Source organism: Lygodium microphyllum, chromosome 29, assembly GCF_053477565.2.
Source record: "Lygodium microphyllum isolate KBCC chromosome 29, Lygodium_microphyllum_v1.1.10, whole genome shotgun sequence".
Taxonomy (NCBI): Eukaryota; Viridiplantae; Streptophyta; class Polypodiopsida; order Schizaeales; family Lygodiaceae; genus Lygodium; species Lygodium microphyllum.
The window spans coordinates 116005154-116149332 of record NC_141163.1 but is presented as its reverse complement, the minus strand read 5'-3'; positions in this window follow the sequence as shown (position 1 = coordinate 116149332).

Sequence of the window (144179 nt, the reverse complement as noted above, 5' to 3'; positions counted from 1 at the left end):
CAGTGGTGAGAGCCTTTTTCAACTCCTCATATGCGCGTTGGCATTCCACAATCCACTCGAACACTATCAATAGCTTGTACAATGGTCTAGCAATTAGTGTGTAATTTAGTACAAAGCGTCAATAATATCCAGTGTGTCCTAAGAAGCGCTAAACTCCCTTGTAGTTATCGGGTGGTGGCAAATCCACAATGACTCTGACTTTAGAAAAGTTAGTGGCAATGTCGTTCTTTGACATCACATGCCCTAAGATGCATCCGTGTTTCACCCAGAACTGGCACTTTAAGGGTTTCAAGGAGAGACGATATAAGCGGCACCGTTCAAAGACTACTCGGAGCTTGTTTAAGTGGTCGATCCAAGTAGAATGGATACACAGATCGTCGACAAAGACCTCTAACTCCTTGCGAAGCATGTCTTTAAAGATGGTGCACATGAGGCATTGGAAAGTGGCAGGGGCATTGGTCAACCCGAAGGGCATGACTATGTACGCAAAGACGCCCCACTCAGTGGCAAAGGCGGTCTTGTGCCTGTCTGCAAGATGTACTTGCACATGGTTGTACCCTGAGAAGCCATCCAGGAAACTGTAAGCTTCCTTGCCTTCCACCCTCTCAAGCATGTGCTTTGTATATGGCAAGGGATAGTTGTCTCTCTTTGTAGCAGCGTTCACCTTCTTGTAATTGACACACACTCACATTTTGCCATTCTTTTTCATCATGATGACTATGGGGGACACCCAGTCCGTGTGCTCAATTTCTAGATGAATCCAGCTCTCATCAGCTTGTCGATTTCCTCTTTGCCAGCATGAGCGTGTTTTGGATTCATGGGGCACAGTCGTTGCTTGACCGGCGTTGCATCCGTCGTCATAGGTATGTTGTGAGCCACAACACTTGGATCTACCCCCCGTAGCTCTTCTAAGGACCAAGCAAATATGTCTATGTACTCCCGCAAGAGAGCAACAAGGCTCAACTCTTCTTCACCAGTCAAGTCATCGGCAATGAACAACATTGGTCAGGGTATCTCCCCTTCCAGGGCTAAGTTCACCTCCTTGACCTTGGCTAGTCCTTCAATTGGTTCACTTATCTGCCCTTGACGCTTGGCACCTGGCAACACCACTACTCTATCTCCTTTTTTGAATTTAGTGAAGTGTTTAGGGAGATCATGCGGCTTTCGGTGCTCTTCTGATCATGTATCCTTGGGGTACTTTTCCCTATCCTGCTTTGACCGTCTGCATCTCAGGTGGACGGGTAAGTCCCCCTTGGTGCGTCTGGTCATGGGCGGCCTAGGGATCTCTGGGTCGCTATCCGAAGTAACTTCAGATTCAGAGTCAAACCTTTCATCTTCGCTGGAAGAGGTGGTCTCCCCTGGTGGCCGCAATTCAGATGGCGATTCGGTTCTAAGTATTGATGTCATCCCTGATTGGGCTAGGCCTGCTTGCTCAAGGTCTATGGCCCCCATACATTCCAACCACACACGATCACATTTCATGCGCATGAATCCTTGCTCCAATCTAAGGGTCTGCCTTTTCTGCGGCTTGACGTCTGCTCGTATCTGCTCAATCTCTCATCCTTCAGTGTCGTACTCTACGATATCCACTTCACCCTCACTTCCATCACTGAAGGATTGGCAGTCTTCGTATTCATCGCAGGAATCCTTGTCAATTGACTGCCCATCGTCTCCTAGGGCTTAGTATGCCCCGTGTAGTTGGTCTGGAATCAGGGCCCAATTGTACATGAGGTTTAGCTCGTGCACCCTGGTCCATCACCACTTAGGATCCTCTAAAAGATCCTGGAGCGGTTTGAAGTTGGCAGCCGGGTTGCTCGCTAGCTGGTCCGCTAGGTATTCCATTACCTCTTGGAGTTCCCTTTTGTTGGATGGCACTTGGAAAGTAACAGGCTTAGGTATACCATGGAGGCTTGCTGCCATCATGTAGATGGGTGTAGAGAGCCCTTCTTTGTCTTTCCGATTGTTTTGATGGCCTGCTCATACGCCTCATGGTCTGAGAATGGCAGGTCAATCGTAGCGAGAACGTGCATCCAATCCTGCTCATCCTTTGGGCATGGGATGTACTTAGTCAAGGGCCCATAGGGCTTCCTGACGTGAGTGTTCCCTTTGAGCATGGCAGAGATGGCATCTAGGTCAATTGGTGAGGTCTTCCAAGTGTCCATCTCTATTCTCACGGCATCAGTTCTATTGCCAAGGAAGATCAAGCCGTTGCCCCAATCTTCTATGACTCCAGCATTGTGCATCCAGGGCCGGCCTAATAGGACATCATAGTCCACTCCCTTCATGACTATAAAGTTGACAGAGAACTGGACACCTGCGATCTTCACTGGCCAATTTTTCAAGACCCCGAATGGCTTCACTCTCATACCGTTTGCTAGCGTGACATTAAATCGAGTAGCTTCGACAGGCGGGTTCCCCCAAGTCTGCAGCACTGCGTGGCTGAGCACACTAACCCTGGCTTCTGTGTCTACAATTCCCTTCCTTGTTGTGTCACCCCGGTAGGACCGCGTGCATCTCAGAGCCTTCCCAAAAGGCATTGACGTGCAAGGATTTAGGTGCGGAGTGTAGCGTCAGACTTGGCAATTGCGTTTCTGCATCCTGGTCTTGAGGGTCTGCCACCGTGACCTGCTCTTGTGATCCCTCGACCCACTGTTTAAGGTCCTGCCATAGGGTGGGGTGCTGCCTAAGTAGATCTCCCAGGCTAAGTGTTACAGGGATGGTCACTAGAGTGGTCAAGAGGTGGTTAGACACTCGTCCTTCTTTTAGCCCTAGTTGCCCGGACCAATGGCTGCGGCAGGCAGATCTGCGGCTCTGTTGTGTCTAGACTTGGCCTCGGGGGCACTGCTCGTGGCTTAGTGGCTTCGGCCTGAGGCGATGACCTTGGGGTGCTCATGCTGGAGAGGTCGTCGATCTCATCCTCTATGATGGGTTCAGCGTCTGGGAGATGCTATTGAGCCTCCCTCACCTTTTCTATGGCCTCTAATTGCCGCTTAGGATGAGAGTATTCCCCTATCTTAGCGCTTCCCTTTCTAGCTGCCCTAGGGGCTGAAGTTGCTGCCTCCACGTCTGATACTTTCCTCCCAGTAGGTAAAGACATCGCACTCTTGGTCTTCAATGAGACCTTAGCTTCCGATCTCTTCTTTTTCCACCTGCGGCTTTTCTTTCCTACTGAGGCAGCATCAATATTGCTAGGTCCTGGCAGAGAGATGCCGGCTTGCTTCGTTTGGGCTCAGGTCATAACTCGTAAGGGAATAGGCGTGGCTTCCTTGTCGGGGTTTTCGACACCAAACAGACCCAATGGGACAGATGGTATATTAGCTGAACTAGAGGGCAGCTTCCGCTTCGGGCAGTCTATGAAAAGATGGGTGATTCCACACTCTACACACCTTTGGTGAGCCTTGTCCCTATTTTATTGCTCTCTTTCAGGGCAGCGTGATGAGACGTGACCGGGGTGGCCACAAGTCCAGCAAGTGACCGAATCCTGTGGGGCTGCCCCCCTAGGCCTTTACCCCATCCTCTCTTAACGCCATCATCGGCATGGGTCAATAATCCATGAGGACTGCGTTGCCCTCTTCGTCCTGCGAGATGTAAGGGCATATGTAGGTCTCTTCGTCACTAGGCTCCTCCACATAGTGTACTGGAGCGTCGCTCGGTGGGTGGGTCACATAAGGACCAGGCGGTCTAGGAATGCCAGTAGGATTTATGTCCATTCTCAGGACAGCTAGTTTCATATCGTTAGGCGCTGGTAGAGCCAATGGGGCTCCCCTTTCGAAGAATGGCTACGGCCTGTTAGCTAGATAAGGCTAGTTGTAGGGCTGCGAGTATGGAAGTCTTCGTGGTAGTCTGCAATGTGCGGCATCATGGCCGAACCTACCGCAGTTAACGCAAGGTCTCGACCTAGGGTCTTGACACTCAGCTGAAAAGTGGTTTTCGCCACAGTACACGCACTGGATGTACGGGCGTGTTGGTCATCTCAACATGTCGTGTATCTTGGCTAATTCCATCTTGACCTCAGCCAAGCCTGTCTTGGTCGCCTTCCCCCTATCTTGAGGTGATGGGTTTGACCGCTCACTAGAGGCTAACGTTCGCTCCAAGATTCGCGGGTTAGTCTCCTCTAGAGTTGAGCTCCTAGAGTTTCCTCTCTCAGCTGGTCATCGACTCTGATGGCCTCTTCAAAAACTCTAACCACTACGTCCCGCTGCAAGCTTGAATTGCCTGCCAATGCCTTATACAACTCCTCGTCTCTAATTCCGCTGATGAACACAGTTGAAACTGCTCTGTCAGTCGGTCGCTCACCTAGAGGGATTCTCTTAAAGAGACTCCTCACATGGGTCACGTAGTCGCGAATGTCCTCCTTCTCTTTCTGCTTGACATTCATCAAGCGTACTAGCAGGTTATCGGAGTATCTGGGCTTAGCGAACCTCTTGACGAAGAGATCCTTGAGATTGCCGAAGTTGGCTCGGTCCACGGCATCCAGGCTTGTGTACCACATCCTACCCTTGTCGCCTAAGCAAAGCCCAAATGCTTGCGAATGTTGGGTCTGGTTGTTGAGGCCATTGGCTTTGCAAACCTGCTCAAACTGCTCGACAAAGCTGTATGGGTCATCATGCGGCTGGTACTTGTTGAGTTGCTTGGCCACAATTGGTATTTTGGCCTGGTTCTTTGAGCCCTGGTTTGTCCCTAATCCTGCAAGCAGAGATGTCGCTAGTGCAGTGGCACTCTGCTCTACTGCGGTATTATCGAGTAGCCGTTTCATGAGGAGCTTGCTTAGCGTCAAGTCTCCCTCTAGTGCTCTCTCATGGTCTGTTCGGTTCCGGCCAGCCAAGTTCAGCACTCGTTGCACCTCATGCAGCTCCATGCTTTGCCTTTGGCTCCTAGCCTGTTGATCCGTATTATAATGAGCTATGCCTTGCAATGCCTTGAGGGCTAGCCTTCTCTCCTCCTCTAGGTCGGCAATGATTGCATTTGCTGTCCTGCCCTGATGCTCATACTGGGCGTGCGCATCATAATTTCTCACCATCTGCTGTATAGCATCTAGAAATACACTCAAATTGAGCTCCTCATTAGACCAATGGTCTCAGATTTCTTCCGTCATGGTCGAATTCTTGCGCCCCACTATGATGTCAATTAGGTCGAATAGTCGTGACGGATCCTCGTCGTTGGTGCTCGTTGCTTAGAGTATCCTGCGCTTCGCGTGTTTGTCTACGTCTTGGGTCCTCTCCTATTGGTGGGTTCCTTGAGCGATTTATCTGAGTGAGTTCCTTCGATTATTGAATACAAACCTCAATTTATGGTCACTAGGTGAGAGTGTTGTTCCTCATGCACTTGTGCCCAATCAGGCTTTCAGTTTCCTTAAGTGTACTTCAAGTGCACAAATTCAATGTGAGTGTAGCAAGCAATTCCTCGGCGCCTCACTCACTCCCGCTCGTTTATGGCCTGATAGGCTTGTAGGTCCATTTTTTCGGCCGTCTAGTTAGGGTTTAGGGTTCCTTGTATGTGTCCTTGTTTGCTTCCAATCGATTAGGCCGTTGTGGTTCAGCAGCTCACGTCCTAATCCTTGGGTCCCTCAACTGTCTACTACCCACTGCTAAGTGGCTGTGTACCATAATTTCTCTTATCTTCCTTGCGGCTTCCTTTGTTCCTCTGATCGTGCGTCAATCACAAGAAGGTGAACGCTGCTACAAAGAGAGACAACTACCCCTTGCCGTACACCGAGCACATGCTTGAGAGGGTGGTAGGTAAGGAAGCCTATAGTTTCCTGGATGGCTTCTCGGGGTACAATCAGGTGCAATTGCATCCTGCAGACAGGCACAAGACCACCTTCGTCACTGAGTGGGGCGTCTTTGCGTACGTAGTCATGCCCTTCGGGTTAACCAATGCCCCCGCTACCTTTCAACGCCTCATGTGCACCATATTCAAGGACATGCTTCGCAAGGAGTTAGAGGTCTTTGTCGATGACCTGTGTGTCCATTCGACCTGGATTGAACATCTAGACAAACTCCGTGTGGTCTTTGAACGGTGTCGCTTATACCGTCTCTCCCTAAACCCCTTGAAATGTCAGTTTTGGGTGAAGCACGGATGCATCTTAGGACACGTGGTGTCAAAGAACGACATTGCCACGGACTTCTCAAAGGTCAAAGTTATCGTTGACCTTCCACCCCCAGGTAATTACAGGGGAGTTCAATGCTTCTTAGGTCACACAAGATACTATCGACAGTTTGTACTGAACTACGTGCTGATCGCTAGGCCATTGTACAAGCTGCTAATTGTCTTCGAGTGGACCAAAGCATGCCAACGGGCATACGAAGAATTGAAAAAGGCTCTAACAACGGTACCTATTCTATGAGCCCCAGACTTGACCATTACTTTCCACGTACACGTTGACGCCTCTAAGTTTGCCATGGGGGCAGTGTTGTGCCAACCTCGTGAGCATAACCTAGATTACCCAGTAAGTTTTGCTAGCAGGTAACTCACTGAGACATAGATGAATTATTCAACAATGGAAAGGGAGGGATTAGCCATGGTGTTCGCCGTGAAGATGTTCCGGCATTACCTGCTGGCCACCCCCTTCACCTTCTTTGTAGACCATCAAGCCCTGCTCTATTTAGTGAACAAACCTTGTGCTACAGGACGTATAGCTCAATGGCTTCTCCTGCTCCTAGAGTTCAATTTCTCCGTGGTGGTGCGGAAGGGAAAACAACATTACATGGCTGATCATTTGTCCAGTATACCCACAAGAGAAGCCGCTGGACAAGGCATCATGGACGAGTTACCGGACAGCCACTTATTCCATCTGTCCAGCGAAGGAGACCTATTCAGGGTCGATCTGATGCCATACTGGGAAGACGACATAATCCAAGTGCTTGAGCATGGGCTGCCCGAACAACCAATAGAACGGGCATGGCTTAGGTGCTTGATCCTAAAAATCCAGCCCTACCAGCTAATTGCAGGCCAACTCTATAGGCTGGGCCAAGACGGATTGCTACATAGGTGCGTATGTGAGCATGAGATGCATGATGTGCTCTCAGAGGCGCACAACGGTATTGCAGGAGGACACTTTAGCGGAGACACGACATCACGGAAGGTGTTGCGTCCTAGCTATGGTGGCCCACACTTTTCTGCGATGCTACACAATTCGTCAAGCATTGTGACGAGTGCCAACAGACAAAAGTCCCGATTCGTAAAGATCAGATGGAGTTAGCCCCTGTTATTGCTCACCAACCCTTCAAAAAATGGGGGATTGACTTCATAGGACCCATTAGCCCCGCGGCGCAATACTCACAAGCCAAGTACATCGTGGTGGCCACGGATTACCTCACCAAATGGGTGGAGGCGAGAGCCATGCAGAGAAACGATGCTAGGACAACTGCCAAGTTCTTGTGGGAGCAAGTAATCTCGCGCTTTGGTTGCCCCATCAAACTGGTTAGCGACCAGGGAACGCACTTCATCAACGAAGTGATAGCCCATCTCCTATCCGCCTTTCTCATCATCCATCGCAAATCCTCACCATACTACCCATCTTGGGATGCTTTGCCTCATCCTGCCGCAACCGTCTGCGCCTCAGGTGGACAGGTAAGTCCCCCTTGGTGCGTCTGGTCATGGGTGGCCTAGGGATTTCTGGGTCACTATCCGAAGTAACTTCCGATTCAGAGTTAAACCCCCCATTTTCACTAGAGGAGGTGGTCTCCCCTGGTGGCCGCAGTTCAGATGGCGATTCGGTTCTAAGCAATGCTGCCGTTCCTGGTTGGGCTAGGCCGGCTTGCTCAAGGTCTACTGCTCCTATTCGTTCCAACCAAGCACGATCACATTTCGTACACATAACTCCTTGGTCCACTCTAAGGGCCTGTCTCTTCTGCGGCTTAGCATCTGCCCGAATTTGCTCAATTTCTCGCCCTTCAGTGTCGTATTCTATGGGCCGTGTGCCAGAATCACGTTCTGAATGCCTGAAGGGTTTCAATAAGTTGCACTAATGCATGTTTGCCGGGTCGGGTCAGATTTCTGACAGCTTTGACAAAAAGTTGCATTCGGACCAACTAGTCCGAGTTGCAGGGTCCGAGTGGGTCACTCGGACGGGCCGAATGGCACAGGGTCAAGGGCCGAATCTTCAGATCTGGCTAGGACGATTTTAATTCGAACGGGCGGAATGGCAGTTGGCCGAGGGCCAAATCAAAGGTATGGCCGAATCCGAATTTGGAACTCAGACAGGTCGCTCGGACGGGCCGAATGGCGCAAGGCTGAATCTGCCACGTGGTCAAAAAGTTCTGGCTCGGACGGTCCGATTAGGGTTACTCAGATGGGCTGACTCAGATGGGGTCCGAGTGCCAACTAGGGTTCCGGTCGAGTGGCCGAATGGCAAGGGACTGAGGGCCGATTCTAGGACTCGGCCCAAAGGCAACCGCTCGGAAGAGCCGAACGCGGCGCGACAGAGACAACGCGATGTCGATTTCGATCGATTCTTGGGATTTACACAATCATACCAAACACAACCCTCCAGATCCTATCTAGGGGGATTGAGGGAGGGATTCATATACCTGAATGGGTCAGTGAGTGTATTGGTGATGCGATCGAATCACACGGCCTAGGGCTCTCTAGCTCTCTCTCTCTCTCACTGAAATGGTACAAATGAGCTTTCTTTTGGCCTCTTGGCTCTTATATGCCTTCCCTGCTGTGGCGTTGACGCCCCTGATCACTCTCTTGTTGATCTTAGTCCTCATTAGCGAGCATTTTGCGCATTTTGCGCATTTTGCATGATTTTCTCCCTGTTTTTGCCCTGTTTTGAACCAGTGAACCCTACCCTTTTCCGGTTTGATTTCCTAACTCTAACCTATGCTAAATGCAACAAAAATCGAAGGCAAAAAACTGAAATAGATCCTCCATGCTTTCCAATCATCAAAAAACCAAAATATCCCAAAATACTTACTTGTTCCAAAGATTAAAAGCACCCAACTTCCTACCTATCTCAAGCTCCATTTCGGGGGTGAATACCCTACTTCGATGCTCGATGTGAGGTGCGTAAGTGCTCAAGATTGAATCCGTGGTCCCGACAACGGAATCAAAATGTGGGATCTTTCACTCAACCGCCAAGACCCACGGACCGCTGATTGTTCAAGCATTCCAAGCGAGCTCTAATGGCTATCTCTCACCTAGCCGACGCGCCGTCGATCCTACAAGTGTTGTGAGCTTACCTTGATGCCCGATTGAATACCCTCCTCTCTCTTACACTCCGGTAGCTCCACGATCCTTGATGCTAGCTCAAGCATCCTCAAGCCTCCTCCATCTCCAAGCTCCATCCTCCATAGCCGCACGTGCAAGAGAAGAAGAGAGAAGAGAAGAGAAGAAGAGGAGAGGAGATGGTGAAGAGCTTCACCCTCTTGATCCCTCACTCTCACACACACTCACTCCCTCACACTCTCACACTCCCTCTCTCAAGAGCACACACAAGCAAGGAGGAGAGAAGAAGAGAGGAAAAAGAAGACTCTTTTTGCCACACCAAAAGAATGAGCTTCTCATTCACTTTTCAACTTTATATACAAAACCCTAAATTTCTTTCGGGCGGTCATCCCCTTTTTCCTCTTTTACATGGCCGACCGTAGCTAGGCCCCTTTTCCCATTTCCCACCATTCTAATTTATCCTATTTCCACCAATGCATACACTTTGTACAGGAGCAAGCCTGGCACTCTTTTACACAGACTTGGGGACGGTTCCACATTTTAATGGTGTGCCTTTTCCTTTTTCGTTACCGTGGCCCAACACTGAAGCCTCTTGAGGGTCGTGTCCGAACATTTGAATTTTTTAGGGATTGGTTGCCAGTCAAGGTACCTTTTTCAGCTTTTGTGCCTTTTTCGCTATTTTTCATTCTTCCTAGTTCCCGCTCCTTTGTGCTGCGATAACGCAGTCGGAAACATGGTAACAGATCCCACAATAGAATCTGATATGAAAAGATTCAGAGTACATACCACTCCCAATAAAGAAGGATCCAAATTGTCAATTCTCAGTAATCCAAACACCATCTAATTATCAAGGTAAATCCTTTCAAATTTTAATCAACTGTGGAAGTACTCACTCTTTCGTATCACCAAAATACGTGAAAATGCAGCCTTCCGGCTCTCTTAAACTATCATCTGCCATTCTGAGAATTGTGGAGGTATCTTTCTGGATCGCAAGACCCAACCTTTCCATAAGTTCAGAACTCATAATGTTAACAGATGATCCCGTGTCGACAATGGCATAATCTACTAATATCCCATCGACATAGGCTGCAACCCTTGGACAATGCTTCTCAGCATGCTCGAACCAGTCATCACCAACTTGCACAATACCCAAAGGTTCCACGATATACCCGGTACGCATGATCTTTCTAAATTCCTTGCATACTTCTAGAGAAAGCTTAATAAGCTGTAAAAGGTTCACATCTGGCTTGACTTCGCAAAGAGAACTCGCCAAATCGAATTCATGATAGTTCGATAGAGTTCGCTTTTCACACCAAACCATCTGCTCTTTAGGTCACTGAATCAGCTTTATTGCCTCTTTTTTAACTTTTACCTTCTTCCTCAGTGGTTCCTCATCCTTCTTAACATCGGCTTTACTCTCCACGGGCTTCAGAGGTCCCCCTTCCATGGTAGGATCGAGAACTTGCATTCCTTTATTGTCCTGCTTAGGGTTTCCGTCGACAGGCCTATCCTTGTCGGCCTCTCTACCCTTTTAACCTCTTGTAAGGACAGCTCGCAGATTAGAGGTTTCAGCGTCATTAACACGCACATCCTCAATCAAACTAACCCCACTACCACTAGGCAGCTCCTCCACTGTAGACTTTGGTCGTTGGAGTATTTGTTTAGGTCCGTCTTCTCGCTGAGAATCATTTCCTTGCGCACGATGATTAACAGGCCCTGGTTGCTGACTACCTCGCTGGAGAGAACTGATCTTACTCCAGCAAGTGGCTGCTAAATGGCCGGATTTTCCATAGATGTTGCACTTGACATTTGGGTAATTTCATGGATAATGTTGCCCACCACACCATTTGCTGCTAAACCTCGAAGGTGCACCCTCATCTGGGTATCTACTTCCTATCAAGTTTTGTTGTTTTTTAAGGAAGTTAACATCAACGGCTATTTGTCGATACTGCTCCGTAATCATGTCGGTATAATGCTTCATCATGTCCTTAACCTCGCCAAGAACATTAGAAGTGCTCGACTCGTAGCCTTGATCATTACCCTATCGTTCCATCGGCCTAACAATTCAATTAGGCACTGGTTGTGGAACCACAGGCATGGTATTAGGATTAACTGCCTGGCCTCCACCATTTGGAGCCATTTGATTGCCTATAGGCATCGACATGCTAGGGAGAGCTGGTAATAAAGGCACATTCTACATCATGGTCCCTCTCCCATTAGGATTAGCCATCGCTATCCCTTGGCTACTACTGCCATTGACCGTCGCCATATTATTTCCCAATGCTAGACCCATATTCAAATTGCCTCTAGAGGCATAGGCTTCTTATAGTTGGGATTCCACTTCTTGTGTTCGTGTAATGGAAGTATCTATATCCCCCAAAGGGACACTACTCAACTGCAACTGGATATTAAAGTCCAAACCGTGTAGAAAATATTGCAATTGGGCAGCTGCACGGATAGGAATAGAGGTGTCCAACTTATGGAAAACCTCTTTTAGCTTCTTTGCATAAGCACGAATATCCTCATGTGGTTCTTGGCGGGTCATGTTGAGTACACGCAACCAATATTGCCCACCCCTTTCAGGGGCAAACTCCCTTTGAAAAGCTCCGTAAAATGAATCAATATTCAATATGGTTCCAGCTTCTAAACCATGATACCATATGGCAGCTCTTCCTTTGAGAGTCATGTTGAAGAACATCATTAAATGTCCTTCTTCTTGGATGCGACAGTTAAGCATCAGCTTTTGAAACTCCATGATATGGAGCTCCACATCTTCCTCAACTAGCCCATTAAAAATGGATAGCGGGTAACCTAGAGCCGGCAAATCCGTCGTTCCTGTAGGAATTGCAATAGGCTATGCCATGACGGAAATTGGACTTGCACTAGAAATAGGGGACGGTGAGGTTACACCTCCTGCACTTGATGTACACTACCTTCTGGAAGAAAGGGGAGCACTAGAGCTTCCACCTTCTCCTAACTTACTGCTTGTGGCACCCAAACCACTAGATCCACTCCCTCATAAGGGTTCAACACTGCTACGCTTAGGGGAATATCTCCTAAAAATTTCAGCACGTTGCCTAGCTCTTTCGTCTCTCTCTTGCTTTTGGATTTCGGCTAGACAATGCTTATCGATGAATAATGGGTCAATCTCAGTATCCTTTGGCATAAACTGCTAACCCGTCCCTAGACAACCAGGATTTGAGGACCGCCATTTCTAAATGGCTCCCGACAGATGCACCACTGATGGGACCTAAAACGGGCCGGCACTGGCTCATGCATTAGCCGGCGGACCTCTATCATGCGCTCAACAACCCCATGGTCTCGCGGCCAGGAGCGTGGATAACACATACATCATCTTCCTAAACATTTTGTGTTTGTATCACGTCTCGTAGTCCAACTCTAACCCAATTAACACTCCTCAGAGGGAGTCCCTAGCACATTGCCAAATAGCACGAAGTACAAACATAGGAGGTCCTCCCACGGCTGACTGCCGCTACCTCACTGCGACTTTCCTACACCTTGGGGATTGGCCCCTCGATGCGTCGCTAAACATGTATAACACAATATCGCACATATTTTCACTCAAGGTACCAATTGATCATATCCAGGAATATACCATTTTCCTCACTTTCTTTCCCCTTTAGACCCAACGCCTAGCCTATAGCTTGGACGACCTTACTCACTCAACGTTGATCATGTTCCTCTAGAAAGCAATTGACATGCATCCAGGAGGTATTATCTGACACATTTTATCATTTTATGCTTTATGCAAATTGTGAATGTCCATATACTCAAACAATTAAGAAAATAAGCATTGGTGCACACGTGGAAAACATTTCTTTCAATGATTTTGACTATCGCTCGTATGCGGCGTTGCATGAACCTAGCAACGAGAAACCCTCTGCTACTAGGTTCTTAACTTTTAATTATCGACCAACCTAAATGGTATGCATAAAAACCAGCAAGCTTTTCATCATTTCATTCAACATTTAAACACCTTTTATACACTCTACCCCCTCACCCGTTTAGATTGTGCATGGTGCATAGGTTTAGGGTTCATTTTTCACATTTTTATTGTATAAAAAGCCATAAAAACTCACTAGAACATAAAGATAGGGATGAAATGAGGCTAAACCTCATACTTCAGACCCCCCATACATCCACAAACATGGTTCTTATTTTTCCTTAATTTTCGGCACTCAAAATCCATTTTTCCCCTATTTTTTTCCATTTTTTCTATTTTTCTTGTATTTTTCTGTAATATTAAATGACTAAAAATTAAAAATGAATTGTGGGCTATGGCCCTTAGGTTCATTTGCAGCAAAACCATAAATTTAGTTGGTGTGTCTTACTATATTTTCCATTTATATCTTAAAAACACCAAATTTTCCCATATTTCACGTGTTTTACGGGTTTTATACTATTAAATTTATCCACAACACTTATGATTTTCTGATTTTTTGATTTCAAACAGTTGGAAGACATTGAAAACAACATTATAATGCATAATCATCCCATGGGAACAAATATTCATGAAGCAAATTGCATAAAACATCAATTTCCTTTGTAAAAATGAGATTACCGTTCTTTGCGGGTTGCGGGTTTTTATTTGTCATATCTTGGGACTGATTTCCAGCCACCATTAATGCTCATGACAGTCCACAATTAGCAATCTTCCTTCCTCTTGCACCACGGAGCAATCCGGTCTTCATTGGACAAGCATCCGTCGTCCATTCTTCTTCTTCTTCTTCACCACATGAATCTACCTTTAGGGGAGAGAGAGGGAGGAGAGAGAAATACTGAAATCAGAATTCTTCGTAGGGACCACCATTGGAGGAGCGAAGCATGGCGATAGAGTCAGCATCCAGGGGGGATTGAAGCCCCATGATCAATTGGGGGAGTTGTTTGCAGCAGGCATGATGCATGATCAACAAGAGGGCGCATTTTTCGGCGCCTACAGGCCACGCCCTCTCTCCATGTTTTTCTCTCTTTCATGCATGAAAAATTTCATGCTACATTTAAATATTGGGCTCCCAAGGGTCACTTGCCCATTTTGGCCAAATTTTGTCCACCTCTTCGCATCTTGACCGGTTTCTTGGCCATTTCCCCGTCCAGACTTCGAATTGAGCTTTGAAAAATCTTGGGTGTCTGGCTCGGCATCCTGCATTGGCTGGTAACTCTTGTCAGCCCGCACGACAGTCTGAAAATTTATGAAAAATCAACAAGTGTCGCTCGGGCGCCTTTAAAGCACCTTGATGCTTAAAATCGTCCTAGATCGAGCCGCCGCCTTTGAGATTGAATATTTTTCCCTTGATATTCATAATTTTTAGCTATTTTTAAGCACTTCCTAGCACCAAAATTTCGCTCTCACTCTAAAAGGAAACTTGCAATCTCTTTCGCATTGTCTTGCCTCATCGCCCGCGCTTCTGAACATTTTGTAAAATAATCAGTTGCTACTATAATATACCTCTTGTGAGTAGTAGACGACGGGGTAATAGGACCCACAAAAACAATGCCCCACTTCTCAAATGGAAAAATAGCCATAATAGGAATGAGTGGTCATTTCCTATTCTCTCTACTGTCATGTTTTTGACAGGTATCACATTTCTTAACATACTCAAAGGAATCTTGGAAGATGGACGGCCACCAATACCCAGCTCTTAAAGCTTTCTGCGCCGTCAACCGTCCCGCGAAGTGCCCTCCACATGCAGAGTCATGGCACTCTTCCAAGATGAAAGGAACCTTGTCAGCCATCACACATTGGCGATAGATATCATCAACACCCTGCCGATATAGTGTCCCTACGATCAAGGAAAGCCTGTTGTTTAATTTTCCTCTTTTCAGACTTTGATAAACGAGCTCCCGTCTCTCTTGTTGATAGATAATGCATAATAGCAGCATACCAAGATGGAATGGAAGCTGTATCAATTTTAAACATTTCCTCAATATCACTTCCTTCAGCCAAAATCTCTTTTGGCTCCTCGAAATCCACAAGGCATTCCACAATACCCTACAACCTCGGTGGCTTACTCTTAATCTCATAATCGAACTCCTGCAAAGTGATTAACCACTTTGCCAAACGATCAGGCGGCTGTAGCTTGTTCATAAGCAATCTCAGCCCTTCCGCCTTCATATAAAACACTACCTTTTCATAGAGGATGTAGTGCTTGAATTACTTAGTCCCAAAGACCATCGCAAGACACAACTTCTCCATGTAGGTATAGTTGATCTCTGAAATGCCCAATTTTCGACTAGCAAAAGCTATCGGATGATACCACTTTTCCTCCCAGATTTGGGCTAAACAGCTGATACTATGCATGGTGTGACTGCTGAAAATATATAGAACACCTCACCTCTTTTAGGTGCTTTTAAAATAGGTGCTTTTACTAGCTCCTATTTCACATCCTCGAAAGCTACCTTACAAGGGTCACTCCATTCAAATAGACAGCTAAAGGATAATAAATTCATTAATGGCAACATTCTCTCTGCCAAGGCATTTATAAACCTTCGATAGTACCCTATCGATGACAGAAAGCTATGAACATCTTTTGGAGTGCGTGGTGGACTCATAACAACTATAATCTTGATATTTTCAGGATCAGTTGCTATCCCTACTTAACTGACCACATGGCCCAGCAATAGCCCATAAGGCACTCCAAAGACACACTTCCTTGGATTAAGAGCGATACAAAATTTTATGCAACGCTCAAAGCATTTTCTTAAGATAACCAACATACTGTCCCTTACAGTGGCTGCCCCCAGGTCATCGATAAACACTTTCAACTCATTTGGGGAGATGTCACCAAAGGTCTTGTCTGTTGTTCGTTGCCACGATTCAGGTGCATTGCAAAAACCGAAGGCCATCACATGGTACGCAAAAGTACCAAAGACAATAATAAAAGTTGTCTTCAACTTGTCCTCTTCTGCAATTGCCATCCGATTATATCCTGCAAAGCAATCCATAAACAAATATATTTCCCTATTCGCTAATTGATCCAAAATCTGGTCAATAAATGGCAAACAACGGGTAGTAATCTTTAACCGCCTGCTTATTCAGCTCTCTAAAATCCACACATAATCAGATCTGGTTGTTTTTCTTCTTCCTGATAACAACTCGTGAACACCATTCTGTGTGTTGTACAAGAAAGATTAAACCAGCTTTCCTTAACTTCTGTAACTCCTCAAATAGCCCGTCCCTCAATTCAAAAGGCATATGCCTCACTTTCTGACGCACAGGACGACTACCGTCTTTTATAGGAATAGTATGAATAGGCAAGTTGGGAGGAATGCCTCTCAGCTCATCATAGCTCCAAGCAAAGATGTCGCGGAATTCCTGAATCAAGGACACATAGTCCTCCCTTTCTAAGCATGGAACCTAATTTAAGTGGTTGCAAATCATTCAGCGTGCCAAGGTCTAACTCGACCCCTCTTTAGATTCATCGCTGGATGATGTCTCACTACCAGATGGATCATCTGCCGTCTCTAATTCAGTAGAAGATAAAGGAGCTCTCTCACTTTGAGGAGATTCAGGGTAAGCATCGACTATTACTGGATTAGCACCTCTACCTAGAACCACTTGACTGGCGGGTATATCGACTTGACAGTCTTTTCGTAAGATCCAAGGCCTACCTAGCAAAACTCGATAGCTAGGACGTCCTGCAAATCTGATCACCCTAAAGTCCAAGAAGCATTCTACACTCGCAACTGTAACATGGACCTTAGTAATGCAACCTTCTGGTTATCTTAGACTATCATTAGCAATTCTCAGAAGGGTGGAGCTATCTTTCTGGATGCCTAGACCCAATCTCTCCATCAATTTTTAACTCATGATATTGACGGAGGATCCAGTGTCTACAATGGAATGTTCCACTAATATTCCATCCACATAAGCTAGAACCCTAGGGCAATTCTTTTCAGCATGATCAAACCAATCTTCCCCTACTCGTGCTATGCCCAAAGGTTCTACAATATACCCAATAGGTAGGATCTACTTAAATTCCTTGCGCACTCCTAGAGATAATTTAATCAATTGCAAGAGGTTCACGTTTGGTTTAACTTCGCAAAGAGAAATTGCTAAATCAAAGTCATGATAAGTAGCCAGAGCTCTCTTTTCTCGCCAAACCATCCTCTCTTTTGGTCTTTGGACCAGTTTTGGTGTTTCTTTCTTAGCTCTTGCCTTATTTCTTGGCACTTCCTCATCCTTCTTAGGGTCACCTTTTCTGTCAACCGGCCTTAGCGGTCCCCCTTCTATGCTAGGATTCTGGACCTGCGTCCCCTTATCCCCTTGTTTAGGGTTTGCCTCAACCAGTTTTGTATTATCTTTATCAACCTCTTTAGCCTTTTGGCCTCTTGTCACGGCTCTTAAGTTAGAGGTTTCAGTATCATTGACTCGTACAGCCTCAAAAAGGCTGACTTCTTTGCATTGTGGCAACTCTTCTACAATTGTTTTTCCCCTCTGCAATATTTGTCTTGGTGCATCATTCTGCTGCAAGTTATTTCCTTGCGCTCTATGATTCACTAGGCTCGACTGTTTACTCCCTTGTTGGAGAGAACTAATCTTACTCCAACAAGTAGAAGCTAAATGGCCCGACTTCCCACAAATGTCACATTTCACATTTGGACAGTTTCTGGGAAAGTGTTGTCCACCACACCACTTGCAACTAAATCTAGAGGGTCCACCCTCTTCAGGACGTCGACTCCCTATCAGATTTTGTTGCTTCTTCAAGAAATTAATGTCAAGAGCTATTTGTCGATATTGTTTGGAAATCATATTGGTATAATGCTTCATCATGTCCTTAACGTTGCCAAGGATATTAGATGCACTCGACTCGTAGCGTCGATCGTCGACCCATCGTTCCATTGGCCTAACAATCTAATTTGGCATTGGCTGTTGACCCACAGGAACATTATGAGAATTCGAAACTTGGCCTCCAACATTTGGTGGAGCCAACTGACTTGCCATAGGCATAGTCACACTAGGAGGAGCTGGCAGCAAAGGTACATTCTGAACCATGCTCCCTCTCCCATTAGGGTTAGTCATAGGCATCATTTGACTTCCATTCGTCAATGATATATTGCCTCCAGGTACTAAACCCCCATTAACATTCATTAGAGAGGAGTAGGCTGTTTGTATTCGTGCTTCTACTCCCTCTACCCTCGTAATAGCGGTGTCTATATCTGCTAAGGCCACACTGCTCAATTGTACTTGGATATTAAAATCCAACCCATGCAAAAAGTATTACAATTGGGCAGCCGATGGAATGGGAATGTAAGTTTGTAACTTACGGAATACTTCTTTAAGCTTCTTGGCATAAGCTTTCACATTCTCATGAGGATCTTGGCACGTTACATTCAAGACCCGCAACCAATATTGGCCACCTCTTTCAGGGGCATATTCCGCTCGAAAAGCTGCATAGAATTGATCAATTGTGGTGATGGTCCCAGACTCTATGTCGTGATACCATACCGCAGCCCTTCCTTTTAACGTCATATTGAAGAGCATCATGAGACGTCCCTCATCTTGGATGCGATAATTGAACATCAATCTTGGAAACTCACAAATGTGAAATTCTGCATCCTCTTCTGCTAACCCATTAAAAATGGGCAAGGGAACTCCTAAGGCTGGTAAATCCGGTGTCCCTGTAGGAATTGCAATGGGTTGTGCCACGGTGACAATCGGATTAGCAATAGGAGCTTGAACGGGTGAATTCACCCCCCCACTTGAAGTGGGTAGACTTGGTGGAGGAAAGGAAGAACTTACTCTTCCTCTCGCACCTAACGGAATACGTGGAGCATTTGGGTGACTAAAACCACTGCTTCTTATACGTACTGGGCTACTCCTTTGAGGAGAATAATGGCTTATGATCTCTAACCGCCGTCTAGCCCTCTCAGCATGTTCTGCTTTTTTGATTTCGGCTTGACAGTCCTTGTCAGAGGACATAAACCAACTTCCTTTTAGTCCCTAGAAACCCTAGATCCAAAAACTACCACTTATAAGCGGCTCCCGGTAGACGCACCACTGATGGGACCTGAAATGGGCTGGCACTGGCTATAGCACTAGCCGGACCTCATGCTTATGACACACAAACACCCTCATGGCCTCGCAGACGAGGAGCGTCAATCTAATGCTCAAGGACAACCTGCCCTAGAGCTTACTTCATGCGTTTATAGTTTATAGTCCAACATTTCCCTAAAAATCCTCAAAGGAAGAACCCAAAGTACATAGGCATAACACCCCGTCACACACACATAGGAGGCACTCCACCGACTAAGCCCCACTGCAGCTCTCCTACTTCGCAGGGATTGGCCCTTTGATGCGCTGCTAAATATATAACACATACGAGCACAAAATCCTCTCAATGTACCAATATTTTACGTTCCAGGATGTACCATTCCTCACTACAATTTTTCCCTTAGGACCCAACGACTAACCTACAGCATAGGACATCCTCTCACGCTCATCATTGGGCACAACCTAAGGAAGACAGGTGCCATGCATCTAAGAGGTTCTTCTGATACCTTTTAATTGTTATGCTTAATGCAAATCGTGTATGGCTATGTGCTCAAACAACAGAAAGATTAGCATCGTGCATAGTGCATAAAACATTCTTTCCATGAATTTTACTAGCACGTCCTGCGTTGAAAGGAGGCACCGAGCCATATGCTCATGCTACCATCCTCTTTATTTTAATCGTTTCCTATATGCTAAGTGCAATGCATAAATCAAATATTTTCTTTATCTTTCAGTGTTTTAGTCCCTCTTCATCCAACTCTTAACATTTTATATCATTGATCGGTTAAATAGGGTTTCTATGCATTTTTTCCTTTTAAAAGAACGATAAATACACACAAAACATGAAAATGGGGAAAAACCGAGGACAACCTCATGCTTTGTCATCGTTATACATTGCACGAACATAGATATAAATTTTCCTAATTTTCATCTGCCCATTTTCCATTTTTTTCCTAATTTCAAACCAATTTTTCTCATTTTTTGGATATTTTCCCTATTTTCTTTAATTAATCATGATTGAAAATGAAAATTGATTGTGGGATGTGGCCCTTAGGTTCGTTGACAGCAAAAACTCAGATTTAATTGGTGTGACATATCATATTTCTCATTTATATAGCAAAAACCCCAATTTTATCCTTAAAACGCGTGTTTTTAATGTATTTTAACACTAATTCTAGCCATGTAGCCTTATATTTTCTGGTTTTCAGGTTGCAAACAGTTGAAACTCATGGCAAACATTATCATAATGAATTTTCATCCCATATGAACAAAGTTCCATAAAGCAAATAGCATAAAAAGATCATTTTTCTTCATAAAAATATCATTACCGCTTATTTTCAGATCTCGATTTCTTGGTCTTGATTATGGGACTGATTTCTAGCATGGATTTAATGCTCAATATCTTCAAGAACAGCACTTTTCATGTTTTCATCCATCCGGAAGCAATCCGGTCTCATCCGGACAAGCTTTCCTCCACCATTCTTCATTGTCTTCTTCCACACAAGAACAACCCCTTAAGGGAGAGAGAGGGTGGAGAGAGAAAGACTAAAATCAGAGATCTTCATCCAGGCCATCATTGAACAAGCGAAGGGCAGTGATAGAGTCAGCATACATGAGGGAATCAAGCCCCATGATCACTTGGGGGGGTTGCTCACATGCAGAAGGATACATCAAATGGGCGTATTTTTTGACGCATTCTTGGCATGTTCTTCTCCACTTTTTTTGCCTCTTCTCTCTCCACGATTTGCTCATCTACATTTCATGTGACATTTAACATTTGGGCTCCCAAAGGTCACTTGCCCATTTCGCCAAAAAGAAGTCCACCTCTTCAAATCTTGCCCATTTGTTGGCCATTTCCTTGTCTGGTGTCCTAATCAAGTGTTGTAAATTTCTACGCGTCCGGCTTGACGTCGCGCATTGGTTCATAACTCCTTACAACCCTCACGTGAGTCTGTAAAATTATAAAAAATCAACAAGTCTCGCTCAGGCGCCTTTTAAGCACTTGACGCTTGAAATCATCCTAGCTCGAGCCACCGCCTTCGACGATGAATATTTTTCCCCTTGATATTCGTAATTTTTAGCTATTTTTAAGCACTTCTCGGCATCAAAACTCCGCTCTCACTTCCCTTGAGGGTTGTTTTAGTTAATTAATTACCTACCATGTTATGCTTGACACATAAATGCAGCTTCCTTAATTACCCCGTTAGTCATAGGTTCCTTTATGTAATTTAGGCCATAGACACGAGGACAAGATAAAACAAGATCAAACACTTCCTTAATTATCTTCGGATTAATGTGTGTCTCCTGCCCATGCAGGAGAATTAAGTGCTCCTTTCTACCTCCGCAGAAAAATCCTTCCGTCTTCCGGCAATAAAACCTAAAGGTTTATCCTTCCAAGATTCTGCCTTGGAACTAGTATCAAGACTTGGAGATCCCATCTTGAGTCACGTAGAACACTTGTGTAGGGCCCAGAGGCATTGGGATTTATGGCCAGACCCCCCACTGGCACCCAAGTGTCCTCCTACGCCAAGTGATTTCCACGGAGAGACCTCTTGTGGCGGGTTCAGTCCACATTTCCGACTTGGATTCATAACCCCCTTGGTTAGGGTTTGGCAGCTCGTGGGGGGTAGCTAGCGCCATCCTTCCTTAATTATCACTTTAGGAAATCAACCATAGCTGAAGCAAACAACAAAGTTACAATTGCTAGGGAAAACATCCCTTTCGTTTCCATGGCAATCAATCATCTCAGACCCGTCCATGAAATTATCAAACACTCCCCCCTTGGGTTAACATCCAAAACCACATTAACAAACAGTTGAATGCACAACCTCTTGCTTCAAGGCATTACAATCCCATGATTGCATGCACAATCAAAATTTTAACTAGATGTATCAAAACATTTGCTTAAGGGATTTACAATATTTTCAAACCGCCAAGCATACTTGGGTCAACAATCCATTTAGGATTAGGTCACCAGCTTCAACTAAGCTAGGAGGGTATCCATTTGCAATAGTCCACAGCAAGATCGATAAAATAATTCGTAGGCAATTATACATATTCCTAATGCACCGGATCACATGCGACTTGCGTCTATGAAAGTTTAGGGTTGTCTAATGATGCAAGTGTATCTCATGAACAGAAATTAACATTTCATGTGTTTCTTTTAACCATGATTATGAAACGTGAATTCTAAAGGACTATTCATGCACTGAAATGGTTAAAAAGCTATCATTTTATGTGAACTAAGGCAATAACCTTATCATTTTATGTGCGTAAAAGCTATCATTTCGTGCCTAAAATCTTGTGCGAATTCCAACTCTATCGTTTCGCGTATGCAACTTAGCTCTTAGAGTAAACAAAACCCTATGCACGGCATCAATGCTTTCATCCCTTCCACGAGAAATAGTTTCTAAGTTAATTTTTTTACGCTTAGAACCTAGACTTGATTCGTATGTGCTGCGTTGGTCGTTTTGCTCACCCCTCCAGCATTAACGGTGGCTTGGGCGCCTACGTTTCCCGCGACTTTCTTCTTGGAGGCATTCGCCTTGCGGGGATTGGGCAGTTCGGACCTTGAGAGGTTTCGGGTTGACAGGCTTGAAAGAAAAGACCACTGGATAGGGTCCTTTTCCAAGAGGGTGGTTTAGGCATGGCTCCTTGCAGTTACCGACTCTCACTTCTTTCTTTTTGCCTCTCTCTCTTCTCCTACACTCTCTCTCTCCTTTTCTGAGAGGGTGGTTTGGGCGTGGCTCCTTGCAATTACCGACTCTCACTTCTTTCTTTCTCCCTCTCTCTCTTCTCCTACTCTCTCTCTCTCTCTCTCCCTCTCTTCTTCTCCTGCTACTACCTCTTCTTTTTCTTCTTCTTCCACTACTTCTCTTCTCTCTCCGTCCATCCTTTCTTCTTCCTCTTCTACTTCTCCCTCTCCTTCTCCTCCCCTTACTACCTCTTCTCTTCTCCTTCTTTTCTTCTCCTTCCCTTCTTCTCTCCCTCTTCTCTCTCTTCCCTCTTCTTCCCCTTCTTTTTCTTCTCCTTTTCTCTCCTCTCTCTTCTCTCCCTCTTCTCTCTCTTCCCTATTCTCTCTTCTCTCCCTCTTCTCTCTCTCTTCTCCTTCTTTTCTTCTCCTTTCCTTCTTCTCTCCCTCTTCTCTCTCTTCCCTCTTCTTCTTCTTCTCATTCTCTCTCCTCTCTCCTCTCTCCCTCTTCTCTCTCTTCCCTATTCTCTCTTCTCTCCCTCTTCTCTTCCTCTACTTTTTTTCTCCTTCCCTTCTTCTCTCCGTCTTCTCTCTCTCTTCTCCTTCTTTTCTTCTCCTTCCCTTCTTCTCTCCCTCTTCTCTCTCTTCCCTCCTTTTCCCCTTCTTCTTCTTCTCCTTCTCTCTCCTCTCTCTTCTCTCCCTCTTCTCTCTCTTCCATATTCTCTCTTTTCTCCCTCTTCTCTTCTCCTTCTTCTCTTCTCCTTCCCTTCTTCTCTCCCTCTTCTCTCTCTTTCCTCTTCTTCCCCTTCTTCTTCTTCTCCTTCTCTCTCCTCTCTCTTCTCTCTCTTCTCTCTCTCTTCTCTCTCTTCCTTGTTCTCTCTTCTCTCCCTCTTCTCTTCTTCTTTTCTTCTCCTTCCCTTCTTCTCTTCTCCTTCTCTTCTTCTACTACTTCTCTCCCTTCCCACTTCTTCCCCTTCTTCTCATTCTCTCTCCTCTCTCTTCTCTCCCGCTTCTCTCTCTTCCCTATTCTCTCTTCTCTCCCTCTTCTCTTCTCCTTTTTTCCTCCTTCCCTTCTTCTCTTATCCTTCTTTTCTTCTCCTTCTCTTCTTCTCTCCCGCTTCTCTCTCTTCCCTCTTCCCTCTTCTCTCCCTCTCCTCTTCCTTAGACTCTTCTCCTTCTTCTCCTTTCTCTCCTCTACTTTTCCTAGGCAGCAAGGTGGCATGATCACAGGGTGGAGGGGGAAAAATGATGTCGCAGGCTGGAGGGGGGGTCGCCTGTCTGGCGAGGCTGGAGGGGAGCCGCCTATGGACACTAGAGGCGGGTTGCTGCCCTGTGCAAGGGAGGAGGGGGAGGTTTTACAGGGGGCGCAAGTGTCCGCTGCCAGTTCCGGGCTGCACGTCACCCCAGCTTCCACACATCACCCCCCTCTCTCTCTCTCCCGCCATGCCACGGTAGGGGGAGAGATAAGACACATCACCCCCCTCTCTCTCTCTCCCGCCATGCACGTCACCCCAGCTTCCACACATCACCCCCCTCTCTCTCTCTCCCGCCATGCCACGGTATAAAAAAATTTGGGGGGGGAGGAGAAACTACATCCTCTCCCCCTTAGAGGAATCGAGATGTCCTCATCTCGAGAGAAATTGGGGAAGACAAGTGCAATTGGGGCTTATAGCGTGTGGGTTAGGGCCCATCATGCTTTCACTACACTACTTTGATTACTCAAATTCTTGAAATGACAACCTGTCCACAACTCATAGAATGCAATAGGATTTATTCCAAGTACATGACTTATTGAGAGGATCTTCCTAGGACATCTAGTCATCCTCAAAGGTTACAGCAGGCTCCAAGCATTCATCATCATGTGATTCATAATATGAGCTGAAAGTATAGTTTAGATGGCTTCGTTTGACCACACGTTCCTGATTCGCAGGGTCCAACTCAGGACAATCTGTTTGGATGTGTCCTAGTTCATTACAGTGGAAACATCGGCGGTTAGGGCATCTCTTACGGATGGTTCCTATCTCTCTGCACTTGTGGCACCTCTTGTCTTGATCCGGTGAGTCATCTTCATCATAATTGCTGGATTTAAGTTCTTGGACGATTGGATTTACTTGGAGTAATGCATCTTGCAAGTTCGTTGGGCGCATTGATTCCAATTGAGTGTTTATGGGTGGATTCAACCCAGCACAAAACTTGGACACCTATTGTGTCATATCCATCGGGGGTGCATACTTGGGGAGTGAAACAAACTTTGAATAATATGCTTCAAGGGATAATCCTAGCTGCTTCAAGTCATAAAATTCATTCATCTTTTGTGTGCCGTAGGCAGGTGGCAGATACCTCCCTCGCACAGCTTCCTTAAGCTTATCCCAAGCGACTATCCCCTCTGAGATCACTTGGTCTCTCCACCATTGTTTCCACCAAAGTCTTGCTTCACCTCTAAGCTTAAGTTTGGCGAGCATGGCTTGGTTAGTAGGTGCAGTTCCCGTTACCTCAAAATAGTCCTCCATGGACTCAATCCAGATCTCGGGGTCAGCTTGAATAGTTCGCCCCTTGCCATCAAAGTCGGGTGGCTTATGCTGCTTGAGAAGGAACTTCTTCTCTTGCATGTCAGCATTCGTGGGTGCAGAAGGTGCCTGACAATCAAGCCATACCACTTAGGTTATTTAGGTTATGTCTATGATCTGAACATTAATCAATCATGCATCATTAAGAAGAACCTGGCTCTGACACCAACTATAACATGCCTGCTCCTCAAATCACGGGACACATCTCAACAGTCCATTGAGAGATATATCTAGAAGATGCAACCTGGCACTCCCAAGGAATGACACGGGGTTTGCCAACTAGGGTCTCTCGAGTTTGCCCCGCAATGGAACTTATTCGGCCGTTTCCACTAGCATCGACTTGAAGTTCGGGTTCTTAGTCAACATTGTCTAAGGTCATAGACCAACTCTTTCCTAACATTTCCTGTTAATATCTCCTTTGAGGAAAGATCTCGGCTAACCGAGACCACCCTTCTGTAGGATAGACCCATTGGTCACATCCATCACACTTCCCTCGAGGGTTGTTTTAGTTAACTAATTACCTACCATGTTATGCTTGACACATAAAAGTAGCTTCCTTAATTATCCTGTTAGTCACAGGTTCCTTTATGTAATTTAGGCCACAGACATGAGAACAAGATAAAACAAGATCAAACACTTCCTTAACTTATCTTCGGATTAATGTGTGTCTCCTTCCCATACAAGAGAATTAAGTGCTCCTTTGTGCCTTTGCAGAAAAATCCTTCAGTCTTCCGACAATAAAACCTGAAGGTTTATCCTTCCAAGGTTCTACCTTGTAACCAGTATTAAGACCTGGAGATTCCATCTCGAGTCACGTAGAACACTTGTGTAGGGCCCGGAGTCATTGGGATTTATAGCTAGACCCCCACTGGCACCCAAGCATCCTCCTACGCCAAGTGATTTCCACGGAGAGACCTCTCGCGGCAGGTTCAGTCCACATTTCGGGCTTGGATTCATAGCCCCCTTGGTTAGGGTTTGGCAGCTCATGGGGGGTAGCTAGCACCATCCTTCCTTAATTATCCCTTTAGGAAATCAACCATAGCTGAAGCAAACAACAAAGTAACAATTGCTAGGGAAAACATCCCTTTTATTTCCATGGCAATCAGTCATCTCAGACCCGGCCATGAAATTATCAAACACTCCCCCCTTGGGTTAACATCCAAAACCACATTAACAAACAGTTGAATGCAAAACCTCTTGCTTCAAGGAATCGCAATCCCATGATTGCATGCACAATCAAAATTTTAACTGGATGTATCAAAACACTTGCTTAAGGGATTTACAACCTTTTCAAACCGCCAAGCATACTTGGGTCAACAATCCATTTAGGGTTAGGTCACTAGCTTTAACTAAGCTAGGAGCGTATCCATTTGCGATAGTCCACAACAAGATTGATAAAAAAATTCGTAGGCAATTATACACATTCCTAATGCACCGAATCACATGCGACCCACGTCTATGAAAGTCTAGGGTTGTCTAACGGTGCAAGTGTATCTCATGAACAAAAATTAACATTTCATGTGTTTCTTTTAACCATGATTGTGAAACATGAATTCTAAATGACTATTCATGCACTGAACTGGTTAAAAAGCTATCATTTTATGTGAAGTAAGGCGATAAACTTATCATTTGATGTGTGTAAAAGCTATCATTTCGTGCCTAAAATCTTGTGCGAATTCCAACTCTGCATTTCACGCATGCAACTTAGCTCTTAGAGTAAACAAAACCCTATGCATGACATCAATGCTTTCATCTCTTCCACGAGAAATAGTTTCTAAGTTATTTTTTTAATGCTTAGAACCTGGGCTTGATTCGTGTGTGCTGCGTTGGTCGTTCCGCTCACCCCTCCAGCATTAACGGTGGCTTGGGCACCTACGTTTCCCGCAACTTTCTTCTTGGGAGGCATTCGCCTCGCGGGGATTGGGCAGTCTCCACCTTGACAGGTTTTGGGTTGACAGGCTCAAAAGAAAAGACTCCACCTTGACGGGTTTCGGGTTTCGGGTTGACAGGCTTGAAAGAAAAGACCACTGGACGGGGTCCTTTTCCAAGAGGGTGGTTTGGGCGTGGCTCCTTGCAGTTATCGACTCTCACTTCTTTCTTTCTCCCTCTCTCTCTTCTACTCTCTCTCTCTCTCCTTTTTCGAGAGGGTGGTTCGCGCGTGGCTCCTTGTAGTTACCGACTCTCACTTCTTTCTTTCTCCCTCTCTCTCTTCTCCTACTCTCTCTCTCTCCCTCTCTTCTTCTCCTCCTACTACCTCTTCTTCTTCTTCTTCCACTGCTTCTCTTCTCTCTCCTTCCACCCTTTCTTCTTCCTCTTCTACTTCTCCCTCTCCTTCTCCTCCTCTTACTACCTCTTCTCTTCTCCTTCTTTTCTTCTCCTTCCCTTTTTCTCTTCCTCTTCTCTCTCTTCCCTCTTCTTCCCCTTCTTCTTCTCCTTCTCTCTCCTTCTCTCTCCTCTCTCTTCTCTCCCTCTTCTCTCTCTTCCCTATTCACTCTTCTCTCCCTCTTCCCTTCTTCTCTCCCTCTTCTCTCTCTCTTCTCCTTCTTTTCTTCTCCTTTCCTTCTTCTCTCCCTCTTCTCTCTCTTCCCTCTTCTCCTTCTTCTCCTTCTCTCTCCTCTCTCTTCTCTCCCTCTTCTCTCTCTTCCCTATTCTCTCTTCTCTCCCTCTTTTCTTCTTCTTTTCTTCTCCTTCCCTTCTTCTCTCCCTCTTCTCTCTCTCTTCTCCTTCTTTTCTTCTCCTTCCCTTCTTCTCTCCCTCTTCTCTCTCTTCCCTCTTCTTCCCCTTCTTCTTCTTCTCCTTCTCTATCCTCTCTCTTCTCTCCCTCTTCTCTCTCTTCCCTATACTCTCTTTTCTCCCTCTTCTCTTCTCCTTCTTTTCTTCTCCTTCCCTTCTTCTCTCACTCTTCTCTCACTCCTCTCTCTTCCCTCTTCTTCCCCTTCTTCTTCTCCTTCTCTCTCCTCTCTCTTCTCTCCCTCTTCTCTTCTCCTTATTTTCTTCTCCTTCCCTTCTTCTCATCTCCTTCTCTTCTTCTACTACTTCTCTCTCTTCCCTCTTCTTCTCCTTCTCTCTTCTCTCTCTTCTCTCCCTCTTCTCTCTCTTCCCTATTCTCTCTTCTCTCCCTCTTCTCTTCTCCTTCTTTTCTTCTCCTTTCCTTCTTCTCTTCTCCTTCTTTTCTTCTCCTTCTCTTCTTCTCTCCCTCTTCTCTCTTCTCTCCCTCTCCTCTTCCTTCTTTTCTTCTCCTTTTTCTTCTCCTTTCTCTCCTTCTCTTCTTTTCTTGGGCAGTAAGGGGCGTGATCACAGGGTGGAGGGAAAAAAATGCTGTCGCAGGCTGGAGAGGGGGCCGCCTGTCTTATGAGGCTAGAGGGGAGCTGCCTGTGGACACTGAAGGGGGGCCGCTTCCCTGTGCGAGGGAGAAGGGGGAGGTTTTATAGGGGGCGCAGCTGTCCGCTGCCACTTGCGGGCTCCATGTCCCCCAGCTCCCACACGTCACCCCCCTCTCTCTATCTCTCTCCCGCCATGCCACGGCAGGGGGAAAGATAAGATTTTTTTTAAAAAAAAATTAGGGGGGGGGGAGGAGACATTACATCCTCTCCCCCTTAGAGGAATCGAGATGTCCTCATCTCGAGAGAAACTGGGGAAGACAAGCGCAATTGGGGCTTATAGCCTGTGGGTTAGGGCCCATCACGCTTTCACTACTCTACTTTGATTACTCAAATTCTTGAAATGACAACTTGCCACAACTCATAGAATGCAATAGGATTTATTCCAAGTACATGACTTATTGAGAGGATCTTCCTAGGACATCTAGTCATCCTCAAAGGTTACAGTAGGCTCCAAGCCTTCATCATCATGTGGTTCATAATATAAGGCAAAAGTATAGTTTAGATGGCTTTGTTTGACTACACGTTCCTAATTCTCAGGGTCCAACTCAGGACAATCTGTTTGGATGTGTCCTAGTTCATTACAGTGGAAACATTGGCAGTTGGGGCATCTCTTACGGATGTGTCCTATCTCTCTGCACTTGTGGCACCTCTTGTCTTGATCCGGTGAGTCATCTTCATCATAGTTGCTGGATTCAAGTTCTTGGTTGATTGGATTTACTAGGAGTAATGCATCTTGCAAGTCCGTTGGGCGGATTGATTCCAATTGAGTGTTTATGGGTGGATTTAACCTAGCACAGAACTTGGACACCTCTTGTGTCATATCCATCGGGGGTGCATACTTGGGGAGTGAAACAAACTTTGAATAATATGCTTCAAGGGATAATCCTAGCTGCTTTAAGTCATAAAATTCATTCATATTTTGTGTGCAGTAGGCAGGTGGCAGATACCTCCCTCGCACAGCTTCCTTAAGCTTATCCCAAGTGACTGTCCCCTCTGAGATTGCTTGGTCTCTGCACCACTGTTTCCACCAAAGTCTTGCTTTGCCTGTAAGCTTCAGTTTGGTGAGCATGGCTTGGTTAGTAGGTGCAGCTCCCGCTGCCTCAAAATAGTCCTCCATGGACTCAATCTAGATCTTGGCGTCAGCTTGAACAGTTTGTCACTTGCTATCAAACTAGGGTGGCTTATGCTGCTTGAGAAGGAACTTCTTCTCTTGCATGTCAGCATTCGTGGGTGCAGAAGGTGCCTGACAATTAAGCCATACCACTTAGGTTATTTAGGTTATGTCTATGATCTGAACATTAATCAATCATGCATCATTAAGAAGAACCTAGCTCTGATACCAACTATAACATGCCCGCTCCTCAAATCACGAGACACGTCTTAACAGTCCATCGAGAGATATATCTAGAAGATGCAGCCCGGCACTCCCAAGGAATGACACGGGGTTTACCAATTAGGGTCTCTCGAGTCTGCCCCGCAATGGAACTTATCCAGCCGTTCCCAATAGCATTGACCTGAAGTTTGGGTTCCTAGTCAATATTGTCTAAGGTCATAGACCGACTCTTTCCTAACATTTCCTGTTAACATCTCCTTTGAGGAAAGTTCTCCACTAACCGAGACCACCCTTCCATAGGATAGACCCATTGGTCACATCCACCATGCTTTCCTCGAGGGTTGTTTTAGTTAACTAATTACCTACCACTTTATGCTTGACACATAAAAGTTGCTTCCTTAATTACCCCGTTAGTCACAGGTTCCTTTACATAATTTAGGCCACAGACATGAGGACAAGATCAAACAAGATCAAACACTTCCTTAACTTATCTTCGGATTAATGTGTGTCTCCTGCCCATACAGGAGAATTAAGTGCTCCTTTCTTCCTCCACAGAAAAATCCTTCCGTCTTTCGGCAATAAAACCCGAAGGTCTATGCTTCTAAGATTCTACCTTGTAAGTAGTATCAAGACCTAGAGAGCCCATCTCAAGTCATGTAGAACACTTGTGTAGGGCCCGGAGGCATTGGGATTTACAATCAGAGCCCCCACTAACACCCAAGAGTCCTCCTATGCCAAGTGATTTCCACAGAGAGACCTCTCGCGGCGCGTTCAGTCCACATTCCCGGCCCAGATTCATAACCCCCTTGGTTAGGGTTTGGCAGCTCGCGGGGGGTAGCTAGCGCTATCCTTCCTTAATTATCCCTTTAGGAAATCAACCATAGCTGAAGCAAACAACAAAGTAACAATTACTAGGGAAAACATCGCTTTCGTTTCCATGGCAATCAGTCATCTCAGGCCCTGTCCATGAAATTATCAAACACTCCCCCCTTGGATTAACATCCAAAATCACATTAACAAACAGTTGAATGCACAATCTCTTGCTTCAAGGCATCGCAATCCCATTGCATGCACAATCGGAATTTTAATTGGATGTATCAAAACACTTGCTTAAGGGATTTACAACCTTTTCAAACCGCCAAGCATATTTGGGTCAACAATCCATTTAGGGTTAGGTCACCAGCTTCAACTAAGCTAGGAGCATATCCATTTTGGATAGTCCATAGCAAGATCGATAAAACAATTTGCAGGCAATTATACACATTCCTAATGCACCGGATCACATGCCACCCGCGTCTATGAAAGTCTAAGGTTGTCTAACGATGCAAGTGTATCTCATAAACAGAAATTAACATTTCATGTGTTTCTTTTAACCATGATTGTGAAACATGAATTCTAAATGACTATTCATGCACTGAACTAGTTAAAAAGCTATCATTTTATGTGAAGCAAGGTGATAACCTTATTATTTTATGTGTGTAAAAGCTATCATTTCGTGCCTAAAATCTTGTGCGAATTCCAACTCTACCATTTTACGCATGCAACTTAGCTCTTAGAGTTTAAAAAAACCCTATGCACGACATCAATGCTTTCATCCCTTCCACGAGAAATAGTTTCTAAGTTAATTTTTTAATGCTTAGGACCTGGGTTTGATTCGTGTGTGTTGCGTTGGTCGTTCCGCTCACCCCTCCAGCATTAACGGTGGCTTGGGCACCTACATTTTTGGCGAATTTCTTCTTGGGAGGCATTCGCCTCGTGGGGATTGGGCACTCTCGACCTTGATGGGTTTTGGGTTGACAGGCTCGGAAGAAAAGACCACTAGATGGGGTCCTTTTCCAAGAGGGTGGTTTGGGCATGGCTCCTTGGAGTTACTGACTCTCACTTCTTTCTTTCTCCCTCTCTCTCTTCTCCTACTCTCTCTCTCTCTCCTTTTTCGAGAGGGTGGTTTGGGCGTGGCTCCTTGCAATTACCGATTCTCACTTCTTTCTTTCTCCCTCTCTCTCTTCTCCTACTCTCTCTCTCCCTCCCTCTCTTCTTCTCCTCCTACTATCTCTTCTTCTTCTTCTTCTTCTTCCACTACTTCTCTTCTCTCTCCTTCCACCCTTTCTTCTTCATCTTCTACTTCTCCCTATCCTTCTCCTCCTCTTACTACCTCTTCTCTTCTCCTTCTTTTCTTCTCCTTCCCTTCTTCTCTCTCTTCCCTCTTCTTCCCCTTCTTCTTCTCCTTCTCTCTCCTCTCTCTTCTCTCCCTTCCCTATTCTCTCTTCTCTCCCTCTTCTCTTCTTCTTCTTTTCTTCTCCTTCCCTTCTTCTCTCCTCTTCTCTCTCTCTTCTCCTTCTTTTCTTCTCCTTCCCTTCTTCTCTCCCTCTTCTCTCTCTTCCCTCTTCTTCTTCTTCTTCTTCTCTCTCCTCTCTCTTCTCTCCCTCTTCTCCCTCTTCCCTATTCTCTCTTCTCTCCCTCTTTTCTTCTTCTTCTTTTCTTCTCCTTCCCTTCTTCTCTCCCTCTTCTCTCTCTCTTCTCCTTCTTTTCTTCTCCTTCCCTTCTTCTCTCCCTCTTCTCTCTCTTCCCTCCTCGGGGGAGGGGGGGTCACTCATGAATATATGTATATATAACATGAGTTCAAAATAAGAGGTTTTTAAAACACTAGTTTTATACATTTTTTACATACAAAAGGGTGTCATATAAAGGGGTTACTTACAGATTGAATAGAAAAGGGTTGTGTTTTATTCAAGAAAAATTCACAAATTAGGATATTTATAAGTAGGCCATGAATGCACGTTATATAGAGAGTATATATATAGTGAACCCCCCGAGCTTCCCTCTTCTTCCCCTTCTTCTTCTTCTCCTTCTCTCTCCTCTCTCCTCTCTCTTCTCTCCCTCTTCTCTCTCTTCCCTATTCTCTCTTTTCTCCCTCTTCTCTTCTCCTTCTTTTCTTCTCCTTCCCTTCTTCTCTCCCTCTTCTCTCTCTTCCCTATTCTCTCTTCTCTCCCTCTTCTCTTCTCCTTTTGTTCTTCTACTACTTCTCTCTCTTCCCTCTTCTTCCCCTTCTTCTTCTCCTTCTCTCTCCTCTCTCTTCTCTCCCTCTTCTCTCTCTTCCCTATTCTCTCTTCTCTCCCTCTTCTCTCTCTTCCCTATTCTCTCTTCTCTCCCTCTTCTCTTCTCCTTCTTTTCTTCTCCTTCCCTTCTTCTCTTCTCCTTCTTTTCTTCTCCTTCTCTTCTTCTCTCCCTCTTCTCTCTCTTCCCTCTTATCTCTTCTCTCCCTCTCCTCTTCCTTCTTCTCTTCTACTTCTTCTCCTTTCTCTCCTTCTCTTCTTTTCCTGAGCAGCAAGGCGGCGTGATCACAGGGTGGAGGGGGAAAAATGCTGTCGCAGGCTGGAGGGGGGCCGCCTATCTGGCGAGGCAGCTAGAGGGGGCTCACCTATGGACATTGGAGGGGGACCGCTGCCCGTGCGAGGGAGGAGGGGGAGGTTTTATAGGGGGTGCAACTATCCGCTGCCACACCTACGGGCTGCATGCCCCCCAGCTCCCACACGTCACCCCCCTCTCTCTCTCTCCCCGCCGGCAGGGGGAGAGAGAAGGAAAAAAAATTTAAAAAAATTAGGGGGGGAAGGAGATATTACAACTCAACACTAGGGTAGTACGTTTATTTGAATATGGGCTTGATACTTTGGATCCAATGCAAATATGCTCTATGTAGAGATGTATGCAATTGAGTGTACTGAGCACTAGGGTAGTATGTTTATTCGAATATGTTTGCTACTTGAGAATGATCGATACAGGAAAAGTCCCAACAAAATTAACCTGCAAGTCAACTTGAAAGCTGTTAGCATATTCAGGTTTCAAGGACTGAAGAGCAATATACTTTGTGATTGAAAAGAATCTACGCATATCTCTCAAGATTAAGTGTACCAATCACTGATGTTGGGTTGGGTATGTTTAAAACTTTCCCAAGAGAACTTACCAGAGTTCTAACTTCATCATCCAACCAAGTAGGAAGATTGTGAAAGATGATCCATACTAGACATTCATGCTGAAGTAGAGCATGGGATGTGAAGGTCCCACTCCATGGAAAAGCAAAACTGAATTGCCATTATATCCCATTGCACACTTAAGAACCCAATCCTACTCAGTTGGCTATTGAACTAAGCAATCCCATATGAAAGAATTTTAAATTCCAAGATACAAAGATAATAGCTTGATAGTATTTCTTTCCTATTGTCGTTCCCTCAACCCATCACATCTCATTGAAGGTGTGTTACTCTCGATAGACCAACTTGTCAATCTTTGCCACATTCCTCAAGGGGCCTTTTGCAACTGTAGCCTTATACCAAGAGTATATCATAATCCATTTCCATGGAAAAAACATCCTCCATCATTGCTTATTTCTTTATCTAATGGTCATTAGATTGCACCTTACATTCATCCAAGCTTACATCGTATATGTATGTAGATGGTTTCTTTCTAGCTCGGAGATAGGTTGCTTTCCCTTTCCTTGAGTGTTAGCAAGATTTCATTTGTAGAAAGTTGTGTTTATCTTTATGCTAGGTAAAGCCAAGTGTATTCGGTGTGCTTCGTAATCCATGTCACATCATAGGTTAAAGTTTTAGTGTTTAGGGTCTAAGGCTTTGGATAAAGAGCGAAGTGTTTGTTGGGGGTAAAGATGCCTGTGACTAGTCACTCGCATACCCCAAGAGCTTGAGCTCAACCTAGCATTGCTTCAACTTGTGGAGAATTCCTACACTTCATAGGTTTCATGGCAACCATGGCTTAGCTTGGAGAGGTATGACTTGGTACACTTCTCCTTCCTGCTAATCAATTACTTGTTGAGGCTTGCTTCAAGCCTTCTGTTGGACATATTTAGCATTGATTTGGGGCCCTACTATGGGAAGCAATGGCAACCAACAAGACCAATGAATCAGTGTGATTTACGCCAGTTTATTGGCTTGGATCTCTGCTTAGTCTGATCACTCCTCTTGCTCTTGTATGGTCATTGGCACTTGGACAATCATCTCCTATACTCCCGGCATTAGTCACGTGAGTTTTGGAGCTCCCAACCTCCATTCCTTATTGTCATATACAATAGAGTTGTTATATAGGTTTGAATAGAGTTTCTCAGACATTACAGCTTGTATATGCTTTTTAGGATGCTCATATCCTTATGTATTGATATTGAATACTTGGGAGATGATATGGCATTGATGTGAGATGCTATTGGATTGATTTGAGCACTCATTTGCTCAATTTTACAGAGGTTTTTTAACTACTATAATAAGCAAGGCTAAATACTATTTTATTAGGGATCTTGTATGCCTATTGCCATTGGATGTTTCTTGAGCACTTTGGATGCTACACTAGGATATACCATTGATCTTACATTCTTGATTATGTTCTTTACATGCTCTTGAGCTGAGATTGAATCTTTCACTCTTGACATTGGCTGTCAATCATTGTTATAGATAGTCATTGGATGCTACAGTAAGACTTTGCAAGTTGCTTGGAATGGATGCTCTGAGATATATGCTACTTGGATCTTTGATGTATGGATATCTTTCACATGATGTTTTGAGCCTTATTTACTCATCTGGCATTCAAATTTTATTACAACGGGAGCCACTCAGATTTATTTATTGAGCCCAATTTACACTTGGATGTTACATTGAGTATTTGGTTATGCAGTTGAGCTTGAGGATCCTATAGTGAGACTATGGGACTTGGTGACATGTACATGCTCTCATCATGATTTATGTACACATAAGTCAATGCTTAGTGGGTTGATCTAACATTGCTTTTGGGCCAGCACCTATCCCTGTCATACTGTTGTTAATGATGTATGTATCCTGGTTGACTATGTATTGAGCTTTCGTTACATTGCTTAGTCAATTATGCCTTTGATTGGTCTCTCTAGTTACTCGTGAGGCCTACTCAATACATGATGGTTGTGCCTATTGGATGTTCTCAATCTAACACATTGATTCTTTGATAGTTCTCGATGCTAATCACATATTCACTCATTGCTAGTTATAGCTATTTCTTGGCAGCTGTAGTTTATCTTGTATCAATGATTGCCCCTCTTTGGCATTGATTTCTTACTATTGTACTTAATTTTCAACATGTTGTAATTGTAGTTCACTGCACTACTTATGTAAGCAGTCATCTCCATTTGACATTATTTTGCAGTGAGTTTGTGGACAACTCATTACTTGGTCAATACCCCTTGTTTTTAGCTTGATTTGGTAGTAGTTTTGGGACTGATTTGTAGGTTATTATAGCAACATATTTTTCCCTTTTGTGCATTTTTCTTGGTCTCAATATGGCTGATGGTTCTAACGATAGTGCTATCTTTAATATTGACAAGTTGGATGGCTTCAACTATAACTATTGGAAGGCCTAGATCTAACAAGTTTTATTGCAAAAAATATAGGTTAACCCTTTGAAACATGACCGTATTAAGCTAAAACATATTGATGCAGAGGATTGTGTTGAATTGGATAAGCTATGTAAGTCCACAATCATTTTGTCCTTGTCCAAGCAGGTTTTCTATAATATTGTCTCTGATGGGCGGTCTGCATAGGATTTATGGGATAAGATTCACAATATCTATGAAAAGCAGAGCCCCGCTTCTCAGATGTATTGGTTGAAGCAATAATGGACCTTCACATGAAGGAGGACACTTCCATGTCAGTCCACTTAAATGAGTTTCATTTCATTCTTAGCCATTTGTCCTTGCAAGGGATTGAATTCAAAGGTAAATTTTTGCCTTTGTTCCACTTGGTTATACTATTTGAATCATGGGATACATTCCATATTGCTATATGTACAAACATGACTACTGATGGGTTAAAGCAATTGGATATAGAGGGTTCACTCTTGAATGAAGAGGGTTACAAAAAGAATGTCAATGCTTCCCGCATCTCTTATGCTGCTTTGACATTTAGAGGCAATAATGGTAGGAGTGATAATGACTGTCGTGAGAGATTCTCAACAATCTCCAATCACATGGATAGTTCGTAGTAAGTCTTGTGGCCATAAGGCATCATTAACTTGTCTTCAGTATGGAAAAGAAAGACATATTTTGCCACAATGCGTATAGCATGCATGAGGAAAAGTGCAAGGAGAATGGCAATTTGGTAAAGTATAGGACAAAATGATGATCACAACATTGTCTCTAGCAAGTCTAGTGTTAAGATTGAAGAGATTAATATCGTGCAAATTGATTTTTATGATAATTTCATACTTTCCAGCTTCTTCTCTTAATACTTCACAGTTGAATGTTGACTTTTTAGGATAAACTCAGTTTTCGTTGATAGATTTAGGGGCTTCCTTTCATGTGACCCCTCATAAAGATTAGTTTCACTCCTATCACAATATGAATGAAAATATATGTTTGGATAATGACTTGGCATTAGAGATAGTTGGTATTGGTGATGTTTAGATGCAACTTGGTTCAGGTAGCATGTTCACTCTTCATGATGTACATCATGTATTGGCTTTCACAAAGAGTCTTATCTCTGGTGGCACTTTGGATTATACATGCTATGTTGTCTCTTATGGTGATTCCTCATGGAAGATTACCCGTGGGAACCTTATCATTGCACATGGTGCTAAGTCTAATACTCTCTACCCCTTGCTTTTATCTGGGTCAGTTGATCATGTTTTAGTAGTGAATGCAATTCTACATGTATCTCTTTAACATCGTAGGCTTGGACACATGTCCTTAAAAGAAATGAAAATGCTTATTTGTTTGTAGTAACTTTCATTCTTTGACTATAAGTACTTTGAGTCTTGTGATCATTGTTTATATGGCAGGTAGATATGTAATACACATAAAAATTCTAGTATGATATGCATGGATGAGCCTTTGGCTCTTATTCATTCGGATGTATGTGGTCCCATGTCCTACAAGTCATTAAGTGGTGCAAAGTATTTCATTCTTGCATTGATGACTATACATATAAGATTTGGGTATACCCTATTAAGTAGAAATTAGAAGTCTTGGCTACATTTTAGCATTGTCTTGCTTTGGTTGAGAACCATTCTAGGTATAGAGTGAAATGCCTAAGGTCAAATAATGGGGGTGAGTATGACTCTAAAGACTTTAAGTAGTTTTGTGGCAAGAGTGGTATTAAGCATCAGTTCACTACCCCATACATCCCACCATAGAATGGTATGGTGGCTGAGTGCATGGATAGGACTATTCAAGAGTGAGTCCATCGTATTTTTAGCCAAGTAGGTTCACCAAAACATTTTTGGGCTAAGACAGTTACTATTGCCATACACTTGATTAATCGGTCCCCATGTACTACTCTTGATTATGAGGTGGCAGAGGAGGTATAGTATGAAAAACTTCCATCATATGCTCATTTACATATCTTTGGTTGTGAGGCTTTCTGCCATGTTCTCGAGGACAAATGCAATAAGCTAGATCCTAAGTCTGTGAAATGCATCTTTCTTGGTTATGGAGATATAGGTGAGATGAGCTATCACCTATGGGATCCACAGGTTTGAAAGGTTATTCGCAACTAGGATATTGTTTTTCATGATGATAAAATGCATAAGCAGACTGAGCATATTGAGATATGCAGGATGATAATTAAAGAGGAGTCTCCTTCTACTATACAATCAACTAGACAACCTGTAGCAGTTTCTCATGCTCCATTGGCCCAGGTTCTTGATGTTTCACAGGATATATAGGCCCTCTACATGCGGTCTACTAGAGATAGACGATAACCTAAGTGGTTTGTGCCCTCTATGGATTATGTTATAGTGATACATGGTGATGAGCCTTTTACTTATGGTGAGGCTATGTGTAGAGGTGATAGTTACTCTTGGGAGAGGGCCATGCAGTTAGAGTATGACTCACAAAAAAAGAATCATATGTGGGATTTGGTTCCTTTGCATAGTGGAAAGCGTGCTTTGCCATGCAAGTGGGTGTACAAGTGGAAAAGTACCCTCAGATGCTCGAAGCTAGCATACAAGGCTAGATGGGTTGCTAAGGGTTTCATGTAGGAATTTGATGAATCATTGCTCCTATTGTGAAGATGACTACCCTATGCTTGGTATTAGCTTTGGTTGTTCAACTTGACTTGGATCTTTATCAGATGGATGTTAAGACATATTTTCTTCACAGGGACTTGCATGATGAGATCTACATGGAGTAGCCTAAGGGCTTTGTAGATCCTGGTAGGGAACAAGTAGTTTGTAAATTGAGAAAGAGTCTTTATGGCCTTGGCACTTAGGAAATGGTATCACAATTTTGATGCTGTTATCCATTCACAGGGATGTTCACGTAGTTATATGGATCCATGTTTGTACATAAGAAGGCTCATGATGGCAACCTTATGATTTCGATACTCTATGTGGATGATATGTTGATTGTTGAGAGTACTCATGATGAACTAGATACCTTGAAAGGTTAGCTCAAAAAGAGGTTTGAGATGAAGGATATGGGACATGTCTCACATATTCTTGGGATGTGCATTACGCATGATCGCTCTAAGGGGCTCCTTTACTTGTCATACAAAGGAGTACATCTAGAAGGTCCTTGAGGAGTTTCATTTGTAGGATGTTAAGCCTATTGGTTATTCTTTACCTTATGTGAAGGTTAGTCAAGTCAATTTTCCACAGTCTAATGAGTAGAAGGACGAGATGGCCAAGCTCCCTTATGCATCTGTAGTGGGCATTTCGATGTATGCCATGATAGCCACTCCATCTGAGATAGCATTTACAGTGGGAGGTGTGGCACACTATATGACTACACTTGGTAGACGACATTGGGATGTTGTCAAGGGTATCATGAGATATTTGAAGGGCACATCAGCTATGTGCATCTGTAATGGTGGCCACAATATAGAAGCCGTGGGAGACACTAAATCTAATTATGCAGGACATGTAGAGAGTAGGAAGTCCACATCTGGCTATGTTTTCACCTTTGCTCAAGGTGCTGTTTCTTGGATGTCTAGGGTGCAAAAATGCAAGGCTCTATCTACTACAGAGGCAAAGTATGTTGCAGCCCATTGAGGCTTGCAAGGAGACTCTCTTGTTATGCCGTCTAGTGGTAGGCTATAGCATTATTGATATGGTCCTTACACTGCATTCGGATTCTATGAGTACTATTTAGTTGGCCCAGAATTTGGTCTTCCATGCAAAGATGAAGCACATTGAGGTGTGTTATCACTTTATTAGAGAGCCATTGAGGACAAGTCCATTGAACTTATCAAGATCTCAACTAACCAAAATCTTGCACATCTGCTTAGTAAAAGTCTTTTAGTGAAGTGTTTTGCCTTAGGAAGTTAATGGGTGGTGGATGAGATGATGTCTTTCCTCATCTTGTTGCACTTATATACATTTGTACTTTGTCACTTTTTTCTTATTCTCTCCTCACTAGGGACACATTTGTCTTTAAGTGGAAGGTTGTTGGGGGTAAAGGCACCTGTGCCTAGCCACTCATGTATTAGCTACATTGAGAGTATCTGCACCATGTATTAGTTACTTGTACACTACACGTGTGGCAAGTGCCCATCACTGCCACTTCATTCTTTATTCTTTTAGTGAAATTTGAATAAAGGGAATGCCAGTCACATATTGTGACTATTGGAGTTCCCATATCTTATGTCTCTCTCTGTCTCTCTCTCCTTTTACCATAGCTCTTGCTTTCACTCTATGCTTTCACTTGAGGCTCACTTCCTTTAGTGTTTAGGTTTTTTAGTAAATGTTTTAGGTAGACGGTTTAGGATATAGAGCCATGTTGGATTAGGTTAGCAAGATTTGATTCTAGGCAATTATGATCTTGTGATGGCTAGGTAGATTTAACATCTAAGAAATAAGCCTTTGAGTTTAGTTTGGTGACTAGGTAAACCAGAGCTTGTGGTTTGGATTCTAAGATCTAGTATTAGGGGTTTATTTATTGGGACTAAGTCGCACACTATCTAGTATGGTTTTACCCCTCCACGAAAGAATCAAAATTAAATTACTCTTCCAATGAATGGTACAAATTTTACAAGAATGATCATATGAATTTCCTTTTGCTTGAGATTTGTTATAGAAATTTGCTGAAATGTCTATCTTGAAATTCTAGGGCCTCAATGGGTAATTTTGATTTACCATTCCAAACCCATCATGCAAATGTGCATGATAGGAATGTCTCCTATCTACATGCAGGTAGAATTTATACTTTGACTTGTACTTTGTAATGATATCTAAGATTTGGTAGCTTAGATTTCTTTCATTTTATGTGCAAGCCAACTTTGGCTCCTACCTCTTATGTAAACTCATTTTTAATGTAAAATCATTTTTAGTTATAATACAAAAAATAATTTTATAATAGTATTCTAATTTTAAAGAGTTTTTTCCTTTAATTTTTCATATGACATTAGTTCTATTTGTATAAATAATGCATGATGAGCATCTAATAAAGGGGGAAAATAAACTAGGGAGCTATTTATTACATAACTATATCTCCAAGCATAGTTTTGAAATTTGTAGCTCTCCCTTGTCTCCTTGCTCCCCCTTGCTTCCCTCCCCCCCCTTTGGCACCCCGATAGAGTGCATTTAAATTCACATGTGTGCATGAAAAGTGTAGACGTAGAATGTATATGTACATGTTAAGTAGCGCGAGTGTGTGAAAGTTTACAACGTATGTGGTAAAAGTCATGTTTAAAATCATGATTACATTTTCATTGTATATATGCATGTGACAATGCAGGTCTCTTGACGTGATATTCTTCATGATTGTACAAGCACCCTAAATTTTTTTCTTAGCTTGAGAATTGTATTTGTTTGGTCGTCTACATGCCTAATTCCTTGTAGTGTTTGATGACATAGACTTGAAGGGCCCATATCACTACCTATCTGCCAAAAGTCATCGTGCCCATGATCCATGCATATTATCCCTTGAATCATTTAGGATCCCTTTTATCCATAGCGACTAATTCATGAAGCTAGTGCTTTGCTTACATGTTGATTCAACATTTAGCAATAAAATGCCCTAGGATATATAAAAAACATGCCTCCTTTAGGGATGAGGGAGGAGGCAAATCCAACCCATGGAGGAGTGGCTAGAATGCCAAAGATGACATAGTGTTAGATAGAGGAGGCAACACTAGTGATAGCCAGAGAGTGTAGATATAAGAGAAGGAGAGGAGCAAAGAGGCCTAGAGCCACAAGCAGTCAAGATAGATGAGGGATGGTGGAGAGTGGTCAATGAGGTTAGATTGGAAACTCGTGTGATGCCACCCAAGCCTTCCATAGCCTCTATAGATACTTCTCCCACCATACATGAGCCAAAGATTCCATAGCCCTAGATAGACATAGCTCCTTATTTTGCAGTGTTGTAGTCTATTGTAAGAACTCCATATTCATGAAATTGGGAATCTCTCAATTCCCATGTTTACATTTTTGGAAAGGGGGACATGGGTAATATTTATGTAACTATCTCAAATCCCCATCATGTGATGCATTGTTGGAAAAGTGCTTTGAAAATGGAATGTATTGAGTGATTTAGTGTAAAATTTGGAGCAATAGCATCCAAGTTGTGATAAAAACAAAGTTTTACCCACGAATCCAATTTTTTGGGGAGATTTACATTTATCAATATTGTGTTTAAAGGAAATAACACCAATCTCCTCCTAGGAGGTACTATAGAGTGGAGATGCACCACTATGGTCTGCGTCTCCATAACTCTTTGGTCATTAGGTGAAGATCAGTGAATAATTCCAATGAGACTCATAAAGATACAGAACTTGAAAAGGATTGTTTTCAGACTAATAATGGTAGAGTTTAATTGATAATAATAAGATACCAAAATCATAGAATGAAAGATAGTCTAACCATGTTAATGGAAATGAAAAAATATGATAAAGTAAGGTATATCACGAAATACAAAATTATCAAAGCTTATCCTTGTTGAAAAAAAATATCCATCGATAATATATTCATTAGATACAATACAATGTTGACCGCCATGTTTTATTGAAGAGCATTTCTATTTAGGTCTATTATATACAAAGAAAAATGCTTGAATATCTCAAGGTTGCCATCCAGTGGCACTAGCTGCTTCATTAATTTCATCTAGGTTTATTGAAGGTATTGGTATGGTCGACCTTATATTGATATCCACATGATTTCGCTGAGCATTAATTGATGTCCAATATACTAAAGCTCAATCATACAAAAAGTTCTTGAGTATTGGGAAAGCATATAATCTCAAGAAAATATCTAAGTTTGTACTTAGCTTATTGCACACCTTATTTTAAAAAACCCCATGATGCTAAATATTCTTTCATCCTCCACTAATCCTAAAATCATTATTTAAGCCAAGTGAGCAAGTCAAAATATTCATGCATATGATTTGAAAAACTTAGCTTATGCTCAACTTGTTCCATAATTAGGTGATAGCACTTGATGTTGTAGGCTCTATAAGCTCATTAAACTGCTTGGGGATCACTATGTATCGCATGTGTTCATGATATGTTTTATATGTCCTTACATCTATTTGGTTTTTTTAAAAACCCTTCTATTACATTTTACTATAATTTATAAAACCCTTATTGTAAGTTTACTTTTTTTATAAAAGAGTGTAACAAATCCTTATGTAATAAATACATTTGGACCTTAGCACAGATCTCCTTGCTCTTATCAGTTGCTCCTCTACTACCACAAGCTTTGAAAATACAAGTAAAGGTGACTACATTTGAGAAGGCACTTTCACTCGCATGAGTCCACTACATTTTAGAGCTTCATTATCATGTTTATGCTTAGTGTGTGTAGCAATTACTACATTCCAAGAAGTTGCATTTGTTTCTGAAATCTCATCAAACACATCTTCTGCTTTTGTAAGTACTTGCATTGGCATACATGTGGAGTAGGGTGGTGCTCACATGAATGTACTATTTAAGCAACCTTGTCTTAAGAATATTTGCATGCACCTTACTGCCTTCATATAGTAGTTCTTGGTCTCACAACCATCTATCACTTCCAAGAGTGTACAAGAGAGACTCTGTTGCTTTAAACCATTTGAAAAATGAGACTATTTAATATCTAAACAAGAGCATGGTAAAGATCATATGACATAGAATTTATTACAACAGAATATAGTTGAGCCACTTATGTTTCATATACCAATCTATAAGTAGAATCTTAATAACCTAAACAAATCCATTACTCTAGCGCAAGTATATATTACCATCTTTCTTGCACGCAATGCCTACTAATTCAAAGTTAGCCATCTAGATCATTGGGACATTAATAGCTCTTGCATGAAAACTAGTAGGCTAGGATCCTGCCATCCTAGAAGCAACATGAAAGATCAGTAAAAGGCTAACAATTCATCTTAACTTAAGGTTGCTTATCATCTACAATAGTCAATATCATGACGTTTACTTGGCTAGAGGAAATCCCAACTTTATGCAATGGAGTGACAACCACCAACAGATTACCATTATACATGTTGTGGGATTTCTACCTGTAACTTACCTAGAGGAAGAATCCCCTAGTTTATGTAATGGAGTAATGCAATTTCCAAAAAACCACCATTGTACATGTTGTGGCTATCTATAGAACCACACCCCCCACTCCAAAAAAATTATACATAGCCAAGAATATAGAATTTAGGTGTCTACTATTAAAACTTTGGTCATGAGCATCCTATCAATTTGGTTCCTACATGAATGAATAGCACAAAAAATGGAGCACAAAATGTAAAGAGAAGAAAAAACAAATAAATTATTCATCAAATCGATAGCATACACAATTAATCCCAAAATACGATAAGTTGAAAGATTAGTTTTTAGATTAACAATTAATTACATTTGGGTTAAGAAAGAATTACCATTTGGAGGAAGTGTATGCAAACTAAGGGGACCTCCCCATTGCATGAGTAAGGGCCCCACCATCATGCATCAAAAGCCCAACTCTTCTATTCAACATGGAGTGCTTCCAAACCAAACTTCTAGGCTAGCCAACAACTTGTAATTTTATAAACTTCACATGTTTGACTACATCTGTAAGCTTACTCTTAACAACACCAAAGAACTTAGATGATGTCAATATGAAATTATTTACTTGATAAGCCTTTTTCCTTCCTGGATAGGCAAAGATATCTCATGAATTGAACGTACATCATGATTCAAAAGACACGTCACTATCGAGCAAGAGTTTGAAAATACGCCTATTTTGGACTTATATAAGGACTAAATGAAACCCTTTTTACTATTATATGGTGCATAAATAAAATTTTATTTTATAACCCTTTTTTATATTCAAGCAATTATATAGTTTGACAATATATCATGATGATATAGACACTTATTTATTTAAAACATCTATATTGATGTGCATGCGCTATAATTAGGTTATAATTTTTACTACTAACTTACATATTATGAATACTTGCACTGGATTCTAGTATTTGTTGCTACTAAGTTTATAATAGTTCGAATGTAAAGATATTTCTTAACTATGAGCATCACTTAAAATACACACACCAAGCATTCAAAACCCAACTCTTTAGTACATCCATTTGATGTATGATTAGGGACATACATACTAAGCTCAAAGAAAAGTATTGTTAGGCACTTATAGTGGACTATATAATTATAGAGTTTTATTTCTTAGATGATATATAGTTAGATTACATAATACCTCTTAGTACAAAATCTATAAGACTAGAAACATACACACTTAAGCCCAAAGAGAGTTTCAGTCGTCTCAGAGAGAGTACGTGGAGAATAAAACTCAATTTCATGACTAAGTTAAGATTATATATATATGATTGCACTAAACTTGGTATCCTTTAGTGCCAAATTTATAAGGCTTGGGATATATGGGCTAATCTTAGTGCAATCATTACATACTTATAGTGAATCGTGGTATCCCTTAGTACCAAATATATTAGACTTGGGATATGGATACTAAGCTTACTACATGTAATAATTCCGATTCCTAAAACTGCATTCTTCATATGAACCTCCTATTAGGAGGCCAAAAGGATAATTTTACAATTTTGACAAAAAAATTTAATTATCCCCCTCTTCCCCCAGCCAACTATCGTGTTGGAGGAGAGGGAGGGAAGGCGCTATGATGTAGCTCCTTGCTGGAGCTTGTTGGAGGAGTAAGGCCATGCAGGAGGCCGCGTGGGGGGAGGGAGGATCTCCTCCCCTCATGTGAAATATGTGGGATCTAGAGCATGGCAGATGTGGAAGCTATGGAGGTTGAAAGAGAAAAAAGAAACTCATGAAGACATTGACCCTGACTAGGAAAAATTGTTACACAAGTGAATTAGGTTCCAAGATTGAGACTTGGACTCATAAACACAATCTTGTGTATTGACAGTGACATGACACTTTACTGGAAAGAAAAGAGTACTATCATTGCATTAGAAAAATATTGCAAGTACAATGCTTTATAGGAATTGAGTGGTGGTACTTTCTCCTACTGTGCATATGGGATTCTGGTCCTGAGCCCTCACTTCTTCTCAGAAAGGGACTAAAGTAGGTGTGATTGCAAATATCTCAACACCCCTCCTCAATCACAACCAAAAGTACAAGGTGTGTAGAGGCTTTAGTGAAAGCAACACCTGCAAAGTGTGGGCACACCATAAACATGGCAAAAATACCAGAGGTTGCAGAAAAGCTAAGTGTGGGTACCACAAACATGATGGACATCTAGAGGCTGTAGCAGGGACCTCACAAAGTGTACAGAGGCTGTAGTACAAGGATAACTGAGGAGTTTACAAGTTTATGTTTGAGGCATTAGGGCTAGGAAATACAAAACTAAAAAAGTATATCTGAATAGAAGGACTGATGAGGTTTGTCCTTCTCCTGATGGTCTTCTTCTTCTTCTTCTTCTTCTTCTTTGGCTGCAGCTAGATAGGCCTTTGGGACCTCTTTCTAGCATGGCAGAACTTCTTGGTGTGTCTGGTGCTTTTGCAGAAGTCATAGAAGAGCTGATCCTTCTTGCCTTTGTACCTATTGCCAACATATAATGCATGCTCATCTCTAGAGGTACTTGGTTCTTCCTTAGTTTTTAGCTTCTTTTCCTCCTCTAACAATGATTCTTGGATATCAACAAGTTCAGGATTTGGCATGTTGATTAAAGTTGTTGATACATTATTATATTCAGGAGGCAAACTCTTAAGTAGAACACCGATGCAAACATCTTCTTCCATTTTAATGTTGATTCCTACAAGTTGGGTTAGAAGTCCTTCCATGTAATTTAGATGTGTGGAAAGTGATGTGCTGGACTTCATTTCAAGCATGAAAAACTCAATTAAGAGACCATACTTTGATGATTTAGACTGTGCACCGAACAAGGTGTCAAGTCTCTTCCATGTATCTTTTGAGGTCTCACAGTTATCCACATGGTGGATATAGCTGTCATCTAGCTCCAGTTTGATAATGGCCTGAGCCTTATCATCATTCTTTTGCTAAGTGACAGCAAGATCCGCGTCACGAGGCTTCTTTTCTTTTCCAGTGGTAATGGCCCAGAAGCCCTTCTTCATCAGGATCAATTTGATGCGGGTCTGCCAGGTATGAAACCTGACTCCTTTGAAATGGGCAGTTGGAGAATCTTTGCCCATGTTCAACTTGAGAGACCAGTAGCAAATTAGCTTCAAATTACTGAGAATAACCAGGAATGAGTTGATCTTTGTATGTGTCAAAAGATACAAGCAATGGTAGTGAAGAATCAAAAGATACTAGTTTGAAATTTGATGTTTGTTGCTTGAGTTTGACTTGATGATCTTCAAAAAATCTTCATAGCTTTCCCTCCTTGGTAATTTGATGGTTGAATACTTGCTGAAAACTTCAAATTAGAGTGGCCTTGGCTTGGTTTAAGTGGCAGGAGAGAGAAAATGAAGGAAAAATGAGTTTAAAGGTAAATGGCTATGGCTGTCCTGTCAAAACAGGGACCGAAAACTGGTAAATGAGATCCTACACTCTCCACAGGTTGAATCTCCTCAAACCCTTTGAGATGGAGGACCCTCACTAATGGTCTAATTGCCCCTAAGAGGGTTTGTACACATTATGCTCCAGTTGAGAGATCTAAGCCTTCAAAGTGGTCGCTATCAAAACTATGCCTAGATTTGGGAAAATGCAAATACCGAGTATGATGTGCATCAATCTCCTTGATTTTTGTGCCAAGAAGTTGTGCCTTGACCTGAAGAAAAACTCTTTAGATGAAATCTTGAAGAGATATGGCCTGGTTGATGAGATATGGATGCTCCAACAGAGATAGGTAGGTGCTATCCACAGACACAGTTATGGCAGCAACTCTGAAAAGAGCCAATGCTGAAGCTATAGTTGCCCAATCTCAATGATTGAGGTGCCAAGAAGGAGCTTTGGAAGTATAGAAACACTTATATAGAAGGAAGTTCAAAGAGATTTGGCCTGTGGAGAGAGATATGAAAGCTTCAAACTGAGAGGGTGCTGCTGTCTATGGCTGCCATGGAAGCTTCATTGAAGGTAGGAATGCAAATAAAATTGGAGATAGGGTCCAATACTCAAACTAAGCTGAGAGGAGATGGAAAGGAGCTGAGAGGATTGAAAGGAGAGTTGGGCCATGCTCAAACGAGCTCTAACACCATGTGAAATACGCGGGATCTAGAGCATGGCAGATGCGGAAGCTATGGAGGTTGAAAGAGGAAAAAGAAACTCATGATGACATTGAACCTGACTAGGACAAATTGTTACACAAGTGAATTCGGTTCCAAGATTGAGACTTGGACTCATAAACACAATCTTGCGTATTGACAGTGACATGACACTTTACTGGAAAGAAAAGAGTACTATCATTGCATTAGAAAAAGAGTGCAAGTACAATGCTTTATAGGAATTGAGTGGTGGTACTTTCTCCTACTGTGCATATGGGATTCTGGTCCTAAGCCCTCACTGCTTCTCACAAAGGGACTAAAGTAGGTGTGATTGCAAATATCTCAACACCTCACCTGTAAAAGCCTTGTTGGGGGAAGTGAGGAGGGAGCTGGAAGCCGTCATGCTGTAGTTGAGGAGGGGAGAGGGTCATGAGGATTTGCACTGCCACCGCCATTGAAGGGGAGAAGAGAGCCGTGAGCTACCGCAACAGCACCGCCGCCACAGGGGAACACACCTCACTGTTGAACTGCTGCCTGGGGATTGCCATCTTCCACCTTTTCCTTCCTCCACGTGGGCCTCCATTTACCCAGAAGCTTTAGAAGCTTCTTGGGGAAGCTTCTAAAGTCTCCTTGGAAGCCCCCCTTCTTGTCGGTTTCTATAAGCCCCCTTTTCAAGTGGGTTTAACAAACCCCTCTCCCCCCCCTGGATCTAAAGCCCCCCTTCCCGTGGGGTCCCATCCAAGATTTTAAAATCCCATTAAGCCCTTTGTCTCCCCCCTTGCATTCTTACACAAAGGTTCATTTTAACCTCGGGTACCTTAGAATCCCCTTTCTATTAGCCTTCACAAAACACCCTCTTTCCCCCCTTTTCCATTTCACCCAAGGCCCTTTAAAAGCTCATTTAAACCGGGAGTTAAGGCCTTCTTCACCCCTTTGGGTTCCCCACAAGTTCCCATTAGCCGAGTTTAAGGAGGAAACCTATAAATCCTTCTAAAGCCAACTCCGAAAGATGGTGCAAGCGGTCACAAAGGGAGTTTCGCATTCGAAGAAGATCAGCCAAGATCATAAATCTGCGTCCAAGATGAAAAGACCGAATTCGCGATGGCTCCTAAGAATGCACAAGGCGCAAATGCAGGAGGATCATCTCCTAACATCCATGTGGACATTTCACCGCAAGTCCAGGTTTTTCTTCCTAATTTTGATTTACGTAGTAATAATTCCATTGTGCATGATTCATTTACGAAAATTAGGATGCACTTTTTCAATGAAAATACTTTGGATAAATTAAAAGGAAATAGCTTACGGTCAAGGAATTGGTCATTTGTATTTTTCCAATGGAATGAATGAAAGGACATAAGATGTCTATGCATTCTTAACAATTTCTTATATGCATTACAAGTAACGAATTTAGATCAATCAAAAATCATCTTTTTGAAATTATTATTGTACACTTCGATTAGGCATGGAAAGAATAAATCACATGTCGCATTATTAGGCATCTTTCCTTCGAAAGGATTCATTAAAAGAAGTTGCTAATAATCCATAGGAAATTGCAAGGCAAGGAAATTGTTCTTGAGCTTCTTAAAGTAGATTAAACACTAGTCAATTGGCTTAAATCTCAAAGAACTATGTAAAAAGTTACGAGAGGTTGTGTAATGCTCATTCAGTGTACAAAAATCTCATTTAGAAAAGAAGTTAGAAAAAGCTGCATGGTTCAATCATAAAACCCTAAAGTTTAGTAGCATGAATCTTGTTTGCACATCATAGGAGGATCAATTGGAATTATGTCATAACTTAATATATGCTTTGATTTTCTCCAAAAAAGTAGGGTTTCTAAATCTACTCAAATGTAGGCAATGAATCAATGTGGTTATGAAAATGGTTTCGTAAATATCTTCAAGAATAGAAAAGTAAATTGGTTTAAACCTAAACACCTAAAAACTGCGAGGGACTCGTTTAGAAAGGGTTAATTCAATGCAACATATCCCAAACAGCTAACTAGGATTTAACACATTGAGGACGTGACCTAGTCACTCTTATTCCCAAAGTTGAAACTCCTATACCCTAAAGACTTGCCCACATTCACGGAATGTAGGGACAGTAGGACATACTTGCGAGAAATGATCTAGGGTTTTTACCCTAAGGATCTCTCGCTAAAAAGATGAAACTCGGTTTGAACTTGGAACCCTAGGATCGACAATGTTGGCCTAATGCAATCAGTTACGGATTGTTATATCTAATCATGATTTCATGATTATAAGACTCCATTCGATGGGTAAATAGTCCCATAGTTTGATGTGACACTTGTGCAACAAGTTGCAGAGTCGCATGATCTTGTGATTTGATCACAAGGGAATGGCCAATTCCTTGGAATGAGATTGGTAGATTCTTACGCAAGTTTATCTTGCAAGAGGATGAATAATTGTCCTAATATAGTACCTTTCTTGGGTAAAGTAACCAAGATACGGGGATTAGATATTTGCTTGGAAGCAAAGGACCAATCAATAGTTTGGAGCAACATATTTTTTGTTAACTGAACTTAAGGTATTGGTTAAGTTGGGTTAATAGGGTACGCCCCTAACCCAAGGATATAGGGTTAACAAACAAACCCTTGGGGATCTTTCCAAGTCGCAATTGATCCCGGATCGAGTGCTGGATGCATTCGGAAAGAAGGATTCGGTCCTTAACAGTTGGCCAAAAAAATAACGACCAATGGAAATGATTGTGCTTGTAACAATTTTTAGAGCATTGTTTTGTTTTGTTTGCTCAAAGAATTAAAGGATGAAAAGATATCTAATGCTTCAGGTTGAAGGCATGAAGGGAGAGGCAGCTTGAGTTATCCCCGACTGCTTGCATGACCCTAACCAAGGGGGTTGTTAACTGTGCGAAGAAGGTGGACCAAACCCGCCAGAAGAGGTCTCTCTGTTGAGCGCTACTTGGAGCAGGAGGACACTTGGGTGCTAGAGGGGGCTCTCACCGTAAATCCCTCACCTTCTGCGCGCTGCACAAGAGGCCAATGTGACTCGGGATTGGATCTCGAGGCCCGCATAGTAGTCTACGGGCGCAATCTTGGATTAATAATCCCTATGGATTGCTGGATAGCCTTTGGGAGGATTATGGATAAGTCACAGGCTGGATGTTATAAATGTATTCCAAATATAAATATGATAAGCTGTTAAAAAGGAACTTGTTTGAGATTGCTTTTCTATGTGAAGTGCTATGATTACGTAAAGAAACTAGTGCCTAACGGACTAATTAAGGAAGCTGTATGATGGATGTCCAACTAAACATGGTAGGTAATTAGATAACTAAAACAATATGAGGAAAGTGCGGTGGATGTGGCGATGGGTCCGCCGTCCTATGGAAAGGTGGTCCCGGTTGGCCGGGTACTTTTCTCAATCACGATGGATAGCAGGAAGATCGTTTTCAAAGGACGCGAACAGCAAGGGCACTGACGTGGAGTCTAAGTTATAATAATCTTGATTTACACTATTTTAGGGGAATGGAATGGGACAATGCCTTATGGCAGAGAGGTTGAGCCTTGCATCCCTCTCGTTTCCCATTCTCCTTGAACCAAGTGCACCATGAATTTGCTTTGACTGTGGCATTTTTGCATAAAGTAGTTTGCTTGGGGTTCGACGCTAGTTGCCGTTTAGGAGATGACCATTAGGGAAAACCCTGATTCAGGTCGTTCCTAAGTGGGAATGGCCAGAATACTTTCGCTACATGGCAGACGTAGAAAGTCCTAGATCGCAAACCCTGTGACATTCCATGGGAGTACTGGGCGGAGCTTTCTAGACATCCTTTCCAATGGACTACCAAGACATGTCCTGAAGATTATAGGCGGACATGTTATAGCTAGTATCAGAGCCAACCAATGAAGATTTGTTTTTATGAAATCTTGATAAGATGAAGTAAAGCAAATGTTGCTGTTCCAAACATTTCCTTACTTTCGATGCTGACTTGCAGAATTATGAAGCATGGAATAGGTTCATAGTGTTCTGAGTCATGTTTATGACTGTGATGCATTCCCCCAATTGTCAACAAAGGATTGGGATGATGAACATCCTAAAGCGTATTTATAATCCATCGCCTTTGTACATGGAACGAAGATGGACGGGTGCCTCAGGAATCTACTATATAGCTGCCCACCGGTTTGCATACCTTCAGACCAACCTAAAGAGGATCAAGTGATTGGAAGACCTGAAGATCGTGAAGCTATTCATTTTTGTGGAGGCTCACGTAAACTTAACTTTACATATTCGAGGTCAGAGGGTTGAGCTGAACTCATATGTATATGATGAAGTAACCCGTGTAATCCCCGCTGATAGGATCAAGGTATTGGGGCGCTATGAGAAGAATGGGTTCCAAAGGAAAGGATATCCTGATCTTCCAATGACTTACCGATTCCTGAAGATCCATGACCCGAAACCATACTATTATCCAGTTCTTGTAGATAAATGTAATACAACATTATTCTCCCCAAACTAAATGTAAACACTTGCTCTATCATCTTTGAAAATGTTGTACTCCAAAAGGGCTAGATCCATATAAATGCAATAAGACTTCTTTTTATCAATATCTATTTTGTTCAGGAAAATTGATAAGAAGTTAAGTGGTTAGATTGCTTGGTTGATAGCTAAAATGGAGATGAAATATAAATCATAACGATTAACGAGTAATAACATTAAGAAACCTTTATCCAGGCACAACCCCAGGTACAGATCCCCAGTTCGCCTCCTACTTCAAGTATTGTTGTAATCCATGAGAAGAAGTTTCTTCTCAAGCAGATTAAGCCGCCCGAATTTGACGAGAGAGGCAGGTCCGTCCAAGCAGATGCTGAAATTTGGATTGAGTCCATGGAGGATTACTTTGAAGCAGCCGGTACTGCACCCGCCAATGCTCGCCAAGCTAAAGCTCACCAGCGAAGCCAGGCTTTGGTGGAAGCAATGGTGTAGAGATCAAGGGATTGCGGAAGGATCCGTTACCTAGGAGAAACTGAAGAAAGCCATGCAGGGAAGATACCTACCACTTGCGTATCGCACGTAGAAAATGAATGAGTTCTACGAGCTAAAATAGCTGGGACTCACTCTTAATGCATACCACTCTAAATTTGTCTCACTTCTTAAGTATGCGCCACAGATGGACATGACATAGCAGGTGTCAAAATTTTGTGCTAGTTTAAACCCACCATGAATACCCATCTCGAATCTATGCGCCCATCAGATCTTCAGGACACACTCATTCGAGCTGCCTCTATAATTCAGGAGGTGCAGGCTAGACCGAGAGGTAACAAAACTTGGTCTTATATTGACCCGAATAGAGGAGCATTTAGGCCTCAAATGAAGAGAGCTCAAGGTTAGAATCAGGGACAAAGAAAGAAAGCAAGGAGTAATAATGTCAACAACTTTGTTCCTACTCAAAGCAATGGCCGAAACCTCCGATGTTTCCACTACAACGAGCCCGGTCATTTCAAGAGGCAATGTCCCAAGCTTGGAGGAGAACATTGCCAAGAACCTTTCCAAGGAACTGGTCGTGGTTAGGGAGCCGCTACCCGAGGCAGAGGAATAACTGCTTGTGTTGCCAATAGGAAAATGTGTGAAGAAGAAGAAGATACAACCATGGAAGCAGAGTTTGAAAGGGCGACAATCCATGCCACTCTTCACAAGAAAGGGCCGAATCACTAGTTGTCGGTGATTTAGATACCGTCGGACTATCAAGGTAAAGGTTTCAAGACCTTGATTGATTGTGGCAGTACACATTTCTTTATCTCACTAGCTTGTGCAAAAAGATTAGAAATAGCCACAGTAGAAGCACCTATCTTGCTTATGGAATTGGCAAATGGTCATGAGGTTACTTGTACCAGGCAAACTGCTAAGGTGGAATTCTTTATGGGAGGAAAGACGACTTCGGTCAAATTCAGAGTCATGAGCCTAGGTATCCATGAGTGTCTACTCGGAATGGATTGGCCTAAACCTAATGGCACCCACATTCATTGTGGAAAGGGCCAAATTTCCTTTCGAAACTCTAAAGGGGAATTGGTCACAACTCAAGGTGAGGCTGGGAAGTCAAAAATTCAATTAGCCAAAGCATCTCGAATTATAAAGGGAGTTAAAAAGGGACTACCTGTCTACTTGATTAACTCAATAAGTTAGATCAGAAGTAGGAGTCTAGTGAAGGACCTTCTTGGCTAAAGGAATACATGGACGTATTTCCTGAAGAGTTAACAGAACTCCCGCCTCAAAGAGAAGTGGATCATGAGATCAAGCTAGTACCAAGAGCTGCGCCAATTGCAAAGAGACCTTATAGAATGTCCATCCCGAAAGCAATTGAGCTGAAGGAACAACTCAAGGAACTGCTAGATCAGGGCTACATCCGTCCTAGCAGTTCACCATGGGGAGCTCCAGTACTGTTCCAAAAAAAGAAAGATGGAATGCTTCGACTGTGTATTGATTACAGAGGGTTGAATCAAAAACAAGTATCCTATTCCTAGAATAGATGAGCTTCTTGATCATCTTCAGGGTGCAAAGATCTTCTCTAAGATTGATCTCAGGTCTGGTTACTATCAGATAAGAATCAAGGAAGAGGATATCCCAAAGACGGCCTTCAACACAAGATATGGACACTTTGAGTTTCTGGTTATGTCATTCGATCTTACGAATGCGCCTGCCACCTTCAACAGGTTAATGCAAGATATCTTTAGGCCATATCTTGATGACTTCGTACTCGTCTTCTTTGACGATACTTTAGTCTATTCCAAATAGGAGGAAGATCATGAACCCCAACTTCGGATTGTCCTTGAGACAATGAGGGCACATAAGCTGTATGCTAAGATGAAGAAGTGTGCATTCTTCAAACCTCAGATTGAATACCTGGGATTCGTCGTATCAGCGGAAGGAATCTCAGTGGACCCATCCAAAGTCAGAGATGTGCTAGAATGGCCAATACCAACAACCATCAAAGAAATACACAATTTCTTGGGTTGACAGGATGGTATAGGGTCTTCATAGAAAATTATGCTTTGATTGCAGCACCTCTGACGGATTTACTGAAGAAGCAAACATCCATTGCATGGTCAACTGCCGAACAATCTAGCTTTGATAGATTGAAGAAAAGTGTGGTATCAGCACCTATCCTAAAACTTCCAGACCTTAGTAAGGAGTTTGAGGTAGTAACTGATGCTAGCGCACTTGCCTTAGGATGTGTGCTCATGCAGGAAGGTCATCCTATAGCATATTCTTCAAGGAAACTGAAGAGCCATGAGAAGAATTATGCTACCCATGATCTAGAATTGTTAGTTTTCATCCATGCTCTAAAGCTTTGGAGACACTATCTGTTGGGTAACAAGTTTACACTAGTAACTGATCATAAAAGTCTCAAATGGATCTTTACCCAGAATGAGATCAACATGAGGCAACGTGGGTGGATTGAAGTGCTAGAGGAGTATGACTTTGAAATCAAGTACCGACCAAGAAAGGCGAATGTAGTTGATGATGCACTCAGTCTCGCAAGGCATTCCTTAATTCATTAGTCTTGCAAAATCCATCAACAGCTAGATCTCTAGCCACAAAGGTATCCATGCCAAACAATCCAATACTTGAGCTGGCTAGAGAAGAAGCATGCCATGATCCAGCCTATCAAAATATGCTAAGGTAAATCCCTATCAAGGACTAGGAGCAAAAGCTACAGGCTAAGTATCATGAATTCTCTATCAATAGTGGACTTGTCTACTATAGAATGAGGCTATGCATACTGGCAAGCCAGTCACTTAAGCAGAAGATATATGTTGTTGATCCACTTCTCTCAATCGAACTATTTGCAAGATTTGGGTCTAATATTGCACCATTCTTTTATACTTTTGATAGTGTGACAAATTACCACATCTTTTTCCCTTATGTAGAACTGTATTTTTATTTTCTATAGAGGAAAATCTATATTCATTTGTTTTCACCCTTCTGCTCACCTCTATTTTGAATTTGTAGAGGGCATTGGAGTCTTATCTATATCAACTATGTTACTAGAGAAATTATCTTTATGAACTCTCTCAGCGGTGTTCATGGCCAAGCACGAATGTATGTTGAAAGAAAATTACTTGCTTTGATTATATTTATAAATTATATTTTGAACTAACAAATCTTCCTTTTGTAGTGCTGGTAGACTTGTTCTAGGTTTTTCGATACTACATATGAGGATCTTGCTGATCCTCAAAAGCCTTATTTGTTTCTTCTACAAGAAGTACCATTGCAAAGTGATGTGCATTCTTGTGGATGGAGAGTTATATCAAATATTTTCATAACAGTGGATTCAAAGTTGCTACAAATAGAAGGAGTGAATGTAAGTTATTAATTTCATTTGATTTTTGTGTGACCCTTATCATGATGTCTTTTCACTAACTTACAACATTTATTCTTACAGTGTAGAGACTATCCTGATTTGTATGTTTGGTGGATAAGAGAGAGATGCATTGAGTTGATTTTGGACAAGGCAATCGCACCATATGATCCTGACTCTCCTCTTCCTCCCAAAACTTCAATGGCCAAGGGCACAAGCAAGGGAAAGGGCAAAGGCAATGGTAATGGAAATGGCAAGGGAAAGGGCAAATGCAATGGTAATGGAAATGACAAGGGAAAGGGCAAAGGCAATGGTAACGGCAATGGCAAGGGCAAGGGCAAGGGCAAGGGCAAAGGCAATGGCAATGGCAATGGCAATGGTAATGGCAAGTCAGCCACAAAGACCACTGCTACCGAGTCTAAAAGAAAAGGAATGCCAATGCTTTCTCCTCTGAAATTTGATCCATCCCCTCTTAAGCCCCAAGAAAAGAGAGTACCTGTGAAGGTGAAATTCTTTCAACAAACAAAGAAGAAAGGCCCTGTGAGAAAAAACATCTTTGAGGAAATCGATAAAGAAGCCACAAAGCCAACAAAGAAGAAGGCAGCATATAAAGAAGAATCAAAAGAGCAAACATAAGCATACCCAAGCCTTATTATTTTGGCTTTGTACATTTATATAACATTTTTGTACCTCATGATGTAATGAACTTCTTTTTCACTTATAAATGGAATGTAATGTACATTTATTTTTATACATTCAAAAGGCAACTTGCTTCATGATAGCTTATGAGTTCCCACTAAGAAATATCTTAAGGAAAGTCACTCAATTAAGATAAATTCCTACAAAGTTTTCATTCTCAAGGCTCAAAACTCACAATTGTGGGAGATAAACAACTCGTACAAGAGAAAGAGCGCTCAGCTCTTTTACCAATTGTTACGCCATTCACTTTGAACTTATATCTAGGGGATGTATTGTCTAGCAATTCCAAGGTATCCCTCACACCTTTCAGACTCCAATTGGAAGTAACATTCACCTCCTTTGCTTATTCATGCGGCAAAATGTGCACCGCAAGTTTATACGGTGTACAATCTGTATCGGAATCCAAGGGAACCCGAATACCCAATCTTAGTTTGTATCTCCTGTAATCAAAGCCCAAAGCAAGAGTTTGATGAGTGATACTATAAGCCAAAGCCAAGGATTGAGGGCATGCACTGCACCTCAAGATATCACCCTTATGGTCGCACTCTCTAGATTTCCAAAGCGTCCCTATAGTGTTGTCCAAATCCTCTTCCGAAAAGTTTCTACTTAGCCAGGATACCTTCGTTCTTTGTAAATTTGCTCTTTTGAAGCAAGCCACGAAGATATAGAGGGGTAAAACCATGATAAATGTATTCTTCTTGAGATCATTCCAGCTATCATGGACTTTTGAATATCCTGAGATATTTTGAATTTGAAACTCTGCACCATTGCCTTGTCAAGAATCTCCTAGTTTAGAGATGAAAGACTTGGCAATGGAAAATCTTCGATATGCCCATACCTATCTGCTGTAGAGGGAACCACATACTGTGCATAATATATGAAAACCTTGCATTCACTAAAAAAAGACATAGTTTGATCGGCATAAATAATGTCTGTCAATACCTTATGAATGGCATGGAAAGTCCCACTTAGGCTTTCCACAGGTTGCTATTCAATACTTGTTGACGGAAAGATATCTGCAATGACAAGTTGGTTGTTAGTACTTGCCTAAGTGGAAAAGAATTGCATACGTTATTCAACTAATAACTTACAATGTGTTTGTTGAGGAACACATTCGTTTGGAGGCAAGTGCATATCCTTGGCCATGTAAACATGTTGCACCTTGACAAACCACCCTTTGGGCATAATTTTGAAGGCAATGATATGCCCCTTCCAGTGATGTTTTATATCATCTCGTTTTCTTCTTTTCACCTCATGAGAGCCCTTGCAAGATGGCAGCATGGTAACCCAATTGTTTACACTAAAGGTTTTGGGCTCCCAATTTCCATCTGCTCCCTGGCTATAGACTGTGCAAGAGTGTATTAAACGAGAAGCGCGCCTAGAGAAAGCCATGAAAAGAATGAAAGCGTAGAGAAATAAGCGGGGTGAATGAACTAAAAAGTAGCGTCAACAACACAGATGAATATGTATTGGGCGGCAAAAAGAATATTGAAAGATCTCCCGACTTTCAAAAAACTCATTATTAATTTCATCACATCTCTGTTACGTATTTTGTCAGATTTGTTAGTAAATAAGGTATTTGGGACTCCAAAACATGTTAGACTTCGGAGATTTTGGCTAAAAAAGAAGAAAGAATCACGAAATGGACTCCACTATCTCTAAAGAAGAGGAGACAAGAATACCATATTCTTGCACACGTGACAAACTCTCTTTGACCTGTTTCTTAATCCCGTGATTAACAAAAGTGCATTTTTGGAAGTGTTTTTGGTCCTAATGCAAATCCTACAAGCTTAGGCTCATTGTCCAAGTATCTCATAAGGCTCTTAGAAAAGCTAAATCTGATGCAAGCATAGCTAGAGAGAGCATGATGCAAGGGCTAATAGATATGCGAGAGGAGGTAAGGGAGCAAAGGCTAGCTAGTGGCTTGCCTCTTTGAAAACTATTGGCTGCATACATACATGTAGCATACCATGTTGTGTAGACTACATGGAGGCAAAGTAATATGCTGATGGAATAGCCACACATCATCCTTTAAATTTTGCAATTACTATAATATTAAGATAAAGAATAATCAATTTTACCTAGACACATATTAAGAAGCCTCAAAGGGTTGAAGCTTTGGGTTCCACTAAGAAAATAGAAATGATAGGACTCTCATGGGTGTGCAATAGTCTTTAGTAGGTGCAATAATATATTTTATTTTTGCAAAGATAGAATACTCATATCTAAGTGCACAAGTGATGGCTTGTTCAATTTAAAGGGGCAATAGGGCTCACATTATGTCATCACTAGAATAATATGATGTGTCTCTCTACTCTATTTTCACTTGTATTTTCATATGTAGTCTAGCAAGAGGTTTTATTCAAGTTTTCTCAAAATTCTTGTAAAGTGATTTGTGCCATCTATTCTCTCAAAGATTATAGATGCATCTAAAAACATGATATGTAGAGAACATCTAATAAAAGGATCTCATGAAATGTGAAATATATTCTACAATGACTCCATCTTCAACTACTTAGAGTTCAATTGAGTGCACATCTTTCCTCAAAAGAAGAACCACCAATTTAACGAAAATCGATGCCACTTGAAGCATCCTAAAAATAGATTTAATGTCCTTGGTTTGATTTGCATGTGGATACATAGCATGTGATGATACTAGTAATTTCTATGAGGTATGTGATGGAAGGGTGATAATGTCAACCCCACATTCCCTCACCTTCTGCATCACTTATACTTGGGTGTGACTCTCGTGGCCACCCATCAACAATGAGAAGATGGTGATTGCATAAGAGGGTGGATCTAGCACCACACTTTTGAGAATGAAGTGATCAAGCCATACCTCAAAGAGATGGCATGCCATCCATGCCTTATTTCTGCATGGACGTGATTGCTTCGTTCTCTTACTCAACCAAATAGTCTTGCATTACTATTTTTCCTATGACTATATAGTACATTGGAAGAGAAAAACTAGTAATATTAACATATGCTAATATAGTGAGCTGCTCTTAATTATCAAGAGGGATGTTGTAACCTATTTTTCACCCCTTCTTGGCAAGCAAGGAGAACTAAGCTAGAAAAATTGATTCTAAATGCCTCATGCCGTGGATGCATGCACCACACAATAGGTATCCATATGCTCCATAGCATGGGCAAGCAAGGAGAACTAGGTAGATGTCTTGGTCTTCAAACCGTTCAAAACCCAATTTGTCAATAAAAAGAACCCTTGGCAAAGTTTGCACCTTTGCCTCTCAAGCTAGAAAGTGTGGCATCAAGAGAAATAACATTTGATTGTAACTAGATAGATATCAAGACTAATTTGGAATCCACATACATTTGGCCATTGAATTACAGCATTCTCACATTCAATCATCTAATGCTAACATTAATGTTAAATGCACCATAGATGGTGTGAACAATGGTGTCATCCATGGTGATCCTTTAAATCAATGCAGCTAAGTACCAACCACACCCCTTGAGGAGGGGGTAAAGGAAAAGTTACTTATGTACTCATTGCTTGGGTATACAAGGTGAGGAGCCACCATCAAGCAATGGCCCTTCCATTGAACTGTTAGCCCAAAGCATTATGGATTTGCTTCGCAATCCTAGAGAGCGGGTATGCACACACTAGGTTGTTCAAGAGAGGCACATATTGACTAAAGCTCTCTCATCTTTACATCAAATCAATACATCTAAAGCATGCTAAGTAAAAATGCAACAACGAGTCTAGAGGTGTAGCATTTGCAAGATGAGAAATGCAAAATGAAGGAAGAAAAGAGGCAAGAAGCATTGGCCACTATAGGTGTAGAGAAATAGGCTCATGAGGAAGACAAGATTTCTCATCAAGTAAGAAAAAGATGGGAGGTCCAACAAAAAGAAGTTGAAAGGCACATGAGGTCAATGTTGTGGGAGGGGGTGAAGAACATATGCATGGCCTGCCTTTGCTTCATGTGCTAACATTCCAACAAAAAGTCAATAGAGTAAATTGTCTACATGAAGTATGACATAAGAATACATGCCATGGATGCATGCACCACACAATAGGTGTGTATCTTCCTAAAGGCCTTTGATTAGCCCTTCTCTTCTCCTTGCAACCATTTCTCTCACCTTGGTTATGTATCAATGAGCCCTATCTTCTCTAGTCCTCACCTTTTTGTCAAAGAAAATGTTGCTCTAGCCCCTTGTTAAACAACATGGATAGCACTAATTTATATATCTGTGGAAGCAATCTATCAAAATCACCCCCTTTGCCACCATGACTATTAGCTTTGTAATGTCAATCCCCTTTTATGGCTGTGTGTGTGTGTGTGTGTGTGTGTGTGTGTGCGCGCGTGCGCACGCATGCAATCCATATTTATATTTCTTTGCGGCAATACATTTGTACAACTAGTGTATTCAATTGATTTAATATCAACCTAATTGGGAGTAATTGCAAGCTACATGCAATCCATATTTATATTTCTTTGCGGCAATACATTTGTACAACTAGTGTATTCAATTGATTTAATATCAACATAATTGGGACTAATTGCAAGCTACATATCAAGGTTGTCTTTTAAGTGAGAGATTCTCACCTAAAAATTTGTCTTCAGTTTTCCCTTGGATACTCTACTACTTTTAGCTTATCCACTAGTGGGCATTTCTTATGTATAAAGAAAAATGCCAAAAATATGTTTTTTAAAAATGGGTGGATAAGCACTTAGTAGCCACCACTAATAAATAACAAGTTGAGATTAGGGACATAGCCTATCTAGTTATAGCTCATGATAATGAGTAAGTATGTGTGAGTTCAATCCCAGCCTCCCATAAAGAGACCATTGTCATCTATCATAAGGCAAAAAAAAAGCATTTACTTTATAATTAAGGAAACAACAACTCACTAACTGAGATGTACCTACTCTCTCTCTCTCTCTCTCTCTCTCTCTCTCTCTCTCTCTCTCTCTCTCATAATCTAGTGCCTCCTGAGCATAGTCTAGTGCATGGTATGCACCAACCAAAAAACATGAGGTTGGTAGTTTATGCTTTGTGCTAATATGTGTGAAGTGAAAGTGAGATGCTTGTTGAAACATTACAACATTTGAGCTTGAGTTTGGTGCTTCACAGTCACCTTCACATATAGATCTTAAACATATAACATGCTATTTTTATGTCATCCGGAGTCCTACATTATTTAGATAAGTGACCTCTATAATTTTATATGCTTCTATGGTAGTAGTTAGCATTAATGTTGATTAGCTTTAGAATTTGTTTGGGATAGATATTAGTACTTTTTGGCCATTCATAGAAATTTCCTACAAAATTTTCTATCTTTCCTTTAGGATTGGAAAATTTGAATGTTCTCATTCTTTGGACACTTACAATCTTTTGTTTTCCCTTCATGTAACATGTTTGGGACCCTTGGATAGGTGGATTGCTATCAAATCCTAACCATGCATAAAAGGGGTATTGAAATCCAAGTCTTATGCATGGCATCACCTTATGCATGTTAACACAGTCAAGTTGAATAATGTATGGATGGATAATATTAATCTCAACTCTATAAGTTCACGACTTGGGCAAGTGGATGTAATACTACAATAAAGAATAGGGGTATTGTGTTTACTCATTGAGATTCATCATACTCCTTTTGTCAAATATCCAAGTCAATTTTATGATTTAACAATACCCTTGTGTAAAAAGATTTACAAGTGTAATATAAAAGCCCCTTTTGTAAAAAAAATTATACATTTAAAAATATTTCCTTCCAAGAATGTACATTGTAAGCTTTTTTTTTAAATATTTCATTGTTTGAACTCACGTAATACACATTTTTATACATTGTGACCCTCTACACACATTCCATCTTGTTTTACAATCATATCAAAGATGTGCTCTTTTTTTACTTTCACACAAGGAGGCATCAAAGGCATTGTTCAATTGTATAACAAACATAGATTATTAAGCAAAGAATGGCAAGATGGGAAAAAGTGCATACAAACTTAAAACAACAATTAGCTACATTGAAAAGTGATCTAAACTTGTAGACTTAAGAGAAATGTTTTCTTAACAAAACCAATTTGAGAAAAGGTGCTTCCATAATGGCATCAATAGAGCCACATAGCTTATTCATGGCTCAAACTAAAACTTTTCTACCCAAGATATAATATTTTGCTCAATTAGTTGCAGTCCGAGGTAAGCATCATATTTGCACTTCCATTAATGATTATTAGTTTTCAATGTATTTTTTAATTATGTTTGGCTCTTTGATCAACATCACACGTGTAAATCCCATTTTTGAATAGCATGAGAGCATCACAAGCACTCTTCAAAAATAGGTATACTGCGATTTGAAAAGTCTTGGCAATGTGCAAAAGCTTTCTAGGAGTAGTAACAAGTGCTGATTGTCATTCAATAGAGCACATACCTTTTATTCCTTCCTTTTAAATATTTTGATTTCAAGAAAAATAGAAAGTTTGGACAAATTTGTGATGTTAACTTGAACTAAATTAGTTTTTAACTCAATCAAACTAAGACTAAGTTTCTAATGAAGGCACACCATCACTATACCATTTTAAAAGCATAAATTTTAATAGGAAATTCTAACAAAAAAGAACGTAATTCACAATGCCAATTATGAAAAACGCTTAAAATACCTTTACCAATTGCATCCAACACAAATGAAAGGATTTGTGTAATATGATCAGACATCATGCCCTTGAAGCTCTAAAATGTCATGGAATGCTATCCATGTGTGAGCAAAACCTAGAATCAACCATGTGGCTCAAAGTGAGTTCTACACTGATGAAATAGAATTGTTGTGTGAAAATGGCTTTGTCATACTACCCGCTTGATGGGCCTCGATATCTATATTCGAGTGTATACATGACACATGTTGTTGCAATATGTGGCACGCGCGCGCGCACACACACACACACACACACACACACACACAGAGTGTATGTGTGTTATGGAATGACTTGCAACAAAATATGAACTAAATTGTGGTATAAAGGAACGAAATAGTTAATAAAGTAATGTAGTTTTAAAAAAACATCTCAACATATTTACATGAGCAATAATGACTGATGCATGTATTATAAGTTAAAACCTTAGCTAGACTTTTAGATAGTGTGTAAACTTTATTTGAGGATGCCTTTTATATATGTTCAATAATATCCCCACAAACCCCAATTGTAAAGAGTGGAATTAGGGGCATATAAAATGGAAAAGGATATATGTATAGGATATCAATTTTTACACAATAATACAACTTTGTCATTCTTCTCTCTCTAGCTCTTTCTATCCTTTCATAGCTTATAGCCATCTCTCTTGTTCTCTTCAATCCTCTCCTTAACACCAACCATCTATCTTCTTCTTCTCTTCAGTCCTCTCCTTGACACCAACCATCTATCTTTTCCCCAATTTGGATGCTTACTCTTATGGTGCTCAATATAATAATATTGAGCTATGCCTTACCTTTTTATCAATAAGGCTATCCTTATCTTAACATTTGATGTGGTATTTCTTAAATGGTTAGAATGTTTCTAATATTCTCAAATATCTATATAAACCCTAAGTATAGGACAATGTGGCAAATATTTCTATATATATCCTAAAATTTATAAATGTTGGGGTAAATTTAATCAATTTATTTGAATTTTTCTTTTACATAAAGGCGAAAGAGCCTTCATAACCTCAATATACCTTAGAGATGTGGACAAATAAAAAATCCCAAAGTTAAAACTTAAGCTAATTAACTTTCAAAAAAAGTACAAATATATAAAATTTCAGTCAATTTGTAAATATTAGCCACTAAAGGGAACCTTGCTACCAAGGAGAGCTATGTGAATCTTTGTGAGTAGAGGATGCACTTATTGGTCTAATGGTTGTTTATGCCTCAAATAGCTAGAGATATAAGGGACAATTTTATACTATTCTTAGCTAGTCCTTAATATAGGTTGATCATGAGATACTAGGGTGTGATTTTAACATGGTGGAGGCCTTGGAGGATCGGAGAGCTAGATACACAAGCCATTAGAGCAGAGAGGAGCTCTTATTTTAGATCAAATGATAGGGCCCATGGTTCATAACTAGGTTTGGTAGGTCTATAGGTTCATTTCACTTTCTAAGAGACATAAAGCAATATGAGCTAGGACCTTGATTGATCACTTTTGGGGCCTATGACAACAGTGGTTGAGTAGGCATCGTATGTGACATGGTCATTTTAGATTACTCATCATTGGTTCAACTATTTCCTTTTGAGAGAGTTGGAGGGCCCCATTCTAGTGTCAGGATTCCAAAGCATGTGTTCTATGATGATGATGCACAGATCGGATGCTGTATTCGTACGTAGCAAGTGTCGGAAGGTCCCAAAGAACAAAAGAACTCTATTTTCGCGCAAAAAACAAGAGAGAAGACTTCACGACATGAAGCAAAAGACTAATTGGGTACAATCTCCCCCCATGCCTTGTGTGAGCACTCCACAAATCATGTATTTAATATATTATTCATCTCCAAGCTCAAAAAATAGCCCAATTTTACAATTAGCACGCTTTAGATTTTGTGTTTGCTTTTGTCCAACTAAAGAATAAAGCGGTTGGGCACCCAAAGAGCCGGGCTATGTCCAAATACAATGTCCAATAACAAATATTTAAATCGTGCGCCAATGTGCATATAAAATAATAAATATATGTCAAGCACTTTAATAAACAAGTGTATCAAAATAAATATTAGTGCCACGCCTAAGATGCGCGCCCATCAAAATGATAATTTCTTCTAAATAACTTGGATACATGCTATTGCCTAGTGCTTCCCAATGCCACCATTGCTTGCTCTACACATCAACTGAAGCATTCACAATTGTTAGAAAATAATAAAATTAAACCAACAAAAGTGAATACCTAGCAGTCTTTAGCTACAAAATAAATAAATTGGTTAGAACTCAATCCTAACCTTAACTTATTACAAGTGCGCACTCTAAACTCATAAACGTCCATTAATTTAAATATGTATTTTGCAGAATCACCCACTTGCACATTAAATTAACGAGACGTCCAAAAAGGACAGGCATCCCCATCGACTTTTTGCACAAGGAATCCACCTTGTGTATGAGCCCCGGCAATAAATATAATTTTAGAGAATCCATCGCAGAACCTCACGGAATCCACCGTGGAATATGCCTCTTGGCATCACGCCCCCAGGGTGTGATAGCAATTGTCCTCAATTGCAATTAGCTCAATGTGGAGCCAACGGTGAGGAATAAGCACTTAGGTCACGAGCGTGCATCCATTGGGCCTCTTCAAAAGGATGATTTTTAAACTTAACCAAATATCTAGAATATCTACGGTTAGTTCTAATGGTCATAAAGTCAGTATCTAGAATAGTTTCAGGTTCAAGGATTTCAGTTTCTAACAAAGGAGGGTTTTCATAGACAGGGTATACAGGTAATTGGCCTCTAAAAGGTCGTAATAAACTGATATGAAAAGTGTTGTGGATTTCCAGTGTTGTGGTAATTCTAGTTTAAATGCATTGTCATTGATTTTGTGAATGATCTTGAAAGGTCCATAAAATCTAGGAGCTAACTTTACAACAGGGTGTTTGTCAACACTTTGTAATCTTCTCTTTTCAATGCATAACCAAACATAATCATCAATTTTGAAACTCATAGCTTTTCTTTTCTTGTTAGCTTGTTTTGTATATGATTGTTGGGCTTTTGTAATCATATCTTTAACTTCATCAAAAATAGTAGCATGCATGTTATCAATATCATCAGCAACTTAAACTTTGTTTGACAATGATGTAACTGGTGTAGGCAATCTATATCCATAAATGATTTCAAATGGTTTTGTGTTAGCTATATGTGGTGTATTATTGTATGCAAACTGAAGTAAATGGAAATGTGTATCCCATGTTTGTGGTTTTGAAATTGTGTATGCACGCAAAAGATCTAAAATTGTACTATTAGTAGCTTCTGTTTGCCCATTTTTTTCAAGATGAAATGCAGATGAAAAATCAATCTTTGTTCCTAAATTAGCGAATAAAGGAATCCAAAAATTATTGTAGAATCTAGAATCATGGTAAATAATAATAACTTTTAGCAAACTATGATTAGTGAAAACAATTTTCAAAAACAATTGAGCAGCTTGAGATGCAGTTAACGTTTTCTTGCATGGAATGAAATATGCTTGTTTGCTAAACCTATCAACAATAGTCCAAATCATATCATGATTAGCTTTAGTGTTAGGCAAACCAATGATAAAATCCATTGAAATCTGTTCCCATGGTTGTTCTAGAATTGGTAAAGGCATTAAAATAAACCATATTGTTTACCATGGTGTCGTTTAACCCTTTGGCAAACTAAACATTCAGGTACAAAGTTAGATACATCAGATTCCATCTATGGCCAATAAAAATCTTCAATCAGTGTACGCAAAGTAGAAATAATTCCTCTATGGCCTTGATATGGGGGACAATGAATTTCGTGCAAGACAAATGATCGAAATGGAACAGTTACACATAATCTTTTTTCATAAACCATAAATCCATTAGTGTAACACAATGAATCAATTGGAATCCAATTATTTGCAACTAATTTATTCTAATCAGTTTGAAAACTAGGGTCTTGGTGTGGGAGCTTTCGCTCAACCGCCAAGACCCTCGGACCGCTTATTCTTTCAAGCGTTTCAAGCGAGCTCTAATGGCTATCTCTCACCTAGCCGACGCGCCGTCGATCCTACGAGTGTAGTGAGCTTACCTTGATGCTCGATCGAGTACCCTCCTCCCTCTTGCACTCCGGTTGCTCCACGATCCTAGATGCTAGCTCAAGCATCCTCAAGCCTCCTCCATCTCCAAGCTCCATCCACCATAGCCGCGCACGCAAGAGGAGAGAAGAGAAGAGAAGAGAAGAAGAGGAGAGGAGATGGTGAAGAGCTTCACCCTCTTAATCCCTTACTCTCACACACACTCACTCCCTCACACTCTCACACTCCCTCTCTCAAGAGCACACACAAGCAAGAAAGAGAGAAGAAGAGAGGAAGAAGAAGACTCCTTTTGCCACACACCAAAGAATGAGCTTCTCATTCACTTTTCAACTTTATATACAAAACCCTAAATCCCTTTTGGGCGGTCATCCCCTTTTCCCCTTTTTACATGGCCAGCCATAGCCTAGGCTCTTTTCCCCATTATCCTTCTATCTTCCTAGCTTCCTTTTCACTGCCCATCTACATTTACAAATTGCACGGGTGAGAGCCCGGCGCTCTTTTACAAGATTTCAGGGTGCGCCTTTTTATTTAAAAATGCACCTTCCCCCTTTTGTATTTGCCTTGGACTTTTAAGGTTGCCCTTGCACGCTAACTTTTAAGGTTGCCCTTGCGCTTCTGGCCTTTTCTCCTTTTCTTTCTTCAGTCGGGCTACCTTTTTTCCGCCTTTGCCCTACGTCTTCTCCACTTCCTTTTGCTTTCTTCGTGTTGGGGTTAACATTACCGCCCTCCTAGACGAGTGCCAGTCCCATGGCACTCATTGTCGTAGGTAGTAGGTGGTAGCATGCACTGAAGACGTGGGTGACAAGGACGCCTATGGTTTTCGTGGGATTTGCATTGGTGGCCGGCACACGTGTTGGTTTCTTGGGGATTCTGCACAAGACTATTCTTTCCGGGCTTGTCGGATGGTGAGGGGTAAGCAGTCAGAGTTGGGTGTTGATGAAGAATGAATGACACCTCCGTTGTGGTCTTCAATACCTGCAATTGAAAACCTCTCAGGTGGTCTCTCCCTAAGGGTAGTACTAGTCTTCTCTATTGTGCACAAGTCATATTTGATTAGTTTGGGAGACAGGTCGAACTCTAAGCAAGTTGAGAGTGTTGTCTTGCACTTCAGGACCCAAACTGTGAATATACTTCAGTGCAGGCATTATGTGAGTGCTTGTACATACTTAGATATTACTTAGTTAGAAGACTGTCGGCCTGGTTCCTTGTATAGCAAGGGGTCGGTGAAGCAAGGGGCTAAGTTGATGGAAAAATGTGTCAATGAAGATTGGGAGTACACTTGAAGATTGCTGGAGACGTCATTATGGTCTTTCCATTGTCTTTCAAGCCTTGCTTACCACGGTGGGTTGTAATGGCATTGAGATGAGTGCAAAAGAATATCATGGTCGAGGCGAGCTCCCTAGGTATGTCCTGCCCTTAATGTGCCCTCAATAATTGTGGGGGATGTATGAAAGGGCTAGGGGATTAGGGACGGAGCTAGCCGACCAAGGTCGCTAGACATACCTAATTTGAGGACCCCTAGGTGCGGTGCTGTGATCGTGTGTGCTTTTTCTCTTCTTCTTTTTTTTCCAATATAATAGCATGAGGAGGCATATACATGGAGGCAACCGTACAACGGCATGACAGGAGTTTACTCCTCGTCATCTGAATAGTGGGTAGGGGTTGGTGGAGGGCGGGGGGCCTTGTTAAGGAATTTTCGACTCAACAAGTAGCCTTTGATGTGGAGGCAGGTTTTGAGGGTGGTGGTAGAAAGAAAGGGGTGGTTGCACTGGGTGAATTTGTTGTCGTTCATGTCTTCGAGTAGTGCACCACAGAAAGATGGCAAAAGAGAAGCATGCATCATGAGGCGAGTCATGGTGTTGCTGTCTATGGCATTGGGGTCAAAATAAAGGGGTGGGAGGTGGCATTCTTGGGGTGCGGGCTCTTGGTGGACTAGGATCCTAATTAACCTAAGATAATTACAAGTGGTGATGAATGCGGGGTCGGGGCAAGAGGTGAATTCGCTAAGAAATTTATCTATATAGCTATACAAGTCAGGGAGGGTGAAAAGGAGGGCGTTTTTATGGGAGGTGCTATTGGTATTATAGATGATGGGGAAATCGAACCTGCCGTGGATGGACGGATTGAAGTCCACTCCTACCCTTCGAGGATACGGCATAAAAGTGGGGTCGTTTCTCTCTGAAGGGAGGGTGTTGCAAAATGCCATCCACGCTTTTAGGTTGACGTCAAAAATGTGTCTCCTCCAAATGGGTTGGCAATTATAGCCTTCCATTGATCTAGGCACTTGGAGGACTTTATCTTGCCAAAACTCGCGGTCCTCAGCTCCCCAAGCAGTTGGGTGAGCCTCATGTTCCGCTAACCATTTGGCTTTGAGCCTTGCCCCCATGGCAATGACATCCTCCACCAGTTGAATGGGCAGTACCCTATTCAAGGCAGTGGAAAACTCAAAGCGCAAGTCAAAGGGGTCGCGTTTATACTCCTGCTGTTCCCAGATAATCAATTCGGCACGGAATTTGGCAGGGGAGTCTTGGGTGCGCAATAGGAGAGGGGCAGGCTGTCACGGGACAGGTCTAGCATTCAGCTTTCTTCTTGCCTTCTCCACCATCTCTTTCCTATGGTTGGTTTGGGCCGCTCTTCTCTCGTCGGCAGATGTATCAGGGGGCTGTACTTCGGCTTGTTATGGTTGAGGGGGTGGTGTGACGTATTCCTCCTCCAGAGGTCCCAGATCGAGCTCTGGTTCACCCCCTTCTGCTTGCTTGTCTTCTTTTGTTTTTTCCTCTGTGAAACCGAGGTCATCTATCTCCTGCGCCATCAGGCCTACCTATGCAAGACATCTTCTCTGCTCTTCTCGGCTCTACGGCGGGCCTCCTAGCTACAGCGGCACGTGCAGGCCTACTGTGAGAGCTCTACACGCAATGGTTAGTTTCCTTTGCATCTGATCATTGGCTTCATCTCCTTCTGGTCTAGTGGCGTGGAGCAGCGTATTGAGAAAGGTATGCTGCTGGGCTATCATGGAGAGCTGGGCTGCTTCTGCCTGATTCTCAGCCAGCACCTTGTCTCCTTCGGCCTTGGCTAGCCAGCGTGCTAAGTCCCGTACTCTATGCTCGTTATGATTGGACCATTATTTTTCCCTTCTTTCCATATCTTCCAGGCTCTGCCCCTGATGGAGGGTCATTGCCATGAGTTGTTGCTGCTGGGCTTCGAGCTCACGGTGCAGGCGGGACTGCTCCTGGCGTTCCTCTGCGATTTGCGCATTGAGCTGGTCTAGCTTCACCTGCATCCTTCGCACCTGTTCTGCCCTTAATTGATCCAGCTCTGCAGCCTGCTGTCTGATTTTGTCAAGCTAGCTTTGCACTTCCAGGTTGGCTACAGATAACTGATCATTCTTGCGACGAAGGTGGGCATTCGTTTCCCTCTCCCCGTTGAGACGCTCCATCAAGATTTTCCTTCTTCCCTCCCAGACAGCGTCGCGTTCCTTCAGGGCTCTTAGTTCTTCTGCCTCCTTAGTGCTGGCTTCCTCCCTGAGCACAGCGATTTCCCTTTGATATTCTGTTATCTGCTTCACTCTGTCCAGCTGGAGGGCGGCTTGTGATTCTCGTTCCACTGCTAGCTCCTCCATGGCTATCCTCCTTTCCTGTGTGGCTCTTTGCAACTGTGCGAGCAGCTCCTTCACCTACTAGTCGTATTGGCCTGCTGGAGGTGGGGGGTGGGGCATGGTTGTAGTGGTGGCAACCTCTTCTAATTTTTGTCTTTTCAATTCCGACCTTGGCTCCAGTTCGGCCGTGGCTGCCCTTTTGGCTCTTGAAGCTGGGGTGGCCACGGCCGCTTCCCTTGCCAGCTCCCTTTCCACCAGAAACTGCAGCCAGGTGACCACATTGCTCTCGTCGACTTTTGGGGTGTGCCCCCGGGTGGCGGTGGCAGGGGGTGTCACCATGATAGGGGTGGCTTGCATGGGTGGCATGAGGAGAGGGGAAGCTGGCCTGATTAGGTCCTTTCCTTTTCCTTCTGCAGGGGGCAGGTGCACAATTTCCGATACACCAGTACTGGGACCGGGTGCCTGAGGTTGGTGCGGACCCCCTGCTCCTTCCTCGTCTCTCCTTTGCTATTCCTCAATGGAGCGACGGGTTGCCAGCTCCAAATCTTCCTCTTCCTTCCTTCTCAGCTCCTCCTCGGCCCTCTTTTTTCTTTCCTCCTCATCCCTTACCGACTCCCTTTGGGCCCATTTGAGCTCTTCCTTCTCTTTCTTCTTTCGTCCTCCTCTCTTTTTCCATGTAGGGCCTTAGTTCGTTGTTCCGCCTTCCTTTTTGGTGTAGCCCTGGGTTCTCCCTCCTCGTCGGTGTCCGTTTCCGTTTCGTCAGACTGTTCTTCCGCGTGAGGCTGGGACCGTGACGGTGATTCGCCACTTTTCTCGTCACCTTTTCTGTTTGTCTTCTCCTGCTTGTCCCTGCCCTATCGCTTCTTGAATGATTGCGGTAAGGACACCTCCAAACCCTATGGTGGAGGTCTTGGAGGATGAGGCTTTGCGGGTCGATTGGGGTGAAGGGGATTCTCCTGCCATGGCTCTTCCTCCTGTAACCAGGGCCTTCGAAGCCTCAATTATCTTTCTTACGAACCCATTGAGGTTCACCTTGTCCAGCGATTGCGTCGCGATGCTGTTGAGCAGAGGTACATTCATTCTGGTCATAATGCTGTTGTACCGCTGGCTTGAGAACAGGGCATACATCATCTTTGCCTGTAGCTGAATTTCTTGGTTGGGGATGTCCGCTAGGCTAATTCCGTCGTTGGTGTGAACCTTCACTTTATCCATCCCCAACAAGGCATAGACGTCTCTTTTTGGTTTCCTTTCCACCTTGTTTGGCAGCCCTAGTTCCCTTTCCACCAACTCGGGGGTTAGCTCGATCTGCACCTGTCTGGTAGCTTCCCTGTCTCGCACCGTGACAGTGCCCGTGTTTCTATTGAAGATACGCAAGAACTCAGCACGCACAGGGTGTAGTTTATCCTTTGGCCCACTGCGTCCAGGTACCTCTGTAGGTGGCATTGCTCTATAATTTGACGTTCCGCCGGTTCTTCGATTACTACGTCTTCCAGGTTGAATATGTGGTGGAACTTTAGCTGGTTGAACGCTCTTGTTTCCACTGTGAGGCCGTACTTTACTTGTTCTTCCTCCGAGAAGGGGAGCTTGCCTGCTTTGTCCTGGCTTGCCATGGTCGCCACCTGCACATTTAGCCATTTCCCTTTTTAGTATTTTTTGGCAACTAATTTGCTGGATGACTAAAAGCATAGCAGATTTTATTGCCCATAGCCCTAACTTTTCCTTTCAGACTTCTATCACCTCCTTTTATATGGCATTTCAAATTTGGGCCTTTCACACTTGGTTTACTTTTTAGATTTAACTTCGTTTATCCCCTTACTGCCCTAACTTTTCCTTTTAGACTTAAATCACCTCCTTTTATATGGCATTTCAATTTTGGGCCTTTCACACTTGGTTTACTTTTTAGATTTAACTTCGTTTATCCCCTTACTGCCCCTTCCCCCTTTTGGAAAAGAAGAATCCGTCCCAGGATTGGAGGTTGTGGGGCCAAGGCGTTCATGTTTATTTGTGTAGGAGCCAAACATAGAAGTTGGGGCTATATTCCAGGTGTGCAGCGCAGTCCAGGTCACAGGGTCGAATGCCTACATGTGTGATGTACGTGAGGACATCTGTGAGCAAATCACCGGAGTCGATCCGACTTGCGATCTGGAGCTCTTCCTCTGTTAAAAGAGGTGGTCGAGATAGGGGTGCCCTGAGATATGATCGTCCATGGGTTGACCCCAAAGAGTGGTTAACACTCTATACAAGGTAGGCGTGACGTAGGTGGGATCATACTCGGCCGTTTTGATGGCTCGGCGTTGTTCGGCATTGGTCATTATGCAACATCCGTCGACTTCCCATTTCAACCTAAGAGCGTACCACTGCTTCAAGAAGGGTGAGGATAACCTTGCGCTCTCTTGGTTAGTAATGGCAGACGTTGTCCGTGGTCAAATGATGTGATGAGGCGTTGCTTAATGGCTTGCTCTTTGGAGACCTTGCTAGCGAGTAACTCGGCGGCAGAGCGAGAAGCCTATGCAAAGGTGAATTCAAAAGTCTCCCAAGAGCAAGGCATATTGCGCACGTCTGTTGCAAAGGGTTCTGCTAATAGTCCCAAGTCTAGGCGATCATAGCTGAGGGCTAGTGCAACAAAGGTGGCATCGAGTTGTTTAATGCAGTCCACCACATCAGCTCCAGTGTCCTCTACAAGGTCAGCGGCCAGCGTTAGAAATGACTTTCATTCATAGGAGGGCTTAAGGCCGGTGGTGGGTGGTTGAGGTTTGCTGGGGCTAGAGGTTCTAACAGTACAGAGTTGCAGCTAGGGGTCCATTTGAGTCGGCAACTTGGGTGTTGGCAAGATGGATGGGTCGGGTTTGATCTCAGGAGCTATGCCGCCGCCGTTAGCTAGGCTACGGAGTGGCAGGTTGAGTTGGTTGGATGCTGCCACTTGTGGTGATGGCCATTGTTTGGGCCGATAGGCATGTGCAACTCTCTTGGGTTGACACGTAGAGGGGTCGGACGAGTGGGGTGAGCCCTGCGATTCATGGTCTTGAGGCGTCGGGGAACAAGGACTGATTAGATTTGAGGTCGACATAAAACTAGTGCGTTCGGCAGTTGGGATTTTAGGGATCCACAGCGAGGCATTCCCCTCATAGTAGCCTTGTGCACGCAGGAGGATTTTAGGGACCCATATTCGTTTAATCACGCGACACTTGCAGTGACGGTGTCTTGGTTTCCTAGATTTAGATTTGTAGGTCTTATGCAGACATGCGTGTCTAGTTCTAGGCGGTTCTCGAGGCTGCTTAGGTACCCATTGCAAGTGAGGCTGTTGGGGTTTTGCTTTGGGTGCTGTGGCCTACAGTTTATGGGGATCTGGGTGCGGCAGACATGCATGGGCCCCCTCCTTAGTCCTACGTACGGTTGTTTCTATCGGTGGCCCTATGAGCGGTGATAGGGTTACGAGGCCCTTGCTGAAAGTCGTGACAATACGTACGTTGCCGATCGTTAAGTGGATGCATTGTGACTCATAATCAACATTGCAGTGGGTCTGGTTTTTAAAGGTTTGCCCGAGCAATGACTCTGTGCTTGCATCCATGATATTTGGCAATACATAAAATAGCATGGGGATAGTTTCAGACTCGATAGAAACGGCGACTTGGCATGTGCCTAGAAGTGGGTAGGATTGAGCCCCGTATGGGCTTAATTTGGCTATTGTGGGATGAAGTATTGGCTTGCCAAGCTGGATCCAATGCTTGTGCGTTAACACGTTAAAATCCTCCCCCTCATCAATCAAGGCATCGAAGGAGCACGTCTGCTCGGCAGTGACCGTGACACGGAAGTAGGCGGGTTCTACAGGTTCCTCCTCATTCTCGTAGATTTCTGTAATTGTGGCTACTCGTATTTTGACGGCGGGTGGTTCTACCATTGCTGGCTCATGCAAAGGATGAGTGGGCGGGTAGTACTTCTTGACCCGGCTGCCATTGAAGAAGCCCATTCCTTCACCATCCAGTGTCTCCAGCTTGACATTACCAGTTCGGCTGATTGCCCGGACCTTGAAGGGTCCGAGACCTTTGAATTTCATCTTTTGCTTATGTCCTTTAACTGAATAGAGGAGCACTAGGTCACCCTGCTCAAACTCCCATTGCTTGACATGTTTGTCAAATCAGCTTTTGCGTCGGGTTTCTCGCAGATAAGTGCGTTGGTGGCTAGAAGACGAATCTCTGACAGGCGTTCCAGCTCAGCCAAGCGTTGCGTTCATGCTTCCTTCCCTTCCCACCATTCTTGGAGCGCTATCCTCAGGCTAGGGATGAAGAATTCTAATGGGAGAATGGCTTCCGTCCCATAGGTCAGCCTAAAAGGTGTTTGATCGACAGCCATTTTATAAGCTATTCGGTAGGCCCACAAGGCTACCATCAACTTATTATCCCAATCGCTTCATGAGGCTGAGACCACTTTAGTCAGGACATTAATGAGAATTTTGTTGGTTGATTTCGCCTGGCCATTAGCCTGAGGGTAGTATGGTGAGGATTTGCGATGGATGATGAGAAAGGCGGATAGGAGATGGGCTATCACTTCGTTGATGAAGTGCGTTCCCTGGTTGCTAACCAGTTCGATGGGGCAACCAAAGTGCGAGATTACTTGCTCCCATAAGAACTTGGCAGTCGTCCTAGCATCATTTCTCTGCGTGGCTCTCGCCTCCGCCCATTTGGTGAGGTAATCCGTGGCCACCACGATGTGCTTGGCTTGTGAGTATTGCGCCGCGGGGCTGATGGGTCCTATGAGGTCAATCCCCCATTTTTCAAAGGATTGGCGAGCAATAACATGGGTTAACTCCATCTGATCTTTACGAATCGGGACTTTTGTCCATTGGCATTCGTCACAATGCCTGACAAATTGTGTAGCATCGTAGAAAAGTGTGGGCCACCATAGCTGGGACTGCAGCACCTTCCATGCTGTCGTGTCTCCGCTAAAGTGTCCTCCTGCAATACCGTTGTGCACCTCTAAGAGCACATCGTGCATCTCATGCTCACATACGCACCTACGTAGCAATCTGTCTTGCCCCAGCCTATAGAGCTGGCCTACAATCAGCCTGGTAGGGCTGGATTTTCAGGATCAAGCGCCTAAGCCATGCCCGTTCTATTGGTCGTTTGGGTAGCCCATGCTCGAGCACTTGGACTATGTTGTCTGCCCAGTACGGTGTCAAATCGGCCCTGAATAGGTCTCCTTCGCTAGACAGATGGAATAAGTGGCTGTCCGGTAACTCGTCCAGGATGCCTTGTCCAACGGCTTCTCCTGTGGGTATACGGGACAAATGATCAGCCATGTAATGTTGCTTTTCCTTCCGCACCACCACGAAGAAATCGAACTCTAGGAGCAAGAAAAGCCATTGAGCTATACGTCCTGTAGCACAAGGTTTGTTCACTAAATAGAGCAGGGCTTGATGGTCTACGAATAAGGTGAAGGGGGTGGCCAGCAAGTAATGTCGGAACTTCTTCACGGGAAACACCATGGCTAATCCCTCCCTTTCCGTTGTCGAATAATTCATCTCTGTCTCAGTGAGTTGCCTGCTAGTAAAACTTATTGGGTAATCTAGGTTATGCTCACCAGGTTGGCACAACACTGCCCCCACGGCAAACTTAGAGGCATCAATGTGTACGTGGAAAGTAATGGTCCAGTCTGGGGCTCGTAGAATAGGTGCCGTTGTTAGAGCCTTTTTCAATTCTTTGTACGCTCGTTGGCATGCTTCGGTCCACTCGAAGACAGTTAGCAGCTTGTACAATGGCCTAGCGATCAGCGCATAGTTCAGTACAAACCGTCGATAGTATCCTGTGTGACCTAAGAAGCATTGAACTCCCCTGTAATTACCTGGGGGTGGAAGGTCAACGATAACTTTGACCTTTGAGAAGTCCGTGGCAATGCTGTTCTTTGACACGACGTGTCCTAAGATGCATCTGTGCTTCACCCAAAACTGACATTTCAAGGGGTTCAGGGAGAGATGGTATAAGTGACACCGTTCAAAGACCGCATGGAGTTTGTCTAGATGTTTAATCCAGGTCGAATGGACACACAGGTCATTAACAAAGACCTCTAACTCCTTGCGAAGCATGTCCTTGAATATGGTGCACATGAGGCGTTGAAAGGTGGCGGGGGCATTGGTTAACCCGAAGGGCATGACTACGTACGCAAAGACGCCCCACTCAATGGTGAAGGCAGTCTTGTGCCTGTCTGCAGGATGCACTTGCACCTGATTGTACCCAGAGAAGCCATCCAGGAAACTATAGGCTTCCTTACCTGCCACTCTCTCAAGCATGTGCTCGGTGTATGGCAAGAGGTAGTTGTCTCTCTTTGTAGCAGCGTTCACCTTCTTGTAATTGAGGCACACACAAATCTTGCCATTTTTCTTCATCACAATGACTATGGGTGACACCCAGTCTATGTGCTCAATTTCGTAAATGAATCCAGCCCTCATCAGCTTGTCGATTTCCTCCTTGATAGCATGAGCATGCTTTGGATTCATGGGGTACAGTCACTGCTTGACCGGCGTTGCATCCGTCATCATGGGTATGTTGTGAGTCACAACACTTGGATCTACCCCTCGTAGCTCATCTAAGGACCAAGCAAATACGTCTATGTACTCCCACAAAAGATTGACAAGACTGGACTCCTCTTCAGTAGTTCAAGTCCTCGGCAATGAACACTGGTCGGGGTACTTCCCCTTCCAAGGCTAGGTTTGCCTCCTTGACCTTGGCTAGCCCTTCGATTGGTTCGTTGGTTTGCCATTGGCGCTTGGCACTTAGCAGAACCACTACCCTGTCCCCTTTTTTGAATTTAGAGAAGTGTTTAGGGGGGCGAAGGATTAGCAATCTTCGTATTCATCACAGGAATCTTTATTGCTCGACTGCTCATCGTCTCCCAAGGCTTGCTCTGCCTCGTCTTATTGGTTGGGAACCAAAGCCTAGTTATACCTGAGGTTCAGTTCGTGTACCCTGGTCCATTTCCACTCGGACTCTTCCAAGAGGTTCTGGAGTGGCTTGAGGTTGGCGACTGCATTGCCTGCCAATCGGTCCGTTAAGTGCTCCAGTATTCCCTGGAGTTCCCTCTTGTTGGCAGGCACTTGGAAGATGACAGGCTTAGGCCCTTCATGGAGGCTTGCTCCCATCATGTAGACAGGTGTAGAGAGTGTTTCATTTGGCTTGCCAAATGTTTTGACAACCTGCTCGTACGCCTCATGGTCTAAGAACGGCAGGTCAAGTGTAGCAAGAATGTGCATCCAATCCCGCTCGTCCTCTGGGCATGGGATATACTTAATTAAGGACCCATAGGGTTCCTTGACCTTAGTGTTCCCCTTGAGCATAGTAGAGATGGCGTCTAGGTCGACTAGCGAGGTCTTCCAAGTGTCCATCTCTATTCTCACGGCGTCAGTTCAGTTGCTAGGGAAGATCAGGCTGTTACCCCAATCTTCGATAGCTCTAGCATTGCGCATCCAGGGTCGACCCAATAGGATATCATAGTCCACCCCCTTCATGACTATAAAGTCAACAGAGAACGGGACTCCTACAATCTTTACTGGCCAATTCTTCAAGACCCCGAATGGCTTCACTCGCATACCATTTGCTAGCGTGACATTAAACCGAGCAGCTTCGATAGGCAGGTTTTCCCATGTCTGCAGCACTGCATGGCTAAGCACACTAACCCCAGCTCCTATGTTTACAATTCCCTTCCTCGTTGCATCCCCCAAGGCTAGGACCGGCAGGACTGCGTGCATCTCCGAGCCCTCCTAGAAGGCATTAACATGCAAGGATTTAGGCCCGGAGTGTAGCGTCAAACTTGGCAATTGTGTTTCCGCATCCTGGTCTTGAGGATCTACCATGGCCTGCTCTTGCGATCCCTCGACCCACTGCTTGAGGTCTTGCCATAGGGCAGGGTGCTGCTTAAGCAGATCTCCCAGGCCAAACGTTACAGGGATGGTTACTAGTGTGGTCAGGAGATTGCTAAACACTCGTCCTTTCTTTAGCCTAGACTGTCCGGGCCAATGGCCGCGTCTGATCTACGGCTCTGTTGCGTCTAGGCTTGGCCTCAATGGCACTACTTGTGGCATAGTAGCCTCGGCCGCTTAGGTTGAGGCAGTGACATTGGCGTGCTTATGCTGGAGAGTTCATCGATCTCGTCCTCCGTGATGGGTTCAACATCTTTAAGGTGCTGTTGAGCCTCTCTCACCCATTCCTTCACCTTTTCTATGGCCTCTAATTGCCGCTTGGGGTGTGGGTATTCCCCTATCTTAGCACTTCCCTTTTGGGCTGTTTTAGGGGCTGAAGTCTCTGCCTCTGCGTCTGAGACTTTCTTCCCATGAGGTAAGGTCGTAACACTGTCAGTTTTTAGTGCGACCTTAGCCTCCGATCTCTTCTTTTTCCGCCTACGGCTTTTCTTTCCTACTGAGGTCGCGTCAAGATTGCTAGGTCCTGGCAGAGAGATGCTGGCCTGCTTCGTTTGTGCTCGGGTCATAACTCGCAAGGGAATAGGTGTGGCCTCCCCATCGCGGTTTTCAACACCAAACAGCCCCAACGGGATGGATGGCAAATTAGCTAAACCGGAGGGTGACTTCCGTTTTGGGCAGTCTATGAAAAGATGGGTGATTCCACACTCTACGCACCTTTGGTCAGCTTTGTCTCTATTTTGCTGCTCTCTTTCGGGGCAGCACGATGAGACTTGACCGGGATGTCCACAAGTCCAACAAGTGACTGGATCCTGTGGCTACCCTCCTAGGCCTCTACCCCGTCCTCGTCCTAATGCCATCACCGGCATGGGTCGATAATCCATGAGGACCGCGTTGCCCTCATCGTCATGTGAGACGTAAGGGTATATGTAGGTCTCTTCATCACTGGGCTCCTCTACGTAGTGTACGGGAGCATCGCTCGGTGGGTGGGTTACATAGGGACCAGGCGGTCTAGGAATGCCGATAGGATTTATGTCCAGCCTAGGGACAGCTGGTTTCATATCGTTAGGCGCAGGTAGGGCTAGTGGGGCTCCCCGTCCGAAGAATGGCTGCAGCCTGTTAGTGGGATAAGGCTGGCCGTAGGGTTGCACGTATGGTAGTTTTCGTGGTAGTCCGCAGTGTGCGGCATCGTGGCCGAACCTACCACAGTTAGCGCAGGGTCTTGACACTCTACTAGCAGGTGGTTTCCTCCACAGTACACGCACTGGACGTGCGGACGCGTCGGTCGCCTCAACATGTCTTGTATTTTGGCCAATTCCATCCTGACCTCGGCCCGTCTCGGTGGTCTTTCCCTTATCTTGGGATGGTGGGTTTGATTACTCGCTAGAGGTTGACATTCGCTCTAAACTCCGTGGGTTGGTTTCCTCTAGGTTTGAGCTCGTGGAGCTCCGCTCTTTCAGCTGGTCATCGACTTTGATGGCTTCCTCGAAAACCCTGGCCGCCACATCTCGCTACAAGCTTGAGTTGCCTGCCAGTGTCTTGTACAATTCCTCATCTCAAATTCCACTGATGAATACAGTCGATACTGCCCTGTCAGTCGGTCTCTCGCCTAAGGGGATTCTTTTAAGGAGGCTTCTCACATGGGTCACATAGTCGCGGATGCCCTCCTTCTCCTTTTGCTTGACGTTCAACATCAGGCGTACTAGTAGGTTGTCAGAGTATCCGGGTTCGGCAAACCTCTTGACAAAAATGTCCTTGAGGTTATTGAAGTTGGCTCGTTCTATGGTGTCTAGGCTTGTATACCACATCCTACCCTTATCGCTTAAGCAAAGTCCGAATGCTTGCGAACGTTGAGCCTGGTCGTTGAGGCCATTGGCTTCGCAGACTTGCTCAAACTGCTTGACGAAGCTGTACGGGTCACCAGGTGGCTGGTACTTGTCGAGTTGCTTGGCAACAATAGGTATTTTGGCTTGGCTCTTTGAGCCCTGGTTTGCCCCCAATCTTGCAAGCAGTGACGTTGCTAGTGCAGTGGCACTCTGCTCTATCCCGGTGTTATCGAGCAGTCATTTCATGAGGAGCTCGCTCAACGTCAGGTCTCCATCTAGTGCTCTTTCCTGGTCTGTCCAGTTCCGGCCAACCAAGTTTAGCACTCGCTGCACCTCATGCAGCTCCATGCTTTGCCTTAGGCTCCTGGCTTGTTGATCCCTATTATACTCGGCTATGCCCTGCAATGCCTTGTGGGCTAGCCTTCTCTCCTCCTCTAGGTCCGCAATGATTGCAGCTGCCATCCTGCCACGGTGCTCGTACCGGGCATGCGCATCATAACTACTCACCATCTGCTGTATATTGTCTAGGAATGCGCTCACATCAAGCTCCTCGGTAAACTGATGGTCTGAGCCTCCCTCTGTCATGGTTGAATTCTTGCGCCTGATCGTGAGACAGATCCTTATCGTTGACACTCCTTGCTTGATTCTACCCTGCGCTTCGCGCGTTTGCCTATACCTTGGGTTTTCTCCTATTGGTGGGTTTTTTGAGCGATTTATCTGAGTGAGTTTCTTTAATTTTTGAATGCAGTGCTCAACTTATGGTCACTCGTGAGTGTGTTGTTCCTCGTACACTTGTGCTCAATCAGGCTTTCAGCTTTCCTAAGTGTACTTCAAGTGTGGAAATTCAACATGAGTGTTGTGAGCAATTTCCCGGTATCTCACTCACTCTCGCTCGTTTCAGGCCTGATAGGCTTTGCTACTCCAGTCCTGGCCATTCTACGGGTTCTAGGGTCTTGTGCTGCTTCCTGTTGTTCGCGCGGGGGTGGGTCGCTGGGGAGTGCCCCAGTGTGTCCCTGGATGGGTCAGGTTTTTGTTTTGGTTTAAATCTGGGAATCGGACGTCCGATTTACCAGTGGTCCGATTTTGGGAATCGAACCAGGTGTATTAGGGCTGAGTGGCAGTCTCAAGGTCCGAGTGTCCGATTCTCAAAAATCGGACAGGTAAGTGTTCAATGAATCGGACAAGGGGGGTCCGATTCTGGGATGGTCCAGTCCGATTCATCCGAATGGTCCGATCGGACAGGGTGGTTCAATTTCTAGAATCGGGCAGGCTGGTCTGAGTGTCTGATCCTAGTGGTCCGATTATGGGCGGATCCAATTCTGGGAATCGGACCGGGCAGGTGGTCTGATTGGGGACGTGTATTAATTCGTCTGATCGGACGGGGTGGATCCGAGTCAAAGCTTCCGAGTCAGACAGGTTGGTCCGATTCTAGTAGTCGAACGGGTTGGTCCGATCGGACGGTTGTCCAAGTGTCCGATTCTGGGAATAGAACACTGAGTCGGACATCCGAGCCCGCTGGTTCGATGAGCTTGCGCACACGGATTCGCCCAAATATCTCCAGATGTCTATTACTATTGACCACGAAATTAACCAGCGATGGAGTTGGAGTGGTGAGGGGGAGATCGATGTACCTGGGGAGTGCCAAATGCAATGTCCTCCGTGCCCTAGTCGATCGGACGATCGCCAAGCTCGCTCTCTCTCTCTCTCTCTCGCTCTCACTCTCCATTGGTTGGAAATGGGGGTTCTCTTGCCCTTCCAGAATTTATACCCTGCTGGTCCTTCCCTGAACACTACAGGTCCCTCTCCTGGAGTTTCCTACGCGGTTACCTTCGCATTTACTCTATTTTCCCCCCTGTTTTCTGTGATTTTCTCCCTGTTTCACAGCAGCAACCCTATGCCTCTTCGTGTGTGATTTCCTACTGTTAATCTACCCTAAACACAACATAAATCGAAAGCAAAACACTGAACTAGTTTCTCCATGTTTTCCAATCATCAAACAACCAGAATATCCCAAAATACTTACCTGTTCTGAAGATCGAAAACACCCAACTTCCTACCTATCTCAAGCTCCGTTTCGGGGATGAACACCCTACTTTGATGCTCGATATGAGGCACACAAGTGCTCAAGCTTGAATCCGTGGTCCCGACAACAGAACCAAAATGTAGGAGCTTTTGCTCAACTGCCAAGACCCCCGGACCGCTTATTCTTTCAAGCGTTTCAAGCGAGCTCTAATGGCCATCTCTCACCTAGCCGATGCGCCGTTGATCCTACGAGTGTAGTGAGCTTACCTTGATGCTCGATCGAGTACCCTCCTCCCTCTTGCACTCCGGTTGCTCCATGATCCTAGATGCTAGCTCAAGCATCCTCCATCTCCAAGCTCCATCCTCCATAGCCGTGCGCGCAAGAGGAGAGAAGAGAAGAGAAGAGAAGAAGAGGAGAGGAGATAGTGAAGAGCTTCACCCTCTTGATCCCTCACTCTCACACACACTCACTCCCTCACACTCTCACACTCCCTCTCTCAAGAGCATACACAAGCAAGAAAGAGAGAAGAAGAGAGGAAGAAGAAGACTCCTTTTGCCACACACCAAAGAATGAGCTTCTCATTCACTTTTCAACTTTATATACAAAACCCTAAATCCCTTTTGGGCAGTCATCCCCTTTTTACATGGCCGGCCATAGCCTAGGCCCTTTTCCCCATTGTCCTTCTATCTTCCTAGCTTCCTTTTCACCGCCCATCTACATTTACAAATTGCACGAGTGAGAGCCCGGCGCTCTTTTACAAGATTTGAGGGTGCGTATTTTTATTTAAAAATGCACCTTTCCCCTTTTGTATTTGCCTTGGACTTTTAAGATTGCCCTTGCGCTGACTTTTAAGGTTGCCATTAAGCTTCTGGCCTTTTCTCCTTTTCTTTCTTCAGTCAGGCTACCTTTTTTCCGCCTTTGCCCTGCATATTTTCCACTTCATTTGCTTTCTTCGTGTTGGGGTTAACACTTGGTCATAGGTATCTTTCATAGGAAGAAGAGAATCAAAAGATATCACAGAGATATTATCAATAGTCGTCTTCTACTTAAAGCATCGGCAACAACATTTTCTTTTCCGAATTGATATTGTATAAGTGGATGAAAACTTTGAATAAAAGTAGCCCATTTAATGTGTTAGTCAGGTATTTGTGGTTGACTAAGGAGATGTTTAATACTTTGTTGGTGATTCTCTTTCAATAATTTGAAAACCAAATATATTTGTTCATAATACTCATTCTCATTCTTACTGAAAACCAATATGTCATCAAAGAAAATAATGACACAATGCTGATGCTTCAAAAGTATGTGATTCATCATACGACTGAATGTGGTTGGTACATTAGTTAAACCAAAAGGCATAACAAGGAATTCATAGTGTCCAAATTGTGTTCTAAATGTAGCTTTGAAAATATCATATGTGTCCAATCATATTTGATGGTATCGAGATTTAAGATCTATCTTGCTAAATATTGCAGATCCTTGTAGTTTGTCCATAAGATCGTCTACCCTAGGGATTGGATATCTATTCTTAACAGTGATCTTATTTAGGGTACGATAATCAATGCACATCCTATAGGTATTGTTTTTCTTCTTCACTAATAGGACAGGTGCACCAAATGGAGAACTACTGGGCCTAATGAGTCCTCAGGTTAACAATTCTTCAACTTGGACTTGAATTTCTTTCTGTTCAATTTGGTTATGTCTATATGGTGCTTTACATGGTGGTTGTGTGACAGCAATCCTCCCACAAACATAATCAATCACAAAACCATAGACAAAGCACACAAAATCTCTGTGTGTGGCTTTGCCATTAATCTCAAAATCTGAAAAGAAACCATAAATCTCTTTTTTAATAATGATTTTTTTTTTCATCTTCATCCATATCTTCAACCATTATGCAAGAACAAAAGGGAAAAGAGGAATTTCTGCACAAAAGACAAAGGGGAGAGGAGAGAGAACAACTTTTTGCACCACCAAAAAGAGAATATGCGATTGGACAAGAGAGGAAAGGGAAAGAGGCACATAACCACTCGTGCACTCCACCCCACCTCTTTCCCAAAAAGCACATCCCTTCGTGTTTTTATTAATTCTTTGAAACTTTGATACATTTGATATTATAAGGCCTTTAGCCTTTAATTTTGAGTATTCCTACCCTTTACAAATGCATGCACGTAACACTTTTGTGTATACCATTTATTTACTATGGATGTGGATGTGGATGTGGCCCCTTCATGTAAGTGTGTATTTTAGTGATTTTGTAACAATGTAGTATTATTCTCGTGACAAAAAAAAAAGATGCATGCTTGGATTCTTTTGTGCCTTGTTTTTATACTTCTTTTGAGTGTCATCTTATTCCTCCCACACTGAAATGTGAAGCGTCCTCGCAAACCTTGTCAAAGAAGAACCACTATCTAACACAAACACTTCCAAAATTGTTAGTAAAACAACTTTGATCACAAGGCCTAGCCATGGTAGGGTATGGAACTCCAAATCCATGACCACCAAAGTAAGGGAACCTCTAGCTCAATCATACTCCCACATTGAAAAACTTGTATAGTTTCAAAAGATAGGGTTTTATCTTCCACAAGGAATCACAAGTATAACCTCTCCATCCAATGAAGGAAGAAGAATGACTTCCTTCCCTATGTAACTGAAAGGACATCTCATCAAACTGAAACTATCACTTATGTATTGAAAAAGAGGAGAGCATGGGAATATGCCCTTGGATTTTCTATAGGATATGTTCCTAGGGTAATTGATGTAAGCTTGATTTAAAACCATAAATGCCTTTATTTGTTGTACTAGCAACTATTTAGCCCTATGTTTTGTAGTTCCAACTATTGGCCCACATCCTTGGTAGCTCCTTTAGTAGTAAACTACATAAAGTACCCTTGCATTTGTTGATTCTAGCCCTCTTTCCACTAGTTGCAATTGCATTTTGGTCCATAGCATGTTGTCCTATTGGTCTACAACATCTAAAGCACACTTGGTTTGCTAGTCATCATACTCTTCCTCTTTGAGAACTATTGAGGTCTACATTTTTCTTCCTCTACTATAGTCCATCATCTTCCAGTCTCTACTTAGACATCCACTTCTTGAAGGACTTATGTTTCAATCCATCCAGAATATATATTTATCCAGAGGTGTGTTAGCTGATTGTATTTCATGTTATCTCTTGGTTGTGAGCTCCATTAACGTTAGACAAAGGAGCTTAATTGTTTCCAACCTTGTATTTGAGCCCTAACTATGAATATATTGATGTACTAGAGGGAGTAGTATGTAGTCCTTTGCTATCTCTAATAGTATTGGATGATGATGGTAGTAGAAAAAAAAATACCAATAGTAAAGAACAATTGTGTGTAGATTGATGATGCAATCAATACTCCACAAGGTCAATTGGAGATGAGGCAATTTGCTAGTCATCTAGCAAATCTATAAAATGTAGGGTAGATAATGATGGTGACTAAAGATCTGATGGCATTAGTAGCTAGGTAAACTCTTGGGAAGCTAAACTTAGGCTGGGGTAGGTTGCTAACTAGTCACAAGACAAATGATGTTATCAATAGGAACATAGTATTTTCCTTTTGAGTTATTGACTTGTAAGAATACATAGTCTTGTCCTATAATAGGCAAGTTCCTCGTTTATGGAAAAATCCTGATACTTAGTCTTGAGTTTTGAATTTGAATCCTTGATGGAAATTTCTCTTAACAAGTTCTGATAGCTTGGATCCTTCGTTGTCTCTTCTTTAGCCATTTTTATGAGAGGGTTACTAGGCATTTAAATCATTGTAGCAAGGGTTCCAACCCTAGAGGGTTCCTCTAGGATTAGAGCATTAAGAAATGATTTATGGCTTAGGGCATCCACAATAACATTCTTCTTGCCTAGTCTATACTTGATTTCAAAGTCAAATTCTTGCAAGGTCTCAATCCATCAGTGTTGTCTCATATTGAGATTTGGTTGAGTAAAAATCCACTTTAGGCTTTTATGATCATTGACTAGAGAAAACTTATTACCAAGCAGGTAAGTTGCCATAATTTAAAGACATGAATTACATCAAGTAATTTTAGATCATGTGTGGCATAGTTTCTTTCGTGGATCTTTAATTTTCTTGAAGCATAGACTATTGGACATCCTTCTTACATAAGCACGCAACCCAAAGCAAGAGAGATTGTGTCAGTTTTATGACTTCAAATTCTTTTCTTAGGTCAAGTAGCCTTAACATAAGGGTAGTTACCAAACTCTTCTTAAGATTCTCAAAGCTAGATTGTTTGGCGTACATCCATGTAATAGAGACCTACTTTTTGAGAAGGTCACTAAGAGGTGCGGCGATTGAGGTATAGTCTTTAATGAAGGCTATTATACCAACCTATTAGCCCTAGAAAGCTTTGCACTTCCTTGACCATTGTTGGGGCTAGCTAGTCTTGTACATATTGAACCTTGGCAGGATCTACTAAAATGCCATTTGTCGATATTATGAATCCTAGATATTCAATCTACTTCTTGAAGAAGGCACATTTCTTCCTTTTAGCATACAATTTGTGGGCTCTCATTGTTTTAAGAACTATTGGTAGTTGTGGTCCGTGGTCTTCTTCATTCTTGGAATATGTTAAGATATCATCATAGAAGATGAGGATGAAGTCGTCAAGGTAGGGTAAGAAAATGTCTTGTATCAACTTGTTGAAGGTGGAAATAGCGTTTTTTAACCCAAACACCATCACAATAAACTCATAAAAGCAATGTTAGGGATATCTTCCTCCCTAATTCTTATTTGATAATATCCTGATTTGAGATCAATATTTGAAAAGACCTTTGCTCCTTGGAGTTGGTCAAGCAACTCGTCCATCCTAGGAATTGGATATTTGTTTTTCATTGTCACCTAGTTTAATCCACGGTAATCGATACAAAGGTAGAGTGTTCCATCTTTCTTTTTTTGAAACAGTACTAGGGCTCTCCATGGTGAATTACTTGGCCGGATGTATCCCTTGTCTAATAGCTACTGACTTATTCTTTTAGATCAATGGCTTCAAGAATTGACATTCGATAGGGCCGTTTAGCGGACGGGGGCAAAGCCTATAATGAGTTGAATTTTGTGACCTAATTTCCTTGCTATTGGTGGAAGCTCTGTCAGATCTTCTAAAAAAGCATTCGCATATTCTTTTAGCCAAGATGGTTCATCCTTGGCTTTACTATCCTGCTTGGCCTTGTTGAGTTTAATTAAATAGACAGATAATTGTTTCTTTAGCCATTTTATTATTCGGGAGGCTTTAGCTAGCTGAACCTTAGGGTTCCTTGCTTCTCCCTAAGTGGTTACTTGTTCTTCCTTTGAGTTCTAGAATGTGATTTATCCCTTTCCACAATGGATATAAGCATTACTTGGAATTAACCAATCCATACCTAGGAGACGTTCATAAGCCCCAAAGTTTATAATTTGGAAGTTCATCTCAGAAAAATTGCCACCCAAGCTAAATTCTACCTTGCTAGTTTATTGTGTTGATAAAACTTCTTTGCCGTTTGCTAAATCCACAAGTAATCTAGGTGCAAGAGTAGTGTTTATGCCTAGTCACTCTGGGGAGATGGCCATGTAGTTTGATTTTAATTCATTGTAGAAGAATCATATGTAATATTTGGTTCCATTGCCCAGTGAAAAACATGCATTTCCATGCAAGTGGATGCATAAGCTAAAGAGAGCACCCCCGATTGCTCTAAGCTAGCATATAAGACTCATTTATTGCTAAGGGTTTTAAGGAGGAAAAGGGAGTTGATTTTGATGACTGAGAGTCATGTTGTCTCTCCCAGCTTAGGAATCTCTTGTTAACAATATGGCATTGATTTCTTATGCCCATGGTATTATGGGATTGCTCATGGCACGTGCTTGACTTTACAGGTAAAGGTTGCTTCTATGCTTACCATAGCTAGGTTTTCTTATGGCTTTTGGGTTGAGGCCCTTATGACGACAGTCTACTTGGTTAATCAAACGTCATGTTTCTCTTTGGATGTTATTACTACCCATGAGGCATGGAGTGGCATGAGACCCTCCTATGATCACTTGAGGATGTTTGGCTGCCAAGGCATCTATCAGTATGCCACATGAGCCTATGTCACGCGGATGCATACTCCTTGGTTATGGATATGGTGACTTCACAGCTTACAAGTTTCTGGATTTAGATGCCTAGCAGGTTCTACGTAGCCATCATGTTGTCTTTTATGAGACGCAGACACCTCTCAGGCCTCTTAATGCACGTCCAATGCACTTTGTGGCTGATTCTATAGTCTTATGTCAATCTTCCGCTGTGTTGAGGCCGCATACTGTCTTGAGACCCCGTTTGACGATGGTCTTTGGGACCAAGAAATTCAAGCATTATATTCTCTATGAGAAAGTTGTGCTTTATACAAAGGCGGAGGGGCTTCGATAATTGATGAATAAGCTACAGCCGCCAGATCGTCTAGCGAAGTGGTTAATCACTTTGCAGGAGTTTGATTATGAGATCAGGAGTAACCCACCAAGGTTACAGGGTATCGTGGAATGTCTTGTGGACTTTGGGGAGCCGAAAGAATCTGTGGGTGGCTGAAGGTAGTGACATGGAGTTGTTATTTAAAATAGATATGGCGTCTATTCCCTCCTGGTATGCTGCAATAACGCATTATTTATCGACAGGAGAGGCTGGATCTGAACTATCTAAAGCTGAAAGAAGGAAAATTAAGCAGCAGGCGTTAAAGTTTGCATTGATCGCAGGTACATTATATTGGCAAGGGGTTGATGACATCTATCACCGATGTGTGATGCCTGACAAGGTGCCATTCATTTTGGAAGAGTGCCATGATTCCGCTTGCGGAGGTCATTTTGCTGGACAGCTTATAGCACAAAAGGCTTTAAGAGCAGGTTACTGGTGGCCTGCCATCTTCCATGATGCGTTCGCATAAGTTAAGAGATGCGATATTTGTCAACGATATGATAGTCGAGAGAATTGGAAAAGACCACTCACCCCTATTATGGCGATACTTCCATTTGAGAAGTGGGGAATAGACTTTGTGGGTCCTATTACTCCCTCATCAACTGCGCAAAAGAGGTATATTATTGTAGCAACTGACTACTTCACAAAGTGGTCAGAAGCACCTGCAACAAGGAAAGATGATGCTAAAGAAACTGCTAGTTTCCTTTTAGAGCAGATAATATGCCGTTTTGGTCCACCAAAAGAATTAGTGTCAGACCGTGGAACCCATTTCCTGAATAAGGTGATCAAAAGCTTGACTGAGGCTTGGCAAATCAAGCACAATAAAACGACTCCTTATAATCCGCAGGCAAATGGGCAGGTTGAAAGTACCAACAAGCAGCTTGTGGGTATCCTATCGAAAGTCGTATCTGAAAAGAAACGCGACTGGGATAAGAAGCTATATGTGGCAGTATGGGCATATAATACCACGTTCAAGTGAGCCACTGGCCACACGCCATTTAAACTAATTTATGGTGAGGAGTGTGTTTTACCCTTAGAAATTGAGTTGCTGACCATAAAATTCGCAATAAACCATTCTTTGGGTAATGAGGACGCCCTATTAGAGCGATTTACGACCTTAGCATACCTAGATGAAATTAAGTTGCAAAGCCTATTACACCAAGAGGTGGCTAAACGTCGCATGAAACAGTTGCATGACCTAAAAGTGAAGAAGTATACCTTTAAGAAAGGACAACTGGTTTTATATTATGATGCGCATAGGGAGATGTTCCCAGGGAAATTGGAACCTAAATGGGATGGGCCCTACAAGATTCTTAGGTTAGGAAAGAATAGGTCTATAGCCCTATTAGCTTATCTACAGGGAGTAGAGTTTAAGAATAAGGTTAATCTTAATAAGATTAAACCTTATTACTTCTAAGTATGCTAATACAAAGAAAATGCATTACAGGTCCATGCTAGGAATGATCTGAGACCTGCGAAAGAGCTTAAAAGCTGGTGGATGGGTTGGTTAATCCCTTATTTGGAGCACCCATATCAGGAGCAAAGATACCATCAGGGGAAACTCATCTGGTGGAGCAAAGGGTATAAAGTGATTGAGCAAGAAGACGGAACCTTTGTGTGGGAGATCAAAGTCTTCTGCCATCACTGTTTACGACTGTTAATGAGTATCCCTGTTGAGTTCAATGAAGAAGGTGGAATGGAGCCATCAGTTCATCCTCTCAACATGCTAAACTTTGATTACCATAATCACGAATAGAGGAGTTCGTGATGGCCGGTTGTGTAAACCCATTGTGGATGTATACATTATATTTTGACGGAGCGTCCAGGGGCCCTAATAAAAAAGAAAGTGTTGGGGTAGTAATCCGAGATCCCCGATGCAGAGTTGCGATGAAGTTAGCTGCTTATCTTGGGGTAGGATTCACTAACAATATGGCGGAGTATAAAGCCTTGATTGTCGGACTGCATATTGCCAAGCAAGGTGGTATTCGTTGATTGTTAGTAAAAGGGGATTCCTAGTTGATCCTGAATCAGCTAGATGGGACATACACAGTGCAGAATCCCATTCTTTGTATGTATCATCGGACTGCGACGACCCTACTTGAGGAGTTTGAGAGAGTATCTTTTCAGCTGATTCCACGTTACTGGAATCAGTTTGCAGATTCATTGGCAAATCTTGCTTATGAGGAAGACCTCTTCTTTAATTGTGGTCCTAGTCTGGATATTATTATCAATGATGAAACAGGACCCGGTCTCTTGTGGGGGATGTTATCAGAACATGCAATATATGGCATACGATGGTTGATATGGGTGATACAAAGAGTAGCCGAGACCAATTTACCGTTATTATCTAGGACCCATAGGTTAATTAGATAACATGTTATGCGTACGCCTCTTGCTATCTATGCAAGAGGGATGGGTCATAACCTTATGCATTTAGTTTAGGGCTACGAGCCTGTTTTTCCTCCTTGGAAAGGAGCTTATTATTGTATATCTGGATTCTTCTAGGGAGGGATATGTAGGTACTATTCTGTTTGATTTCATTAGGCCAAGAGGGCCAGTGTTGCGAGGTGTTATTGCTTTATTTCATTAGGCCAAGAGGGCTAGTTGTCTGTTTAGTACAGGTATAGTTAATGGTTTCTTGTTTGAGTTCTGTACTAGACAGGTTCGGAAGAAGAGCTTGGAAGGAGCCTTTTGTTGCGTGGAAGCTTCTTATGGCCCTATCCAGGTGATATCTTTCCTTTATGAGTACTGTGGTTGTTATGTTATATGTGTTTGTGTACTTGTTAAAGGGGTTTTTCGTTTCTTGTTGGGGACCGGCGTCCAAGGCATGAAGTCCTAGGTTTAGGTTCGGTATATTGGAGGGAGGTCTGAGTAGTTGTTGCCTCCTGTAAAGGCATTGTTAAGCATTGAAAGACCTGTTTTAGATGGAAGTCCTAGTGACCCTGTTCTGCTAGCTTGCTAGGTAGCCGTTTTAGGCGTTCTTGTTAGTTGTGAGGCCGTTAGAGAAGCCTGCCAGAAGGAAAATAAAGATGATAAAGGGAAAAAACCGTGAATATCTGACAAGATAATAAATATAAATACAAAGGTGTGTAAAAAGGGGTTCTAACCCCTATCAAAGAAAAAAAAAGAAGAAAGAAAAATCTAAAAGCAGTTGTTAATCGTCTTGTGAGGGCCTGGTAGGTTTCTGGGGACGAGTCAGAGACCCGGGGCCGATGCCTTGTCTTCCAAGGGGTGGCTTCTTCCTAGAAAATAATAAACAAGGAGGGTTGGAGTGCAAATAAAAGTGAGCGTCAGAAAAGGATTAAGTGTCGCCTTGCGAGGGCTTGGTAGGTTGTTGGGTACTGAGGCAGGACTTGAGGCCGATGCCCTGTTCTCCTTGGGTCACTACACTCAGCTCCCTCCTTTTTACATGCCCAAGTATGGAAAAAACTAAAACCCTAAAAGTAGAAATGTGCTACAAGCAAATACTTCTTGATCGGGCTATAGGAGTCCTTGCCTAGTAGAAGCTCCTAGTCGTGTTGTCCTTAGTTAGGAAGGTAGTTCAAACCACCACTTAGGGCAACCTCTTTAATGGTTCTTTGTAGTTTGGCCGTGTTAGAGCAGTTGATTAGTGACTAGCTTCGGACCTTTTTATCAGATTATGCTAGGCCTACTCCTTGTGGATTTCATGCCTTGGTTCTGTCAGGGGGTAGGGTGAGCATTTTGCTGAGTTTTATTGCATATTTGTTTTGTATCAGCTTGATGCTTCCTTTGGTTGTTTTTGTGCAGATCTGGTGTGGGATTCGACGGGCTGAGTCGCCCTATCCTGTGGTCGCCAATGAGAGCAGAACTTTGGTGTTGAGAAGTGCTTAAAAATAGCTTAAAAATATGAATATCAAGGGAAAAATATTCAACGTCAAAGGCGGCGGCTCGATCTAGGACGATTTTAAGCATCAAAGTGCTTTAAAGGCGCCCGCGAGCGACACTTGTTGATTTTTCATAAATTTTCAGACTATCGTGCAGGTTGACAAGAGTTATCCGCCAATGCAGGATGCCGAGTCAGACGCCCATGATTTTTCAGAGCTCAATTCGGAGTCCGGACGGGGAAATGGCCAAGAAACCGGTCAAGATGCGAAGAGGTGGACGAAATTTGGCCAAAATGGGCAAGTGACCCTTGGGAGCCCAAGATTTAAATGTAGCATGAAATTTTTCATGCATGAAAGAGAGAAAAACGTGGAGAGAGGGCGTGGCCTGTAGGCGCCGAAAAATGCGCCCTCTTGTTGATCATGCATCATGCCTGCTACAAACAACCCCCCCATTTGATCATGGGGCTTTAATCCCCCCTGGATGCTGACTCTATCGCCATGCTTCGCTCCTCCAATGGTGGTCTCTATGAAGAATTCTAATTTCAGTATTTCTCTCTCCTCCCTCTCTCTCCCCTAAAGGCAGATTCATGTGGTGAAGAAGAAGAAGAAGAATGGATGACGGATACTTGTCCAATGAAGACCGGATTGCTCCGTGGTGCAAGAGGAAGGAAGATTGCTGATTGTGGACTGTCATGAGCATTAATGGTGGCTAGAAATCAGTCCCGAGATATGACAAATAAAAACCCGAAACCCGCAAAGAACGGTAATCTCATTTTTACAAAGGAAATTGATGTTTTATGCAATTTGCTTCGCGAATATTTGTTCCCATGGGATGATTATGCATTATAATGTTGTTTGCAATGTCTTCCAAATGTTTGAAATCAGAAAATCAGAAAATCATAAGTGTTGTGGATGAAATTAATAGTATAAAACCCGTAAAACACGTGAAATATGGAAAAATTGGGTGTTTTCGAGATATAAATGGAAAATATAGTAAGACACACCAACTAAATTTATGGTTTTGTTGCAAATGAACCTAAGGGCCACATCCCACATTTCATTTTTAATTTTCATTCATTTAATATTGTGGAAAAATACAAGAAAAATAGGAAAAATGGAAAAAAATAGGAGAAAAAGGAATTTTGAGTGCCGAAAATTAAGGAAAAATAAAAACCATGTTTGTGGATGTATGGGGGGGGTTTGAAGTATGAGGTTTAGTCTCAGCTCAGCCCTACCTTTATGTTCTAGTGAGTTTTTATGGCTTTTTTGTACAATAAAAATGTGGAAAATGAACCCTAAACCTATGCACCATGCACAACCTAAACGGGTGAGGGGATAGAGTGTATAAAAGGTGTTTAAATGTTGAATGAAATGATGAGAAGCTTGTTGGTTTTTATGCATACCATTTAGGTTGGTCGATAAATAAAAATTAAGAACCTAGTAGCACGAGGGTTTCTCGGTGCTAGGTTCATGCAACGCCACATACGAGCGATAGTCAAAATCATTGAAAGAAATATTTTCCACATGTGCACCAATGGTGATTTTCTTAATTGTTTGAGCACATGGACATTCATAATTTGCATGAAGCATAAAATGATAACATGTGTCAGATAATACCTCCTGGATGCATGATAATTGCTTTCTAGAGGAACATGACCAACGTTGAGTGAGTAAGGTCGTCCAAGCTATAGGCTAGGCGTTGGGTCTAAAGGGGAAAGAAAGTGAGGAAAATGGTATATTCCTGGATACGATCAATTGGTACCTTGAGTGGAAATATGTGCGATATTGTGTTATACATATTTAGTGACGCGTCGAGGGGCCAATCCCCAAGGTGTAGGAGAGTCGCAATGAGGTCACGGCAGTGAGCCGTGGGAGGACCTCCTATGTTTGTACTTCATGCTATTTGGCAATGTGCTAGGGACTCCCTCTGAGGAGTGTTAATTGGGTTAGAGTTGGACTACGAGACATGATACAAACACAAAATGTTTAGGAAGATGATGTATGTGTCATCCACGCTCTTGGCCGCGAGGCCGTGGGGTTGTTGAGCGTATGATAGAGGTTCGGCTAGTGCATGAGCCAGTGCCAGCCCATTTTAGGTCCCATCATAGAGCAGATTATCTACCGTTTCGGTCCCCCGAAGGAATTAGTGTCGGACCGTGGAACCCATTTTTTGAATAAAGTGATCAAAATCTTGACTGAAGCTTGGCAAATCAAGCACAGTAAAACAACCCCTTATAATCCGCAAGCAAATAGGCAAGTTGAAAGTACTAACTTGTCTAAAATAGTCTCTGAGAAAAAAATGAGACTGGGACAGGAAGCTATATGTGGTAGTATGGGCGTACAATACCACGTTCAAGTGAGCTACTGGCCATACTCAATTTAAATTGGTTTATGGGGAAGAGTGTGTGTTACCCCTCGAGATCGAGTTGCCAACCATACGGTTTGCAATTAACCATTCTTTGGGAAATGAGGATTCCCTTTTTGAATGTTTCACGACCATAGCCCACCTGGATGAGCTGAAGTTGCAGAGCGTATTACACAAGGAGGTAGCTAAATGTCAGATGAAGCGGTTGCATGACCTTAGCATAAGAAATATACCTTTAAAAAAGGGCAATTAGTCCTCTATTATGATGCGCGTAGGGAGCTGTTTCCAGGGAAGTTGGAACCTAAATGGGATGGCCCCTACAAGATTGTCAGGTTGGGGAAAAATAGGTCTACAGCTCTACTAGCTGATCTGCAGAGGAGTAGAGTTTAAAAATAAGGTTAATCTTAATAAGATTAAACCTTATTATTTCTAAGTATGCTAATACAGGGAAAATGCATTGCAGGTCCATGCTGGGGATGATTTGAGACCTACAAAAGAGTTTAAAGACAGTTGATGGGGTGGTTAATTCCTTATTTGGAGCAACCATATCTGGAGCACATATACCATCAGGGGAAACTTATATGGTGGAGCAAAGGATACAAAGTGATTGAGCAAGAAGACGGAACCTTTGTGTGGGAGATCAAAGTCTTTTGCCATCACTGCTTACGATTGTTGACAAGTATCATTGTTGAGTTCAATGAAAAAGGTGGGATGGAGCCATCAGTTCATCCTCTCAACATGCTAAACTTTGATTATCATAATTATGAATAGAGGAGTTCGTGATGGCAGGCTGTGTAAACCCATTATGGACGTATACATTATATTTTGACGGAGCCTCTAGGGGCCCTAATAAAAAAGGGAGTGTTGGAGTAGTAATCTGAGATCCCCCACGTAGAGTTACGATGAAGTTAGCTGCTTATCTCGGGGTAGGATTCACTAACAATATGGCAAAGTATAAAGCCTTGATTATGGGACTGCATATTGCCAAAAAATGTGGTATTCAGCGGTTGTTAGTAAAAGGGGATTCCCAGTTGATCCTGAATCAGCTAGATGGGACATACACAGTGCGGAATCCCATTATTTGTATGTATCATCGAGCTGCTATGACCCTACTTGAGGAGTTTGAGAGAGTGTCTTTTCAGCTGATTCCACGTTACTGGAATCAGTTTGTGGATTCATTAGCAAATCTTGCTTATGAGGAAGACCTCTTATTCAACTGTGGTCCTAGTTTGGATATCGCTATCAATGATGAAACAGGACCCGGTCGCTTGTGGGAAATGTTATCAGAGCATGCAATATATGGCAGACGATGGTTGCTATGGGTGATGCAAAGAGTAGCCGAGACCAATCTATTGTTATTATCCTGGACCCATAGGTTGATTAGACAACATATTATGCGTACGCCTCTTGCTATATATGTAGGAGGGATGGGTCATAACCTTATGCATTTAGTTTAGGGCTAGGAGCCCTGTGGTTTTTCCCCTTGGGAAGGAGCCTATTATTGTATATCTGGATTCTTTCAGGTAGGGATGTGTAGGTGCTATTCTGTTTTATCTCGTTAGGCCAAGAGGGCCCGTTTTGCGAGGTTCTGAATGTTTTATTTCATTAGGCCAAGAGGGCCAGTTGTCTGTTTAGTGCAGGTACAGTTAATGGTTTCTTGTTTTAGTTTTGTGCTAGACAGGTTCAAAGAAGAGCTTGGAAGGAGCCTTTGTTGAGCAGAAGCTTCTCATGGCCCTCTCCACGTGATATCTCTCCTTTACGAGTACCAGTTTTTATGCTATATGTGTCTGTGTACTTGTTGGGGGATTTTTCTTTTCTTGTTGGGGACCTGCATCCAAGGCATGAAGTCCCGAGGTTTAGGCTAGGTATGGCTGAGGGAGGTTTGAGTGGTCGTTGCCTCTTGTAAAGACATTGTCAAGCATTGAAAGGCCTGTTTTAGAAGGGAGTCCTAGTGGCCCTATTCTGTTGACCTGCTAGGCAGCCGTTCTCGGAGTTCTTGTTAGTTGTGAGACAGTTAGAGAAGCCTGCTAGAAGAAAAATAATGATGATGATCAAAACCTTGAATATCCCAAAAGAAAATAAATATATGCAAAGGTGTGTAAAAAGGGGTTCTAAACCCCTATAAAAATCGAAAAGAAAATAAAGGAAATTTTAAAAGCAGTTGATCATCGCCTTGCGAAGGCTTGGTAGGTTCCTGGGGATGAGAACCTGGGGTCGATGCCTTGTCTTCCTAGGGGTGGCATCTTGCTAGAAAGGAAGAAATTAAGGAAGGTTGGAGCGAAAATAAAAGTGAGCATCAAAAAAGGATTAAGTGTCGCCTTGCAAGGGCTTGGTAGGTTCTTGGGTACCAAGAAAGGACCTGGGTCCGATGCTTTGCTCTCCTTGGGTCACTACGCTCAACTCCCTCCTTTTTACATACCCGAGTATGGAAAAAATAAAACCCTAAAAGAAGAAATGTGCTGAAAAAAAATACTTCTTGATCAGGCTATAGGAGTCCTCGCCTAGTAGGAGCTCCTAGTTGCATTGTCTGTAGTTACGTAGGTAGTTCAGACCACCACTCAGGCCAACCTCTTTGATAGTTCTTTTTAATTTGGTCGTGTTGGAGCAGTTGGTTAGTGACTAGCTTCGGACCTTTTATCAGATTATGCTAGGCCTACTCCTTGTGGATGTCATGCCTTGGTTTTGTCAGGGGGTAGAGTGCGCACTGTGCTGTGTTTTAGTGTGTATTAATTTTGTATCAGCTTGATGCTTCTTTGGTTGTTTTTGTGCAGATCTATTGTGGGATTCGATGGGCTGAGTCACCCTATCCAATGGTTGCCAATGAGAGCGGAGTTTTGATGCCGAGAAGTGCTTAAAAATAGCTAAAAATTACAAATATAAAGGGAAAAATATTCAACGTCGAAGGCGGCGGCTCGAGCTAGGACGATTTTAAGCGTCAAGTGCTTAAAAGGTGCCCGAGCGACACTTGTTGATTTTTGATAATTTTTCAGACTGACGTGCGGGTTGTCAGGAGTTACCGGACAATGTGGGACGTCAAGCCAGAAGTGCAGAAATTTACAACACTGGATTTGGACACCCAACAGGGAAATGACCAACAAATGGGCAAGATTTGAAGAGATAGACTTCTTTTTTGCCAAATGGGCAAATGACCTTTGGGAGCCCAAATGTAAAATGTCACATGAAATGTAGATGAGCAAATCGTGGAGAGAGAAGAGGCAACAAAATGTGGAGAAGAACATGCCAAGAATGCGCCGAAAAATGCGCTCATTTGTTGATGATGCATCCTTCTGCCTGTGAGCAACCCCCCCAAGTGATCATGGGGCTTGATTCCCTCCTGTATGCTGACTTTATCGCCGCTCTTCGCTCATGCAATGATGGATGAAGATCTCTGATTTTAGTATTTCTTCGTCCTCCCTCTCTATCAGTTAAGGGCCTGTTCTTGTGTGGAAGAAGACAATGAAGAATGGTGGAGGAAAGCTTGTCCCGATGAGATCGGATTGCTTCCGAATGGATGAAGACATGAAGAGTGCTATTCTTGAAGATGCTGATCATTAAATGCATATTGTAAATCAGTCCCGTAATCAAGACCAAGAAACCGAGACCTGAAAATAAGCGGTAATGCTATTTTTATAAAGAAAAATGATCTTTTTATGCTATTTGCTTTATGAAACTTTGTTCATATGGGATGAAAGTTCATTATGATATTGTTTGCCATGAGTTTAAACTGTTTGCAACTTGAAAACCAGAAAATATAAGGCTACATGGCCGGAATTAGTGTTAAAATACTTTAAAAACACACGTTTTAAGGATAAAATTGGGGTTTTTGCTATATAAATGAGAAATATGATATGTCACACCAACTAAATCTAAGTTTTTGCTATCAATGAACCTAAGGGCCACAGCCCACAATCAATTTTCATTTTCAATCATTATTTATTAAAGAAAATAGGGAAAAATACCCAAAAAATGGGTTTAAAATTAGGAAAAAAATGAAAAATGGGCTGAGGAAAATTAGGGAAAATTATATCTATGTTTGTGCAATGTATAACGATGAAAAAGCACGAGGTTGGCCTCGGTTTGTCCCCGTTTCTATGTTTTGTGTCTATTTATCATTCTTTTAAAAGGGAAAAATGCATAGAAACCCTATTTAACCGATCAATGATACAAAATGTTAAGAGTTGGATGAAGAGGGGCTGAAACACTGAAAGATAAAGAAAATATTTGATTTATACATTGCACTTGGCATATAGGAAACGGTGTAAATAAAGAGGATGGTAGCATGAGTATATGGCTCAGTGCCTCCTTTCAATACAGCACGCGCTAGTAAAATTCATGGAAAGAATGTTTTACGCACTATGAACGATGCTAATCTTTCTTTTGTTTGAGTACATAGCCATACACGATTTGCATTAATCATAACAATTAAAAGGTATCAGAAGAACCTCCTAGATGCATGGCACCTGTCTTCCTTAGGTTGTGCCGAACGTTGAGCATGAGAGGATGTCCTAAGCTGTAGGTTAGTCGTTGGGTTCTAAGGGAAAAATTGTAGTGAGGAATGATACATCCTGAAACATAAAATATTGGTACCTTGAGAGGAGTTTGTGCTCGTATGTGTTATATGTTTAGCAGTGCATCAAAGGGCCAATCCTTGCGAAGTAGGAGAGCTACAATGGGGCTCCGACTATTAGTCGGTGAAGTGCCTCCTATGTGTGTGTGACGGGGCGTTATGCCTATGTACTTTGGGTTCTCTCTTTGAGGAGTATTAGGGAAATTTTGGACTATAAACTATAAACGCATGAATTAAGCTTTAGGGCAGGTTGTCCTTCAGCATTAGATTGACGCTCCTGGTCCGCGAGGCCGTGAGGGTGTTTGTGTATCATAAGCATGAGGTCCGGCTAGTGCTATAGCCAGTGCCAGCCCATTTCAGGTCCCATCAGTGGTGCGTCTATCGGGAGCCGCTTATAAGTGGTGGTTTTTGGATCTAGGGTTTCTAGGGACCAAAAGGAAGTTGGTTTATGTCCTCTGACAAGGACCGTCAAGCCGAAATCAAAAAAGCAGAACGTGTTGAGAGGGCTAGATGGCGGTTAGAGATCGTAAGCCATTATTCTCCTCAAAGGAGTAGCCCAATACGTATAAGAATCAGTGGTTTTAGTCACCCAATTGCTCCACATATTCCGTTAGGTGCAGGAGGAAGTGTAAGTTCTTCCTTTCCTCCACCAAGTCTACCCACTTCAAGTGGGGGGGGGGGGGGTGAATTCACCTGTTCAAGCTCCTATTGCTGATTCGATTGTCACCATGGCACAACCCATTGTAATTCCTGCAGGGATGCCAGATTTACCAACCTTAGGAGTTCCCTTGCCCATTTTTAATGGGTTAGCGGAAGAGGATGCAGAATTTCACATTTGTGAGTTCCAAAGATTGATGTTCAATTATCGCATCCAAGACGAGGGACATCTCATGATGTTCTTCAATACGACGTTAAAAGGAAGGGCTACGGTATGGTATCACGGCATAGAGTCTGGGACCATAACCACAATTGATCAATTCTATGCAGCTTTTCGAGCGGAATATACCCCTGAAAGAGGTGGTCAATATTGGTTGCGGGTCTTGAATGTAACATGCCAAGATCCTCATGAGAATGTGAAAGCTTATGCCAAGAAGCTTAAAGAAGTATTCCGTAAGTTACAAACTTACATTCCCATTCTGTCGGCTGCCCAATTGTAATACTTTTTGCATGGGTTAGAATTTAATATCCAAGTACAATTGAGCAGTGTGGCCTTGGCAGATATATACACTGCTATTACGAGGGCAGAGGGAGTAGAAGCACGATTACAAACGGCCTACTCCTCGCGAATGAATGTTAATGGGGGTTTAGTACCTGGAGGCAATATATCATTGACGCAAGGGATGAAATGACTAACACTAATGGGAGAGGGAGTGTGGTTCAGAATGTACATTTGCTGCCAGCTCCTCCCAGTGTGACTATGCCTATGGCAAGTCAATTGGCTCCACCAAATGTCGGAGGCCAAGTTTCAAATTCTCATAATATTCCTGTGGGTCAACAACCAATGCGAAATTAGATTGTTAGGCCAATGGAATGACGGGTTGACGATCGAGGCTACAAGTCGAGTGCATCTAATGTCCTTGGCAAAGTTAAGGACATGATGAAGCATTATACCGATATGATTTCCGAACAATATCGACAAATAGCTGTCGACGTTAATTTCTTGAAGAAGTAACAAAATTTGATAGGGATTCCACGCCCTAAAGAGGGTGGACCCTCTAGATTTAGTTGCAAGTGGTGTGGTAAATAGCACTTTCCCAGAAACTGTCCAAATGTGAAATGTGACATTTGTGGAAAGTTGTGCCATTTAGCTTCTACCTGTTGGAGTAAGATTAGTTCTCTCCAACAAGGGAGTAAACAGACGGGCCTAGTGAATCATAGAGCGCAAGGAAATAACTTGCAGCAGAATGATGCACCAAGACAAATATTGCAGAGGGGAAAAACAAGTGTAGAAGAGTTGCCACAAGGCAACAGAGTCAGCCTTATTGAGGCTGTATGAGTCAATGATGCTGAAACCTCTAACTTAAGAGCCATGACAAGAGGCCAAAAGGCTAAAGAGGTTGATAAAGATAATACAAAACCGGTTGAGGCAAACCCTAAACAAGGGGATAAGGGGATGCAGGTCCAGAATCCTAGCATAGAAGGGGGACAGCTAAGGCCGGTTGACAGAAAAGGTGACCCTAAGAAGGATGAGGAAGTGCCAAGAAAGAAGGCAAGAGCTAAGAAAGAGAAACCAAAACCGGTCCAAAGACCAAAGGAGAGGATGGTTTGGCGAGAAAAGAGAGCTCTGGCTACTTATCATGACTTTGATTTAGCAAGTTCTCTTTGTGAAGTTAAACTAGACGTGAACCTCTTGCAATTGATTAAATTATCTCTAGGAGTACGCAAGGAATTTAAGAAGATCCTGCGTATTGGCTATATTGTAGAACCTTTGGGCATAGCACGAGTAGGGGAAGATTGGTTTGATCATGTTGAAAATAATTGCCCTAGGGTTCTAGCTTATGTGGATGGAATATTAGTGGAACATGCCATTGTAGACACTGGATCCTCTATCAATATCATGAGTTCAGAATTGATGGAGAGGTTGGGTCTAGGCATCCAGAAAGATAGCTCCACCCTTCTGAGAATTGCTGATGATAGTCTAAGATAACCAGATGGTTGCATTACTAAGGTCCATGTTAAAGTTGCGAGTGTAGAATGTTTCTTGGACTTTAGGGTGATCAGATTTACAGGACGTCCTAGCTATCGAGTTTTGCTAGGTAGGCCTTGGATCTTACGAAAAGACTGTCAAGTCGATATACCTGCTGGTCAAGTGGTTCTAGGTAGAGGTGCTAATCCAGTAATAGTCGATGCTTACCCTGAGTCTCCTCAAAGTGAGAGAGCTCCTTTATCTTCTACTGAAATAGAGACAGTAGATGATCCATCTGGTAGTGAGACATCATCCAGCGATGAATCTAAAGAGGGGTCCACTACAGAGGATATTTATAAGATAACTCTAAATGAGCCGATAGAGCTACAAGATAGGATAAGAGATGTGGATGTGATTGAGTTAGACCTTGGCACGCTGAATGATTCGCGGCCAATTAAATTAGGTTCCATGCTTAGTTCAGTAGAAAGGGAGGACTATGTGTCCTTGATTCAGGAATTCCGCGACATCTTTGCTTGAGCTGAGAGGCATTCCTCCCAACCTGGCTATTTATACTATTCCTATAAAAGAAGGCAGTCGTCCTGTGCGTCAGAAAGTAAGGCGTATGCCTTTCGAATTGAGGGACGGGATGTTTGAGGAGTTACAAAAGTTAAGGAAAGCTGGTTTAATCTTTCCTGTACAACACACAGAATGGTGTTCACCAATTGTTATTAGGAAGAAGAAAAACAACCAGATCCGATTATGTGTGGATTTTAGAGAGCTGAAAAAGCAGACGGTTAAAGATTACTACCCGTTGTCGTTTATTGACCAGATTTTGGATCAATTAGCGGATAGGGAAATATATTTGTTTATGGATTGCTTTGCAGGATATAACTAGATGGCAATTGCAAAAGAGGACAAGTTGAAGACAACTTTTATTACTGTCTTTGGTACTTTTGCATACCATGTGATGGCCTTCGGTTTGTGCAATGCACCTGGATCGTGGCAACGAACAGTAGACAAGACCTTTGGTGACATCTCCCCAAATGAGTTGAAAGTGTTTATCGATGACCTGGGGGCAACCACTGTAAGGGACAGGATGTTGGTTATCTTAAGAAAATGCTTTGAGCGTTGCAGACAATTTTGTATCGCTTTTAATCCAAGGAAGTGTGTCTTTGGAGTGCCTTATGGGCTATTGCTGGGCCATGTGGTCAGTTCAGTAGGGATGGCAACTGACCCTGAAATGATCAAGGTTATAGTCGCTATGAGTCCACCATGCACTCCAAAAGAAGTTCATAGCTTTCTTTCATCGATAGGGTACTATCGAAGGTTTATAAATGCCTTGGCAGATAGAACGTTGCCATTAACGAATTTATTATCCTTTAGTTGTCTATTTGAATGGAGCGACCCTTGTAAGGTAGCTTTCGAGGATGTGAAATAGGAGCTAGTAAAAGAACCTGTTTTAAAAGCACCTAAAAGAGGTGAGGTGTTCTATATATTTTCAGCAGCCACCATGCATAGTATTAGCCTGCTATTTATCCCAAATATGGGAGAAAAAGTAGTATCATTCGATAGCTTTTGCTAGTCGAAAATTGGGCATGTCAGAGATCAACTATACCTACATGGAGAAGTTGTGTCTTGCGATGGTCTTTGGGACTAAGAAATTTAGCCACTACATCCTCTATGAAAAGGCAGTGTTTTATACGAAGGCGGAAGGGCTGAGATTGCTTATGAACAAGCTATAGTCGCCTGATCGTTTGGCAATGTGGTTAATCACTTTGCAGGAGTTCGATTATGAGATTAAGAGTAAGCCACCGAGGTTGCAAGGTATTGTGGAATGCCTTGTGGATTTCGGGGAGCCGACACAGATTTTGGCTGAAGGAAGTGACATTGAGGAAATGTTTAAAATTGATATAGCTTCCATTCCATCTTGGTATGCTGTTATTACGCATTATCTATCAACAGGAGAGACGGGAGCTCGTTTATCAAAGTCTGAAAAGAGAAAAATTAAACAACAGGCTTTGAAGTTTTCCTTGATCACAGGGACACTATATCGGCAGGGTGTTGATGATATCTATCGTCGATGTGTGATGCCTGACGAGGTTCCTTTCATCTTGGAAGAGTGCCATGACTATGCATGTGGAGGGCACTTCGTGGGACGGTTGACGGCGCAGAAAGCTTTAAGGGATGGGTATTGGTGGCTGTCCATCTTCCAAGATTCCTTTGAGTATGTTAAGAAATGTGATACCTGTCAAAGACATGATAGTAGAGAGAATAGGAAATGCCCACTTACGCCTATTATGGCTATCCTTCCATTTGAGAAGTGGGGCATTGATTTTGTGGGTCCTATTACCCTGTCGTCTATTAAGAAGAGGTATATTATACTAGCAACTGATTATTTTACAAAATGGTCAGAAGCGCGGGCGACGAGGCAAGACAATGCGAAAGAGACTGCAAGTTTTCTTTTAGAGCAGATTATCTGCCATTTCAGTCCCCCGAAGGAATTAATGTCGGACCGTGGAGCCCATTTTTTGAATAAACTGATCAAAATCTTGACTGAAGCTTGGCAAATCAAGCACAATAAAACGACCCCTTATAATCTGCAAGCAAATGGGTAAGTTGAAAGTACTAATAAGCAGCTTGTGGGGATCTTGTCTAAAATAGTCTCTGAGAAGAAACGAGACTGGGACAGGAAGCTGTATGTGGCAGTATGGGTGTACAATACCACGTTCAAGCGAGCTACCAACCATACTCCATTTAAATTGGTTTATGGGAAAGAGTGTGTGTTACCCTTCGAGATCGAGTTGCCAACCATACGGTTTGCAATTAACCATTCTTTGGGAAATGAGGATTCCCTTTTTGAATGTTTCACGACCATAGCCCACCTGGATGAGCTGAAGTTGCAGAGCTTATTACACCAGGAGGTAGCTAAACATCGGATGAAGCAGTTGCATGACCTTAGAGGGAAGAAATATACCTTTAAAAAATGGCAATTAGTCCTCTATTATGATGTGCGTAGGGAGCTGTTTCTAGGGAAGTTGAAACCTAAATGGGATGGCCCCTACAAGATTGTCAGGTTGGGGAAAAATAGGTCTACATCTCTACTAGCTGATCTGCAGAGGAGTCGAGTTTAAAAGTAATGTTAATCTTAATAAGATTAAACCTTATTATTTCTAAGTATGCTAATACAGGGAAAATGCATTGCAGGTCCATGCTGGGGATGATTTGAGACCTGCAAAAGAGCTTAAAGTCAGTTGATGGGGTGGTTAATTCCTTACTTGGAGCACCCATATCTGGAGCACAAATACCATCAGGGGAAACTTATATGGTGGAGCAAAGGATACAAAGTGATTGAGCAAGAAGACAGAACCTTTGTGTGGGAGATCAAAGTCTTCTGCTATCACTGCTTACGATTGTTGACAAGTATCATTGTTGAGTTCAATGAAAAAGGTGGGATGGAGCCATCAGTTCATCCTCTCAACATGCTAAACTTTGATTATCATAATTAAAAATAGAGGAGTTCGTGATGGTAGGCTGTGTAAATCCATTGTAGACGTATACATCATTAGGGCCAAAAACGTTTCAAAAATGGCACTTGTAAGAAAATGATTAAGTTACTAATTAGTTGAGGTTTTAAAATAATGAACCCTCCAAATTTGGCCATTCAGACGTGATTAATGAGAGAATTTATTATTCATTTAAGAGGTTAGCTATTAAATGCCTAAGGACGTTAACTCATGTCAGAGGTCACTTTTCGGCTATTATTCTTTCATTTTGAATATTTTACTATCACGTTTCCCACCAAAATCACGCTTCTTTTTTCGCCTGCATTTATTTGAATCATCGTTCTCTCCTCTTCACTTTGTTTCTTAGTTCTTAAAGTAGATTTTACTCTGTCGTAAAATTTCTCACCAAAATCACGTCCAGTTCTTACCAGCAGCGTGCATTGGTCTCCCTTCGTCTCCCTTCGTCTCCTTTCTCAAAATCTTGAGAAGGTGATCAACAATCAAAAGAGTCTCTACACAGAGGATCAATACCACTTACTTGCCGATTGAGCTATAGAGATATGGTCCTCCATGGACCTGAGACGAGATCATCTTGTTATTTTCCAGCAAACCCAACTAGGTTGGGACATCCAAGCCGCATCTTTACTTCAACCCATAAGATATCCATTCTGTAAGATTTTGTTTCAACTAAATCCAAGCTTTTTCTTCAATCTCTTCAATTTGATTCATAAGAAAATGGGTAAAAGAGTCCCATGGTGTTGATGCAAATTGGTAGGGATAGATATACTAAGGATAATCCTTAAGCTAATAGAATAGAAAGTGAAAATGTTCACTTTGATCTTGACACTTGAAAATAGAATATCTTCATTATACAGTGTTGTAATATCAACTTTTTAGCAAGGACTAATTGATAATACAAGGATAATATATTATAATTAGAAGAAAGGAAGTACTTTGATTTTTGGGAGATAAAAATATTTACCTAGTAATAGATTAAAAATATTTTTTATTCAATTTTATCTCTTAAAATATAAAAAAATTAAACAAGTAATAGATAGAAGTATTAGTGATATTGTGCATCATATCAACTTTAGGACTAAGATGATTTTATGTGTGCAGGATGCTTCGAAGAATATGAAGGATACAACTTCTTACTTAATATTAGCTCTTGGGAGTATTTTTCTCATCATACCCTCAACTATGATTAGCACTATGGGGTTTCAAGTTTCAATATCTTCAATTGTGATTCTTATTAGCACTATCAGATTTCAATACCTAAATGGTGGCTTGATGTCATGGAATGATACTACTCATGATATCATATCCTAGCAAATCTCTTAAGATCTATTCCCTTGATTTGTAAGAAGAAATAGAAATGACTTGAATCTATTTCTTTCTCTTAGAACTCTGATTCTAAAGCAGATTGATTTTATAATTGAAAGCATCACTACATTATTGATGCTTTATCCTTGTATATCTTTTTTCAAATGTAATATATCTCAATTTCACAAAAAAAAGACCATCAAAATAATTAGTCTCCATTTCACAAAAAAAAATTACATAACTTTATTAGGCTTTGAAAAAATTTTAGAAAATTTTTAAGCTTTTTTTGAGCTCGTTTGCTATTTTAAAAATATTTTAAAGCAAAAAATGGCCTAAAAGAGACCCAAAAAATCACAAACTCGGTTACCCATATTCACATTGTATCGGCCATGCTATTTTTGGGTGGTTTTTTTGTGATTTTTTGGGTCTTTTTAAGGCTATTTTTTGCTTAAAATATTTTTAAAAATAGCAAAAGAGCTCAAAAAAATTTCAAAAAATAGTAATAGGCTTTGAAATTTTTTAAGAAATTTTTAAAGATTTTTTTGAGCTCATTTTCTATTTTAAAAAATATTTTTAAGCAAAAAATGCCTAAAAAAGACCCAAAAAATCACAAAAAACCACCCAAAAATAGCATGGCCGATACAACGCGAATATGGGTAATTTTAAGCAAAAAATAGCCTAAAAAGACCCAAAAAAATCACAAAAAAACCACCCAAAAATAGCATGGCCGATACAACGCGAATATGGGTAACCGAGATGCTCGGTTACCCATATTCGCGTTGTATCGGCCATGCTATTTTTGGGTGGTTTTTTTGTGATTTTTTTGGGTCTTTTTAGGCTATTTTTTGCTTAAAAATATTTTTAAAAATAGCAAATGAGCTCAAAAAAATCTTTAAAAATTTTAAAATTTTTTCAAAGCCTAATGAACTCATGGAAATTTTTTTGAATTTTTTTGATCGGTTTAAGATCTCACAAAAAATAAGTCATTACAAGGGGAGTGTACTTTGCACACGCATGTTTACTCCTTCACGATACTGAGGGAGGAGGACCCCTACGGAGATTTTGTTGTGCCACTCTTACACCATATCAAGTCATCCATGATATGCAGTGAAAAGTATAGTACCAAACATTATGTTTTTTGCCACGCTCGCGCCGTATGAACTGCTCCACGATACGGTGCGAATATGACCCTGCGAAAATTTGGCTTTGCTGCTCTCGCGTCATATCAACTTATCCTCACATGATTGACTTTATGAATTTATGAATTATCCTTACATTGTTGCTGCTCATGCTCATAAGATCACCCTAATGAATAAAGATTTTAATATGATTAGCAGAATAAGGTACCGAGGATGATGTTTGCAAGAGAAAAATCGATGTACTTGGACTTGTTAATTATAAGAGAATGGGTGAGGTGTATGGGCAAATGGTTATTAATGTTTCTTGCACTTCTGAGGAAGAGGACTATCTTAGCATATCTCATGAGGACAAGTCCATGCTAGTTGTAAAAATGATATTTAATTGTTAGATTCTGTAGTTTATTATTGCATAAGGTAAGGCATTTTGACTCTAAAAATTTTTAGTATATAGAATAATTGTGCTATTGATTGCAAATAACACTCCTTTATTTTTGCTATTAGCTTTAGGACATTGATTGCATCTCTTAGCCAATAAATCTCTAAAATTATGTGTATTGTTGATCCACTGTTATCAATGGATTTTTTTTTTAGATTTGGTTCAAATATAACAATGTCTTTCAAAGCTTTTGATTCCATCACAACTACTATAAATTTTTTATTACATCGGATACACTCACCAGAGAAATTATCCTCATGAACTCTCTAAGTGGTATCCATGGCCAAGGAAGAATGTGGGTTGAATGGAATACTGCTTGCTTTTTGGTTAATTATTTATTTTATTTGATTATCTATTTTAGTTACATGTTTCCATTTGCAGTGCTGGTAGGCTCCTGACTACCTTCTTGGACACTACATATGAGGATATTGTTGATCCTGGAAAACCATATAACTCTCTCTAACAAGAAGTACCATTGCAAAGTTACAAAGTCATACATATACTTATGGAAAAAGAGTGCTTTTCAAATGTCTGCAGGACAATAGATTCAAAGATACTCAAGATAGATGGAGTGAACGTAAGTCTCTTTCATATTGTTGGTTTTTTTAGGGACCCCTTTTTACCAACTTGTTACATTTTTTCTTGCAGTGCTGGCAGGCTCCTCTTCCGAAAAGTTTCTACTTAGCCAGGATACCTTCATTCTTTGTAAATTTGCTATTTTGAAGCAAGCCACGAAGATATGGAGGGGTACAAACCATGATAAACATATTCTTCTTGAGATCCTTCCAGCTGTCATGGACTTTTTAATATCCTGAGATATTTTGAATTTGAAACTCTGTAGCGTTACCTTGTTAGGAATCTCCCAGTTTAGAGATGAAAGACTTGGCAATGGCAAATCTTCGATATTCCCATACCTATCCGCTTTAGAGGGAACCACATACTGTGCATAATATATAAAAACCTTGCATTCACTAAAAAAAGACACAGTTTGATCGGCATAAATAATGTCTGCCAATACCTTATGAATGGCATGGAAAGTCCCGCTTAGGCTTTCCACAGGTTGCCATTCAATACTTGTTGACGGAAAGATATCTACAATGACGAACCGTTTGTTAGAACTTGCATAAATGGAAAAGAATTATATACGTTATTCAACTAATAACTTACAATGTGTTTGTTGGGGAACACATTCGTTTGGAGGCAAGTGCATATCCTTGGCCATGTAAACATGTTGCACCTTGACAAACCAGCCTTCGGGCATAATTTTGAAGGCAATGATACACCCCTTCCAATGATGTTTTATATCATCTCATTTTCTTCTTTTCACCTTATGAGAGCCCTTGCAAGATGGCAGCATGGTAACCCAATCGTTTACAGCAAAGGTTTTGGGCTCAAAATTTCCATCTGCTCCCTGGCTATAGACTGTGCAAGAGTGTATTAAACGAGAAGGGCGCCTGGAGGAAGCCATGAAAAGAATGAAAGCTTAGAGAAAGAAGCTCAAAGAGGGGTGAATGAACTAAAAAGTAGCGCCAAGAATACAAACGAGTATGTATTGGGCGCCAAAAACAATATTGAAAGATCTCACAACTTTCAAAAAACTCATTATTAATTTCATCACATCTCTGTCACGTATTTTGTCAAATTTGTAAGTAGATAACGTCTTTGGGACTCCAAAACATGTCAGACTTTAAGGGTTTTGACTAAAAAAGAAGAGAGAATCATGAAATGGACTCCACTATCTCTAAAAAAGAGGAGACAAGAATACCATATTCTTGCACACGTGGCGAACTCTCTTTGGCCCTTTCCTTCATCCCGTGATTAACAAAAGTGCATTTTTTGAAGCGTTTTTGGCCCTAATGTTATATTTTGACGGAGCATCCAGGGGCCCTAATAAAAAAGGGAGTGTTGGAGTAGTAATCTGAGATCCCCGATGTAGAGTTACGATGAAGTTAGCTACTTATCTCGGGGTAGGATTCACTAACAATATGGCAGAGTATAAATCCTTGATTATGGGATTGCATATTGCCAAACAAGGTGGTATTCAGCAGTTGTTAGTAAAAGGGGATTCCCAATTGATCCTGAATCAGCTAGATGGGACATACACAGTGCGGAATCCCATTGTTTGTATGTATCATCGAGCTGCTATGACCCTACTTGAGGAGTTTGAGAGAGTGTCTTTTCAGCTGATTCCACATTACTGGAATCAGTTTGCGAATTCATTGGCAAATCTTGCTTATGAGGAAGACCTCTTCTTCAACTGTGTTCCTAGTTTGGATATCACTATCAATGATGAAATAGGACCCGATCGCTTGTGGGGAATGTTATCAGAGCATGCAATATATGGCAGACAATGGTTGCTATGGGTGATGCAAAGAGTAGCCGAGACCAATCTATTGTTATTATCCTGGACCCATAGGTTGATTAGACAACATATTATGTGTACGCCTCTTGCTATATATGTAGGAGGGATGGGTCATAACCTTATGCATTTAGTTTAGGGCTAGGAGCCATGTGGTTTTTCTCCTTGGGAAGGAGCCTATTATTGTATATCTGGATTCTTTCAAGGAGGGATGTGTAGGTGTTATTTTGCTTTATCTTGTTAGGCCAAGAGGGCCCGTTTTGCAAGGTTTTGAATGTTTTATTTCATTAGGCCAAGAGGGCCAGTTGTTTGTTTAGTACAGGTACAGTTAATGGTTTCTTGTTTTAGTTTTGTGCTAGACAGGTTCAAAGAAGAGCTTGGAAGGAGCCTTTGTTGCACGGAAGCTTCTCGTGGCCCTCTCCAGGTGATATCTCTCCTTTATGAGTACTAGTTTTTATGCTATATGTGTCTGTGTACTTGTTGGGGGATTTTTCTTTTCTTGTTGGGGACTGGTATCCAAGGCGTGAAGTCCCGAGGTTTAGGTTAGGTATGGCTGAGGGAGGTTTGAGTGGTCATTACCTCTTGTAAAGACATTGTCAAGCATTGAAAGGCCTGTTTTAGAAGGGAGTCCTAGTGACCCTGTTCTGTTGGCCTGCTATGCAGCCGTTCTCGGAGTTCTTGTTAGTTGTGAGGCAGTTAGAGAAGCCTGCTAGAAGAAAAATAATGATGATGATCAAAACCTTGAATATCCCAAAAGAAAATAAATATATACAAAGGTGTGTAAAAAGGGGTTCTAAACCCCTATAAAAATCGAAAAGAAAATAAAGGAAAATTTAAAAGCAATTGATCATCGCCTTGCGAAGGCTTGGTAGGTTCCTGGGGACGAGCCAGACCCGAGGCCGATGCCTTGTCTTCCAAGGGGTGGCTTCTTCCTAGAAAAGAAGAAACAAGGAGGGTTGGAGCGCAAATAAAAGTGAGCGTCAGAAAAGGATTAAGTGTCGCCTTGCGAGGGCTTGGTAGGTTGTTGGGTACTGAGACAGGACCTGAGGCGGATGCCCTGTTCTCCTTGGGTCACTACGCTCAGCTCCCTCCTTTTTACATGCCCAAGTATGGAAAAAACTAAAACCCTAAAAGTAGAAATGTGCTACAAGCAAATACTTCTTGATCAGGCTATAGGAGTCCTCGCCTAGTAGAAGCTCCTGGTTGTGTTGTCCTTAGTTAGAAAGGTAGTTCAGACCACCACTTAGGGCAACCTCTTTGATAGTTCTTTATAGTTTGGCCGTGTTGGAGCAGTTGGTTAGTGACTAGCTTCGGACCTTTTATCAGATTATGCTAGGCCTACTCCTTGTGGATGTCATGCCTTGGTTTTGTCAGGGGGTAGGGTGAGCATTGTGCTGTGTTTTAGTGTGTATTTATTTTTTATCAGCTTGATGCTCCTTTGGTTGTTTTTGTGTAGATCTATTGTGGAATTCGACGGGCTGAGTCGCCCTATCCCGTGGTCGCCAATGAGAGCGGAGTTTTGATGCCGAGAAGTGCTTAAAAATAGCTAAAAATTACGAATATCAAGGAAAAAATATTCAACATCGAAGGCGGTGGCTCCAGCTAGGACGATTTTAAGTGTCAAGTGCTTAAAATGCGCCCGAGCGACACTTGTTGATTTTTGATAATTTTTTAGATTGACGTGCGGGTTGTCAGGAATTACCGGCCAATGCGCGATGTCAAGCCGGATGCGCAGAAATTTAGAGCACTCCATTTGGACACCGGATGGGGAAATGGTCAGGGAAATGGCCAACAAATGGGCAAGATTTGAAGAGGTAGACTTCTTTTTGGCCAAATGGGCAAGTGACCTTTGGAAGCCCAAATGTTAAATGTCACATGAAATATAGGTGAGCAAATCATGGAGAGGGAAGAGTCAAAAAAACGTGGAGAAGAACACGCCAAGAATTCGCCCATTTGTTGATGATGCATCTTTCTGCCTAGTGAGCAACCCCCCCCCCCCCCCCCAAGTGATCATGGGGCTTGATTCCCTCCTATATGCTGACTCTATCACCCCCCTTTGCTCGCGCAATGATGGCATGGATGAAGATCTCTGATTTTAGTCTTTCTCTCTCCTCCCTCTCTCTCCCTTAAGGGGTTGTTCTTGTGTGGAAGAAGACAATGAAGAATGGTGGAGGAAAGCTTGTCAGGATGAGACCGGATTGCTTTCGGATGGATGAAGACGTGAAGAGTGCTGTTCTTGAAGATGCTGAGCATTCAATGCATGCTGGAAATCAGTCTCGTAATCAAGACCAAGAAATTGAGACCTGAAAATAAGCGCTAATGCTATTTTTATGAAGAAAAATGATATTTTTATGCTATTTGCTTTATGAAACTTTGTTCATATGGGATGAAAGTTCATTACGATATTGTTTGCCATGAGTTTCAACTGTCTGCAACCTGAAAACTAGAAAATATAAGGCTACATGGCTTGAATTAGTGTTAAAATACATAAAAAACATGTGTTTTAAGGATAAAATTGGGGTTTTTGCTATATAAATGAGAAATATGATATGTCACACCAACTAAATCTGAGTTTTTGCTGTTAATGAACCTAAGGACCACAGCCCACAATCAACTTTCATTTTTTGTCATTATTTATTAAAGAAAAATAGGGAAAATGGCCAAAAAATGAGTTTAAAATTAGAAAACAAATGGAAAATGGACTGAGAAAAATTAGGGAAAATTATATCTATGTTTGTGCAATGTATAGCGATGGCAAAGCACGAGGTTGGCCTCGGTTTGTCCCCGTTTCTATGTTTTGTGTCTATTTATCGTTCTTTTAAAAGGGAAAAATGCATAGAAACCCTATTTAACCGATCAATGATACAAAATGTTAAGAGTTGGATGAAGAGGGGCTGAAACACTGAAAGATAAAGAAAAGATTTGATTTATGCATTGCACTTGGCATATAGGAAATGGTTTAAATAAAGAGGATGGTACCATGAGCATATGGCTCGGTGCCTCCTTTCAACGCAGCACGCGCTAGTAAAATTCATGGAAAGAATGTTTTATGCACTATGCACGATGTTGATCTTTCTTTTGTCTGAGCACATAGCCATACACGATTTGCATTAAGCATAACAATTAAAAGGTATCAGAAGAACCTCCTGGATGCATGGCACCTGTCTTCCTTAGGTTGTGCCCAATGATGAGTGTGAGAGGATGTCCTAAGCTATAGGTTAGTCGTTGGGTCCTAAGGGGAAAATTGTAGTGAGGAGTGGTACATCCTGGAATGTAAAATATTGGTACCTTGAGAGGAGTTTGTGCTCATATGTGTTATATGTTTAATAGCGCATCAAAGGGCCAATCCCTGCGATATATGAGAGCTGCAGTGGGGCTCCGGTGGAGTGCCTCCTATGTGTGTGTGACGAGGCGTTATGCCTATGTACTTTGGGTTCTCCCTTTGAGGAGTTTTAAGGAAACGTTGAACTATAAACTATAAACACATGAATTAAGCTTTAGGGCAGGTTGTCCTTTAGCATTAGATTGACGCTCCTGGTCCGTGAGGCTGTGAGGGTGTTTGTGTATCATAAGCATGAGGTCCGGCTAGTGCTATAGCCAATGTCAGCCCATTTCAGGTCCCATCAGGAAGTGTGGTGGATGTGACCAATGGGTCTATCCTACGGAAGGGTGGTCTCGGTTAGTCAAGAGCTTTCCTCAAAGGAGATGTTAACAGGAAATGTTAGGAAAGAGTCAGTCTATGACCTTAGACAATGTTGACTAGGAACCCGAACTTTAGGTCGATGCTGGTGGGAATGGCTGGATAAGTTTTGTTGCGGAGCAGACTCAAGAGACCCTAGTTGGCAAACCTCGTGTCATTCCTTGGGAGTGCCAGGCTGCATCTTCTAGATATATCTCTCGATGGACTGCTAAGATGTGTCCCGCAATTTGAGGAGCGGGCATGTTATAGTTGGTATCAGAGCCAGGTTCTTCTTAATGATGCATGATTGATTAATGTTCAGATTATAGACATAACCTGAATAACCTAAGTGGTATGGCTTGATTGTCAGGCACCTTCTGCACCCACGAATGTTGACATGCAAGAGAAGAAGTTCCTTCTCAAGCAGCATAAGCCACCCGAGTTTGATGGCAAGGGACGAACTGTTCAAGCTGACACCGAGATTTAGATTGAGTCCATGGAGGACTATTTTGAGGCAGCGGGAACTGCACCTACTAACCAAGCCATGCTCGCCAAACTTAAGCTTACAGGCGAAGGGAGACTTTGGTGGAAAGAATGGTGCAGAGAACAAGTGATCTCAAAGGGGACAGTCACTTGGGATAAGCTTAAGGAAGGTGTGTGAGGGAGCTATCTACCATCTGCCTACCGCACACAAAAGATAAATGAATTTTATGACTTGGAGCAGCTAGGATTATCCCTTGAAGCATATTATTCAAAGTTCATTTCACTCCTAAAGTATGCACCCCCGATGGATATGACACAATAGGTGTCCAAGCTCTGTGCTGGGTTGAATCCACCCATAAATACTCAATTGGAATCAATGAGCCCAACGGACTTGCAAGATGCATTACTCCGTGCAGATCCAATCATCCAAGAACTTAAATCAAGCAACTATGATGAAGATGACTCATCGGATCAAAACAAGAGGTGCGACAAGTGTGGAGAGATAGGACACATCCGTAAGAGATGCCCCAACTGTTGATGTTTCCACTGCAATGAACTAGGACATATCCAAACAGATTGTCATGAGTTGGACCCTGAGAATCAGGAATGTGCAGTCAAACGAAGCCATCTAAACTATACTTTTGGCTCATATTCTGAACCACATGATGATGAAGGCTTGGAGCCTGCTGTAACCTTTGAGGATGACTAGATGTCCTAGCAAGATCCTCTCAATAACTCATGTACTTGGAATAAATCCTATTACATTCTATGAGTTGTGACAAGTTGTTGTTTCAAGAATTTGAGTAATCAAAGTAGCGCAGTGAAAGCGTGATGGGCCCTAACCCACAGGCTATAAGCCCCAATTGTGCTTGTCTTCCCCAGTTTCTCTCGAGATGAGGACATCTCGATTCCTCTAAGGGGGAGAGGATGTAATGTCTCCTCCCCCCTATTTTTTTTAAAAAAAAATTTCTCTCCCCCTGTCGTAGCATGGCGGGAGAGAGAGAGAGAGGGGGGGGTAACGTGTGGGAGCTGGGGGGCATGCCACCCGCAAGAGGTAGCGGACAATTGCATCCCCTATAAAACCTCCCCCTCCTCCCTCGCATAGGGCAATGGCCCCCCTCCAGTGTCCACAAGCGGCTCCCTTCCAGCCTTGCCAGACAAGCGGACCCCCCTCCAACTTGCGACAATATTTTTTCCCCTCCACCTTGTGATCACGCCGCCTTGCTACCCAGGAAAAGCAGAGAAGGGGAGAAAGGAGAAGAAGAAGGAGAAGAGAAGAAGGAAGAGGAGAGGGAGAGAAGAGAGAAGAGGGAAGAGAGAGAAGAGGGAGAGAAGAAGAGAAGGAGAAGAAAAGAAGGAGAAGAGAAGAAGGAGAGGAGAAGAAAAGAAGGAGATGAGAAGAGGGAGAGAAGAGAGAATAGGGAAGAGAGAGAAGTACTAGAAGAAGAGAAGGAGAAGAGAAGAAGGGAAGGAGAAGAAAAGAAGGAGAATAGAAGAGGGAGAGAAGAGAGAATAGGGAAGAGAGAGAAGAGGGAAAGAAGAGAGAGGAGAGAGAAGGAGAAGAAGAAGGGGAAGAAGAGGGAAGAGAGAGAAGAGGGAGAGAAGAAGGGAAGGAGAAGAAATGAAGGAGAAGAGAAGAGGGAGAAAAGAGAGAATAGGGAAGAGAGATAAGAGGGAGAGAAGAGAGAGGAGAGAGAAGGAGAAGAAGAGGGAAGAGAGAGAAGTAGTAGAAGAAGAGAAGGAGAAGAGAAGAAGGGAAGGAGAAGAAGAAGAAGGGGAAGAAGAGGGAAGAGAGAGAAGAGGGAGAGAAGAAGGGAAGGAGAAGAAGAAGAAGGGGAAGAAGAGGGAAGAGAGAGAAGAGGGAGAGAAGAAGGGAAGGAGAAGAAAAGAAGGAGAAGAGAGAGAGAAGAGGGAGAGAAGAAGGGAAGGAGAAGAGAAGAGGGAGAGAAGAGAGAATAGGGAGGAGAGAGAAGAGGGAGAGAAGAGAGAGGAGAGAGAAGGAGAAGAAGAAGAAGAGGGAAGAGAGAGAAGAGGGAGAGAAGAGAGAATAGGGAAGAGAGAAGAGGGAGAGAAGAGAGAGGAGAGAGAAGGAGAAGAAGAAGAGGGAAGAGAGAGAAGAGGGAGAGAAAAGAGAGGAGAGAGAATGAGAAGAAGAAGAAGGGGAAGAAGAGGGAAGAGGGAGAAGAGGGAGAGAAGAAGGGAAGGAGAAGAAAAGAAGGAGAAGAGAAGAGGTAGTAAGAGGAGGAGAAGGAGAGGGAGAAGTAGAAGAGGAAGAAGAAAGGGTGGAAGGTGAGAGAAGAGAAAGAGTGGAAGAAGAAGAAGAAGAAGAAGAGGTAGTAGGAGGAGAAGAAGAGAGTGAGAGTTGGTAACTGCAAGGAGCCACACCCAAACCACCCTCTCGAAAAAGGAGAGAGAGAGAGTAGGAGAAAAGAGAGAGGGAGAAAGAAAGAAGTGAGAGTCGGTAACTCCAAGGAGCCACGCCCAAACCACCCTCTTGGAAAAGGACCCCGTCCAGTGGTCTTTTCTTCCGAGCCTGTCAACCCGAAACCCGTCAAGGGACTGCCCAATCCCCGTGAGGTGAATGGCTCCCAAGAAGAAAGTCACGGGAAACGTAGGTGCCCAAGCCACTGTTAATGCTGGAGGGGTGAGCGGAACGACAAACGTAGCACACACAAATCAAGCCCAGGTCTAAGCATAAAAAAATTAACTTAGAAACTATTTCTCATGGAAGGGATGAAAGCATTGATGTCCTGCATAAGGTTTTGTTTACTCTAAGAGCTAAGTTGGATGCGCAAAACGGTAGAGTTGGAATTCACACAAGATTTTAGGCACGAAATGATAGCTTTTACACACATAAAATGATAAGGTTATCACCTTACTTCACATAAAATGATAGCTTTTTAACCAATTCAGTGCATGAATAGTCATTTAGAATTCACGTTTCACAATTGTGGTTAAAAGAAACACATGAAATGTTAATTTATGTTCATGAGATACACTTGCATCGTAAGACAACCCTAGACTTTCATAGACACAAGTTGCATGTGATCTGGTGCATTAGGAATGTGTATAATTGCCTGCGAATTGTTTTATCGATCTTGCTGTGGACTATCGAAAATGGATACTCTCCTAGATTAGTTGAAGCTGGTGACCTAACCCTAAATGGATTGTTGACCCAAATATGCTTGGCGGTTTGAAAAGGTTATAAATCCCTTAAGCAAGTGTTTGATATATCCAATTAAAATTGTGATTGTGCATGCAATGGGATTGCGATGCCTTGAAGCAAGAGGTTGTGCATTCAACTGTTTGTTAATGTGGTTTTGGATGTTAACCCAAGGGGGGAGTGTTTGATAATTTCATGGCCGTGGCCTTAGATGACTGATTGCCATGGAAACGAAAGGGATGTTTTCCCTAGCAATTTTTATTTTGTTGTTTGCTTCAGCTATGGTTCGTTTCCTAAAGAGATAATTAAGGAAGGATGGCGCTAGCTATCCCCCACAAGCCGCCAAACCCTAACCAAGGGGGTTATGAATCCAAGCCCGGAATGTGGACCGAACTCGTCGCGAGAGGTCTCTCCGTGGAAATCACTTGGCATAGGAGGACGCTTGGGTGCTAGTGGGGGCTTTGGCTATAAATCCCAATGCCTCCGGGCCCTACACAAGTATTCTATGTGACTCGAGATGGGATCTCCAGGTCTTGATACTACTTACAAGGCAGAATCTCGGAAGGATAAACCTTTGGGTTTTATTGCCAAAAGACGGAAGGATTTTTCTGCAGAGGCAGAAAGGAGCACTTAATTCTCCTGTATGGGCAGGAGACACACATTAATCCAAAGATAAGTTAAGGAAGTGTTTGATCTTATTTTATCTTGTCCTCATGTCTGTGGCCTAAATTACATGAAGGAACTTGTGACTAATGGGGTAATTAAGGAAGCTACTTTTATGTGTCAAGCATAACATGGTAGGTAATTAATTAACTAAAATAATCCTTGAGGGAAGCGTGGTGGATGTGACCAATGGGTCTATCCTACGAAAGGGTGGTCTCGGTTAGCTAAGAGCTTTCCTCAAAGGAGATGTTAACAGGAAATGCTAGGAAAGAGTCGGTCTATGACCTTAGACAATGTTGATTAGGAGCCCGAACTTCAGGTCAACTTCAGGTCGATGCTAGTGGGAATGGCCGGATAAGTTCCATTGTGGGGCAGACTCGAGAGACCCAGGTTGGCAAACCCTGTGTCATTCCTTGGGAGTGCCAAGCTGCGTCTTCTAGATATATATATCTCTTGATGGACTGCTAAGACGTGTCCCGCGATTTGAGGAGCGGGCATGTTATAGTTGGTATCAGAGCCAGATTCTTCTTAATGATGCATGATTGATTAATGTTCAAATCATAGACATAACCTAAATAACCTAAGTGGTATGGCTTGATTGTTAGGCACCTTCTGCACCCATGAATGCTGACATGCAAGAGAAGAAGTTCCTTCTTAAGCAGCATAAGCCACGCGAATCTGATGGCAAGGGACGAACTGTTCAAGCTGATGCCGAGATCTGGATTGAGTCCATGGAGGACTATTTTGAGGCAGCAGGAACTGCATCTACTAACCAAGCCATGCTCGCCAGACTTAAGCTTACAAGCGAAGGGAGACTTTGGTGGAAGGAATGGTGGAGAGACCAAGCGATCTCAGAGGGGAGAGTCACTTGGGATAAGCTTAAGGAAGCTGTGTGAGGGAGGTATTTGCCACCTGCCTACCACACACAAAAGATAAATGAATTTTATGACTTGAAGCAACTAGGATTATCCCTTGAAGCATATTATTCAAAGTTCGTTTCACTCCTAAAGTATGCATCCCCTGATGGATATGACACAATAAGTGTCCAAGTTCTGTGCTGGGTTGAATCCACCCATAAACATTCAATGGGAATCAGTGCGCCCAACGGACTTGCAAGATGCATTACTCCGAGCAAATCCAATCATCCAAGAACTTAAATCAAGCAAGTATGATGAAGATGACTCACCGGATCAAGACAAGAGCTGCCACAAATACGGAGAGATAGGATACACCGTAAGAGATGCCCCAACCGCCAATGTTTCCACTGCAATGAACTAGGACACATCCAAACAGATTGTCCTGAGTTGGACACTGAGAATCAGGAACATGCGGTCAAATGAAGCTGTCTAAACTATACTTTTGGCTCATATTATGAACCACATGATGATGAAGGCTTGGAGCCTGCTGTAACCTTTGAAGATGACTAGATGTCCTAGGAAGATCCTCTCAATAAGTCTTGTACTTGGAATAAATCCTATTACATTCTATGAGTTGTGACAAGTTGTCATTTCAAGAATTTTAGTAATCAAAGTAGCATAGTGAAAGTGTGATCGGCCCTAACCCACAGGCTATAAGCCCCAATTGTGCGTCTTCCCCAGTTTCTCTCGAGATGAGGACATCTCGATTCCTCTAAGGGGGAGAGGATGTAATGTCTCCTCCCCCCCTAATTTTAATTATTTTTTTAAATCTCTCCCCCTGCTGTAGCATGGCGGGAGAGAGAGAGAGAAAGAGAGAGAGAGAGAGAGAGAGAGAGAGAGAGGTGACGTGTGGAAGCTGGAGGGGCATGCAGCCCGCAAGTGGTAGTGAACAGTTGCGCCCCTATAAAACCTCCCCCTCCTCCCTTGCATAGGGAAGCGGCCCCCCTCCAGTGTCCATAGCGGCTTCCCTCTAGCCTGGCCAGACAGGCGGCCCCCCTCCAGCCTGCGGCAGTATTTTTTCCCCTCCAGCCTATGTCAGTATTTTTTCCCCTCCACCCTGTGATCACGCCGCCTTGCTGCCTAGGAAAAGAAGAGAAGGAGAGAAAGGAGAAGAAGAAGGAGAAGAGAAAAAGGAAGAGGAGAGGGAGAGAAGAGAGAAGAGAGAAGAGGGAAGAGAGAGAAGAGGGAGAGAAGAAGAGGAGAAGAAAAGAAGGAGAAGAGAAGGAAAGGAGAAGAAAAGAAGGAGAAGAGAAGAGGGAGAGAAGAGAGAACAGGGAAGACAGAGAAGAGGGAGAGAAGAGAGAATAGGGAATAGAGAGAAGAGGGAGAGAAGAGAGAGGGGAGAGAAGGAGAAGAAGAAGGGGAAGAAGAGGGAAGAGAGAGAAGTAGTAGAAGAAGAGAAGGAGAAGAAAAGAAAGAGAAGAGAAGAGGGAGAGAAGAGAGAGGAGAGAGAAGGAAAAGAAGGGGAAGAAGAGGGAAGAGAGAGAAGAGGGAGAGAAGAAGGGAAGGAGAAGAAAAGAAGGAGAAGAGAAGAGGGAGAAAAGAGAGAATAGGGAAGAGAGAGAGAAGAGAGAGGAGAGAGAAGGACAAGAAGAAGAAGGGGAAGAAGAGGGAAGAGAGAGAAGAGGGAGAGAAGAAGGGAAGGAGAAGAAAAGAAGGAGGAGAGAGAGAAGAGGGAGAGAAGAAGGGAAGGAGAAGAAAAGAAGAAGAAGAGAAGAGGGAGAGAAGAGAGAATAGGGAAGAGAGAGAAGAGGGAGAGAAGAGAGAGGAGAGAGAAGGAGAAGAAGAAGAAGAGGGAAGAGAGAGAAGAGGGAGAGAAGGAAAGGAGAAGAAAAGAAGGAGAAGAGAGAGAGAAGAGGGAGAGAAGAAGGGAAGGATAAGAAAAGAAGAAGAAGAGAAGAGGGAGAGAAGAGAGAGGAGAGAGAAGGAGAAGAAGAAGAAGCGGAAGAAGAGGGAAGAGAGAGAAGAGGGAGAGAAGAAGGGAAGGAGAAGAAAAGAAGGGGAAGAGAAGAGGTAGTAAGAGGAGGAGAAGGAGAGGGAGAAGTAGAAGAGGATGAAGAAAGGGTGGAAGGAGAGAGAAGAGAAGTAGTGGAAGAAGAAGAAGAAGAAGAGGTAGTAGGAGGAGAAGAAGAGAGGGAGGGAGAGAGAGAGAGTAGGAGAAGAGAGAGAGGGAGAAAGAGAGAAGTGAGAGTTGGTAACTGCAAGGAGCCATGCCCAAACCACCCTCTCGAAAAAGGAGAGAGAGAGAGTAGGAGAAGAGAGAGAGGGAGAAAGAAAGAAGTGAGAGTCGGTAACTGCAAGGAGCCACGCCCAAACCACCCTCTTGGAAAAGGACCCCGTCCAGTGGTCTTTTCTTCTGAGCCTGTCAACCCAAAACCCGGACTGCCCAATCCCCGCGAGGCGAATGCCTCCCAAGAAGAAAGTCACGAGAAACGTAGGCACCCAAGCCACCATTAATGCTGGAGGGGTGAGCAGAATGACCAACGCAGCACACATGAATCAAGCCCAGGTTCTAAGCGTAAAAAATTAACTTAGAAACTATTTCTCGTGGAAGGGATGAAAGCATTGATGTCATGTATAGGGTTTTATTTACTGTAAGAGCTAAGTTGCATGTGCGAAATGATAGAGTTGAAATTCGCACAAGATTTTACGCACGAAATGATAGCTTTTACACACATAAAATGATAAGATTATCACCTTACTTCACATAAAATGATAGCTTTTTAACCAGTTTAGTGCATGAATAGTCATTTAGAATTCACATTTCACAATCATGGTTAAAAGAAACACATGAAATGTTAATTTATGTTCATGAGATACACTTGCATTGTTAGACAACCCTAGACTTTCATAGACGCAAGTCGCATGTGATCCGGTGCATTAGGAATGTGTATAATTGCCTGTGAATTGTTTTATCGATCTTGCTGTGGACTATCGCAAATGGATACCCTCCTAGCTTAGTTGAAGCTGGTGATCTAACCCTAAATGGATTGTTGACCCAAATATGCTTGGCGGTTTGAAAAGGTTGTAAATCCCTTAAGCAAGTGTTTTGATATATCCAGTTAAAATTCTGAATGTGCATGCAATGGGATTGCGATGCCTTGAAGCAAGAGGTTGTGCATTCAACTATTTGTTAATGTGGTTTTGGATGTTAACCCAAGGGGGGAGTGTTTGATAACTTCATGGCCGGGTTTGAGATGACTGATTGCCATGGAAACGAAAGGGATGCTTTCCCTAGCAATTGTTACTTTGTTGTTTGCTTCAACTATGGTTGATTCCCTAAAGGGATAATTAAGGAAAGATGGCGTTAGCTACACCCCACGAGCGGCCACCCTAAGCAAGGGGGTTATGAATCCAAGCCGAGAATGTGGACCGAACCCACCGCGAGAGGTCTCTCCGTGGAAATCACTTGGCGTAGGAGGACGCTTGGGTGCCAGTGGGGGCTCTGGCTGTAAATCCCAATGCATGTAGGCCCTAAACAAGTGTTCTACGTGACTCGAGATGGGATCTCGAGGCCTTGATACTAGTTACAAGGCAGAATCTTGGAAGGATAAACCTTCATGTTTTATTGCCGGAAGACAGAAGGATTTTTCTGCGGAGGCAGAAAGGAACACTTAATTCTTCTGTATGGGCAGGAGACACACATTAATCCGGAGATAAGTTAAGGAAGTGTTTGATCTTATTTTATCTTGTACTCGTGTCTGTGGCCTAAATTACATAAAGGAACCTGTGACTAATGGGGTAATTAAGGAATCTGCTTTTATGTGTCAAGCATAACATGGTAGGTAATTAGTTAACTAAAACAACCCTTGAGAGAAGCGGGGTGGATGTGACCAATGGGTCTATCCTACGGAAGGGTGGTCTCGGTTAGCCGAGAGCTTTCCTCAAAGGATATGTTAACAATAAATGTTAGGAAAGAGTCGGTTTATGACCTTAGACAATGTTGACGAACCCGGACTTCAGGTCATCCTAGTGGCAACGGCTGGGTAAGTTCCGTTGCAGTGCAGACTCAAGAGACCCTAGTTGGCAAACCATGTGTCATTCCTTGGGAGTGCCGGGTGGCATCTTCTAGATATATCTCTTGATGGACTACTAAGACGTGTCCCGCGATTTGAGGAATGGGCACGTTACATAAGTACACTCAATTGCATACATCACTACATATAGCATATTTGCATTGGATCCAAAGTATTAAGCCCATCTTCGATTGAGAAAGAATAAACTTATTAATGACTTCAAGCATGTATATAGCCAATTATTAGGAGGGCAAGAACATATTTAATCAAAGTGTAATTCACTTGCAAGCTTCACATTTGATAATCCATGGGTCTTAAAGGACATCAATCATACATCACCCACATGGTGGAAAAAGTCTATCAATTTTGCATTCACGATAAAGATTGCTAAAAAAATATTGTTGGAGGTAGCATTGTCTAGCAGTGCTAAGTGAGATTGGTCAAACTCATTTTTATTCATACTATGATGTGATCACCTTTAAGCATCTTTTGGAATAGGTAGTATGTATATTAACTATGTCAATATCTATTGAATGGTGGAAATTTAGCTCGTCTTCAATGTTCACATCAAATATGGTGGGGCATGGTCAACTCTTTTTGTTTGCTGGATGAGTTTAATTCTAATAAGTTCTAAATTAGCTATGGCAGCTCATATGTGTGTGTGGAGAAAGAAAGTATGTAAGATACATAGGTGGAGATATTTATTTATTTATTTAGAGAGAGGAGGGAGGGCTTAGGCCTCAGGAAGGGAGACTTCAAAGGCAAGTATCAAAATAATTTGCATATGGCTTGTATATAATAGTTAAACTAAAAGACTTTCAAAAACTCAAACAAAGAGAGAGATATAAAGAAGGATAGGTGTGAGCATAGCTTGCATGCACGTGTGTGCACATGTAAGAGAGTATGTGAGATTACAAAGAGTGTGACCAAACTAGTTTTCGTAGAGCACCAAAAGACATGGGGATCTATATGTGGGGGGGTCTTAAGTGCGAAGAGGGGGAGGGAACCTCGTACTATGCAACAACGTCAGATAGTTGTCTAGGTGTAATGGTTGAAGGAGTGGAGCAACAACATCTAACCCTCTCTTCTCTCCTAGTCTAATTGCAATAGTTCAGTTCATCACCAAGGTAGACAAAAACTAAAAGAAAGTAGGAATTGTGGTGCTTGTTTGTTGGTTTTCAACCAAAAGATGCAAGAAGAATAGTTTTAGAAAGATGCAAGATTGTTGTTGTATAAGTAGGCCAGTCATCTCTCTCTTGACTAACCGATTGAAAGTTACACGAACCAGTGGTGGGGCAAAGTGGCCAAGTGGGGGCATGAGAGGCATGAGCACAACAAGAGAAGGAAACAAAAGTAAGGTAGGGGAGGTGCAAGATGCAAAAGAAGTGCAAGAGATACATCCACTGAGAGAGGGGGAGGGGGGGCATGTGGAGTGGGCCAGTAGTGTAGGGGGGAGTAGCAAGTGTAAGTTGCAGCCTTTAGTGGCACAAGCACTATGGGAGGGCAAAGCAATGTTAGCACGCGCGCACACACACACACACACACACACACACACACACACACACACACACACACACACACACACACACACACACACACACACACACACACACACACACACACACACACACACACACACACACACACACACACACACACACACACACACACACACACACACACACACACACACACACACACACACACACACACACACACACACACACACACACACACACACACACACACACACACACACACACACACACACACACACACACACACACACACACACATATGCACACACGTATGCAAAGAGAAAGAGAGAGATTGCATCATCATATAGAGATATAAATTGCTTCTTCTTTTTTTAGGGGAGATCATGTAATGAGCCTTCACAGGACTTCGAGTTATAACCTGTCATGAGGCACAGAAATAACATAGCGAAAAGGCACACAAGATATATCAATAAGGAATCCTTTTTTTTAATGATATAGCAAGATACAACATTAAGGCATATCTTAGGACTACACCTTCGTAATGCCACACATGGGAGGGTTCACCACTGAGCATAGAGAATCACATGTAGAAGTACATCCCAAGGAAGGCTTGAGTGACTACTACTCCCTATATAGGTATTTCTAGTAGCAATGCCACGGCATACCTAGAAAACACTTACACTCCCCCCGCACATTGGATTGTTGTCCTTAGTAATCTAAGAGTGGTGCTTATTGACACATTCCGAGGTCTTAACATAGCTCCTAATGGCAAGCTGATCAATGTCTATCTGTCTAAGACTTGATGCATTGGCAAGGTCTTAACACAACCTTTTCTATCAAGTTGGTAAGTATTTGTCATACTACAACTTGAGGGTCTTAACTCAACTTTTTCTATCAATCTACCCATCTAGACTTAGTTCTTTTATTCTCTTTCATCCCAATCCACCCTCAATTCAATTACATTTGAGGAGTGGAGGCTTCTTATTCCTTACTTTTTTTGGTTTGGCGCTTATGGCTTTGCATGCCAAGATTTGTAGGCATGATCCCAAGTTGTTGCACTGTTAGGGGCAAGATGTGGTGCCTCAGTTGGTGCCATGCTATACCATGCCTTAAGGGAGACAATCCATTGGGTTGCTCCTTGTGCAATTCCTCACTTTCTTCTTGTCTTTGCCTTGGGCCTTGGGGACTTGGGTCTCTTGGCTCATTTGTCAAGACCCTTTGCTCTTATCTCCAAGTAAAGTACTTTGACTATTTTCCTTGGCCTCTTTGCAAGATCTTTCTTGGTTGCCTTGAACTTAGACAATTTGGTTAGTTCAACTTGTATTTTCGCATGGAAGGTGTGGTCTTGCAAGCATGACACCACTTTAGCTCTCATTAGCCTCATTTGGAGTTCAAGTTCTTTGGGGGATATGGACTAAGCCATCACACCTAGCCTAGAGTTGAGGTTGCAAAAGTAGATATATCTTTGAAGTTCTCGGGGTGATGCCCATGCTTGGAGTGCTTGGCATGTCACAAATCCATAAGATCGGAATGACAACTCCTTGCATTGCTTTCGGCCTGAATACTGAGATCTCAATCTTTACTAGCATTGAGTATGATCCCAACGGGTTCCATAGTCCAAAGATAATCACCTTAGGATTGAGTTGGAGAGTTCTCCAAGGCTCAATTAGCAAGGTTCCCTTCCATAGCACTAAGTTACCTTGGTCATACCATATTGCAAGTACTCCCTTATTTGAGGCTTCATCCTGTGACTTGTTCTATCCAAGCTCATAATATTTTACCTATTGGAGCTCAAAGGAATAGCCAATGACTCCATTGTTAAAGTGCACTTGGTTTCTACTTTGATTTGAGTTGGTTGGGATGGGATGTAGCCTTGGATAGAAACTTGGGTTTGCTTCATCCTTAGCCATGAGTTTAGCCTAGGGGATTTTGGAGACATCCTCGTTCTCATCTCTCATCATAGCTCTAGCGGCCCACCTCCGTTTGTTGGCATTTGGTTTTGCCTTCTTCTTCATCTTCTTCTTCTCATTCTCGTTCTCTTCTTTCCCTATCTTTCCTTGTTCTTTTCGACCTTTTTCGCCTAGATCTATCCTTGGTTCCTACTCTTCCTTTTCTTTCCTAAGTCTAACTCATCTTCTAGCTTTTCTTCTTTGGCCTTGATGGCTTGGCTCCTCTTCCTCTTTCTACTTGCTCTTTCTTCTTCCTAACTTTCTTCTTCATGTTTTCTTCCACTTGCTTCCTCTCACTTTGCTCTAACTTTTCTTTCTCTTCTAGTCTCTTCCTAGCTAACTCTACTTGTTCTTGTGCCTCTTTTCTTCTCCTTTCTTCTCTCATCTTTTCCTAGATCTTTTCTCTGGCTCCATCTAACAAGTCTTTTTTTCTTCTTTCCTATCATTATCTTCTATCTCATCCCATATTCTCATGATTATTTCCTTCAACTCTCTTTCTCACCTATCATCATTGAACTTCGTGGGGTTGGTTGGTTATTGGGGTCGAGGTGTTCCAAGATCTAAGCTTAGCTTATCCTTGCCCTTCTTTTCTACTTCAAGTTGTTGGGATAGAGGTATTCCAAGATTTGACTTGAGCTCCTTCTCTCCTCTTTCTTCTGTTTCTTCTAACTCTTTCTTTATCTCTTCTTGATTGACTATATCATCATCTAAAGTTGAAGTATTAACTCCATGTAATGGATGCTCTACCCAATGTGTTTTCACCCTTCCATTCTCATCTTCTGAGTCTATCTCCTCATCTACTTCCACATTCTCATCTTCATCAAAGGTCTCAACCTCAATCTCAGCAGGCTTAGGTGTTCCAAGATCAGGATTAAGCTTATCCTCCCCCTTCTTCAACTCTATCTCTTATAAGATCAGTTCTTCTTTCAATTGGGCTATTGCAACCTGTGGGTACAAGAGGTCATCCTTCTAACATGTCCACCTATCTTTATCTTCTTTATTGTATCCTAACTCTGTCATGATATTTTCTACCTTTGAACTCATGTCCATTCTCCATCCTTCTCCCTTCACATAATACTCTATCTTTTCTTCTTCTTCTTCTTCTTCTTGACCTCTTTTGGGTTGGCATTCTTCAATATATGGGTAGTCGGGGTGTAGAGGTAGTCTCCTTCCGAGTGGAAGCCAATAGGAAAATTCTTTGGGATAGTAATATCTATCTTCTTCAGGAGGGTATTCCTTGTAGAGGCATTGATTGTAACATTCCCGATTTCTAAACATGCATTCTTCACAAGAACCTCCTCTTAATAGGAGGTCATGAGGATAATAATTTGAAATTATGGCATATTTTTAAAAAAATTATCCCCTCCTTCCCCCAACCGACTGTCATGCTGGAGGAAAGGGAGGCAAGGCGCTATGACTCCTTGCTGGAGCTTGTTGGAGGAGTGAAGGCCATGTAGGAAGCCGTGTGGGGGAGGGAGGATCCCCTCCCCTCACCTATAAAAGCCTTGTGGGAGGGAGTGAAAGGAGGCAAGAGCTGTCACGCTGTTGGCTAGAGAGTAGTAACAATGCGGCATTGAAGGGGAGTGAAAACGGAAGAGGTTGTGATAATCGCAACGTGCCGTGTGAAGGGAGAGAGTCGCCAGCTACTGTGACAACGCTGCCGCCACAGGGTGAACACGCCATCTGCCGCCTTCCCCTTCCTCCACGTGGGCCTCCATTTACCCCAGAAGCTTCTAAAGCCTCCTTGGAAGCCCCCCTTCTTGTGGGTTTCTATAAGCCCCCTTTCAAGTGGGTTTAATAACCCCCCCTCCCCGAGATTTAAACCCCATTCCCGTGGGATCCCCTCCAAGCTCTTTCCTATCACAAATTCCACTAAATCCCTATAAACTCACGTTGGCCGGAGGTTTAAAGAAACCCTTCCCATGGGCCTTTCTTACTGCCTCTCAAGTGGGTTTAAAATCCCAGTTACCCCAAGATTTAACCCCCTCACTGGCGAGCTATACATCCCTCTTCTTCCCTTTTCTGATCCACTAAGACCATTTAAAACCCCCCTTGTTTTGTGGGGTCCCATACAAATACTTTTTTTTAAAAAAGCCACCTTTAGCCCCGGGTTTCGTAAAACCCCTTTTCCTATTGGCTCTCAAGAGGGTTTTTATAACCTCCTAAGGTTTAAGCACCCCCTTTTCCATGGAAATCCTCACTTCCGGGTTTCAAAACCCTTTTCCCATCGGCCCTACAAAGCGGGTTTTTCAAACCTGGAGTTTAAGCCCCTTAGCATTTCCACAAAGTCATTCTTGACGGTTGTAAGGTCCTAATCGTGAAATCCCTACTTCAAGGAGGAAACCTATAACTTCTTCTAAAGCTGATTCCAAAAGATGGTGCAAGCAGTCACAAAGGGAGTTTTGCGTGCGAAGGAGACGACCAAGATCATAACTCTACATCCAAGGCAAAAAGGTCAAATTCGAGATGGCTCCTAAGAAGGCACAAGGCGCAAATGCAGGAGAATCATCTCCTAACATCCATGTGGACATTTCACCGCAAGTCCAGGTTTTTCTTCCTAGTTTTGATTTATGTTGTAATAATTCAATTGTGCATGATTCATTTACGAAAATTAGATGCACTTTTTCAATGGAAACACTTGGGATAAATTAAAAGGAAATAGCTTACGATCAAGGAATTGGTCATTTGTATTTTTCCAATGGAACGAATGAAAGGACTTAAGACGTTTATGCATTCTTAGCAATTTGTTATATGCATTACAAATAACGAATTTAGATCAATTAAAGTTCATCTTTTTTGAAATTATTATTGTACACTTTGATTAGGCATGGAAAGAATAAACCCCATGTCGCATTATTAAACAATTTTTCTTCAAAATGATCCTTTAAAAGAAGGTTGCTAACAACCATAGGAAATTACTAGGCATGGAATTGACTCTGGGGCTGCATGAAGAAGATTAAACCCTAGGCAATTGGCATAAATCTCTTTTCATCTGTGTAATTGTTAGAAAAGGTTGCATGGTTCAAACGTAAAACCCTAAAGCTTAGTAGCATGAATCTTGATTGCATGTTACAGAAGGATTAATAGAAATTATGCCATAACTTAACTTACGCTTTGATTTTAACCAAAAAAGTAGGGTTTGTGAATCTACTCAAACGTAAGAAATGAATCATGTAGTTATGAAAATGGTATCGTAAATATCTTCAAGAATAGACAAGTAAATTGGTTTAACCTAAGCACCTAAACCCCAAGGGACTCGTTTAGAAATGTTTAAGTTGATGCAACATATCCCAAGTGCTAATTGGGATTTAGCACATTGAGGACGTGACCTAATCACTCTTATTGCCAAAGCTGAAACTGTTATACCCTAAAGACTTGCCCACATTCACGAAATGTAGGGACAATAGGACATACTTGCGAGAAACGATCTAGGGTTTTTACCCTAAGGATCTCTCGCTAACAGGATGAAACTCAGTTTGAATTTGGGACTTTAGGACCGAAAATGTCGGCCTAGTGCAATCAGGATCAGATTGTTATGAAAACACCCTAACCTTGTTTCCTATCTAATCATGATACCATGATTAGAAGACACTGTTGATGGGTAAATTAGCCCATGGATTAGATGCAACACTCGTGCAACAAGTTGTAGTATCGCATGATCTTGTGATTTGATCACAAGGGAATGGCCAATTCCTCGGAATGAGATTGGCAGATTCTTACGCAAGTTTATCTTGCAAGAGGATGAATAATCATCCTGATATAGTACCTTCTTGGGTAAAGTGACCAAGATACGGGGATTAGATATTTGCTTGGAAGAAGCAAAGGACCAATCAATAAATTGGAATAACATATGTATTGCTAATTGAACTTAAGGTATTGATTAAGTCGGGTTAATAGGGTACGGCCCTAATCCAAGGATATAGGGTTAACAAACAAACCCTTGGGGATCTTGCCAAGTTGCAATTGATCCCGGATCGAGTGCTAGATGCATTCAGAAAGAAGGATTCGCTCCTTAACAGTTGGCCAAAATAATGACCACTGGAAATGATTGTGCTTGTAACAGCTTAGAGAGCACTGTTTGCTTTGTTTGCTCAAAGAATTAAAGGATGAATGGATATCTAATGCTTCAGGTTGAAGGCCTGAAGGGAGAGGCAGCTTCAGTTATCCCAACTGCTTGCCTGACCCTAACCAAGGGGGTTGTTAACCACGCAGAGAAGGTGCATCAAACCCACTGCGAGAGGTCTCTTTGTTGAGCACTACTTGGAGTAGGAGGATGCTTGGGTGCCAGAGGGGGCTCTAGCCCTAAATCCCTCGCCTTCCGAGCCCTACACAAGAGGCCAACGTGACTCAGGATTGGATCTCGAGGCCCGCATAGTAGTCTACGGGCGGAATCTTGGATTAGTAATCCCTGTGGATTGCTGGATAGCCTTCGGGCGGATTATGGATAAGCCTACGGGCTGGACTTTGTAAATGTATTTCAAAGATAAATATGATAAGCTATTGAAAAGAAACTTGTTTGACATTGCTTTTCTATGTCAAGTGCTATGATTACGTGAAGGAACTGGTGCCTAACGGGCTAATTAAGGAAGCTGATTGATGCATGTACAACTAAATGTGGTAGGTAATTAGATAACTAAAACAACCTGAGGAAAGTGCGGTGGATGTGGCCATGGGTCCATCCTACGGATGGGTGGTCCCAGTTGGCCGAGAACTTTTCTCAATCATGATGGACAGCAAGAGGATCGTTCAAAGAACACGAACAACAAGAGCATTGACCTAGAATTTAAGTTAAAATAATTCTGATTTACGCTATTTTAGGGGAAAAAATGGGACTATGCCTTATGGCAGAGAGGTCAAGCCTTGCATCCCTCTCGTTTCCCATTATCCTTGAACCAAGTGCAGCGTGAATCCGCTTTGAACCTAGGTTTCTGCGTAAAGTAGTTCGCTCGAGTTGGACGCTAGTAACCGTTTAGGAAATGACCAATAGGGAAAACCCTGATTTGGGTCGGTCCTAAGTGGGAACGGCCAGAATACTTCTACTACATGGCAAACGCGGAAAGTCCTAGATTGCAAACCCCATAACATTCCATGGGAGTGTCGAGTGGAACTTTCTAGACATCCTTTCCGATGATGGGCTGCTAAGACATGTCCTGAAGACAACACGTGGACACGTTACATTGATCTTGGGGATAGCCTTCTTGGTAGTAATCTCTAAAGCAGTAGTAGTTGAGGTAGTAGCAATTGGCTCCTTGTTAGGGACGAGGTGTTCCAAGATAGATCATCCTCTCCCTTTTCATCTTCTTCATTCTCATCTGGCTAGAACTCTTATTCTTCTATCACTTGTTACTTCTTTTCTTGGCTCTTCTATTTTCTAGCTGGCTTCACTCCATTCTTCAATTCTTGGACTCTTTCAACTCTCAACTACTTCAAGTATTGTTCGGCTTGCTTCTTTGCTTCTTCAAATCTAGAGGCAATTTCCCAATCCCACCTCAGCATAATTTCTCCTTATGGCTCCGTGTCAAGGTCTCATGCCATCTTCACTTGCCCCAGCCTGTTGGCTCTCTCTCGCACCATGATCAATTGGTAGTCGATCTCCTTCAATTCTTCATCCAACTCTTAAGCCTTTCCTTCAAGATTGTGCAACACATTTTCTTCTCAAAGACTTTGATCATCTTCTTTGTCTATTCAATCAATTTGAGCTGCAACTCCTTGTGATTGATTTTCAGCCAGTAACATAGCTCATCCTCCTCTTCAAAGGGAGTGCTTTTCCATAGCTTTATCTCTCTCAAAGAAAGTGCATCCATATCACACCATGGGTCTCTTTCAACTTTTTTTGGCATAGCATGTTCTCTTCCAATTTTCAATAGCTATCATGACTGCCACGGGTGGGGCGGGGAGGAGGGGGGGGGACATCTTGTTGCATTGCATGACATGTTATGGTAGGATCTCTTCCACGTCTGTGAGCGTGATCCCTTCTCGAGCTAGCATGCTTTGCACTAGAGTTGTTGTGATACCAATTGTAACTAACCTTCACGAGACTTCAAGTCATAACCTATCATGAGACACAAATATGGCACAGCGAAAAGGCACATAAGATATATCACTAAGGAATCCTTTGTATTCATGATATATAAAGATATAACATTGAGCCGCATCTTAGGAGACTACACCCTCATGATGCAACACATGTGAGGGTTCACCATTGATCATAGGGAATCACATGTAGAAGCACATCACAAGCAAGGCTTAAGTAACTACCAGTCTCTATATTGGTGTTTCAGGCAACAATGCCATGGCGCACCTACAACGCTACATACAAACACACACACACACACACACACACACACACATACTCTCTCTCTCTCTCTCTCTCTCTCTCTCTCTCTCTCTCTCTCTCTCAAAATCAAGGATAATTAACACAATCATAGATGCCACAAAACAATGTGGATGGATGAGAATAAGAGAGGGAGAGAGAGTTCTTCACAAGCAAGCTGAGGAAACAAATAATTATAAAATGAGCATCGTTAATGTGAAGACTATCCATTTGAACAAAGTGTGTAATTGAATTCCAACATATCCACTCTAATACTCATAATTCATATATAATATTTAAAACAAATGGTTTTTAAATCTACATCTCTAAGCCTTTATAATTGCATGGCCTTTACAAGTGGGCACCCGATAAAGCTATTAGAGAGAGAAAGAGAGCAAATATTTAAAAACTAAGAGAGCTAAAGGATGTAAAATCAAGAATAATGAAAATTAAGAGGAGAGAGAGAGAGAGAGAGAGAGAGAGAGAGAGAGAGAGAGAGAGAGAGAGAGAGAGAGAGAGAGAGAGAGAGAGAGAGAGAGAAGGGGGAGGGGAAAGAAAAAGAAACGAGAAAGAGTGAGAGGTGGGGGAAGAGAGGGAGAGGGAGAGGGAGAGGGAGGGGGAAGGCGATGGGGATGGGGATGGGGATGGGGATGGGGATGGGGATGGGGAAAGGGAAGGGGAAGGGGAAGGGGAAGGGGAAGGGGAAGGGAAAGGGGGAAAGAGAAGAGTGAAAGTGAGAGGATGATGATCATCATGAGAAAAGACAGAAAAAAGTGTGAGAGAGGGCAGAGAGAATGGGAAATTCTAACATCCAAAACTCCAATATATGCAAGAAAAAGTAAGAGAATCAAAGTTGCACTTTACTTGATACACTTTGCAACAGCTTTGCACAATAGTATGCAGTTGTTGCAAAGTTACCTAATGCTCCTTGTGCACACAAGGAAGCATATTTACATATTATTTTGGTTGTGGCTAAGGGAATGCCTAAATATCCACAAAGCTTCCTGAACCTAAAAAAATGTAGCAAAACTCTCAAGTTTTCATAGTAGCTAAGAAACACATTTCTTTCAATTTAAAACTTACGAAACATTTCTTAAACTATGAAACGTTTATGAGAGTAAAAACGTGGTTTTTTTTTGTGAGTTGGAATCCAAAACATGGTTTTTTTGAAAAAAACTATCGGGTGATGTTAAACATGATGGTATTGATGATGTGAAATAACTAATGAGGGCTCAAGATTTTGGCTGAGAGATTAATTTTTTTGTGATTTTGTTTAGTTATTGGACTTTGTCAATCTAGTATCTATTCTTGTCTTGAGAGTTTATTATTATACAACTTTACTCTCATTTATGAGTTGTTTATGATATATTATGATCCTTTCTCGATTTTGACATTTTGTCAGTTTGTTTTGAAATGAGAATCATGATCTTGCAACTTGATTCAGTTCATATTGTAGATAGGCTATTTACATGTTTATTTTAATTTTCTTTGTATGATATAAATGAATCGTAATGTTTGAGTTCTAAACCATAGTATAGCTTGTCCAAAGACTAACTTTGACATAAGTGACAAGTCAATAATGGATCATAGATATGTAACGTATTATTCTCAATTGACTATATTATTACTCAAGCTCAATTGGCCATTCTTTGTTTAAGAGAGAGTTCCATAGAGATTTAGAACATCTTTCCTTAGAGGTTTAGAACCTCTTTCCCTAGTCAAACTATTAAAAATTCCTATATCAAAAAACTTGTGTTTCTTATTTTACCCCCTTTTGAAAAAAACTTATGAAGTTACATGTTTTTGACATTTCTTTTCTAAATGTTTATTGCTGCTATGCAAGTTTGAATTTCATCATGTTAAGTGTATAATCATGAATAAAATGATGAATGCCATATCCTCTCTCTTTTTGTGGATGCAACAATAGCACTTCTCCCCCCTTTCCTCTCTCTCTCTCTCTCTCTCTCTCTCTCTCTCTCTTTCTTTGCAGATGCAACAATAAGCACTTCTCCCCTTCTTTCCTCTCTCTCTCTCTCTCTCTCAAGGTTGATGCCCTTAAACAGTAGCAATCTCTCCCTCCCTCCCTCTCTCCCTCCCTCCCTCCCTCCCTCCCTCCCTCTCTCTCTCTCTCTCTAAAACTGATGTTTGATGCAAAGGTACCTGTCTCAACAACGACTGATGTATGTTGTGAATGTACCTGACCCAATTGTACCGAAGTGTGAATGTACCTGACATGACTAATGCATTGATGTGTGAATGCAGACGTGGATATACTGATATGACAATGACAACTCTGACTGATATTGATGGCTCTAATTAACTCTGACTAACATTAATGTGCTGGTGCAACAATGACTACTCTAGGGGTACCGACATAGATACATGTCATGATCAATAGACTAACCAAGAGACAGTGAGTACGGTCCTAGCACAACAAAGAGACTATTCCTAGCAAGGGGTTGCTCATCAATCAAACAAGCATAAGGATCTGCTTTCTTGGCATTGAGTGGATGTCTTAAATTGCTAGATGCCCAAGACTCTTAAAAGAGAAACTAGTGAGCATAAAACTGAACTTGACACACAACCAATTGGGCTGACCATAGGAGGCACTACATCAGAGGGATGGTACAAGAATCCAACTAAAGATGAGAAGTTTTACTATAGACAAAATAGAAGGAGAGCTCATGAAAATGCCACTCCCACAAGTGCCAAGCGATGAACAAAGATGCAAAGGCTGATTGTTGCAACAAATGGTTTGAATGACCTGAAAGCCCTCATAAGAGCTGAGATTGCAGCAATATGTGTACCAGTGATTGAGAAGGTAACAAGTGGCATGAATGTAATGCAAGAAGGCAACATCAAATGTGGGGATTTGTTTTACAAAGACAGAATAAATTTCTTTTATGAGCATATTCCAATGCAGATTGGGGTGGTGACCTTGCTACCCGAAGATCTCTCACTGGTTTTTTCATTACTCTAGCAGGAGGTCCCATCTCTTGGAGCACCAAACACCAACACTCCGTAGCACTTTCTACTATTGAAGCCAAATATGTGGCATGCAACATGCCCAGGAAATAATTTATCTAAAGAAAATCTTGAAAGACATCAGTTTTGGATATCAGCCTTAGCAAATTCCAATCTTCACCGACAATAAAGCATCAATCTCTATGATTCAAGGCCCAAAATTAAGTGTTAAACTCCACCACATTGATATGAGATATCATTTTGTATGTGAATTACTTGAAAATTCCCATATCATCCTTCAATATGTACCATCATGTGATAATGCTACTGATTTCCTCACCAAATCAGTTCCTCACTTAAAGCACAAAGTTGCCATGCAAATCCTTTGCATGATCTGATGGGGAGGGGGAAACATTCTATCTGAATTGATGAATTAAATGTAATCTCTTATTTCTCTACAAATATCTATGGAATCGTTTTGAGGGGGGATGTTAAGATAAAGTTGTGGATAAGGATAAAAGTTTGGATAAGATAAGGACAAGTCAGTATGTGGACAAAAGGATCTCATAGATATCCACTTTCTAAATATCTCAGATATTTAGAGATGAAGCTCACCTACCTCATTTAATGTACCATGTATATATACAACTACTAGCAATGAAATGTTTAACTGTAGTTCACTCCATTTGTATATTGCCTCTATCTCTTTCCCTTATCGTGCACAATATTCTCTTATCAACAATTTCCTGGTTTTCACTACAATATCACAATAACATTGCATGAAGCTATCAGGAAGTAGCCCAACGATCCTTACATGCAAAGAATACTAGTTTAGTTTATTAGAGGCCAACATTGTTGCCAGATTTAGATTTTCATGTGGATACCATTTCACATGTACTGATTGCACTCAATCGCATACATCACTATGTAGAGCATATTTGCATTGGATCCAAAGTATCAACTCCATCTTCAATTGAGTAATAATAAACTTATCAATGACTTCAAGCATGCATAGTTATTAGGAGGGCAAGAACATTTTTAATCAATGTATATAATTCATTAACAACCTTGGCATTTGGTGATCCACAGATCTTAGAGGACATTGATCATCCATTTCCACCCCTGTAGTGCAAACAACCTATCAATTTTGCATTTACGATAAAGATTTCTTTAAAAAACATTGTTCCTTGTAGCGTTCTCTAACCGTGCTAGGTGAGATTGGTTAAGCCATAGTTTTATTCATACTATGGTATAGTCACCTTCAAGCATATTTTGGAATGGGAAAATTAATATATATGTCGATATAAGTATATTAACTATGTCAACATATATTGCATGGTGGAAATTTAGTTCATCTCCAATGTTTGACATCAAACCTGGTGGGACAACGTCAACTCTTTTTGGTTGTTGGATGAGTTTGATGCTCAATTTGATCCATAGTACTACATATGTAATAAGTGGTAAGTTGGCTATGGCAAGTGATGTGTGTGTGTATGTGCTTGTGTGAAAACAGAAAAGAGGGGAGAGAGGTGAAGCACTCAAGAGCACACAAGAAATGGAGACTTAAGAACATAGAGAGATAGGACTGAAATCTTCTTTTTTTCTTTCTTCTTCTTTCACACAAAAGAACTAAGTCTACAACATGATAAAAGACTAATATGAAAGTACCACAACCTATGTACACACTGTCACTAAGTGTGAATCCGCTAAGGAAAGAAGAGGTGGCACAATGAACGTGCCATAACCAAGGATGGACCATGTGGATGTAGTCCAACTGTAGAATCACCGGTGTATCCTCATGTCAGTCACCTAACACACTAGCTGATAATATCGTGCCACAGCACCAAGGCACATGGTGGATACTAGCTCATGTAAAGCTCAACATCTTAACACTTCCCCTCAAGCTCATGAACTCCAAGCATAGTCCTAAAGCATTGAAGCTTCTCAGCTCCCAAGTCCATGGTAAAAGTATCAGTAGATTATGTAACGTGTCCACTTGTATCTTCAGGACACGTCTTAGCAGTCCATCGAAAAGGATGTCTAGAGAGCTCCGCACGGCACTCCCATGGAATGTTACATGGTTTGCGATCTAGGGCTTTCCGCGTCTGCCACGTAGCGGAAGTATTACGGCCGTTCCCACTTAGGATCGACCTGAATTAGGGTTTTTCTTATTTGTCCTTTCCTAACGGTAACTAGCGTCGGACCCCAAGCGAACTACTTTATGCAGAAACGCCGGGTCCGAAGCGGATTCATGCTGCACTTGGTTCAAGGAGAATGGGAAATGAGATGGATGCAAAGCTCAACCTCTCTACCATAAGGCATAGACCCATTCCGTTCCCCTAAAACAGCGTAAATCGAGATCAATCATAACTCTGGGTCAAAGCATTTGTTGTTCGTGTACTTTGACGATCTTCCTGATGTCCATCGTGATTTGAGAAAAGTTCCCGGCCAACCGGGACCACCCATCCATAGGACGGATGGCCACATCCACCGCACTTTCCTCGGGTTGTTTTAGTTTTTTAATTACCTAGCACATTTAGTTGGACATGAAACAATCAGCTTCTTTAATTAGCCCGTTAGGCACTGGTTCTTTCACATAATCATATCACTTGACATAGAAAAACAATATCAGACAAGTTCCTTATTAACAGGTTATCATATTTATCTTTGAAATACAAAGAGTCCAGCCCGTAGGCTTATCCACAATCCGCCCGAAGACTATCCAGTAATCCACAGGGATCACTAATCCAAGTTTCCGCTTATAGACTAGTATGCGGGCCTCAAGATCCAATCCCGAGTCACGTTAGCGTGTTGTGCAGGGACCGGAAGGCAAAGGATTTATGGCCAGAGCCCCCTCTGGCACCCAAGCGTCCTCCTGCTCCAAGTAGCGCTCAACGGAGAGACCTCTCGCAGAAGGTTCGGTCCACTTTCCCAACGTGGTCAACAACCCCCTTGGTTAGGGTCAGGCAGGCAGTCGAGGGTAACTGAAGCTGCCTCTCCCTTGAGGCCATCAACCTGAAGTATAGATATCCATTTATCTTTTAATTCATTGATCAAATAAAGCCAAACAGTGCTCTAAAATCTGTAGCAAGTACAAACATATCCATTGGTCATTTTTATTGGCAAACTGCTAAGGAATGAATCCTTCCTTTCGAATGCCTCTAGCACTCGATCCGAGATGACTTGCGACTTGGCAAGATTCCCTATATCCTGGGTTAGGGCGTACCCTATTAACCTGACTTGGTCAAACCTTAAGTTCATAGGTTATTTCAGTTTATCGGCTGGTTTTTAGCTTCCAATCAATCTTCTTTATTCAAGAAATATACTAAATTAGGATGATTATTCATCCTCTTGCAAGATAACTTGCGTAAGGACCTGCCAACCTCATTGCGAGAATTTGGCCATTCCCTTGTGATCCAATCATAAGATCATATGACCCCGCACTTGCTACACAAGTGCCGCATCGAACTTTGAGACTTATTCTACTCATTGAACGGAGTCACGAAACAATTTGTTCCTGATTACGTTAGGTTGACGTCGTCAATCCTAGAGTCCCAAGTTCCATCTCGTAAGATTCTTAGGGACAAACCCTAGTTCACTTTCCAATTACATTTCACTGTCCCTACATTCAGTGAATGTGGGCAAGTATTTAAGTTATAAGAGTTTCAGTTTTTAGCAATACGTACGATTAGGTCATGTATTAATTTCCTAGTGAATGCCAATTTGTTTAAATCTAGAAGATAATTACGTAATCATTTTCACATGACTTGTCTATGCCTAAATTGATTTTTCAGCCCTAACTTATCGATTTGAGTTCAGGCACAGGTTAGGTTAATTCCAACTAATCTTCCTATAACTTTGCGAACAAAATTCATGCTAAACAAGCAACCTTTTTCTTGAAAATTTTTGCAATTGAAAAATGATAATTTCCTAGAGTTATGCATCATAAGAATCATTCCATGCCTTGCACTTTCCACGATGATTCATTGCGGAGAGGATATGGGTTAATAGTGCAATATGCAGATTATACTTCTAGGCTTAAATGAAGTATACTATTTTAATGGACAATTATCTAATTTTTAACTCATTTCAATGCATAAAAGAAATGCATTTATGCTTTCTTTATTTTTCTTGTTTTATTGAAAGTATTAATGACTAAGTTCCTCTATCGTGAGCAATAAGGACAAAAATATATCCTATTTCTAACAATTAATCTTGCATGATTGGATTACAACAATACCAAATAAAAATTAGGAAGGAAAACCAGGGCTTGGGGTGAGATGTCCACGTGGATGCTGGGAGATGACCCTCCCACGGCTGCGCCTTGGACTTTCTTAGGAGGCATTTCCGTCGTGGAAGCAGCTTTACAACACCTTTTTGAAATTACACCGTGGCTCCCTTTTGCAATAACTTGCACCGTCCGCCGTTGAAAACAGTTTTAGAAGGCTTCCTCTTGAAGTAGGGATTTCGAAAAGGGGGGTGTTTCACAATCTTTTGCGGATAAGACCCATTAAAGCCATAGGAGGGGCTTAATGGCCTTATAAAAACTCGCACAAATGGGGAATTAAAAAAAGTGTGGAATCCCTTACGAGGTTTTTTGAGTGGGAAAGGGAGGTGTTAAAAGACCCTCAACACTCTCTTTCCTTTTACGAGTGGGGGGAAAAAAAACAAAGCCCCAAGGGTATTTTGCATGGGGAAAGGAAAGGGCTAAGGGGGGGGGCCTTAGGGGAGATTTGAGATATGGGGGGAAAATAAGGCCCTTTAAGGGAGAACTTACAACAAAAGAAAACTATAGGAAAAAAGCTTTTGAGAGGATGGAAAAAGGGCCTAGGGGTTTAAAACATGGGGGAAAAAGTAGCTTTAGAGGCTATAGGTAAGGGCCTAAGGACCCTTAGGGAAAATTTGGAGGGAGGGGGGTTTCAAGAGCACAAAGGAAGGGCCTAAGGGGGTTTTATGATAGGGGGTTTCAAGCCCAAAGGAAGGGTCTAAGGGGGTTTTAAGATAGGGGGGTTTCAAGCCTAAAGGAAGCGGCCTTAAGAAGGCCCCTCTTGGAAGCTTCTAAGCTTCCAGAAGCTTATCAACATGGGGGGGTTTCAGTTACCAAACAACACCAATAATGTGGCGATGGTAGCATTGAGTGGCGGCAGGCAACGACTAATTGATACGACATCTCCTCCTCCAGCAGCTCCATGGCAGTCCTCCCCTCTTAGAAGGCCTTCCCTCTCTCACTCACAGTTTCGGAATAGCGTCATGGAGGCAACACTCCGTCTTCATCCTGATCTCTGCCCCCCGTCCCTTTTTAGCCTGCGGCCCCTCAATTATATAGGGGAGGGGATAAGATCCTCCCCCCCCTTGTGTGTCGTCGGGCATGTATCATTGCCCTGGCAAGCTCCAGCAAGGAGCTTGCCTACTTACTAATCCCCTCTTCCTCTAGCTCGACAGTCGGCTGGAGGAGAGGGGAAATTTTTGAAAATTGTTGCTTTTATCAAAAGATAATTCCTTTATATTCTAATAACCAGTTCACGCGAGCCTAAAGCCATCGGAATATTACATTCTCTCCCCCTTAGAGGAATTGAGATGTCCTCATCTCGAGATAAACTGGGGATATTGATGGTTGAGAGTGCCTTCATCTATCCAAGTGGCATCCTCTTCGGGGTAATCTTTCCACTAGACGTGGCATTCTCTCAAGGTTCTGGATCTCAATTGTCTCTCCCTAACATCTAAGATCCTGTCAGGCCTTAGTTCAAGGACTCCTTGACTAGGCATTACAATTTGTTGGTCATCAAGTACATGGTTAGGATTAGGTACATTCTTCTTCAATAGGCTGATATGGAATACATTGTGAACCTTTAGGTTCTGAGGGAGTTGCAATCTATAAGCATTAGGTCCTAGGCATTTGAGGATCTTGTACGGTCCACAATACCTTGGACTTAGCTTCTTGCAATCTCCTAAGGATAGGGAACTCTTCTTTGGGCATACGCGAATGAAGACCATGTCTCCTTCTTTGAAGATTCTATCTTTATGCTTCCAATCCGCGTATGCCTTCTGTCTATCCTTGGCC